At 47.2% G+C, this 130,343-nt stretch overlaps 8 protein-coding genes and 1 pseudogene across 14 annotated transcripts in view; 6 read left to right on the forward strand and 3 right to left on the reverse strand.

Annotated features, from left to right (window-relative positions):
- The window catches only part of LOC121590150 (odorant receptor 83a), a 3,605-nt gene extending 1,873 nt beyond the window's left edge, over window positions 1-1,732 (forward strand). The window contains exons 3-6 of the mRNA XM_041909575.1: window positions 34-1,111; window positions 1,225-1,329; window positions 1,433-1,588; window positions 1,682-1,732. Coding sequence (XP_041765509.1) covers window positions 34-1,111; window positions 1,225-1,329; window positions 1,433-1,588; window positions 1,682-1,732 — 1,390 coding nt within the window. The remainder of the gene's footprint in view (window positions 1-33; window positions 1,112-1,224; window positions 1,330-1,432; window positions 1,589-1,681) is intronic.
- Window positions 1,733-8,907: 7,175 nt separating this feature from the next.
- On the forward strand, window positions 8,908-29,366 carry LOC121588960 (glucose dehydrogenase [FAD, quinone]). The gene is made up of 5 exons (XM_041907441.1): window positions 8,908-9,552; window positions 22,775-22,975; window positions 23,066-23,192; window positions 27,233-28,527; window positions 28,594-29,366. Exons 2-5 carry the CDS (start codon window positions 22,826-22,828, stop codon window positions 28,843-28,845), a joined length of 1,824 nt encoding a protein of 607 aa, XP_041763375.1. The 5' UTR covers window positions 8,908-9,552; window positions 22,775-22,825; the 3' UTR covers window positions 28,846-29,366.
- Window positions 29,367-31,719: 2,353 nt separating this feature from the next.
- On the forward strand, window positions 31,720-32,321 carry LOC121590181. The gene is made up of 2 exons (XM_041909620.1): window positions 31,720-31,839; window positions 31,943-32,321. Exons 1-2 carry the CDS (start codon window positions 31,794-31,796, stop codon window positions 32,197-32,199), a joined length of 303 nt encoding a protein of 100 aa, XP_041765554.1. The 5' UTR covers window positions 31,720-31,793; the 3' UTR covers window positions 32,200-32,321.
- Window positions 32,322-33,291: 970 nt separating this feature from the next.
- LOC121589284 lies at window positions 33,292-38,386 on the forward strand. Of its 3 annotated transcripts, none has more exons than XM_041908058.1 (4): window positions 33,292-33,437; window positions 37,578-37,909; window positions 37,995-38,124; window positions 38,195-38,386. In XM_041908058.1, exons 2-4 carry the CDS (start codon window positions 37,604-37,606, stop codon window positions 38,281-38,283), a joined length of 525 nt encoding a protein of 174 aa, XP_041763992.1. In that variant the 5' UTR covers window positions 33,292-33,437; window positions 37,578-37,603; the 3' UTR covers window positions 38,284-38,386. The 3 variants fall into 3 exon arrangements, with proteins under 3 accessions (XP_041763992.1, XP_041763994.1, XP_041763991.1); XM_041908060.1 differs by having other exon boundaries at window positions 33,292-33,376; XM_041908057.1 differs by having other exon boundaries at window positions 33,293-33,455.
- A 60-nt stretch (window positions 38,387-38,446) lies between these two features.
- LOC121588858 (probable cytochrome P450 313a4) lies at window positions 38,447-41,568 on the reverse strand. The gene is made up of 5 exons (XM_041907288.1): window positions 41,181-41,568; window positions 40,838-41,093; window positions 40,277-40,403; window positions 39,161-39,361; window positions 38,447-39,074 (listed from the first exon to the last, which is right to left on the reverse strand). Exons 1-5 carry the CDS (start codon window positions 41,530-41,532, stop codon window positions 38,496-38,498), a joined length of 1,515 nt encoding a protein of 504 aa, XP_041763222.1. The 5' UTR covers window positions 41,533-41,568; the 3' UTR covers window positions 38,447-38,495.
- A 2,014-nt stretch (window positions 41,569-43,582) lies between these two features.
- Window positions 43,583-46,495, forward strand: LOC121589813 (microprocessor complex subunit DGCR8). 5 transcript variants are annotated; one of them, XM_041908989.1, is made up of 4 exons: window positions 43,583-43,681; window positions 44,203-44,545; window positions 44,617-44,906; window positions 44,971-46,495. In XM_041908989.1, the coding sequence occupies exons 2-4, from the start codon at window positions 44,260-44,262 to the stop codon at window positions 46,444-46,446; spliced, it is 2,052 nt and encodes a 683-aa protein (XP_041764923.1). In that variant the 5' UTR covers window positions 43,583-43,681; window positions 44,203-44,259; the 3' UTR covers window positions 46,447-46,495. The 5 variants fall into 5 exon arrangements, with proteins under 5 accessions (XP_041764923.1, XP_041764921.1, XP_041764922.1 ...); XM_041908987.1 differs by having other exon boundaries at window positions 43,598-43,763; XM_041908988.1 differs by having other exon boundaries at window positions 43,598-43,759.
- Window positions 46,496-46,988: 493 nt separating this feature from the next.
- Window positions 46,989-107,529, reverse strand: LOC121588175. The gene is made up of 6 exons (XM_041905849.1): window positions 106,806-107,529; window positions 76,897-76,928; window positions 55,784-57,803; window positions 52,648-52,824; window positions 51,037-51,151; window positions 46,989-50,924 (listed from the first exon to the last, which is right to left on the reverse strand). Exons 3-6 carry the CDS (start codon window positions 55,956-55,958, stop codon window positions 50,735-50,737), a joined length of 657 nt encoding a protein of 218 aa, XP_041761783.1. The 5' UTR covers window positions 55,959-57,803; window positions 76,897-76,928; window positions 106,806-107,529; the 3' UTR covers window positions 46,989-50,734.
- An 893-nt stretch (window positions 107,530-108,422) lies between these two features.
- Window positions 108,423-121,519, reverse strand: LOC121590088 (glucose dehydrogenase [FAD, quinone]-like). Its single transcript, XM_041909476.1, has 5 exons — window positions 121,374-121,519; window positions 112,571-112,883; window positions 109,514-110,413; window positions 109,006-109,442; window positions 108,423-108,939 (listed from the first exon to the last, which is right to left on the reverse strand). The coding sequence occupies exons 1-5, from the start codon at window positions 121,395-121,397 to the stop codon at window positions 108,733-108,735; spliced, it is 1,881 nt and encodes a 626-aa protein (XP_041765410.1). The 5' UTR covers window positions 121,398-121,519; the 3' UTR covers window positions 108,423-108,732.
- Window positions 121,520-128,004: 6,485 nt separating this feature from the next.
- Window positions 128,005-129,877, forward strand: LOC121590157 (annotated as a pseudogene).
- The last annotated feature ends 466 nt before the right edge of the window (window positions 129,878-130,343 follow it).

The following is a 130,343-nucleotide window of genomic DNA, read 5'->3' on the forward strand; positions in this document are numbered from 1 at the left end:
AAAGGGTTCGTCTTTCGGTGTTCCCGCCCACAGTCAAAACGGCACCAAGGGCGGCAGCATGCTGCGACCGACCAGTGAGGACGACCAGACGCTGCTGATAAACTTCCGCCTGCTCGAGCGCGTGCTGCGGCTCATGGCGGTGTGGCCGATGGATTTCAATCCCTACCTGCCGCGGTACCTGCGCGGCCGCTTCTTCCTCTCCGAGCTGTTCGATTTCGGCTACCAGCTGTTCTGGTACTTCATCTGCGTGCACATCGCGGCCTTTCACATCATGTCGGTGCTGACGGTCGACCTTAGCTACGACGAGCTGTTCCTCACGCTGATCACTACCAGCATCTACTCGATCCTGGTGCCGCTGAGCCTGTATCTGCGCCTGTACGAAAGCAACATCCGGCAGCTGTACGAGTTTAGCCAGCGCCATTTCCGCAAACGTTCGGCCGCCGGTGTGCACTACGTATCGATCAGCTCCAGCTACCGGTTTACCAACCGGTACCAGTTCTGGTGGATCGCCTCCTGCCTGCTCGGCACGATGCACTGGGCGATCTATCCGATACTGTCGCAGGAGCGTACGCTACCGTTTCCCTGCTGGTACCCGGTGGACGTGCATCAGTCACCGATGTACGAGCTGGCGTACATCTTCCAGGTACTGGGGCAGCTGCAGGTCAGCCTGGTGTTTGGGTTGGCCAGTGCCCTGTTCATGGTGTTTGTGTTTGTGGTGTGCACGCAGTTCGATATGCTGTGTTGCAGCCTCTCGAATGTGCGCCAGTCGGCCATGATACTGAACGGTGGATATGGGCCGGAGCTGCGCGAGTATCAAGACACCTATGAGCTCGATACGCGCGACTACGTCCTGCAGGAAGTGTTCCGCGAAGATCTGGATACGGTGCAAGGCACCAAAACGGCCTCCAGGCTAGATCAGCTGAGTCCCACTCAAAGCTATCTGATGGAACTTGCCCCTGAATTGACCTGCGTGATGGAGGACTGCATTCAACATCATCTGATATTGCTGCGCTTCTGTCAGCTGCTCGAAAACTGCTACCATCCTTACGTTCTGCTGAAGTTGCTTCAAATTCTACTGCTTCTTTGCTTTCTCTCCTTCATGGCAACGGTGGTAAGTGGGATAGATGTGCGAGACAATGAAAATAATCCAAAGTCCACCAACAGAGGCAATGTGTCGAGTGTTCGTCTCATAACAGTCAATCCTTTTCCCTCTCGCTTTACCAGGAAAGTTTGTCGACGATGAAGTTAATTAACGTGCTCGAGTACTTCATGCTCTCGATGACGGAACTGTATCTGTACTGCTTTCTTGGCCAGACCCTCAAGAACCAGGTACGGCAGCAAGGGGCAATGTCCTGCTGCGCGGCATAGATTTATTGCTTTGATTTGATGGCAGTGAGTTTGTGATGCAAGATATTCCGACTGTCGTTTGTAGGGCTTGAAGGTGGGTGACGCACTGTGGAAGTCTCCGTGGCATCTGTGCGGAGCTTCCTACCGACGCCGGCTGCTGATAATCCTGATGAATGCTCAACGACCGGTACGGTTGACTGGTTTGAAGCTGTACGAGCTGAACCTGGAAACGTATTACACGGTGGGTGGTATTTTCCCGTAAGACACGCGGCCAATTGTTACCTGAAAATGGCTATTTATGTCAACTTCTCTCTGTGTGTATGTGTGTTTGCAGGTTCTCAAGGCTGCCTTCTCGTACTACACCATCATTAAAAAGTTTCGCTAAATTATCTAATGGTTGCTTTTCGAATGTTTCATTGATAAAAGCAATAAATGTTACCTAAAATCTGGAAAAAGCACGTTTTAAACACTGCATTACATACTCACTCACACACATAGAAATACAAACAAACCCCATTCAATCCAGACATTCCAAAATAACCAAACTCATATCTCATCTCGCACGAACTCAACGTTCGTTAACATCCTATTCCTCAGCACCATTAATGCACCATTTATTTCAATCCTCCCCAACCACACCCATAATGTGATGGATAGAAGGGAAGTTCCAAATCGACCGCCTAACCTAACCTCACACGCATATCTGATTTTAATGAACGGTTCGGTTAAACACTGTGCCCGCCCATGTATGCTGTTATCCTTCGTCAAAAGCTTACGCATCCATCAGCGCCGTAGACAACCGTGCTGGGAAGGATCATTTTTCTACCAAGCTTTTCCTTCTTCCCTCAAGCGCACGCACAAAGAAATGCTCAATTTTTCGCCGGAGTACCTTTTCTTTCGTCCTGCGCCAAAGAAAAAGAGGGTCCCGGAGCGGATTTAAAACCACGCAAAACCATACCATTCGTGGCTAAATTTCCCTCGCTGATCAGCGCAACATTTTCCGACTACTTTGCTGCGGGCTCGAGGGATATTCCAGGCGGTCGGTGTGAATGCGGTAGATGTGCTTGGAATTCGAACATGGCTTCATTGATTCCGAGCACGTGTCATCGACCCCCCTTTTCGGGCGAGGCGGGGGACTGGCGAAAGGGACGTAAATGGACGCTTTAAACGCGCTGAAAGCCGCACACATTTGAAGGACGAAAAATCAACGTCCAAACACATTAAAGCCACAGCTTACTCTCCGCCACAGAATGGCCTGACGTGCTGTGGGACGGAGAAGCATTATCCTGTGGATGGAATCATCCTTGGGACCGAGATCCAGTGCGGAAAATGGAAAAAAAGGAAAAAGACCACGGAGAGCTTTTTAATTAAATGCTTCGAAAACATAGTTTTCAATGGGAAATTCTTTGATGTTCTCGAACAAGAAATGTAATACACAGTGCGCTGCGGCTCCCTTCGACGGAGGCAAAGGTGGACGGACTTTGGCGTACGGTTCGTTAGCCGTTATCCCTTCGGGAAAATGTTGTCTTGCTCACTTGCCCTCGTTTGCTTTATTCCTTGCTCATTGCTCATTGATGTTGTGCGGTTTTTCAATGCAGGGAATGAATTATTACATCCTTTTTGCGAGTAAAATTTAATTGAATCTTACCCCCATTATATACATTGCATCCTGTAACATTGCTACAAAGAAATTGGTAACACACACCAGCACAACAGCTTATCCATCTTTCGATCATCCTTGTAAGCTTGTCTTGATCCTTTCATATTCTCAAACAAGACGAAACACGATCTTTTTTGAGCTGTTCGCAATGAGCATAATGCAACCATTATGTGTGGGAATGTTGCACGATTGAAAAGTCTGTGCAGCGAAACTGTTTTAATGCTTGTGAAGGGGAAGCAAAAAAAAAAACAAACCAGGACCAACCATGGAACAATGCCAACAATGGCATCCTGCAGTGTTCTGTACGCCTCGAGCGAAACAATACCACCCGGACGACCAAGGCCCCGTTGTTAATGGTTCTTTGTGTGCAACGCTGGAAGAAATTTCCACCCAGCAACTAGCTTCAATGCGGCATGTTTTTTTCTTTCTTAACGTTTACGGCATCGAGAAACGTTTCAATTTTGGATGGTTTTTGTACAGCGGCACCGGCAAGCCAAAAGCTTCACACAATACAGATGGAATGTTTTGTCGCGACGCGCACCAATGTCATGTCGCCATTGATAGATGACTGCGTGTTTTGTGAAGTTTTTATTAAAATTATCAAGGTTACAGTAACCTGTCACGGCTAATGTTTTACTGTGTGCTTTACATCCTTTTTTCAGCAGTGTTGTATAATAAGACAAGCGATGCTCTATACAACTGAACCAGCATTAACCGAAGGTTACTTATCAAACACGGTACAATCAATAAATAATGCGACCCACTTTCCCATTCCGTTCCTAGCTCCTACTAACACTACCGGGGAGCCAGCCAACGTATTTAACATGCCAAATTGCTTAGAAAATATTTGCCCAAAAGTCGGCCGCTATCTCGACACTGTTAAACACCTTCTGTTTAGCCTGTTTCGGTTGGGCTCCGGGCACCTCCCCTCCAACGTTCACGACCTTCCTGGGACAGCTTCCCTTTTAAAAGCGGGTGCTTCTCCTATCCTTTCCGTCCACAGTTTCCCATCAAGGCCTACGGAAAGCGAAACTGCTAATGCTGTTTGCCCTTCGTTTGCTAACGCTTTGGTAAACTTGGCTGCAAAAACTTTCTCTTTCGCCCCCGTGTCTACTCCCAAAATGCCAAACAGCTGGGGATGATTTTCCGGGACGATAATTTGGTCCCGTTAATTTATACGCCCAGTTTCGGTTTCGGGGCAGGGCAAGGATCTTTCCATCCCGGTACGGCACTGCGTCCCCTGGTCCGGCAAAACCTTTGCGCTGCATGCTGCTTCCGTAAACAGTTCGTTTTGCCGTCGCACACTCTCCATTCTGCGCACACTGACCTAGCCATACATACCAAACACTAAAGCTTAACAGTGACGTGGTGCTTTTGAACTTGCTTTGAACGAGCGTTATCGCTCCGCCATCACTGTGGAGCAAGGAGGGAGTATACACAGGGCGGTCGGCAAGGGATAGCGGTGCTCTGCCCATCGTCTCCAAGGAGACCGTGACACAAGCTTTCCGGTCGAGCGCTTTCCGAGGACGGATTTCATGCTCCGAATGCCTGAAACAACAAAATTATGAGACAGCTGGCTCGTACGTATTATCTTTCGCCATCCGAAATATCCACCATATCCTGCTGCGCTGGCGCGTGGAGCTACTATTTCCGGTGCCATACTGCTATGCCACGCGGTACGCGCGGGTGGACACGAAGGGCAACGGGTGACAAACAAAATTTACACGCACACAACTGTGAGACGATATGAAACAACTATCCATCCGTCAGTGCGGGCGTTGGGACGAGCTTCCTGCCAAGCGGGGGTCGGACGTGCGGTGTTTTGGTTTATCATTTCCGCTTTTGCCAGACACCGGGCCGGGAAGGGGTGCAGAGATGAAGTAGCTTAAACTTTAATTAGAATCAGAGCACTGCATCATGATGGTGCGTTGCAGAGAAAGGGAGATGTTACTCCCAGTTTTCGCTAGCTTTAGCCAACTGTCGGCACGGAGCGTTCTCATAATAACGATGAATTATTAAAGCAGATTAATCAATTTCCATCTTCCTTCATAAAGTCTACCAGCTCGGACAGGTTGGGCTGTAGCAAACCGGATGGCAGTCGAATGAACCGCCCGGATCAAGAAACGAGAACCAGCGTTGCCATTGTACGCCGGAAGAGAAAGCGTTTGATGCAAAGCCGAGCATTTGTTCCCCGTCATAGCAACATGGTGCGCGACATGATGTTAGCAATGCACTAAATTCGTTTTTGTTTGAGCTTTTTCTAGTAAGCGGAAAAATTGGTTTGAATAGAACTGCACTTTTCACACTGACCGGGGCGGTAGCTGTAAGGATTGAATCGTTGGATGATTTTAAGGAATAATGAAATGGGTCCTAGGGTAATACATATTTCAACTTACGTTAATTTTGAAAAGCAAACAGAAATTGTTGCAGCGTTACATCCGATTTTGCAAAAATTGAGCTTTGACTTCACATTGCGCCTAAGCTATGCAACCCGCAAAACATAATGACTGTGGGATCTGGTTTGGTCATGGCAAGCGTTACATCGCACTACGAACAATGATCACGAATGCAAGAGTAAGTGGTCAAAAGAAAATAAGTAAGTAGATTCTAACTAGCAATACCTAGCATGCATTTAAGGGCACATTAGCAAATCATAAAGGACAGGTCTTATGATCTTAAGAGAACATACTTACAACCATTCCAATAACAGGCCATTACAGGTAAATCAATGCTATGCTGAGAGCGTGTGTTACAGCAATATTTAGCCAATTTTGTAATGAAAACAGATGGTTGGTCCTTTTTGAATATATGTTATAGCTTTATATCTTATATAGCTGGGAAAAGACCAAACCGATGGTGGCAACATACGTAAGCGTGACGTACAGATAGGTAAATGCACTTTTGAAGTCGTCTCAGAATTCACCTATCTCAGGTCAAAGGTTAGCAACGACAATGGCATGGTGCGCAAAGATGCTGGCTGCCAACCGGTTATTCTACAGCCTAAGAACGAACCTATCGCGACCAGGCGGTACTCACATACACCTCTGAGACATGGAGGCATTGTTCAAATCTGATGAAACCCTCTGGGATGCGTTAGAGAGGAAGATGCTTATAAAGATTCTTGGCCCCGTATGTGTGGAAGGACAATAGAGATGGAGCTGTTATAACGACGAGCTATAGGAGATGTACGACCAAGACCGCAAATCGGTTGTAGTGCCGAATAAGTAAGTAATCTATAGCTATATAATATTATTGTAAGTGCTCTAATTACGATTATTAATGTAAGAATGGTCTCATTTCTATTCATTGATAGTTTGCGTGATATAGCTGTCCATAAACATCACGAAACACATTAAAAAATACAAATGATCGTAAAGAATAATAAAGACAAATGCTCCAAAGTCTTATTGTTGAATGTGTAAGACACCATTCATGAAAACTATAAAAAGAAATTATTATACAATGGTTTATTTTTTCTTTAGAAAATCATCCAAATATTATAGCTCATTGATGCTTAAGTAATGGAGTACACCATTCGTGAAAACCGGAGAAAAAAAAATACAAAAACTCTAATATTAGTAGCAACAATTTTCATGATCATTAATGTAAATCATCCGACATCCTCGTAAATGAACTTCAATATTTAATTATTAAAAATATTCGTTCGATTCGTGCCCCAACGTCCACCTGTAACGAACCACAACCTCAAGTCACGATCGCAAATCTTCAATCTGGGAATTATGATCGGAAATACCAACACAAACGTGCCAGTTTTTTTTCTGTCCATTTGCTCTTGGAAATTCCTAATCTGCATCAGGAACGGAACTGATCCGCCCGACGTCTAGCAAATGAGCGTAAAATCATCTTCCCGGTCATCCCCGCCTCACCCCCCCCCCCCCCCCCCACACCCAAAGCATTGATAACGAAACTTGCTTCCATCGGCAGAGATTTCGCATGTGTTGCACGAAACCGTGACTCCGAATGCGAATGCGATGCAGCAACACCAGTTCGCCTCTTCTCACGTGTGCCCATCCGTTGGGTTGTTGATTAAACAAATGCAAACCGCGCAAGCATACAAGCAAATAATTACGATGTGCGAAATACTTCTCCCTTCGAAGCCGCCGGTTAGCAAAGCGGGCTTGCTTCCAGCAGAAACCAATCCCTGTGCGTGAGTGTGTGGATGGAGCCAAATCGTGTGATGGATTTCCCCGGGGGTGCTTCTTGGGATGGCGCTGGCAAGCAAGTGTCTGGGGCCGGAATTTGGCAATAAGATTAAAACGGTAACGAGACATAAAAAACGATCATCATTGCGTTGAGTTCACTCAATCTAAGCCCCCTTTTATGGGAAAATATAATAAGCTGCGCGTGAGTGTGGCTTTATTTCATCTTCTTGTTTTGGGGAAACCCCCAGGCAGAATAGCCCCACCGGTTTGAAACTGATGCCAGCTCTTGCAGCCACCTGAGCAATGTGGATTGATGCCTCAAGCGCCAGAACTCAACCGTCAAACCCTCGTTTTAATTAATCGCTGCTTGACATTTGTCATGATTCGACAGCGAGACACCGACATAATCACGCAAATGAGTGGACATTCCCGCTCTGACCGTTCGCTCGGCTGGGATCGAAGAAGATCGGTATGCGGAAAATTGGTCATTATACTGCCCCGAGCTTTTAATTGTGACTTTATTGTGCGAAACAGTACACGTGAACTGTTTTTTTTTTTTTGTCTGGCGATGATGTAAAGGGAGCGATGCTGCTGTAACGAATGCCCATAAAGCTCTGTCCGCATTTAATTAGCGCAGTGTCCAACAAAATCAGAGTCGGTTATCAGTGGGAGGTGCGGTTAAGTGGCGCTCAAGAAGGCTTAGTTTCCGCTAAGACACTGTTAAATAATCTCGACAAACCAATGGCATAATTAGATTGTTATAGGGGATGGAGCAAAAAAGGCAATTATTATTGGAAATGGCGTAAAAACGTTTATTGTTATGATTTTTACACGTTTTTTTGTGTTTAAGCGATAAAAGATTGAAGTTTGAATGGTTGCTTGATATTTCCTTTTACTTTGCCACTCTTCTTCAAATGTCTTCAACTTCAGCGTCGTTTACAGCTTTCTATTTCGTGCATAACATAGTCTCATGACCCATTTCTTGTTGGTCTAGAATTCCATTCCTGTTCTCGATACTCAGATTAGAACCTGAAATGGATTAGTTTTATTGAAAGCGGACCTTAAATGGTGTTACTTTTTCTTTTCTTCATCAATCACACTCCCAATCACACGCCCACTGGCAAGCGCTCTCAAAAAATAAAACCCAATACTCTAGATTGCCTGCTGAACTAAATCAGCTCCGCAAAGAACCAAACAGCAACGAAGTCCCCTGTCACGAAAGTCATGCCAAGTAGCGATCTTTACATCTGATATCTACCTTCAGGTGTAGCACACAACCCCGCGCAAACGGGGGCCTTCATCCAGAACCCGCAAGATCGAACCGCAACCCCAACAAAGCCCCATGCTCACCGCCGTGTGAAGATCGATCTAGCTGGGCTGCGCGCACACGCGCACACCACTCTTGTCTCGCGTCATTGAAACCGAACACACCCGACGGCGTGATAATGCAAAAGCGCGAAGAGAGAAATAATTGCGAAAACAAAATAAAAATTGGCCCAGCATGGGCTCCTGCGCGCCCACCCCGCGATACTCCAGAACAAGCTCGATCTTCGGTTCAAATCCCGGCCCAAGCATGCCAAAGCGAGAGCAAAACTCCGCGTGAGCGCGAACGAAAGAGAAAGGGGAAAACAGCAACTGTACCCAGCGGTGGAGAGGGCAAGCAAGCACACCGAGAGACACGGACCAATGTGAAGAAACGTGTAGAAAAGTACGCCGCACTAATAAGCCACCTCTCATTTGTTGTCCAACGCTCGCCAGGGAAACGTCAAACGCTTGTACGGTCGTCTGCTGGGGATCGCAGCAGGCTTGCAGATTCCGTATACTTTAAGCTTCTAGTGCGTAGTGGCTGTGTGTTTGTGTGTGGCTTGAGACATTTCGTAAGTGTGCGCGCTACCCCCAGCAAGGGGTGGAAGAATTTTCTCTCTCTCGCGCGCGCGCGCCCACGAGCGCAGAAGACGCGATCAAGGGCTCCGTACGGCCCGTGCGCGAACGTTCGAGCTCAGATGATCTGGTGAAGTCAACCGGGACGGTACTGCTGTCTGCTGTCCTGGCCTCCTCAGAGACGCTTCCACTGCTTCAACGAGTGCCCCAACACAACAGACCCAAGAATAGTGCCATATTGTGACAGTGACAGTGTGTTTGTGTATGACTTTGTGTGCAGTGCTTGCAGGATTTCTTGGATTTCCCACTCAACAGTGCCCAGGAAGCCCGATCACTATCATCGGGTGACGAGAAGCCCGGCAAAAGCTCATTAGCAGCTCGTTACGCGCGCCCGACGCGCATTGTGCAGAGACAATAAGGCGTGCGACAGATCGTTACGACTGCGCGACACATCACCGGAAGAGGCGCCCAGGAACCAGGCAGCCAACGCCACCCAGTGAAGTAGGTGAATTTTCCGTACTTTCCATTTCAAAGGCGCGCTTCCTGGCACGCACCAATTCCGCACGTAATCAAAACGCACCGACCGTACTAATTGAAGCTTATCGTTGGACTTCCGACCAAGCGGCACAGCTGCGACAGACGCCTGAGGCGGGGGAGCCCAGTTTAGCATATTGGCGAGGCTATGGGCTGTGTGTAGGTGTGTTTGTTTGTTTGTTGTTAGATTATGAATATTCCGCGGCATGCCATTCCGCATGCATGTAACCTTTCCCTTTGCCCGAATGCACGACGGCAGGGGAACGTACCAAACATGACTTGGAAATTGGAAACAACAGCAAACAACGAAACCGTTGCTAGGAATTTTCCCTATTCAAAAAAACGCTCATTTCCACGTTCACCCGTCTTACTTCTCATTTCCATCGATCTCTGTTTTTAGTCATTTCACTCGGGTAAGTGTCAGAGGGTGGTATCGTGCGGCTCTTGGCATAGGTACCCTACCACCCCTAACCTCTTCCCCAAAAAAAACGGAAGGGAAATGACGGAGTGCAAATTTTGCGATGCTTTGGTAGCTTGAATAAACACGGAATGGTTGGTTGGTTCGTTGTAGTTGTTTTGAGGCAGACAGACAGAAAGCTTTTAGCAATGCTGCATAATGAAGCACGGACGGTGTGTACCGATGATGTGCCCGAGCGCTTATCAGCAGCCCGGGGATCTTTGCCGCTGTTGTACCATCTTCGCCAAGACAATCGAAAGTCCCCCCGTCCCGCTTGTCGCGGGGTCGGGAAAGCCAAATCAGGCAATGGGAAATGTTGAATTTGCAGCGCTAGAGCGAAAAAAAACGCACAACAACAAACAGAAAGCACGATCGTTCGTTTCAAAAAGGTTAAGAGCGGGAATCAGCCAACATCCGGGCGAGACGCGGGATTTGCTGTGACGGCACAGTTAGCGCACGACGGACGGATGATGCCTTGTTGGAATGGTATTAGTTGCCCAGGAAGCGCCGCGCACTCTGCAGTGTGAAAACACGCACCATTTCGGGCAAGTAATTTGATGCATTTTCATCACCCCAGGTAAGGGTGAAGGGCAGTGTGCAAGACAGGGGTGTTCGTTTGAAATTTATCCAACCCATCATCTTTTTATTGAGGCAGGGTGGCAGCGATGGGAATGGTTTGTTTGGTTTTTGCATTTTTGTTTTCGGCGGTAGGTTTTTCTGTCTGTCTGAATTACATCCGCTGAGGGTGGATTGATGATGGAGCGGTCACAGCAACGTAACGCGGGGAGCAACTCTCGTGACGATGGGTTTAATCGTGGGACTAGAGCCCATGCCCCTGCCTGCCGAGCCGTCACTTTCCGTTTCCATTTCCGTTTTTCCCACAACAAGCGAGAGCATCATCGCCCAAAAACAAGAAAAGTCGTTCGCTAACTCTCGGCCCACCAAACAGGAACGAGACTGCACACTGGAAGGGGATGGTATGTGGTGTGGTTTGCATTTTTTAAAAACTCATTTTTCATCGTGCTCCACCACGGTCTGGGAGGATGATTTAGAGCATTAGAGCGACGATGGGACGAGACGAGCAACACGGGGTCTGATTATGGGGCTTTGTTTAGCGGAGGTGCTTCATCCTCCAAAAAAATAACCGCGGGTTCGTGTCATCGTCGGGCGGTTTGGATGTGGTGGTTGTTGTTTTTTCGCTTGCGAAATCGTGCCCACAGGGCGGGTCTAAAGTGAAAAGCGAAGCACGGCCGTTCGGCACTTTGATTTGACCTCTCTAAATAGCGGAATAATAAGCTGGACCGAAGCTGTCTTAGGTAATCGTGGCAGGGTAATGCTAATTTTCCTAACGCAAAACCGCCCGCCACGACTGAAACCGCCACGAGGCGGGCGTGCAAGGCCGATTGTGTGTGTGTTTTTTTTCTACTGCTGCTTCTTCTTCTTATTTTTGGAGGAGCAGAGCGCCAAGCGCCACCCGAAGAAGACACCGCTACGGTGAGGTCAACATAATAAACGAGAGAGAAAGAAAAAAAGACCGGAGCAGCCCAGCAAAATCATAACACACCGGCCCTCGGTTGCCGGTGTGACTTGCTGCTCGCATTTGTAGTGCAATAGAGAGCGCCACCTCAAACGCTTCCCCCCGCTGGGTGGCTCCCCACGGGGAAGCTTCGTTTCAGTGCAGATTGTTTCGTAAGACTCGGGAATCCCTTTGGCCCCAAAGCAAGCCGCCCTCTCTAATGGTGGAAGGATGAGGTACTACCATCTCATGATGATGATGATGATGATGAGGCTGCTTGGTGCTGAAGGGCTTAGCTTATCAACACGACGGGCTTGCGAAACAGCGGCTAGCGCGTCTCAGGGTAATTGAATGAATTTGCTCCCCGTTTGCTCGGAAATGAAAGAATAACTTAAGCCGAACAAGGCGGACGGGAAAAACAAACGCCCGCACGATGGGCGATTATGAGAAAGGGAGGACAAAAGAGTCATATAAATACAAACACGCACACACACACAGACAGACTGAAAGCATGCAGTCCCTTGACGGTGGTCATGTTGGTTGTAGGATAAGAAGAAAAACTCCCCCCATTGCCACAAACGGCTGTTGACAAGTTGATACCAAAAGCGTCCACTTTGCGCCAACAGAGTGCTCTCCTTCAATCTGTTTATCATAAACTCAATCCAACTTCTTCAAGCAGCACTCTAATGTAATTGGAGTTTAAACTTCCACCCCGAAAAGCAACTCACACGAACGCGCTTGAAGGTGAAGTTATTATTTTATCATAAAACTGTATTTACTGTCCATTTCATGCCCGAACCTCGCTGATGGCACATCATCGCCCGCAACCCCGTAACCGCCAGCCACCCAACCACACTCGAAAGTGACGGAAAATACTGTCGTCCACCTTCATTTCCCAAGTTGCCACCCGTCCCAACTTTACGCCCTCCCGACCCCCCCGTTACTGGTCGTGTATGAAAGTTGCTGCATTTGCTTAACGTTTCAACTTTGCCGATAAAACTTTCGTTCCCTTTCTTTGTTGTGTGGCCACCCACTCCAGATTCTTCCCCGCCCGAGCACGGTCGTTCATCAACCAATAGAAGTGTCGAAGCGTAAAAGTTCAGCTTTACGGGAAACTTGTTGTGTACCACCCGCTTCGCGCCTCCAAATTGTTCCACTTCCCGGTCCGAATGTCCCGGTACCAGAAGTTCTGCGAAAGAACGTGCGAGCAACGGCAAGGTGCTACCTGGGCGGCAGAGAGCAGGCTGGCGTTCGGACGGACTTCCCGGCTTAATTACGGACTTTGGGGGGGGCGGGGCTAAGGGAGTGCCTAATTCTTGCAGGATGAGCAATTAGCTCGCCCGCCTTTGGTGCGGGAACAACACGCGCGCGGCAGAAACCTTATGATTTACTCATTATCCTCGTATCGGGTGAATGTCACCGCTAATGATTTTGCTATATTGTTATAGTTGTTTTTTTTTGGGTTGTTGTCCCTATCGCTTCTTTGCGACAACATGAACGTAATGACTGTAGGTGGGTCTCGTCCTTCTTGCTAGTGTAACCCAATTATGAGCTTCCGATGGATGTTGGCTTCATCTGTGGGTGGTTCAAGCGCTAGTTCGTTTTTAAAAGAGACGAAGCAAAGAGAGAAAGAGAGAGAAGGAGAGAGAGCTAGATCGGTGGTGGCAAGGTGACGAGGTGAGAATCGATTCGCCGTAACAAATTATGGCAAATAATTGCGATCACTGTACGGGGATTTTGTGCCACATTGCGCAACATGATACATGATACTTCGTTCTCCACGCCACAACTTCCTGCCCAAGAGTTCCGCCTCCCGGGAATTCGGCTGTCCCTTTGCACCCGGACGGGGAGATAAATTGCAACAATGTGAGGATGTGAGGGTTGTGTGCTGGATGAAAAAAAAAAAAAAACTTTTGATAAATTGCTCCAACCGTATCGATGACGCTGCCAAATTGAATGTTCGGTTCTACGGCAACCGGGGATGGAGCTCGAGGGTACAAGATAAATCATCGTCGTGATATTAATCGTCTAGGACGGTGTGCGTGTGTGTGTGTGTCTAAGTGCGAATAGAGCAATAATTGAGTTGTTATTCGATGAGGTTTCGAAAATTTATAATAAAGAAGATGCTTGCGCGGCTTTTAACCAGACACACACGCACACAAAGAGAAACAGAAAAAAACATGTCTAATGGGTTTTACAAAACACAAAGAGAATACCGATCAGAACGTTCAATGAAAGCGCTCAAGTTGAGCTAGAGGTTAGAAGCACATGAGATCAATCACTGGAACGCCGTGCTTCTAGAAGGCGTCGCTTAACCGGCCGTCTCTCGCTGCTTAGCGGCTGAAGCGGTTTCGTTTGTTCCCGATTTACTTTCCGTTCATAAATCGTCGCCTACTTTAACGAAAGCGATAGAGAAACTTTCATTCAATTTAGCATAAATTAGCATACATTTCCTTTTCACCTACTCAAGATAAGGTCAAAGAACGAGGGGCGAGACGCGCCTGAAAGTGAATTCACCCAGAAATCGAATATCAAACTCATCAGGAGCGTGTGGATAAAAATGCAAAATTAATTCAAATAAAATCACAAGCATCAGCAATTTATGAGCAGAATTTTGACTGCTATGCCGAAGTTTGGCAACTCTAGTGTGGACAAATCTTCACAAACATACACAGGCTCGTATCTTCGGGGGAGAAGTTGGAGAAATTTGTTTCCCAACTCATCATCAGCGGCTGCATTTGTAGGCATGATTGGTGGGGCCTAGAAAGCTGATCGCTGATGGATGGAAATCCCCGCACCGCGGCTAAAGTGTCTGGCAGGCAGTGTTTGTTTTGCAGCATTTGGGTCACTGGGAAACGAGTTTTTTTGTGTGTATATAGAATGGGACATTCTGCTGATCGGCCTAACCATTTCTCGTCAGCTGTCACGACATCTCCCGAACTCGAAATCGGTGAGTGTCCCGTAAATAAATGTACAGTTATCAGCCCAAACGCTTGACCGCATTCGAGAGTTGGAGGGATCTATTCTGAAGTAAAAGGCCTGTCCAAACTTCAAGCTTCAAGAAAGCATGTCAGACAAAACCAAAATAAAGGGGCCATACACCGCAGGGCCACTTGCGCGGGTCGTTTCGCAGCAGCAGCCACTTTCATGCGGCGGGCGCGTGGACAGAATGCGAAAGCCACGCGCAAGAATACGCGTGACGAGCGCAACTAAACAACAACAACAACGACAAAAACTCCTAACTTACGAACAATGACCTCTCTTTGTGGACAAACACAGTGGATGTTGTTCCAGAGTGATATCCAGAAATGAATAACTTGATCCCTACTAGGAAACGGAGACGTTTAGATGCGTTAATTTCTCGATAGGAGTTTGACGAGGCTCGTCGAGACAACAATCTGAATCTGTCACTTCTGTTGAATTCCAGATTGAGTGTAGCGTTAGCCTGCTGTCCTCCAAAGCCGACAAGCGTTGATGATAAATTGTCACCAAAGGGGATATAGGCCTTAGCCTTTTTGTTCCACATGGAGTGATCACGAACACGGTCATCATCGCTAGCACCCCAACATCAGCTACCTCCTCGGATGTCCTGTGTCCCCACGGCGTCCATTATCGGCACTTACCTTGATGACCGCCAGTAATCGAGGACGCAAACACACACACACACACACACACACACACACACACACACACACACACACACACACACACACACACACACACACACACACACACACCTATTCACTCACAGTCGGTAACCCTTTGGCTCATTAGCGGCTTAACCTTGAACTTGGAAAATCTCGACGCTGCGATGCCACCGACACCACCGGCACTGCCCAGCGTGCAAAAAATAATACCATTCCCGGTAACCGGTTTCCCCAAGCGGATACGCCATTTGTGAGCCGGTTTTTCGATGGCGTTGGCCCGAACTGCTAGCGCACAGCATGCGGCCACCCTTACCAAACCGGTTGTGTGCCGTCCGAGCCTAGCGAACGCCGCGAGCCTGCCGAACGCATCTTCGCGCGGCGTAAAGGCCCGGCGGCGGGCCCCGTAACTGAGCTGCTGCGGTCGATAATCATCAGGGCGTCACAGATAATGAAACACACCGCCTCAGTGTCATCTTTGTGTTGGCGCATTTCCGGGCTGTGGTAAGGTCGTCGCCCATGGGCGAATATTAGCGAACCTTCCAGCACGACCAATGCACGGCGGGGTGATGTGTGTTGGAAAATCAAGGACAGCGATATCGCGGCCCGATCGCGGAACTAAAGCAAACGGAAATCGGAAGTGTGCTCACCGGGGGGTGGAGTTGAACAGCACGCTCCAACAGCACCGTCCAACCACAGTTTGGAGTTGAACTGTGCTGACATCACCCAGAGGGTGGAACGGAAAACAGGGTGTTTTGTGTCCCAGCCCAAGCGGGCTACGAGCTCCGATTGACCAGCGTCACAATTTATCGAATGTTCACACAGCCTCACCCTGACATACAACAGCATGGGAGATGAGCAACAGCTGCGGTTGGGGGGAACAATAACTAACGGTTCGATTTTAAAAACCACACACTGATTGGAAATTTGTGGTTCCGCGGGCGGGAAATCGGACTGCGGACTGCATCCGATTGTGCCGCTTAATTGCATCCATGTCTGATTGGAGCTTTGCCGTGGTGGTTGCCATGTTTTTCGCTGTTCGCTTAATTGGAATTGCAGTTTAATTTCTGTGATGCGGCTCTGCCAGTATCAGCCGGGAGCCGGGGGGGATTAAATTAGACATCCCAGAGTTCAGAACCCGTTCTGCTTTTTTTTGCACAGTTGAATGACCAAATGCCAAGTGTTAAATACAATCTAATGCCCATAAAACTGCAACCCCAAACCGAAACCCGTTTCAAGCTGTATTGCAAACCATAAAAAGCTCGACTTTACCACAGATTCTTCTTGATACTGACCTCTTCCCCGCTCGAAAACCCCCAAGAAGAGGTTCTGAGCAGCTTTCTGCGCACCTTAAACCCCACGAAACCGAACGTAAAACTCCCGCCTTTATCACGTTTGACACATCACAAAGATGCTTTCCCGAACCCCCGCCCAACGTTGCGTTTTGCGATTACGTAAGCTTCTCACGTGTGCGTGGCTTTATTTCTCTTTGCACGATTGTTCTCCCATGCGTACCTTTGGCGTGTGCGTGTGCGTGTGTGTCGAGAAGTCATCGGTCGATGATCTTTTGCGTCGATCTTGGCTTTTTTTTTAGTGCCGCACCAGCAACAGCATCACGGGCGGCATGTTTAATCAAGCGATACGGGGAGGGGGTTGCGGTACTGCCACGATTTGCGCCACATCTCTCCGCTGCTTTAGCATTTGGAAGGGAACGGGGGTCGTTTCTTCACAACACGTACGCTCGCCGGTCGTTGGTCGGGGAGGCCATAAATTTAATCGGATTGTAATTCTCCGCAGAATTGCTGTCTTGCGCTCGCATCGGATCCAATCGGCAACACTCTTTCACGGTGGGTTCGTTCTTTTATTTGCGTGCCTCACTTTGATTTGGAAAATAAATCATAAAGTGAAACGAATCACACAACCTTCAAACTTTCCGTGCTCCGTACGCTTCAGCTGCACCACACACAAAATCGCTCCCTTCCGGGCAGGATTCACTCCCGTCCAACAGTGCACAACTTTACTTTATCGTGCTCGTTTTATTTTTCTCGATAAAGTCGCTCGGTTTTTACTTCGTCCTTTTCGCACGGACAAAGAAGATGGCTTCCCCATGGGGGAACAAAATAAAAGTAACATCGACCAACAAAATAAACCATTTCCACCTTGCAGGCTGGCAGCAGGGCAAAAAGATGCACTGCCAATGGCCACAAACACTCGGCCACAACCATCACTCTTCTTCACTGGTCGGAAAACATGATTTTTCGCTTTGCGCAAAACCATACTGCACCCAACAGTCCCGGTCCTGTCGGGCACGCACACAAAAGGGAACTCTCCCTTTCGACAGTGTCTGTGTGTGTAGTACGTGTACATTGATGGACGGATTCACCTCCCTTTGTCAGTGCGAATCCGCAAATGCCCACCGGGCAAAGATAACCCTGAAGAATCATTGTTGGCCCTTTTCCTTTCCTTTACTAGGACACACAGCGTTCAGGAACGTGGTTTTCCTTTTTTCCGTACCATCCACTATCCACACAGCAAGGAAAGCAAGCAACTTTACCCTTGCCAACTACAACAGCGTCTAACATAAATCTTTGCAAATGCTTCGGGTTCGGTTAGCCGGCTGCTCCGCTTCTGCTCGGTCGCGCGGTTCATTAATATTCGAACCCCAGAATCTGCGGAAAGTGTTTTTACGCTTTACGCGTACAACTAGCACGAGACTGACGAGCGATAAGGTTTGCACCACTTTGATGCTCAGACTTCTTGCCGTGCGGGAAATTATTTTCATTGCAGCGATTGAATCTGAGCGTCCAGTAATGAGCGGAGTTTGTAACAAAGTGGAGCCTGAAGCGAGATTCAGGAGAGAGGAAGATGCTTAGTTGTTTTTGAGATTTTCACAGTTCATTTTGTATCTTGAAATCCTACTTGTGAAGCTCAAATCGATGCTTTAATAACACAATATTCTGTACGAAGACGTAAAGATATGGCAACATGCCAACAAGATTCGAGAAAAATGAGTTTTAAATCTCTGGATCGGATTGATTTAACATAAACTTGATTCTAGGAGACATCTATTCTACAGATATGACAAAGAAGTTGATATCATTTAAATTCTTAGTAATTTAAAATAATTAATTCTTTATTGGGAATAGGCTTTCAGCATTGTTCTCCTTAGACTGTCATTTTGATCGTCTACACATGCCAAGTGCCTCACTTGATGAAGAATACAATTCCTGCCAGCTAGAAGCGACTATTTTCCTGAAAATATCGTTCTTATCAATTTCCAACAACCATGCCCTGTGGTTACAAACTCACCTACACCATCGTACCATCTTGTAGCGTACCATAAGGTTTGCTTCCATCTCTGATTTCTTCCACCCAATGCACTGGAAGAGCCTCTTCTGTCGTTTACTTGCAATTTCTTTGAGGATTTAAAGTTCAACCCCCGTTTTTGCCATCAAATGGGACAGAAAAGAACGTTCTTACCGTTGCGGTGTCAGTGTCGGAAATTGATTTCATTCCACCCGAACCCACTCTTAAAGCTCGAGCTTGGAAAAGTTTCACCGCAAATCTTTAACGTTGCAACTGTGCCCACCTTGCACCATCAGGATGTTGGCAACCCTTAACTCACTGCTGACTGCAATATCAACCAAGCACAGAACGAAACCAACAAGTCTGTGTGTGTGTGTGTGTGTGTGTGTGTGTGTGTGTGTGTGTGTGTGTGTGTGTGAGACTCTGTGTCGTAAAAGATTTCCCTGACAGGCGAACACCGAGAAGCACATTTTTCTTACCTCCACGGACGACACAAGACACATCTGGAAGCGACACGGTGCCCTGGTGTAAATACAACCATCGACTCTCCATAAGCTTCGGAGCCTTATTTCTTCCATTCCGTCCGCTACGTACCAGCAATCTCTTCCGAGCTAACGTCACAGTAAACGCTTGAAAGTGTGAACGTCTTTTCCCTTTGTCTTCTGTCTTCTGTGGTACACCTCTGCTAGGAGCTTACCTTTATTGGATATGCTTGAGGTTGTCTTTTTTTTTTAGTCGCTTTACCCAAGCCACAAAATTAACTGTCCGTACTAAACGATGTGTCAATGTGCGGCCAGGTCACATAAGGTGCATTTTCATTTCACGAACTAGTACGAGGTCTGTGGTGCGTGCCATTCGGTGTGCTATAATTTGCCTTCACATTTGACGCTCGCTGCTTTGAGCACCCTTTTTTGGGGAACGAAACGCACACATTAGACGCTTTTGGTGCGTCTGGTGCAAGCATCCTCCCTCCCGGTAAGGGTACAAGCTGCATGTGAGCATCTTCAATCTTGGCTCATCCAAAGGAAGTCATCCAACGACGACCCGCTGACCGTGTTTGCCCCTTTCGTACTGATCATATCGAGGGTCACCGCGGAGGGCCGCCTGCGGTGCAGTACTAGAACACTGTCACAATCTACCATCAATGTCAATCACTGTTTAGCAGCTACCACCACACGAATTGACACTGCTCCACAGACACCGATCGATTCGATGCTCGGCCGAAGCTTATAATCCCAACAACACTTTTCTCCCATGCTCCTTTACCCCGTGGAAGGATGGGCAGAAAGTGTAGCAAAGCTTTACCACTTCTGATGTGCCACTTGTAGCGGTTGGATGCGCCTTATCTTGTCTTGTGGGTTCTTTTGCTTCCGGCAAAAGCACAGCACGGCAGCGGTAATGCAATTTACACCATCAATCGTCTTAATGAACGCTTTTCCCGGATTTTCCCGACCGAACCGACGGTCCCGATCGCAATGTAATGGTAGAGGTACAGCTCAATTACCGGCTGCCTGAAGGTAAGATAAGGTACAAAACGCGCACAAACACACACAGCAAGTAATCCGGTAACTGATCCCAACACGGGCTAGGAAGTATAGTAGATGAAACTCAGCGATGAGCATAAGATGGTTAAAGTTGAACCATTAAATGAAATTACCACCCAAAAGTAATTAATGGTGCAAGTTATAATTTTTGGAGAGGAAGGCTTCTTGGAAATGGGAACGATGGGTTTTGGGCATAAATTATTATTATTCCCATTTTTTTTTATTTTCTGTCACAGCCGTGATGTCTGCAATCGAGCTGTAATAGGTTGGCGTCTTCCGCATGAGCTTACGAACTTGCACCAATATAATTTATATGTTCATACCTGAAGATAGACTCATTTATGCAATAAAACTTTAAAATCAGATAGCTCAAAGGGTAACCTTTCACAGACAATTAAACTGTTCTTCGGGCGTTCACAAAAAATAATCCTCTTCGATTACGTATAAACCCCACCGTTTCACTTTCAGTCTCAATTTCCTCCCGGTAGACAATAATCTTTAAGCTCGTTAACGAACGATTTGGCCTATCCAACAAACAGAAGAGAAGAAACAAAAAAAAAATGGCAAAAACCATGTTCGGTAACAGCTCCCTGCTATCTTGCTATCAACCCGCATCGATCTGCTCGGGATTGTTTGGCGTATTTTCCCAAAAGAATGCAATTTGCATTTGATTTCCCCGGCGCAAAACATCGACCGCTGTTCCGCTCATTCATTTTGTCTGCGAACGTTTGCGTGTCCCCATTGGTATGCAGCGGGGAGATGGGGGAGGTAGAGAATTTTGGAGGAAGACTCACGAAATTCACAGCATTGCTCTTCCCTCACTCACAGCATCCAAGCGCACCAGGGGGAGGATGGGGTAATGGTGCAACACGTTGTGATTACACAAACATTAGCCCCGCCAAACAGCGCCTACACAAGACAAGCAGCGCGTTGGAAAACGATGACCTCGGCCGCCGATCGGTTGGACGGTCGGCAGACTTCTCATTCCCGCACTGGGGCTTTGGGCCTCCATTTCCCAAACGGCCATCCGAAACTGGCAATTTTATCAAATCTTTCAATTACCCTTCGCGATGCACCGCAAGAAAGCCCAAGAGCCAGCGAATTGCGCGATTCAAGCCCTTGGAGCGTACCGGGGTGGAGGTTGCTGGCAGCAGTTGCAAACTCGATTCGATGCATCATCATCATCATCGTAGTGTAGCCTGACGTTGTTCTCAGGTTGTTGTTGTTCATGTTTTTTTTTTATTGTTTCAATTCGCAGCAAAGATCTTCCGAATCTCGGCTTCCCTCGTTAGCAGTCATGTTGCTGCATTATCGCTATTATTTTTCGTGCAGATCCAATTTATTTCTTCCGGGCAGTCCGTCCCGGCCCTGCGTCTCCCTGTTTTTTTGTGGCATTTTTGCAATAAAACAAAACAACAGAATCATGATTGTTGGAGGGGGGGGGGTTATTTTGCCAAAGACGATGAAGAAGCCATCGTTGGACAGAGCACACTTCATAAGCCCTCGCGCAACCAACATCGTATTCGTTAGCCGGTTATACGCTACCGTACTGTTGTTCGATGCTGCTCGCATTGCAAATTGAATCGATTTCCACATCCACGTCCAATGGATGCTCCATGCTTGGTGTCCGGGCTGGAGCAACCAGCCAGAATGCAGCTGCGCTCGGTCGGTATTGTGGCGCTGGAAGAGATGACGAGATTGATCGATGCAATTCGAACGGAATACATACAAGCGGATACTAAACGAGGGTTCATCTTCTTGAGGGGAGGGGGGGGGGGAACTGAGTGTTTCCTTTCGGATAACGCTCCGTAAGCTTGCCTCAAACCAACGGCAGCCATTCCAAGAGCTACTCACTTCCACATGGTGGCACAAACAGCAAGAGTCTACGAGCGTCACTTCGAGCAGAGGCGTTTGTTGTTGTGCCCTCTAATTGGAAGCAAATGGCAAAGAAAAGAAAAAAACAGTCTGTCGTTCGTTTGTTATTGTTTCGTTCCGTACAATAATTAACGCAAACACACACACAAACCCTAACGCTTTACATGCTCCGGAATTAAAACAGCAGACGGTAAAGGTGACCATCAATCCCGTCGGGGATATATCGTTGTTTTAATGGTCCAGACAAGCAAAACAAGCAAGCGTACTAATCACAGAACAGAGTGTTGACACAGAGTTGGGTAGTTAATTTTATGAGCGGTAGAACAGAAAGGTTGCCTCTTGTTTCAATTGGATTTTATTGCCATTTTAATCGCTGTTGAAGCCCGTTCTTACTGTGGTTTCTAATTTTGGACGGGCATCGCAATTGGCTACCACAACAATCGCCGAATCTCACCTTTTGATGATTCACTCAGCCATTTGAAAGACTCAAAACACACACACACACACACACACACACACACACACACACACACACACACACATCGCACATCATCTTCATGCCATTCGTTCGCATTCACGTGCCAGGTATTCCAAAACATTGAAAAACCTCCACCACACGATTTCCGTGATGCAATGTGAAGGTGCTCTGCTCTTTGAATGCTGCACGTCACGCTTACTCTTCGTACGGTGCGTGTCCTTGCTCCAATTATTACCACCTCACACGTGCATCGCAGAGGCTTGCAAGAGAGGCGACACAAGACACCACTCCAACTCCAACCGCTCCAAGATGCGCCTCAAAGACAACCGATCTAACCGGAACAGCGTTTCTTTTGTGCTTTTTTTGCAGACACCATCAACCAATAACGTCTACCTTGAAAGTACTGCCAGCAGTGACAGGATGTCGTCCTGTGCGTGTCCTATGACGAGCCCCGTCGGGGCCACGCTGGCCGCACTGTGCGGCGGTACGCAGTACATGCTGTTCATGGGTCTGCTGGAGGTGTTCATAAGGTCACAGTGCGATCTGGAGGATCCGTGCGGACGGACCAAGGTAAGTGAAAGGGGCCGGGAACCAGTTCTCCTGGGGGGGGGGGTTCCTCGCTTACGCGCTCACTGTCTCTCCCTTTCTTCCCCCCTGCAGGCAAAATCATCCCGAAATGTGGACTACGAGTACGACTTCATTGTGGTTGGCGGTGGATCGGGCGGTTCGGTAATCGCTTCCCGGCTCTCGGAGATCAAGAACTGGAAGGTGCTACTGATTGAAGCGGGTAAGCCCGGGTGGAATGGTCTGGGAACGGGGAAGAGCACAAAGAGCCTGCACCTCGACGGTATTTCGCACTTTGCCAAACCGGGTCCGAGAAAATGGCGATAATGTTTACAGCAAACGTTTCGGTTGGAACTTTGTGCTGGAGACAATTCTCGAATGAAGCAGACAAAGTTCAAATGGAAGATTAAGCTGGCATTGGTGTGCCAGCTTTCATGCCCGTGCTCAACGTCCCAAGCGGCTGTAGTCGATGATGCACTACAAAGTCACGGTTTGCTGCGGTTTGTGGTCGTGGCTTTCGATTATTGTCTATGGATGATGCTGCGGGCTTTTAACCCGTAATGCATTGCGTAGGTTTGCCTACGCACAACCTTTTCTGCACAGCCGCTCCAAACAAAATGCGTTTGACACGACGCTTCACAGCGTAGTTTGTGGCGTTTGGGCTCACGAAGGTACGAACGCAACAGGTTCTAATAGTCTCCCTTCGTTCGAAGCTCGTCCACGAAAAAGGAAGAAGACTTGAATAATGAAATCAAATCCCCAATGTACGAGATGATGTAAATCGCGCACCAACTGACCATGGCCTCGCACGAGTTTAGCACTAAGATTGGCATTTACGGTCCGTGGTCGGTCGGCAAATGCTCATCGCACACTCGTCGGAGTGGAGAAGGGGGGGGGGGGGGTTGACATTTACTTTCATAAAATACCGTTCACCCGGGGACGTTGCTTTTCCACTGCGGAGAGCATGTGTCGTGTGGTCGTTACTTTTTTGTTTGCGCTACCCCCTTTGCGACCAACACCGGGAGCGTTCGGGACGGCTCGCCATGATTATTGCCATCTAGTTGACTTTGGCCTTTGAGTCAAGGGGAATTTTCCCTTTTTTTTTCTTCTTTGGACTGGAGAGAAGAAGCGATGCAGAAGAATGAAACGAAAGGGATGACATTTACTGCGGAGAGTGCACGAAAACAGAGCAGAGTAGGAGGATTTGGTTTTCGGGGTCGGTTTGGTGGCCTTTGGCGTTTCCTTTTTTTTTTTTTGTGGAACCTTGCACCATTTGTTTAAGTCTCCGAAGCAGTTATTAAGTCCAGAACCTGTCCTGCTGTTACTGCTGCAGCTGCTCCCAGTAGGATCCAACCTTTAACCGGAATCATGTTGATGGCCTTGCTGGGACGTTCGTCGTCTGTGCCAAGGCAATCATTATCCGCCACTGACGCACTTGCTGCGCAAACTGTGGCATTTTCTGTGGTGCCGAAGCTTTCCAAAATTGTTTCCATTTTTAATTTCTCATCTGCTCAAAGCTCAAGCCGGCCAAGCGGGTGAGATTCCTGCTTACCTCACCGAGCGAGCCGCGCAGTCACAGCTCATTTCACACGATTAGCAACGATTTTCTTTGTGTGCAGTGCGCGTATGTGCGGCAATTATGCGTTCCGAACAATTATCATCTATTCCGTGCGCACCTCTGACCTTGACCCAAAACGTCCGGAACCAGCAACCGGGGGGTTCTAACGCTAACGGCCAGGTTCTTCTTCGCAGCAGAGTCTCATACGTCGCATTGGCCCGCTTGCAAGAGTTAAGCATGCTGTACATCACAAACGCTGCAACACACAGGCATTGGACGTCACAATAGCTAGTTTTTTGTTTTGTTTTCGTCTTCTATTCCCTTACCCCAAGACACCGGGCCAAGCACTGCCAGTGATGGGAGGGAGGCTTGATCGCTCGAATGATGCTGCGATTCGCGAAACAAACATTCCACAACAACGGTGGGGGTGAGCTCACGAGGAAACAATCATCTCTTGCGGCATTGTGTGTGCCGCGTTTTCGGTTCATCTGCACACTCTCTATTCTCCCCCATCCATACAAGCATACACACACACACACGCTCAATTGATCTACAGGTAAAGCGCAATGTGCCGTGGCGAAGCTGTTGGTACAAAGTAGTGTTTGCCGCTGCTCTCGTTGCAAATATCGAAACATCGGCCAATTTTCATACTAACGCGCGCGCTCGCACGTCCCGTCTAACGGTAGAGAGCGTGTACGTTGGCTAATCGATGGGCCCATCTTGTTGCGCGCGCTGGGAGGGTCCCGCGATACCTTGGGCGGGCGTGAATAAGCCCCAATGTTCCCTTCCACTCGCCATGGTCGGCCAAAGCCGGGCGAACTAAGAGAATGCATCCGGAGGGCAGGCCACCCGAAACGAGCGCGCGTCCCACCACGAGTTAGTATACACGGACTGAGAACTGGGTCGTTTATCGGGTCGTTTGATTCGGCTGCAATTAGCATTCCCGCCCCCCCCCCCCCCCTCTCGACGGTGCGGAGCGAAACACTGTTGGGGAGAGCCAATTGCACAAGGCATTGCGAATTTCGTATAGTTCGTGGACTCGATCGTTCGGCTAGCATTTTTCGTCCGTTTGATCCCAGCACTTCGACACTAATCGATTAATCATTGGTCGTCGGAATCGTGAAAGAAGCGTGAAGGAGTATTTAAAACTCCCTTCATTTGTGTAATCAATTTGTTGCAGAAAGAGAAAAAATTGCATTTTCATTTGCCGATAATGCTCGGAAAATTGGTGTCGCCTTGATCGCTTTGGGAAGTTGTTTTCAACCCCAAATGACAGAACTGCAGCTCCATTATGTTCGCTCTCTTGCTCTCACTATCTCTCTCTCTCTTTATCTCTGCGTTCTCTATTCACAATGCGATGCATCTGTCACAATTCTCAATCACTTTCCCCCGCTAGTAAATGCATTGCACAGCTTCCAACAATATGAACTTTTCCCCAATAATGGAGCGTAACATAAAAGAGTAACAAAAGAGACATGGGTTTTGATGGTTTAGTTCACTTTTTCCCGGCCTTATACCCATTTATACCCAACAACACACACACACACAGGACAAGAATGGAAAACCACCACTCAAACCACATCCGAACATTGATTGACGCTTGTAAAACCCCTCTGCCGGACCTTGTTAAACGATGGTTAAGCCGTTTTTGTGATCCCCCAACGCTCCCTTTCCACACAACAAAATGTGCGCTTGGTTTTAGGTTACTCCGCCTTAAAGTGTAGTTCCCGAGTTTATGTTGCTTTTAAACTAACCGATAGTGCCGTGTTTTTTTGTTATGGGTTTCGCTTTTCCGCTGCGACGAGCACGTATCGTCCGCCCCAATGGCAGCAACACTATCGGTCGGTGATGGTCGGTTTTGAAACTGAAATCTTCTGCAACCGGGCCCGCAGCGCAATGATGGTGCGTCATTATCTCGGTCGGCGGGCTGCATGATAGTGCAATCGGCCACCCACCAGCCCACCACCACTGTGTGGAGTAATAATCGTGAATAAATTCAATTAGCTTTGGCTTCCCAAACGCCATCTCCTCCCACAACCCCTTTTTATTTGCATTCTCTGCGCCACTGTGACGTCTAGTGTGACGCATTTCGGGCATTACCTCGGCACTCGGTTCTTCATGTCGTGTGTTTGAAATTCAATAGAAACATTATCCGGAGAAGATCTAATCTGCGAATTCTTCGAAACATTCAAATAGTGGCGTTTGATCGAAATTAGAGCAACCAACAGGTACGGACGATAGCTCTCCAATAGAAAACTCCAACGAAAACCCTGCTCGATACGAGCTGAGTTGGGCGTCTTCTTCGGCACAGCTTCACACCGGCTTAGCTAAATGGTGGCAACACAATTGAAAACGGGCAAATCTTGCGGCAAAATGCTCCACCAAAAGGGAACGGTGAAGATCGGTGCTGCGTTTTGTACCGATTACTTCACCCCGAAGGTTCCCCGCCACGGTTTCGCACCTCTTCACAGAATCAATTGTTCCCACTGTCTTTCTCCCATGTATAAGAGCTTTATCGTTGGTGGTGTTTGTGTTCCGCGCATAACAACCCCCAGCCAAGCGATCGCGAAACAAGATGTCTCTAATTAGCGATATATTTGCACAACGGCTACGGCGCGTACGATTCCTAACATTCCTTTCTCGCTGTGTGGGGACTGTGTGTTGTAATCAGCATCTCTTCCCTTCGCCCATCTCACCCATCACAGGACCGGATGAACCGACGGGCGCCCAGATCCCGTCCATGTTTCTGAACTATCTCGGCAGCGACATCGACTGGAAGTTTAACACCGAGCCGGAACAGTACGCCTGCCTGGGGTCGCCCGAGCAGCGCTGCTACTGGCCCCGGGGCAAGGTACTCGGCGGCACGTCCGTGCTGAACGGCATGATGTACATCCGGGGCAACCCGCAGGACTACGACGACTGGGACGCGATGGGCAATCCGGGCTGGAAGTGGAAGGACGTGCTGCCGTACTTCATGAAGTCGGAGGACAACCTGCAGATCAACGAGGTCGACTCGAAGTACCATTCGACGGGCGGCATGCTACCGGTTGGGCGGTTCCCGTACAACCCGCCCTTCTCCTACTCGGTGCTCAAGGGCGGCGAGCAGCTCGGCTACCAGGTGCAGGATCTGAACGGTGCCAACACGACCGGCTTCATGATTGCGCAGATGACGAACAAGAACGGCATCCGGTACAGTGCGGCCCGTGCCTTCCTGCGCCCGGCCGTCAACCGGGCCAACCTGCACATCCTGCTCAACACGACCGTCACGAAGGTGCTGGTGCATCCGACCTCGAAGACGGCGCACGGCGTGGAGATTGTCGATGAGGATGGGCATATGCGCAAGATTCTGGTGAAGAAGGAGGTGATCGTGAGCGGTGGAGCGGTCAACTCGCCCCAGATACTGCTGCTCAGTGGCATTGGACCGCGGGAGCATCTGGAGAAGGTGGGCGTGCGTCCGATACACGATCTGCCGGGCGTGGGCAAGAACCTGCACAACCACGTCGCGTACTTCATCAACTTCTTCCTGAACGATACGAACACGGCACCGCTGAACTGGGCGACGGCGATGGAGTATCTGCTGTTCCGCGACGGGCTCATGTCGGGGACGGGCGTGTCGGCCGTGACGGCCAAGATCAGCTCGAAGTACGCGGAGCGACCGGACGATCCGGATCTGCAGTTCTACTTCGGCGGGTTCTTGGCCGACTGTGCCAAGACGGGACAGGTCGGGGAGCTGCTCAGCAACGATTCCCGCTCGGTGCAGATCTTCCCGGCCGTGCTGCACCCGAAGAGCCGCGGGTACATTGAGCTGAAGTCGAACGACCCGCTGGAGCATCCGAAGATTGTCGTGAACTACCTGAAGGAGGATCACGACGTGAAGGTGCTGGTGGAGGGCATCAAGTTTGCGGTGCGGCTCTCGGAAACGGACGCGCTGCAGGCGTACGGCATGGATCTGGACCGAACGCCCGTCAAAGCGTGCCAGGATAAGGACTTTGGAAGTCAGGTAAGTGTGCGCTTAACCAGGTTAGTCTCTGCACAATTATTAATGGAGGTTTCTTTCGCGCCATAGGAATACTGGGAGTGTGCCGTACGACAGAACACCGGGGCGGAGAACCATCAGGCCGGTTCGTGCAAGATGGGCCCGACCAGTGACCCGCTGGCCGTGGTCGATCACGAGCTGCGTGTGCACGGCGTACGGAATCTGCGGGTCGTCGATGCGTCCGTCATGCCCAAGGTGACCTCGGGCAACACGAACGCACCGATCATCATGATCGCCGAGAAGGGTGCCCATCTGATTCGTCGGGCGTGGGGCGCACGCTAGAGTTGACTGGCACCTCTTCCCCTCCCCTGTCCAACTATCGTGTGGACAGCACATCTCCTAGCATTTACGAAATAGGGGACCGATTCATTTACCACCTAAGCTAATCGCGTTTTTAGGCACTCCTCTTCTGCCCCTTTTGTATGTCCGTCCCGGGTGTGTTGCCACGTATCACGCGTCTTGTTCGAAGCGTTCGAGAGTGTGTTTTGTTTTGGAAAGTATTAGCTGCATCTTTACACGAACAGAAAGTGACGGTTTGTTTCCGGCGCTCGCTCTACCTCGAATGGCAAATGAATTCAATCCGCTTCCGGCACCGTTCACGTACGCCCGCGTTTGCTTTTATCAAACACGGGCGGTTTGGGTGCGCGTGTCACAACAGCTCAAGACAAATCGGCACACATTTTTCCCTTCTTCCTCTGAAAAAAAAAAACACTCCCTGGCGTGGCAAACCAGGCATGTCCCGCTCAAATTGTGTTAATGTAAAGTTAAATTATGAATATCAATAAAGATTAATTATGGTACTATTAAGGGTGTGATGATGCGGTGCAAGCACGAGCGAAAGAAATGCAATCAATTGCGGTTGTTGAGCGTTTATTTCGATCGGTTTTGAGGATTTTCCTGCATCCTCAGCGTCTCCAGTAAGCGTAAGGTCACTAATTAATGATTGTTTGCCCGGTTGATACGGTTGGCGAGCCGTGTGCCGAGCTGGTTCGGCATGCCGCCAATGTTGGACGGCATGGTGGCGTTCTCCGCACCGCCCATACCCTCGGCCGGGTTAGCGGGCACGGTCGTGTTGAGGTTGTTCTGCAGATCGCCCGGGTTCGTCTGGTTGCCACCGACCGGCGCCTGGATCTCGCCGACTCCGGGCGTCGTCATGGGCAGCTGGTCCAGCTGGGGGGCAGCATTGATGGCTGTAAGGAGGATAGGGTACGGGTTTGGTAGTTTAAGGTGCTGTGTTTGCTACCAAGAAACTTTAACTCCACATCCGAAAAACTTACCAACAATGGTCAGCAGGACGGCGATGGCAGCAACTTTGAAAGCCATTGTTACGATGCGATGAAGCAGCTTTGGCGGGCGAACGTCTGGTAGAGAATGCGGAATGGCGAATGTATGGTCATGGAGCGGGTGGCCAACATTTTTATAGTCCCGCAAGTGCAGCGAGAGTGACTACCGAACGCTTGGCGTATGTTACACGATAGCAAGACAATTAGTTTGCCCTGTCGTGTAGAAGTTTTCCTGAACGGAGTTTTTGATTGATATTAACAAAGTTGGGAAATGGAAGGGAGGGGGGAGAGGGTGCTGCAAAATTGCACCATTATCACCTTGAGGTATGGAAAGAACAATTCATGTTCATTGCCTTGTAAGTGATATGCTGCCAGGGAGTGATAGCAATATGCTTATGAGTGGGTTTTAATTGAAGTTGAACACGTTTTAGGAATGGAAATTTATGGAGAGCTACTTTATGGTGAGAGTGGAGATACTTTTAGAATACGACTAAGGGTGCAACAAAGAGTCAACTAGAAAGGGTCTCTAGAACGATGTCTCAAGAATATTTATTGGGAATTCAAATCCATATTTTGAGAATTGACAGTTTATTACATTGCGTGTTGCGGAGGATTCTTTTGCTTCTTCTTCTTTGGCACAACAACCGTTGTCGGTCAAGGCATGCCTTGTACCTACTAGTGAAGTGAGCTAGGCTTTCAGTATCTTATTCTTACCTTAGTAGGATATAGTCAAGTCCTACGTATGGGGCACGGTCTATTCGGGGCTTGAACCCATGACGGGCATGTTGTTATGTCGAACGAGTTGACGACTGCACCACCAGACCGGGCCACTCGAGGATTGGTTTTACCAAAACATAAAACAAATTTTCAAAAAAAAACCTCAACAATGTGTGATAAAATGTTGGATTTGCTCTTGGCGTTTAGACAAAGCAGTATTTTTTAATATTGTTTACATCAAAAGTCTAATATTACACCAAAAAATATAATATTTTCAAACCAGATCATTATAATTAAACTATAGTGAGAGATTTTATAGTTCATCACGATGATGTTACAAAGCAAACCGTTACCAGGAAACAAAAACGTCTGTCTCCAAGTTTTTGGGCATTTTTTTCACTTTCTTATTTACAAGCACACGGTACTCTTTAGAATTTTGCAGCTGGTTAGCCTTATGTGTATGGTTCATGATGGAAATTGAAGGCTTTTTAAGAAGGTGTACCTAAGTTGGTCGAACTTTATAGCTTTTCGATGCATGACATCGATACAAAGTTGCATGTATGAGCTCTTGCTAAAGTTTCAAAGACTGACGGCATCAATCATTTCGTAGCTTTTTTTTTACCAAATTCAAGCAGCGATCTTTAGTGTGCCAAAATTGGCTACAATATTGCAATATTTGGTTTTTGGTTGATTGGATTATATAAATTAATTCTAATACGACAATTTTTTCTAAAAATTCTAATATTTGAAGGCTGTAAATTTCGTCATTTGTTTATTTGTTTTATTATTGCTATTTTTACTTTTTTCAATTTTTTTATTAGCTTATTCATTTTTAAGTTTAAAAATTAAAAACCAACCATAACGCCTATGAGTTCATAATGTCAATTGAAAACTAATTTGGTGCTCCACTCAATTGCAGGATAATAAATGAGGCTAATGTGTTTTGCGCCTGGCGGTATGCAAGCAAGCAGCGCACCATGACGCACTACGGGGTTGGGGAAGATAAGCAAGAACCATAATTAATATGCCTACAAGATACAGTACCGCCATTAGGCGCTTGATTGGAACCGTCTTAAACCGTATGGCCACCTTGCTTTCTTTGAACATGAAACATGCTTAAGGTTTTTGAGTATAAATAGTCCAACATGCTGCAGTGTAAAGTCATATCACAATCCGCCCCGGTTCAGTCAAACGCAAACAACAAACGCAAAACTACCAACCAACCTTACAATGGCTTTCAAAGTTGCTGCCTTTGCCATTCTGCTGGTCGTTGTCGGTAAGTTTCAGCAGTGTTTCACATCCCTTTTCTAGCTTCTTCCAGTGCTTGTGTTTTGTGGGGAAAACTAACTCCTTTCATTTGATCCCCGCTTTCCCGGCAGCCATCAATGCTGCCCCCCAGCTGGACCAGCTGCCCATGACGACGCCCGGAGTCGGCGAGATCCAGGCGCCGGTCGGTGGCAACCAGACGAACCCGGGCGATCTGCAGAACAACCTCAACACGACCGTGCCCGCTAACCCGGCCGAGGGTATGGGCGGTGCGGAGAACGCCACCATGCCGTCCAACATTGGCGGCATGCCGAACCAGCTCGGCACACGGCTCGCCAACCGTATCAACAGCCGCAACAACAAACACTAGAGCAAGGGGCAAATATCTGACCTGGCAAAAATGATTCGGATTAACTTGAAAATGAATACCAAAAACGGTGTCTGCAAACGTGCTGTGGATGTAGAATAAAGTTGGTAGGATGAGACTACGCAAATGCTGATGAGTTAGTTGGTGTTGCAACATTTTGCCCGGAGCTATATCACTATATTGGCTTGAAGGATATAGCGTGAGGTACCTCTTGAATCTTCAATCCATAATTAATTAACTACACACACACACACACACACTCACACATGCTCTCACACAAGCCTTCCTACACCCTTGCTACAGTATCCGTAACAGGATCATCATACGCAACCGTTCCAGCAAGCGCCGGAATTCACGCTACCGGTGCCGGGCGCGCATGGATATTACCATGCGTTTCCGTCGCCATATCCACATCCTTTGATCCGGTGCGACCTTAATGGGCTGTTTAAAATGCATACATATTCCCGATTACATTACCCGTGCCGGGGCGCACTCAGGCGCGTTTAATGTGACAACAAAATTGATTACCCAGACGGTTTTTCCCCTGCGGGTTGCGCTTTAACCACAGTCTAGGTGCGGTCGTTCGCCCTTAAAGCTCACCCCGGTCTGGTTTGTCACATGCAGCCCCGGCGGGTTTTAAATTATTGGCTGAATTTTCTTTGCCAGGATTTCGTGCTCGCTTAACATTAAAGCTTCATCTCATGACTGGGGAAAAATTACCTATAAAAGCTTAATTTTCGCGCATTCCTGTTACTTGCCGATACCGAGCGGAAAACGTTCAACGAATGGCATCAATTCATTATAATTGACCTCAGTGGTTTTGCTAAACACATGGACACACACACACACCAACACTCCCATACCAGTATAAGCTTCTCCCTTTCCACCGATGGGAACAAACAATGGAGACACAATTGTAACGAGAATTGTCGACCAGCCATCGTTTCAGCGGGCAACAACATTTCCCCCGCCGATTGGCCTTGTCGGAAATGGGTCCGACTCATAATTCGATCAAATTGTCCATCATGTCATGCGGACTGTCAGGCGGACTGTCAACGGAAAAGATGTTTCAGCAGGGCAAGGCAGATTGTATAAAGCGGTCCACACTCACCAACGGATTGCTTTATTCCGTGCTGAACGTGAGATTGGTGCACACTTAGTTATCGTGTTTCGTGAAACTGTGAGTTGGTTTGATTTCCCCCAATTTCTCGTGCCAGTTTGCAGCAACCCCAGGGCAGTGGGTCAGTTTTCCAGTGGAGGTGAAAATCAAACACAGCATGCCTGTTTGCAGGCGTACAATTTCATAATTCATCATCACTGCTTTCCTGCTTACGAAAGGGTTCCTCTGCGGGTCGAACGTGGCGGGTTTTAGCCTTCCGGGCCACTGTTCGGCACGTCGCCGCAACCGTGCGTACCTTTGCGCACGAAACTGGAATTAGTAAACTTCAGCCTGTCGATGAAACGGGTCACACACATGCTTTCCCTCCCTTCATCCACACCACACGAAATCTTCCGTGGAAGCGTCCTATCGTCGTCCGCGCATGATACGAATTTCGCACAAACTTCTTCATGACATTTAACCCCAAAATGAAAGGAATTTTCACCCGCTTTTGTCCACATGTGTGTGTGTGTGTGTGTGTGTGTGTGTGTGTGTGTGTGTATATGTGTGTGTGTGTGTGTGGCTGTTTGTGCTCGTTCGCGCGAAATGATCCTCGCTAGTAGACAACGGCACCAGCGTGTTTGCCGGCGTGCCAAATTTCGAGGAAACTTTCATCAAACCGCTTCCCCATTGCCCGCGCCATATTTTTAACTCACTTACAGTCAATTTTCCCGAGAAAACTTAACCATGAAAAATGTGTGCGCCCGTTGTGCGCCCGTTGTGCGCACACATGTACGCGATGCCGGGCGCTTCGTTCGGCGCTAAATGGCGCGAGGCACAGCAGCGTGTTAAGTAAAACTTATTGCGCCCTTAGGCGAGATGGTGGCGCCATCTAGGTGGGTTGTTGCCAAACGACAGAGCATTCTTCTACGTCCCAAAATCCTCCAAAAAAAGAACAATCCAGTGCTGCAGGTTTTGGGGAGAAAGTGGCATTTTTCCTCCCCTTTCCGGCTGGCAGGGAGATTGTTTGGGGCTTTTCACCATCGTGCTCACGGCACGACACATGCTGCAACCCATCCGGCACAACAAAGAAAGCCTCCTCCATAATTGATTGACGATTCAGTGTGATTTACATGTGCTTACTCATGTACTGATACGTCTGCCAGCTCGGGCTTCGGGGCTGCCGATAAGGTTTGTTTTGCAAAAGTGTTTTCGGATTCGCCCGAAGCATAAATAATCCTTGCAACACATTACGGGATTAGCCTGAGCAGGGTTTTGGGATGGGAGCGAACAGGAGTTGCGCTCAGGGAGGATGTCTTTTGGTGATGGTGATGTTATTCATACGTACGCGTGTTGGTGTGTGTGTGTGTGTGTGTGTGTTTGGGGATGAAGTTTTCGGAAGATTTTTCAACGCCCTACTCACTATCCTTTCTTTGAATGATAAGCATGAGCGATTGCCCCGAATGGGCCGATTGATTGGGCGTGTAATTCGTTGCGATGGATTGAGCAGAAGTGGAGTCGGTGGAGTCAGTTTCGGTGTGAATCAATAAATTACCGTTTAAGGGATGGAAAGATTGAGATGGCAAGTGAGCAGCATGAAATTGAGGCGGGCACATAATCGTCTTTATATGGTTTGAAACGGATGTTTGTAAATTCAGGCTGTTGCTACCAATATCTGAGCACTGCCAGAAGACTTCAATAGAGTGAGTTTGACATCTCTTCTTAATAGTCCAGTTCCAGGCAACGAGAGCAGCTTTAAAACGTTCAGCTCGATAGTTAATCATCGTTCTAACGTTATTCACTTAATAAGCCCTGTGCTTGTGTCGCCATACAGGAACCACAACTACGAAGCGAAGCTTCAAGTTCCTTCCCAAGGGAGAAGTAGCTTTCCCTCCCTTTCTATCATCATAGCAAATTTCATTTTACATGCGTAGAAGGATGGCAGCACATGAAAGCTTAAAATAAACTCGCCCCCGGAATGAAACGAACGGAAGCGCGGTGATGCTATTGCAAACATTTCTCCCAAAAGCAAATAACTCTGCCGGTGCCGGTGGCACAAAATCTCACCAGTTGGCACGGATGGTTAGCAAAGGCCAATGCCAAAGCTCACACATCCCAACCATTCGCGAGGCAGTGCAAACACAACGCACAATGCTTTACTACTGTTTACTTTAAAAAGCACCAGTTTCCACCAGTTCTGGATACCATTGCTAAACGTTCTCTCTCTGTCTGTCTCTCTCTCTCTGTCTCTATCTCACTCTCTATCTCTCTCTTCCTTCCCGAAATTCACTCCCCCAAAACCGAACCTCACCAGCCCAATTTCAAGGACGAGCACGTCCACCAAAAATTCGTATTCTTCAAACTTCAACGACCTTCACAGAATCGTCGTCCAAAAATCGAACGCAAAATGGGGGGGTTGGATGGGAAAATGCCCTCCCCGTATGGCGGAAAAGTCGCATGAATCATGCACGCCACATTTATTTATGCTGCCGGCCAGCAGGATCGTCCCCTCCCCCTCCCCTCCCTTCCTGCTTTCCCGCCACACAAAATGCGTTCGCGTGAAATTGAAACCGACCGCCCTTTCGTTGGTCCGTCGTTTTGTCGGCGTGCATTTTGCGTACGATTTTTGCACCAAAAAAAAAAAAAGGAAGGAAAATAAACGGTGGCATGGGAAATTGTGTTTTCCCTAAAACATTCGAACGAGCCGGGCGTATCTCATCGTTTCGCGGGAGACGCTTTTTATTTTCGTTTTGGTCGCTGTTTTCGGGAACTTTACCGCGCGAAAGCACCACAGCTTTCAACGCATCTTTTCACCAGCCCCCCCCCCCCCCCCCCCCCGCTGCGGCTGTCGAGGAGTGTCGAAAAGTGAGAAAATGTTTCTCAAACCCTGCCCCCTCTCTCACTCTTTTCTTTTTCTCCCCTTTCCGCTTACCTTCCATCGATCTCTAGTGGCGGGGTTTTTTTTTTCTTCTCAAAAACGTGCGCTCGTTTTCTTATTCCTTTTGCGCGAGTTTTCCCATGCAAATGCAGTCCTCCCATCGACACGGTCGCTCGAAGGACGTTTGGGCGTTATTTTGATTCCAGTGCCTGCTTTGTTTCCGATTCGCGTTAAATTATAATTTTTCACCGTTGCGAATGGAGTCGAGCCGGGGAGGACGTTTTTCCGAGCGGGCCGCAAAAGGCGAACAAAAAGGCGTCTCGGAATGTACTTTGCTCTCCTGCCGGTAAGAAATATTGAACCCAAGTCGAGGTGGAACGGTGCAAAATAAATATTAAATTTCCATCTCAATGCAACAACAACAAAAAAACGCCCATCACTCTCCAAAACGGTCTGAAAAACGATTCGAAGAAAAATCATCAAACTGATTCTCTTTCCCTTTAGGCGGTATCGCTATGCGCAGCAATAATCAATTGAAAGAGGAAGGGCAAGGGCACAAACAATCCCGCCGCGGGCTTTGATGTTCGTATCGTAATCGACACCGAGCTGTGTGAATGTGTGTGTGTGTGTGCAGTGGGAGAGAAAAGAAAAGAAGAGCAAACTTGCAATCCATTTTCCGACCCCGCCAACCAGGGCCAACACGTACCAATGCGTGTGCTGTACGGGAAACTGCTAATTGTGTGCCAACACAACAACGGCTTTCCGCTTGAATGAAAGAAGCCCTTTCTTTGCCCTCCCTCGGGCAGAGCAGCAAAACATTTACATTTGTGTGATAATGCTCCTTTCCATACGAAACGAAAGTGAGCGGTAATTAGAGCTGGTGTTGGTGTTTTGCTTTGCAAGAAAGCTTCTTTTTTTGTTTACCTTTTGGTGCTTGATTTAATTACCGAATGCAACACTCAGATGCAGTTAGTTGATTGGCTACAAGTGGAAATAAAAACCCTCAACCCAAGTTCAACAAGTTCTTGCTGTTAGTATTTCGATTAATTTTGCATCACGAGCGACGCACACAAAAACTATTCCAACTTTCTCAAACAATTAATTTCTCGTCCCGGGCGGAAAACCCGAACCAACACGACAAAAGCTTCACCGGTGACAATAAACCAAGCGTACGAAAAAATGGGGGAAATTTGGCATACGGGCTCGTTTCAGAAGCCCGCCACACTACAACCCCCACCGTTGTTGCTTGCTTTTGCTTCCATTTCCCGTCCCATTTTCCGCTGCGCGTCGGATGCAAAGTGTTGCAATACATCCAAGCACCAAAACCCACCAACACCCGACAGTCTGCACGCCCGAAAAACATTGCCTTACTTTATGCTTTTCCTTATTCGGGTTGTTTTCCAGCCAACGGAAACTCACGCACGCCGAACATGAAGCAACGGTGCGCTTTGGCCGGGTGCGAAAAGTTCCTCCCGGCGGTGCTGCTGCTGCTGTTCGCGCTGCAGGCCACCGTCCCGGAAGGCACGGTCGCGGGCTGCAGCATGCTGAACAACGACAACGGCGAACAGCGGGGCGCGGGCATGCTGGCCGATCCGGCCACCGCCAAACAGGTGCCCGAGGTAACGATGCAGGACGCGATCGCGCAGTGCAACCGGAGCTTCATCATCCAGCCGGAGTATCTGGCCGAGCTGAACCAAACCGGTAGCTTCCCGGAAGAAACGGACAAGATACCGCTGGTGAGTTTGTGTGTGTGTGTGTGTGTGTGTGGTGGCAGCAACCTTTGAAATCGATCGTTGATGCTAATGATTGCTCTGCGCCCAGTGCTTCATCCGGTGCTATCTGAAAGCGCTCGGCATACTGACGGAGGACGATAAGGTGAACAAGGAGGTGGCGCTCGCCCTCAACTGGGCCACCTCGGGCGAAACCGTCGACGAGTGTCTGGATGAGATGGGTAAGGGGGTTTCACTGCGCAAATTACCTGCACAAGCTGCAGCTTCTTATGTGCCTTTCCTCTGTTTTAGCTGGCAGTGCCTGTGAACAGGCGTACTTCTTCACGCGCTGCGTCATGACCCGCGCCCTGGTGGATGGGAAGAGCAAGGATAACAAGTAGAGAGGAAGGCTGCCCGATACCCGAATCCCACTTAGAAAGAGAACCTTGCTTCTCTGCAACCTCTGTACATAGCTAACGGAGCGCACACAATAAACTGCATGCACCTGTTGTTTGTTCATTTTGAAGCATCCTCTAAAAAAAAAAATGGGGAACTACTCGCCTTGCGTGGACTTTTATTACTATTTAACTAACTCGACAGCTCGGCCTGGCATCTAATTCACCCGCCGGCGCAGCTGCACCGCGTGCGGGAAGGCCAGATTGAGCGATATCTGGTACTGGTACCGGATGTCCTCGTAGCGCAGCTCCGTCGTCAGCTCGTAGTTCCGCAGCAGCTGGGCCAGCAGCGTCTTCAGGCTCATCATCGCGTACCGATAGCCGATGCAGCCGCGCGGCCCCCCACTGAACGGCAGGTGGGCGTACGGATGGCGCCCCCCGTCCGCCAGAAACCGGCCCGGCTCGAACTCGTCGGCCGTCGGGCCCCAAACGTCCTTCCGCCGGTGCAGCGCGTAGAAGTGAAAGAGCAGCACGCTACCCGGCGGGATGCGGTGGCCGTCCAGCACGATTTCGGCCACGCTCTGCCGCCCAACGATGGGTGCGACCGGCATCAGGCGCATCGCCTCCTTCAGCACGCACTCGAGATAGTGCAGATCTTTCATCAGCTCGATCGTTATCTCCTGATCGGGCGAGAAGACCAGCCCGGACACCTCTTCGTACGCTTTCGTCTGGATGTGGGGATGCATTGCCAGCAGCAGACAGGTGTGCGCTAATTGCGTTGCGGATGTCTCATTACCCTGCGGGGAGTGTGTGAAAATGGGGGGGGGGGTGAAAATTAGTCACACACGAGCGCGGTGTTTGCCGCCAATCCCTGCCGCCCTACCGCTACGATCATCGTGTAGATGTGGTCCGATATTTCCTCGTCGGAGAAGTGCCGTGCGCTCGGATCGGTCAGTGGCATCTTCATTAGCTGGTCGATGAAAATCTGCGGCTTTCGGTAGTGGTGCTGCTGCTCGGGTTCCAGCTTTCGGTTGCTATTTTCATCACACAAACGACCGATCTCTTCCCGCTTAGCCTGGATTATCTGGGAGGAGGAGAATCAGGGCATCAGTAAACGGGATGCTGACTAGTGGTGGGAGCTCGGAATCGGACCTACCCGTTTCCGATTCCGTGTTCGGAATCAATTCCGGAGCCGATTCCAATACTGGAATCGATTCCGATTTCGGAGTTAATTCCGGAGCCGATTTTGGAGTTGGTTTCGGAGCCGGTTCCGGAGTTGAATCCAGAGCCGATTCCAGAGCCGACACCGGAATCGATTCCGGAGTCGACTCCGGAATCGATTCCAAGATTAGAATCGGCTCCGGAATCAGAACTTGACTCAAGAAATGGAATTGTTTGAATTGAAATAAGAAGTGTGGGAAGCGAAATAAGTCCACGAATCTCCATGTGAATAGATCATTTACAAGTAAATTTTGATTCTTTGTCGCTATCAACACATAGCATCATTGGACCCAAACGCCTATTCCTATGAAGATGTCGAAACCGACTCCGTTTCGAAGCCAATTCTGAGTTCGGAGTCAATTCCGATGTCGGAACCGATTTTGATTCCGGAGCCAATTCCGGAACCGATTTCGATTCCGGAGCTGGTTCTGATTCCGGAGCCAATTCTGATTCCGGAGCCGATTCTGGAACCGATTCCGGATGTAATTTCGATTCCGGAGCCGATTCCAGAACTAATTCCGGAGCCGATTCCGGAGCCGATTCCGGAGCCGATTCCGGAACCAATTTCGGAGCCAATTTCGGAACCAATTCCGGAGCCGATTTCGGAGTTGGTTCCGGAGCCGATTCAGAAATTGGTTCCGGAATCGATTCTGGAAAATGATTCCGGACCTACTATCCGGAATCGATTCCAGAAAATTTTGGAGCTAGCCGGAATCGATTCCGACGAAATCTTCACTTTTCCCATCACTAATGCTGACCCCTCTATTCCCCCTCTTACCTTGCTGGTAAAACGCTGGCAAATGTTGATTGCTCGCATCTCCTTCCGGTACAGCGCGGTGAACTGATAGATGAAGTCAATGTGCAGGAAAATGTTGAAAATTCGTACACCAATCGTTTTGAGTGCTCTGTTCGGAGGTGTAGAAGGGGATAAAATTTAAGCTCTTTACTCTTGACTTCCACACAGCAAAAGGCATAATTCGCTAACAAGAAATCATAATTAACTAAATTGGGGAAGCAGAACCGTGAACGAAGGGCTCGAACGAAACCGTTTAGCCGTTGGGGTTATCTAACCCCTTTTTAATAACACCACCAGACATTGCAGCAATCAATCGTATAATGATTGCTTTCGTACTGTCTCTCCTCTCCTCCGCTCATCGCAAAACGGCCGCACCCGCGTGACACGTGCAATTGTAAGCCACAGTGCGATTGCCAAAACCACACCCGATCACCATTAGACTTTTGCACAAAACTGGCCAATCGCGACGCTAATATGCTGCCATTTGTTAACGATAATCTCTCCACACTAATCGCGTTTTGATTCGAAACGGGAAACACTTACACCTCCAGATTGGCGATGAACTGTTCGGCACCTTCACGCTCCAGCACCTTGCCGCCCAGCGAGGTGCGGCTTATCATCTCGAGCGTACAGGCCGAGATGTACTCGAGGATGTTGCACCGGTCGCCGGAGCGGGCGTACCGGTCCAGCCGCCCCACCAGCCGCTGCGTGCAGTCGTTGAAGATCGGCACGAAGCTCTCCAGAATGCGGGCGTTGAACGTGGAGTTGAGCGTTTTCCGGTGCACCTTCCACACATCATCTGCACGGCGAAGAGTGGAAAAAACGAGGATTTCCTTTAATAACACACACATACAAACAGACACACACACACAGTGGCAATCCTTACATTTGGCCGCCAGCAAACCGTTCGGCAGCCGGACCACCTTGTACAGGTCCGGCTTGGCCTGGCAGTCCGGATGGGTGAGCACCTTCTGCACCAGCTCCGGATGGGTGATGCCGATCGCGAGCTGCGACCCGAACCGCAGCGTAAACAGCCGATCGTGCTGCCGGAAATGGCGATCCAGCACGAGAAACACCTCGCCCGGGCTTTTGCCGAGAAAATCGCCCACGTTGCCCAGCCACCGGTGGGTGGGACGGGCGCGCGGAATACCGTCGGCCCAGCGGAGCCGCTGCTTCCAGTACCAGGACAGCGTTACGGCGCACAGGCAGGCCGCCAGTACAAACAGCCCGGGAAGCATGCTGATTGGGATGGGTTTGTGGACCGATCCGATCGTTTCCACTGCACGGCAAAAATGCAACTGTCGCTCGCTGCAGCATTGCACCACCGGCTGACGGTTGGGGCTAATCAGTTAAAGAGGGGAGGGGAGGACATCTACGAAAGGTACGTATTGTCGGTATGTTTCACCACCACCTTGTGACTTGCTGTTGACTTTACTTGTTAGGAGTCTCCCTTTTTGTACTGTGGTGTAGGGGGGGGGGGGGGGGGGAGGGGAAAGGGGTGAGTGAGCGAGCGTTTTTCCGCCAACGAGCCAACGGTGCGTGCACAATAAAATCTAAAATTAGTGCAAAACTCCGTTGGCACAGACGGTTCACGAGGGGTAACGGGGTGCGTACGTGAAACATAATTTATGCTATTATTTTTGCGATGTGCGGTGTGTGTGCGTGCTATTGTCTGGGAACTAATCGGCCGGGCTGACGTCTGAAATTACTACGAGAGCGTTTTTATCCTGCTACAATGGCTTTCTCCAACGGTAGTAGACGCCAGCAAATGGCAGGAGGTGAGTAGTACTAAGGGCAATCAATGCTATGATGCAGGGGAATTGGCTGATGAAAGTGAAAGTATGGTAAATAGGCAATGGCTCAGTCCAGGGAGTATAGATAAAGGTACCACGATGCTACAACACCGGGGGTGGGTTCAATTCTCATCAGACATTTAGACATTTTATTACATTTAGACTATTTTTAATCATGATATTTATTTTACCAGGACAGGGCAGGACTAATGCAAAAACATATGGTGAACCACATAAAGGAATGGCATAAAGGTGTGAATACACCAAGATGAGAACTAAGTCATTTTACCCCTTCGATTCGATTTTATGGTGCATGAAATTAAAGAATTTGTTCCTGTATATATAAAACATAAAATATCACTCACTGCAATGTCCTACAATTGTGCATGGAAGGGTTGGCTACGTTTTCTAGCATGGTCAACAACCCCAAGCAAAAAAGCTTTCTTCCATAAAGCTCCTCCGGCCCATCCAAAGCTCGCAAATCCAGCACGTGCGTTACATCGAAGAAGCGTTACCCGCTAGGCAAAAGCCGCGGTCTTCACGAGCTCGTCAACGCTCCAAATCGATGCGATTTTACCTCGTTGCCGACCGTTTTTTAAAGTCGTTGCAAGGGTTAGCTATTTCAAACGAGCGTGGGTGAAGGTGGAAGTAAAAAAAAATGATTATGTTTCATGCACGTTCAACATTTTCCACTCCATGTATAAAAAAGATTCCGGACTTCATTGCAATTTTTCAAATCTACCATTCGTTTTATGCACACAGAGCTAAAAGAAGTTATTGTTTTATTTTGTTATTCATTAAAAATTCTATTATATTAACAAGCACTATCTCCCGCTTCAAACATGATAAAAAAGGACCAAGAACTTCAAACTGAGGATCATAAAGATGTGCACGGCTGTTTGCTGTCGTTCAAATTATCCTACAAAACTGGCTCACCAAAAACTTTCTTGAGTGATGCCGCCGCGCCAGTTTTGGCCTGGCCACACAGGTGACGATGCCGGTTGGCTGCAAAATAACAAGAAATACGCCAGAATAAGCGTTCACTGCAGCACATCATATTTTGTTTATCTGCAAAGGTGAAGAAAAGCACGCCTTAAGGCACAATTGACGGGTTAACAATAAGGCACAAACAATTGTTGATCTCATTTCATCAAACATTTTGTAACCAACTTACCTGGCGCCGGATGTTTTGTCTGGCCAAATTCTCGCGCTGCTTCGAGCGTGCGGCCGTTTTGAACGGCGAGCCTATGCGTTGCACAGTAGTCTTAAACCTTTCAGCTATTGATAAAATAACACGTCCACCTATATTCTGTTGATTTTCATTGACAAAATCGTAAACAAAATTGAGCTCTTCTAATTCACATCAGTTACACAGTGTGTTTACGTTTTTTCACACGCCCATGTGCGCGAACGAGATGGCATAACGAGGGAGAGATAATGAGCGAGGAGCAGCGATTATTAAACGTCAAAAACCCTCGCCATGTTGTACGGGCGTTTGACAGCTACCGCCATATTTGACGGCGTTTGATAAGCACTTCATCGAAAAAGGAAAAGTGTAAACAAACACCTCGTGAAAATTTCGATTCTCGTTTGGGTGTGCTGTTTTTTCCCATTTTCTTTCAATTAAATCCTTCGCCCAGCGTAGTATAGTTGTGTGCTTGTGTGTGTGTACGTGAGTGTGTATCCTTCGATTGCAGGAAGCTAAACCGCTTGACGTTCTTGCGATGGAATTTGGTGGTTCAAGAACGCCAAGCCGACAGATTTCTGCATCATGAAATACCAGCAAAGGCGCCCGCGTACACGAGAATGAGTGCATCCGGCAAATCGGAAATCGATAACAGCGCTTTCATAGCTCTCTGTGTGTGTGCTGCTGCTGCTGCTGCTGCTGCTCTTTGTATTTTCTGATTTTCTACCACCGACCGATGGGAGCGAGTCTCAATTTTAACATGCACCGTACTTGCCTCATACACGCCGCATAGTAAAAAGAAATTGATGTTGCTCCTCATTGGGTTGGTCGGTAGAAGATGTCAAGCGTCGATACAAGGATGTCTCGTACATTGAGTAGCATAGTTTCGTTGTACTGTTAAAAATATAATAGCATTTGATCGTATCTAGCCGTATCTATTAGCTGTCCCCTTCGAACGACACCGGTTGTTGGGTGCAAGGGAAAATATGGAAACTACCGAAAGTGCACAGCCGCCTGGCAGTGAAGCGGATGTACAGGAGAAGGAAAAGGTGGCTGCGACCGACGATGGAGCGGGCATACCATCCGGGTGCCCGATGGCAAAGCGTAGAAAAGTCGATTCGTCATCCGGCAGTGGGAAAGGGAGCGAATCGGAGGAAGACAATCCGGCGGACGCGACGCCGAAAGAGGCCGCTGCAGTGGATAACCTGCGTGAGTTTGACGTGCTGGATGAGGTGCAGGGTGACAATTCAGACGAGGACTCGGAAACGGGTGGTAAGCGATCGCTGTTAAACGGAGGAAGAAACAGATGAAATAAATAGTAATCTTATCCCGTTTCCGACCAGCCGGTGACATGGATGATGGCAGCTCGGAAGGATCGGACGTCAACTACGACGATATAGAGTCCATGCTGGATGAAGGCCTACCGGAGGAGCTGCGCAACACGAACAAGAAGCAGCCGTACGAAGAGCGCTTCAAGCAGGTGCTCGAAGAGAAGGGTCGCAATCATTTCGAGGTGCTGCCGGAAGGATGGGTCCAGGCCACGCACATGAGCGGAATGCCGCTGTATCTGCACAAAGCGTCTCGCGTTTGTACCGCCTCTAGGCCGTACTTTCTCGGGCCGGGCAGTGTGAGGGTAAGTAATTTCGCTGATATCGAGAGAGCGAGGAGTTTCTAATCCCTTTTTTACGCCTTTTCAGAAACATGAAATACCGCTCAGCGCCATCCCTTGTCTCAACTATCGCAAAGCGCTCGAGAAGGAGGATGAGCTGAAGAAGGAACTGGCGGCCGCTACCGCTGCCCAGGCAGCCGCTGCTGCAAACGGTGCAGAAAACGGCGACGCGAGCAACGAGGCTGCCAGCGAAGGACAAGAAGGAGTCACCAAAGAAGCGGCCGAACCGGTCCAGGAGCGTCAGCTACACAACGCACAGCTGAGTAAAATGATTGCCAGCGCTACGACCACTGCCGAGGCACAGGCCAACGCCAAGCTGCTGCCGCTGAAGGTGAGCGCCAAGATCGAAACGGTCACCGAGAACCTGAAGGCCCAATCGCTCACCTCGGACGCGGTGGTGGAGTACTGCAAGAAGCTGTTCCGCTTCAAAACGATACGCGTGCTGCGCTTCAAATCGTGGGCAGCACGACGAAAGTTCACCAAGCACCGGAAGCACATAAAGAACCTACAGCGCCCGACGCTGCCGGACGGTACGAAGCTGATCACCTTCCCGATGCTGAACATCGAGGACGAACAGGGCAATCCGCACGCCCGGCCGAAGAAGGAGTGGATCATGAACCCGAACGGAAAGAGCTACGTTTGCATTCTGCACGAGTACGTGCAGCACGCCCTGCGCAAGCAGCCAACGTACGAGTTCAAGGAGCTGGAGAACGCAGCGACCCCCTACTCGGCGACGGTTACGATAAACGAGCTAAAGTACGGCACTGGCTACGGTACCAGCAAAAAGCAGGCGAAAAGTGAAGCCGCCCGTGAAACGCTCGAAATCCTCATCCCCGACATGAAGGACAAAATTACGGGCAAGGATGCGAAGGGTGCCTCGAACGGTGGGGGCGCCGGTGCTGGCGGCAGTGGCAGCGGTAGCTCACAGCAGCAATCGTCCGATCTGCGCGAGCTGTCCGTGTTCGATGAGATCAAAATCGAGGACCCGCGGGTGGCCGAGTTTTGTGCGAAAACGACGGAACCATCGCCCCATGCCATCCTGCTTACCTGCCTGCAGCGCAACTTTGGGCTCGGCGAGGTGCACATCAACTACGAGGTGAACACGATGAAGCACCGGAAGAACGAGTTCACCATGACGGTGGGCAAGCACGTGGCCACGGTCGTGTGCAAGAACAAGCGGGACGGCAAGCAGCGCGCCTCGCAAGCCATCCTGCAGATACTGCACCCGCACATCAAGACCTGGGGCTCGCTGCTGCGACTGTACGGCAACCGGTCGGTGAAGTCGTACAAGGAGAAAAAGCAGGAGGAGCAGGAAATTACCGTGCTGCAGAGCAAGGCCGCCATTAACCAGCCGAACTACGCGATCCTGGAGAAGCTGAAGCAGGAAATGTCCAAGCTAGAGGAGCGGCAGCGCAATGTGCGCGTGATCGGTAAGTTTGTGCCACCGTCGGATGTGGATCTACCGACCGGGGCGGGGGCAAACTTAAAGAACGTGGATCTATAGGTGGGTTTGTGTTCAGCGCGGGACCCATTGGGGCGAGACTGAGCAGAAACTGTAGCAGCACTGTACCAAGGGGAAGCAGCAAAAATCCAGTGATTCAGCTAAGATTAGCAGCGACAACCGGCTGGCAACCGAGTGCCGCAGCTTACCTATTTGCAGAGCAGGCAATAACCATCACAATTCCTACAATCTTCATCATTTCCCGTGCTTTCTCAGCCCCAGCAGGAGGGGGGAAAGTCCTTTAAATAGATTTATTCTTAATTTTATCTACTACATCCATAGAACCGTTCAGAAATCGTTGTATATATAACGAGCGCTGTAAAAGTGCAGGAGCGTAGCAAGTGCACGCAGCACTAAACGAGAATTGATTCGCCAAGAAAACGGTAAAGCCATACATTAAAGCAATTCAACGTCTCTGTTCATTCAATGCATTGTAATGGGTGAAAGAAAATTCCTTTGCAGCGAACAAGGAATAACGTTAAAACAGTCAAAAAGGTTTCTTTCTACAAATTAACCATACCGTGACGCTGGCAGCGAAGAGTTTGTTAGGAAACATTTGTGGTTTTTATTTATTTCTTTGCAAATTGTTTCTCTTCCCACCTTCCCGCTGTATGAACTGAGGCTTCGTCGGCCGAATCGATCGAGAGCACTGTCTGAGTGTGCTAAAGTTAGGTAGATTCGCCGCAAGACTTTAAAGAGCTACAGTTTAATGGTGAAACATGCTTCTACTAGTCTCTTCTACCACATACACGAATACACACATCTCCGAGGACGCTTCCGATTTTGGTCAATTTTTTTGAAGTTACGCATGCATGGCCCAGTGTCAAGTACACCACAGAACATCCATTCCCTAGCCCCTAACACCGTTTTTCGTTTTTTTGTGCTTTATAGTGTTTGTCTGTTTGTTACTTAATCTAATGAATGCGTGTGTTTGCTTGCTTGCGATAGTAATGCTTATGATGCTAGTAGTTTAATAATTATGAATTCAACATAACGTCCGTTGCGCGCATCGCTTCTTAACCGCTAAAGCGAAGCTTCTTAACTTCTACTACATCTTTGTTTTTTTTTTCTCCAAAGACTCTTCTAATGAATCTTTACCGCCACCAGAATGTTGCCGTATGGATCCGATTACGTTTGCCACTCAAACCATTAAATTAACACTGCTGCAGTGGTGCAATTGAGTTAGGTGCCTTTTGGTTTTTGTGGTTGTTTGCATAGCTTTATCTACTTCCACTTTACACACATATACGACGTAATGGCTTTCTCCCTGCCACCTTCACAACAAGCCTAGTGCTTGGGTGAGGCGCAGGAACGGATAAGCGAATTCGAATTCGATTTTTTCACCACTTTTGTTTTGAGTTGCATTGTGGGTTGGTTTGTGCGTGTTCTCTCTCTCTCTCTCTTTATTTCACAGCATCCCTGAAGCATTTTGTTTTGGTAGCTTTGCAACCGTGCCATTTGAGATGCATTGCATTTGCTGAATGTCGCTGCTGCTGCTGCTGCTGCTGCTGCTGCGGCTGGCTCCATCGTTTTGATATCACATTTAAGTATATTTGTATGCTTTGCTGACCAGTTTATGTACAGTTGATCAGTTGGTTTTGTTTTTGTTTGAGTAATTATTATTATTATTATTATTAATTCCCGCCTGCCTTTACTAAACATGGATGCTTGCATTGGGTTAAGAAACCTGGAATTTCCAAAAGGAGGGGCCTTGTTGTTGCGTGTTTGATGAGTAAAGTAAATAGTACGGTTTTTACGGTGCGCACGTGGCCATGTGTATTGGACACGCATCACGGGCAAGCGATCCTGGAACGCGTGTTGTCCGATTTTGTGCAGCACTGTTGTGAAGCTTTGCCTGATTTTGTACATCTCATGTTGTGTTCTTTGTGACTAGGTATGTGTGTGTGTTTTAGGTTTAATTTTGCGGTTTTTTAGGCACTTATTATACAATTATTTGTGGCCTATCGTTTCTGTTTTAAATAGTTTTATCCCGTTCCTTTACCATTTCTCTCCACCACGTTACCTATACAGCTACACGGTGTTTAACTTACACGCTAGCAAACTTGTGTTGTGTTGGTCGATTCGAACTCGTACACGCGGGGATTGTGCACTAATAATGGGCTGAAAGTAAAAAAGCTTAATACAAACTAATCTCCTCCACCCTTGTGCGCCGAGTTGGGTTGGGATGACGCCGTCACTTAATCCATTCCTGATGCCACGAGGGCTTAACCACACTAATGCGGCCCCTTTCACCCTGACACTTTATCTCTCTTTCTCTCTCTTTCTCTTGATCTCTCTACATCGGGAAGGTCAGGGCATTGCCGCTTGAAACCATCGCTACTAGTGTGGTGCATTCGCTTCGCCTAGCCATGAAAAACCCGTCCAGCAGGGGGATGAGCTAATACGTATTGCGCACAGTTTTTACAATCCTACCTTATCCTTATCGGGTTTTTTTAGTTGGTGGTTCCCCGTTTTTGTTTTTTTTCGTTTGAGTGTTTGCAAATTGTAATACTAATCTGGTGCAATAATGTACTATCTCATTTGTTGGGTGGTGGTGGTGGTGGTGTATTTTGTCGTTCCCTCTTCTCCAGAAAGAATATGATAGATACGGTCCATAAAGCAGCTTTTCGTCTGCCATTATGAGTGTTTTTTTTTTTGGAGTGTAATTTACTTCCCTAACTTGCTTTTTCTGCTCCTGCACAGGAAACAGCGCACCAATAAATAAGAACATTTACTGATGAGTGGACAAAATCACCAAAAAATACAAGCTGGCTTGCTGCTTCTGCACCCTACAACAAGGAAATAAATGATGCCCTCTGTTTTGGCAGGGTGGAAATGTCCCGTTTTTTTTCTCTCTCTCTCTCTCTCTCTCTCTCCAGCAGCACCATGCAGTGCCGGATGGTGGACACCCGTTGAAGGCAAAAACACCAAAGTGATGGTGGTTAGAAAAATGCTCGAAATAGTGTAATGCTTATATGCTTCCTTCGTGCCTATTTTGCTACTATATGGAGGGGGCTGAGACTGGTACAATATGTTGCCATTGTCACTGCTTTTTCTTCTCCCAGTGATCGTCCCCACACAGTCACACACAAATAAGATTTGATCTTGAAATACAAGCAGCATCATAAAGTTGGATTTGTACGTATAATGTTTTGGGCATGCCGTGTGTGTGCCCGTTGGGATTGGGGTTGGCCGAGAAACCGAAAGTCCACTTTCACCACTATCACACCACCATCAGGGAAGAGAAGCTACATTGTTCGGATTTATTTGCACCCCTTTTTTCCTGCATTGGTCTAGCGTAATAGAACGGCAATGGAACTGCTTTGCTGCGATTCCCTCTACTCGCTCCCTCGCTTACACTAACAATTCTTTTTCTTTGTTTTTTGCTAACGAGACGGATCTTGTGTGTGTGTGTATGTGAGAGAAATAACAACATATATGCTCTGTATGGTACGTTTTAACCTACAACACGCGCATACGCTCTGCCTCTTTTCAATTCGATCTGCATTGCACATTGTGGGCCACACGCGAAATGTGAGTGGCGCGATTAACAAAACGTGTCCGTTTTACAATTACAATCACCTGTGAGTGTGTGTGTGTGTGTGTGTGTGTTTGTGTGTGTTTGGTTACTGCTTGTTTTATGGCATTACAATTTACAACTGGTGCTAGAACCGTAAAGACAATATGTTCCTTAACTGTCTAGTAATTGGGTTTAGCTTTATGCTGCTCCGTTATGTTATTTATCTTGTGAGTTGCTTTTGATTTGCTCTTTTTCACCATTTTTCATTTCTTCCCCCCTTTCTATAGCGCTCTATATATATGTATTCCATTGTGTACGCTTCCTGTTTTGAAGCTTTCGATAATTATTGATATAGTATCTCCTGTTCCATATAAATGTCTGCTACGCTTGTATCAATTTCATGCATTTAAAGAAAACATTTACCTATGCGATTTGTGTATGTTTTTTTTTTTGCAATACTTTTGTGTGCTAATGGTAAGAAAAATTGTTTCTCAAACTCATACACAAAAATACACTGTATCAAACCAATCCCCCCCCAGGGGCAACCCCCGCGGATCCTGCGAAACACGAGCGTTAAAGCGATTTTTTGTCTGTGTTTTTGATTGGTTTTGTTGTAGTTTTGTATTATATATTGGTCATAGTTTCCCAGTTCACTCTAAAAGACCCCCACCCTCACCACCCAACGGACTACGCTGAATCTGTGTGCCTTCATAAGACATCGCACGAGGGCGGACCCCTCACCCAGCTGCACTTTGTTTTCCGATCACTTTGTTAGCTTCCGTTGACGGTACGAAGCCATCCGGACGGTTGGGGTGGAATGGTCACTGACCCGAGCAGTGCCGTACCGAGGGCAACGATCACCGCGACCAGTGGCAGGGTGGGCGAGCAGGACCTTCCCGATGGCTGGGCAGCATTACAGGCGTCCGCATCGTTGCAGCTCTGCAGGCATCCGTGCACGTATCTGGCGGGACGATTGTTGGAAAAAGCGAGCAGAAAATGAACCTCAGTTACCGTGGAACCGTGGTTTTTTTTTTCAGAAAATCGATTACCGCGCGAATCGATGCTCTTCTTACCTATCGTCGTAGTAGAACCGTCCGCAGTGTGACATGCGAATTATTTCGGTATCCGTCGTCAGGGTGCCACTGTCCAGGGCGCATCCACGAACGGTGATCGTTTCGCCGGTGTCATCTGCGGAACAGAAACGAGAGAGAGTGAGTGAGAGAGAGAGAGAGAGAGAGAGAGAGAGAGAGAGAGATAAAGAGCGAATGCACATCAAATGGAATTGAATCGAGATGGATGGGTCGGTTCATTTTCACTTATTTTAAATTGGGATTTAGGGTATCACAATTGTGTGCAATTGCAATACGTCCCTAAATCGATACAGTTCGCTTTTAATTAAAACACGTACATCCAAACATGCAGGCTGTCGGATGGACTTTCCCACCTATCATTATTACAAGGCAATTAGATGCACCTAAGCTAATGCCGATCGATGCGTTTGGCACGTCCGAACGGCTGCAATTAATGGAATTTCCATGGTAATTCCGAACCAGCCTTTTCGCTGTATCGCTTCAATACAGTGTGTGTTATGTTTGTTATTTCTTCTTTTTTTTTGTGTGCGGCTTTGCTTTGCTGCACTTTATGCCTCATCGACCTTGCTGGCCAAGTATTGGCGCCGGTACATGCGTACCAGACGACACCAGACGACACAGGCACTAAATTCCACACTGTGTCACTGTGTGGTGCACCGGGGTGCGACGGGGTAGTATTTGGACGCGTCGTCCTCTTCTACCGTGGACCGTGCACGCAGGAAACAACGGCCACATGTTGACAACACTGGGAAGATACGATGTGGCCTTTTGATCGTTGTTTTCCTCCAAAGGTCAGAACAGAGCTGACAAGGATTGTGTGTGTTTGGATGTGTGTCGTGTGAGTAATTGACTTTTGTGCAATAACAAAACGAACGGTGCTGTGTATGGTGTGTTGTGGTTGTGTATAATGCATCCAATAAAGGCACAGCAATCAACACGTTCACAGGCCACAGGAAATGAAATGGAAGCTTTTGTGTTATTTTTATGTTGATTGGTTTAGTGATTTTTTTGTTTTAAATCATTTCCAAATAAAATGTATGCCAAATGAACAAAAAAAAGTTTTTCAAAACACTTTCGATTTGAACTCGGATCTCGGCGGATACAAAACACGCTCGGGCAACGCATACGGCTAAAAGCAAGGAGCAAGTGCCTACTGTTACATATGAATATGAATGTCATTTTGACAAACATTAGACACTTTTTTACTGTTTTCTGAGGCAATTTTCAATTCGGTGAACAGCATTATTCACCGCTCGCAAGATGTTTTTCACCATTTCAGCTATCCCAAATATATGACAAACTATTGAGAAACATTTCACAAGCGGCGAATAAAGGCGATGAATCTTTGCAAACCGACATAGAATTACACTTCAACAAAGCAGCACTTCATCAGCACTTTCCAAACGATTGCACGAAGCTCATCGATCTAACCATTTCTGCGCAACGCAACATTAAACATTTGCTGCACTACCGGCTACATTGTAGCGCTGAACTCTGCACCGCATCGCGTGGAATGGGAAAAAAAACAATAACAAATAAAGAAAATAGAAAGAAACAAGCGAACCCCCGTGCGAACGGGGCAATAATACTCACCATAATAGCCGGCAATTTTTATGCAGGACGTGGCCGGAAACAGCCCATCCCGGCCCTTGCGGCCGCCCATGCACGGTGACTCCAGGATCGCCGCCGAGTAGTTGTTGTGGAACGGATCATCGCACGCCTTATTGGCACCGTTCATTGAAACGCACTTAAAGCAATCGATACCGTGCGCTGGAGATGGAGGCGGCGCATGTTTTTTTTTCAAACGCAGAGCGGGGAGAAAATAGAGAAAAAGAAAACGTGTGATTTAACACCAACAAAAGTGCACTGAATGCAGAGCCGAGAGAGGGAGAGAGAGAGAGCGAGAGAAAAATACAGGTAAATGAAACTGTTTTCTTTAGGCGAGATGGGGAAATTTTGAGCATTTGGGGATGGGTGTGGGTGGGATTGGCCAAAACTTGGCAATGGAAAGGATCATAAATCAATTTATTATCCCTGCTCGCACACTCGGGTTGGAGCAATCCCTAAAGATGGTACATTTTTTTGTTGTTGATTATTTGTAGCATAATTCGGTTGTACAGCGTTCTGTATTCCATTGAGAGATGCTGAAGCCTACTTTGGATGGAAAAAGGCGTCACTATTCCGGTTAGAGAAATGACAAGTTCCGTTTTGGCAACGGACAAATTCCTTCTTTTTTTCACCAAACCACTCGCTAGCTGTTTGGCTGGCTTTGCGCGAAAAGGACGCAAAAACTGTTTTACAAACATTAAATTCGCCCGGCACAGGCATTCACGCACACGTGCGCTATGCAAATGCAAGATTTACGTTAATTGGCTTATGAATAAAAGATGGCGTGTGTGTGTGTGTGTGTGCGCTCACCTGGTCCTCCCCCTCAGCATTCTGTACCACCAGGGCAAAGGGAAAGGGACTGCCGGTAACTCTGATTGCATCTCCTTCGGGCGCTTCAAACACAAGCACACACACACACACACACACACACACACACACACACACACACACACACACACACACACACACACACACACACACACCACACACCACACACACACACACACACACACACACACACACACACACAACACACACACACACACACACACACCACACACACACATACACACACACACACACACACACACAACACACACACACACACACACACACACGCGCACACACACACACACACACACACACACACACATACTTCGCATCCTTTGCATTCTGTGGTACGTGTTCACGTTGATTAATTATGTATTTTCGTATGCGGACCCGAAGGACCATCGAATAATCAAGCCAATGGGTGCGCGACGACCAAACATGTCACCCACTTTCCCCACCACCACCACCACCACCGCCACTGTGAAGTTGTTTGTCACGTAAACAAAAGCTTCGTAAACAATTTGTGGCAAAGAATGGATTGGCGCACACACACACACACACACATTTTACTGCATCGCTGCACACAAACATCGTGGTCATCCATAGGGCCGGGGCATAGTGCATTGCCGTGATACCACCACTACACCTAGCTTGCCAATTATGGTTGGCATGGTTACCCACGCCGCTAATAAATTATGAACGGGGTCGAACAACAATCACACAAACAAACAGAACAAAACAAAACAAAAAAGTACGATGAAAACAATTTCAATGGATGCGCCTGGTTATTTGTAAAATTGGTTTTCGTTCTACCCTATGCGTGTGTGTGTTTGTGTGGGTCACCCGTTGCAGTGTTGTAGGGAGGGGGGGGAAATTGTGCGCTTTAATTTAATTGCCAATTGTTGTGCCAAAATGCTTGCGAAATTTGGGCACCGTTTTGCTTCTGAGAGCGCCCAATCTCTAAAATGCATTCTTTTGTAATGCAGCATAATCCATAAATCACACCCGAAGGGGCATCGGGGACTCGGGGAGTTGGGTAAAGTAAAATCCAATTGCATGTGTCCCACACATTCCAAAAAAAAAAAAGAAAAGCTGTTGAGATAAAATAATCCACAAATTGTAGGACGCACAGCTTAAAAGAACGATTGTGCTTTTGTAAAATATGTAAACTATCGACTTTGAGCCGAGGAGCACAGGACCGTGAGTTCGTGTCCACTTTACGTGCTACGTGCCAAGTGCCGCCACATCATCATTACAAAGAGAGAACCATCCTCCGGTTCGAAATAGCCACGCCGGAAATGTAAATCACGTACGTCCGGAACGTCTTTTTTATTCTCCTTCGACCGCCATTGATTCACTTCCGCCTTACACCTGAATGTGATCGATTTTCTATTCCATCTTTTCACCCACTAGCCGAACACATGGGCAATAAATTTGGAATTCTGTTCAAAACCACAACCGCACAATGCATTGTCCGTTCCGCTTGCCTCATACAATATTCAACCCGGATGTCGATCAAGCAATGTAAAACAGCGTGTCGGTACACGAACACGAAAAGGAAAAAACATGATCAATTCATTCGAAAGCAAAACGGGCTCAAGTGCTTCACCATTCTAAATGGTAAAATAATAGTATTACGTTTACTATTTTGCTTGCCTTGGAAGTACACGTAAAAGCAATCGCTCTGTCACTATAAGCTTGAAGCTCCCTATTTATTTATTTTAGTTATTTATTTATTTGATATATAACCGACGGACCATCGTGTCTAATATAAAACCCCCAAGCAGCGCAATTCTGTCTCAAACTGGTTGTTAGCTAGGTGTCAGCTAGTCGTCGCCTTCGTTGCATTGAGTTGGGAAACGTATTTTATCTTACTTTACAACGAATGTGTGACAACACGATGGAGAGATGCTTCCAAGCCAAGCTCGCTCCCCCCAAAAGACAACATCCTGTTGTGTCGTATGGAGCGGTTCAATTAAAAGTCTCTATCTACCTGTTGCGGGGACAATATCTTGCCAATAGCAACCTTACCACCGAGAGCTGCCCGTTGACCCTATCACCTGTCGCATGTGATCAGAATTACTATCTGTGGAAATCTCCTTATCCTTTAAGCTTTATTTTCTACACACTCCTTACACAAGGATAGGACGCATTCTCTCGCAGCTCCTCATATCGAAAGCTTAAGGAACACACACACACATTCACACACACACACACACACACACACACACACACAAATCACTTATTGTTTCGTGGAAAGCATAATAAAATGGCTGCAATATATACTTACCCGTCGGAAGCGGAACCACCACGACCATTACCAGCAGCAGCGCGGTGAGGGATGCGACTACCTGCGCCAAGGTGCTGCTGCTGCTGCTGCTTGTGCCGCTGATATGTTTTAATATGGCCACCATATTGACTCGTCTGCCACGTGCCGACCGGGCCGTTGCTCCCCGTTGCGTCATTCCGGAACGGTGCAATGCTGGTCGGGCCCGAGCGTCTCAAAAACACCCGTAAATGCACCCGTACGGTGGAGCTGTTGCTCAGGGGGACGACCGTACAGGGGCACGCGCACGGCACACCAGACCCACCACCACTCCCATCAACGCTCGGGGGGGGGGGGGGAGAATGGTGGTTTATAAAAAATTAATGTTTTATGGGCGTGTTTACTTTTCACCTTGCCTGCCCGGACCGTCAGCCCGAGAAGATGGGGAGGTTTTGGGGGAGATTTCTGCGTCACGGGACAGTGTTGTAGTAGGGCACGGTGGGGGACGTTTGTCGTTTGCGGTACGGTTTATGATATTTTCTAATTAAGGTATGTTTGCATATTCGACCGCATTTGCCAAAGGATCCTTTCCTTCTTTGCTTTAGTTCTTGGTGGTCCCGTTTTTCGCCCCCTTTTTGTAGAGTGTGTGTAGAGAAAAACTTTCCACTTTCTGCCACTCCCAAGGGGATAGAAGCTTTTCTCACTGCCCGATCCGCCTGCTTCTTTGTACGGTGGACTCTCCTTCACCAACGGAATGGCGAGATGGTTAAATAAAGTTCCGTCAAGTGCCGAGAACAGGCTGGAGTTAAAGCCAGGCTTTCCAGCTCACCACACACATAGGCGCGCTCTCTCTCTCCCTCTCTCCAACAGAAACAATGACGCTGCGGCAGGAGAGACAGGGGCGAACTTGAAGATGCTGCGAAATTCTCCAATGGTTTCGCTTTCGGACAAAACCTATTACTTTGTCGCTTCGTACGCCGGATGCGTTCCCCCTTCCAAACGTCCTCCCGTCCCTGGGGCTAATGACGAGTGCTGCGAGTGGTGCTAGATGTACAAGTCCGTGTGCTTAGGGACGCTGCTTTGGTCATGGTCACGGGTTTTGCAGGACGCGTTGGCCGGTTCGTTGGCATGTAGATAACGTTTGGTTCCTCCCGTAGGTCCCTCTCTCACTCCGTTTTCCGCGGCGGCTGCAGTTCATCCACAGCTCACCAGTTCTATTTTCTGCACTAATCCTTCAGCGAGCAGCTTCCGCCGGGGCCGTTTTTTTTTATGTCTCTGTCTCCTTTCGCTTGGTTGGACAGCTTCCCCTACCCGTGTGGTCCAAGCGGATCACGAAAGCTCCCGCACCGGAAATCGTTCGGTCAGCGCGTAGAGGCAGGCAGCGTAGACGTAGAAGAATCTCTTTCGGGGTGTCCTCGTACGCTCCGTGCGGTGATTTGCGCTTGTAGTACTTGTCCCTTGTCCCGGTCCCTCGTTTGGCTTTTCCGCCCTGATGGGTTGAACGCGGCTCAACGCTGTTTTCGCTTTCCCACTGTGGTGTTTTCACCGCCTCATTCACATGTCGCGCACGGGGTGATGGGAAGGGACGAACAGTTCCGTGCCTTCAGCTTCAGACTGGACTTTGTGATGATGTCAGTGTTGACGTTTCCTTCTCGCCGCGTCACTATATCATCGCCGCCTACTCCAAAACGTTCGTGCGCACTGATCGTGAAAATTGGATTTGATGGGTGGATTCCGCTCACCACTCACCGAAAAGCAACCAAAGCCGCACCAGCCGAACGCATGAATACAAATGCTCGAATTCACATCATATATTTTTTTATGTGCCGGTCCTGGTCCCCTCTACCAACCGTGTCCGTGCTGATTTTTGCGTCTCCAGTGCGGGTGCGGGACTGTTGTCGTTTTATAGCCTGCCCTACGTCGCCTCTCTCTCTCGGTGTGCGCTTCCACACCGATGATGAATGATTATTCGTTCGTTTCAATTATTACTGCCACACTGGGCCGCGCTGAGCGTTTTGCCGGTCGAGCGTGCCAGCAGCCAGGTCTGATGAAGAAAAGAGAAAATTTGGGAAATAAGCGCACACACAAAAAAACAAGAAAATACGACTGAAAACAGACGCGCCACAATCGCTCCCACCTCAATGGTCCACCTCAATGATACTAACCAAAGAAGAAAAAACACACACACACAAGAATGAAGAGGAACAACTTCAAAGCCGACCGGTTTCGGTGAAATGGAAAAATGGCCATTAAAACGTGCGGCATTAAAAGCAGATAACGATCGAGGTACTACTACTACTACTACTACCGTCGAGAGCTCACAAACAACAGCACAACAGCAGACAAAAGTCACACGAAGATGATAAACGGGACGAGTGCTGCAGGGGCTGTTGGGATCAGCAACCGCCGCGAAACCGGCCGTAAATGGTGTGTTGTACGGAAAATTGATTGATTTCCCTTTTCATTGGGTGTTGGGTGCGATTGCATGTGCTTCGGTACAGTGGAGCAGCTCCATAAAAGCGATTGAAGAAGGTCTGTGGAAAACGCAATTCAAACATCGATTGTACCGGCAAATTGCTCGTCAATGTGTAGGGTTTTGATTTGTGTGTGTTTGTGAGCTACTTCTGTGTTCTTCTTTAGTTGTTTGGAACAGTGTCTGGGAATTTAAGCGAATGAAAAGCATTAATTTGGCAGAATTGCATCGCATGGTTTAGTGAGATAAAGCATAGTCCAATAATTGTTCTGGTGCCGTGACCAGGATACCGCACAGTGGGCTGTATCGCTGTCGCACAAACGCAATTAAATATTAAACGAAAAACAAATAAAATCTAATGAGACCGAACGTAATCTTACAAGAACAACATCTCTGCCAAAGTTTGTCTTGTTTTTTTTCGGTTCACAAAAACCAAAAAAAAACGCTCCTCTCTTAATAGCGCCACCTCAAGCAAACACGCAACACGCGCAGTGTGAGTTGGATGCGGACGACACGGTTTAATCTTCTTCGGTCATAAAAGTGGCTTCTCGTGAAATAAATCTTTTATGGTCACTCTATCTCTCTCTCTCTTTTATTCCTACTTTCTCTTCCGTTTGTTCGCAATTTTCTAACAACTCAAAAAAAACCCCCCCGGCACACCAAAAATCCTTGTCCACGTTGTACGATCATTTTACAACGTTCTCCACACACTGGGTCGTATTTGTGTTTGAAGGATTTAATCGGCTCGCACCATCGTTCACACACACAGTTCCTGCTTCAAGAGATTTGATGGGCACTCTTAAATCACTAACTTTTTTTGCTGTGCGCTGTTCGTATCTCATGTTCCACTTGCGCCCGTTTGGCGAAAGATTACACGAGGTCATATGGTTTTGGTTTTATTGCTGGAGTTTTTTGTTTCATCTTCTGTGCATTTCACCTCTACACATACCTTGCTGCTATATTAAGCCACATACATTCTAGATTGCGCGCAAGGATCAAATGAAAATTTCATTCCACTCTAGCAGAATGGTTCGCTTCATTAGCTCTTCGCTTCGGGCCCTCCCGGGTGCCGGGATCGACCCTAAACCCAATGAGACACGGACCATCTCCCCCAAAAAGGCGGGTGTAAAGTTACACAAGTTAATGTCCCACCTTGGCCCCATTCATTTGCACACCTTTTGTTTCAGCAGCGCTACGGACCTGGTCCAGCCGGGTCGGGTCGGAGCTGGAGCCAATAAAATAGCTTCGTTCAAAATTTAATCTATATTGAAATCAAGCTTCTTTCCCAGCCTTCTGTCAAACATCTCTTGCTCTCGCTTGGGGCAGTGTAGTGTCCGGTATCGAATGGTTTAAATCAACCTTCCCCCTATGTCGGTACGGTGTGGTGGTGCACACGACGAAAGGAAAAAGCTAATCTAATTTCCCTCGAGCTTCTGCTGGTGGTCAAAAATATGTTCCCAAGCGGCGTCCAGAGAGACAACGGCGCCAAACACCGAACGACCGAAAGTCCATCGTTTGTAGATCAATGTGGATTCGATGTCGTCCTTGTTCGGGGTGGTTGCTTGGAAGGATCCAACCCAGCCATAGGGCAAAGAACCAGCAATCGTGGGTAAAATTTTAATTTCTTCTACCATCAGGGCAAAGCTTACGGGCGGGCAGCGACGCAGAAGTTGGCAGTGGCTCACTTTGCTGAAGTGGGAAGGAAGCAAGGATAAAAAGAAAAACCCCGTCGGAAAGGTTAAAACCTTTCAGCCCGTTGGCTTGCTAAAATCAACACCGAACCTGGGGGGTGGAAAATTGGCAGCGAAAGGGCAGCGAAATTTACTTCACTCGTTTGGTTTCGCTAGGGCTGAGCAATCTTAACACAGATCAAGGTCAAACAGATCGATAAGCCGTTACGCAAACGTTCGTAAACTTGTGCAAATCATGACATTTTAAATAACCTCAATCTGTAGTCGATCTGATAACTTCCAAGTGATGCAAAGTTTCTTTCTTCCGTTACCGATTGCACATTGACCCGTGCATATTGTTTCAGCGATCGGTATGATAAGCCGTGCCCTTCAAGATCCAACGAATTCCGTACATGAAAAATTACACAAAAAACGGCATTCCCTTGTTCGCCTTCCCGTAATGCCGAATTACATGCACATTCTTTTTTCGGAGCTTTTAAAAAAGTTTATCAAGAAAAGTGGGGAATTCAACCCCCGAGCTCCACTTGGGACCAATTCCACCATTGATCCCACGCAACAAATCCGATTAAAGAGGAAAGAATCTTTCGCTTCCCTCAATCCCCACCCATCGGCACCACGCGGTCACCTTTTTCGCGTCCAGCTTAGCCTAATCTGGTTATGTTTAGGGACCTTTTGTGGAGCGGGAAGCGGTTGGAATACCACCCGAGTAGGTCGTAAATTTGTCAACATTGTGTGTGTGTGTGTGTGTGTGTGTGTGTGTGTGTGTGTGTGTGTAGAGGGTCACTTTTGCCGCGTGTTTCCACAGGTACTGCGCGCCCCTTTTTATGGGAAAATAAGATACTTTCAGTTGCCGAAATCGCTCCCGAAAGAATGGTCCGAAAAAATGGAATTGACCTTCGGTGTGTGACACTGTGTTTTTCTTTCGCCCGTTGTTTAATCTTTGTGTTATGCGGTGAGCATAAAACAGTTTAACGACAACAAATGGGCAAATGAATCTCGGCTGGCTCGGGGGGGGGAAGACTTTTGTGCGAAAGAGATTTAAGCAATTTATGAGCCGCAGCTTAACTGTGAGAAGAAAAACTCCCGTGCACAAGTACTGGAGTGGTTTTCGACACATCTTGGCCTCAAGCTTACCAAAAACACGCCTGGCTAATGGGATCAATTATTACCTGGCTGGGAGCTTTAAGCCGCACAACGAATCAGCAATGAATCTAATTTTGCACCGTTATCGTTTCCCTGCAGGGATCCAATTTGTTTTCATTTCTCACAACAAAGTCTAGCGTCTACAGCAAACGCCGATGCCAAACGTGGCAATGGCTACTAAAAAATTCAATTATGACATCAATGTTTTGAAGCGAAGGGATAATCCCCTAACCATTAACCCTGCCTCCTGCCGGAAGGCTCTCCACGCCTAACGAGGAGCAAATCCGAGCCATGTGCGGACGGCCTTTGGAGATGGTAATTCATGCCGATTAGGGCTCAATGGTTAGATATATTCTCCCATCCTTTGGGGCCTGCGTGAGGTGTCCGTTTCTGTGCGTTCCTTTTTTTTTATTTTACAAACTAAAATGGTTTAATTTTCCCAAAGCTCATCCAACGCGCTCCTGCTGGTGGTGTCATAAAAGTGGGTCGGATCGTAAAAACAGCCTCCCACCGTGTCGGAAAAGGTGAAGCTGTTGATGTGTATTTTAAATTGAAGACACACACACACACAGATGACGGGCAACGCCGATCACTTAACATTACCGGGGGGAAATGCTGGAATGCGCACACGTGCGCTTGGCATCCATTCCCAGCCACCATTTATGGTCCTCCAGATTATAGGCCTTCAACGCTCGATGAGACCATCGTTGGCACAGAACGAGTACGACCGTGCGTGGCAGCACGATCATTGACAAACGTTTATTACTGTTTACATGCCGTACGAGAAGGTTCGAGTTTTTCGAAGATACGCAAACGACTAACTAGCGCTACGATACGTTCACGTGGCTACGACCGTCTTCGAAACGTACGCATTCATCAAACGACCGGATCGTGCTGTACGATGGAGGGAGCGATAAATTATACGATACGAGACAACCGTCTAAATGCATCTCCTTCTGCCGACTACACCGACACCGGCTGTATCCGACGTCTGTTCTCTGTCAACCCACCTTAGTAGCATCTTCGGACATGTTGCTTGCTGTCAGCTCCGATCCGCAGGACATTGTTTTGCGCAATTCGAAATTCGATAGACATCTTGATTGTGTCCTACAGCACGTGAACACGCACGTCAATTACTCAACGATGCGCATTTCCGATGCGTCTCGAGACGTGATTTGGAACCATATCTACGTGAAGCTAGCTAGCTTTTGTCTCGTCCAGTCATCTTCAATGCGCTAACCAAACAGTGGAATTTGGAGCGGAAACTCTTACCTTCCTTATTGTTCAAAACTATACTTCAAACCTGTACTGCATTATGAAACGCTGAAAAGAAACGCAGTTTCTTTCATCGACGTAATCCACCCTTTTGGGGGTGGAGTGTTTCCTTTTTTTTTGTGCTCCACTTCAAACTGTTCGCCAGCTTCTAACGGGCGTCACGCTGAATGTGAAATGATATTGACTGTAAGGTCTGGCCAAGCCCGCCCGCCGAGCAACCACCGCTGACCGTTTCTCTTCCGCCAACTAGGCCCCGCGCAAAGCCACTTTCTTTTGGCCAAAAGCTACCCAGCTTTCCCGCTGCTTCCCATCGCACTTTCCTTGAGGCGTTGGGGAGCCTCGAAAGGGATGAGATGAATTTTATGAAGCCGAACTTTTATGGAGATTTATGACATCATTATGAAGCATTTTATATCGGTTCCGAGGTCAGCCGGCCTTGCGGGGGTACGGGGTGGGAACGGAACAAATGCCAACCGGTGTTGTTGCTGTTCGGTTGTCGGAAAACGCGATCGATTGAAACGAGAGAAACGGTCTCTCACGTCCAGACATTGGGCCTTGAAGGGCGAGAAGCAGTAGGTTAAGCGGCCGAGCTGACTTGTTCAAGGAGCTAGTAAATAATTCTCGGGGACAGGCTCGTCTTTGCTGAATTATTGACGCCCGTTTGATGGTTTAACATGAAACCGAGCCGTAAAGAGTGTAGAATAATTAGGTTTGCCTTTGAAAGGAAAGCATCGAAGGAAATTAGCTATGAAACAGAGTAGTGATGTATACAATCGTTGAAGTTGCTATAATTCCAATATTTTTCTTCTAATATTGCTACAATTGTTGCTCAACTCGACGTTTATATCTTATTAGAGATGAACAAGAAGCTTAAAAGTTTGCTGTAGTCATGTTGCTTGCCTACAGACAGGCGAATAACGTTTCTGTGCACTTTAATTGATAGTTTTACATAAATATAATTTTTATAGCCACAAAATAACATGTCGAAGTAGAACGAACAGTGAAAGCGTTCTCGCACTTCTTAGAAAACCGCAAACGGCACGGTTTCGGTTACGGTAAAAAAGTTTAATTTTTCCACTCGACATGCACGCAGTGAAGCAAAAGCATCCACGGAATGCTTCTTTTATGGGCAATTACGCATGGCATGTAGTGCAAATGTCGCGTGGCCACCGCTGCTGCCTTGCGCGCTCGATCAAGAAAAATCAATACAAGCTTCTTCCGCCCGCTAGACGACGCCCGTCACGGAACGTTGATAGCAGCGCCATTACAGAGCTCGTGTCTCGTGCTTTGTGCGCTACCTGTTCCAAACGAGGGCACGCACAGCCCAGCACAAGTGTTAAGGGCACAGATGAGGGGATAAAATGTGTTACACGTTCACCAAGAACGCAATAACATTCCTGGCCGTGGCCAAAATCGGAAACGGATCAGAAAACGCGTGACTGATCATCAGCGGAAAAGCTGCCGCCGAGCTGCTGTTGCGCCACATTCCAGGACGAGCTTACTATTGTTATCACACATGGACACATGGTGTGTCCGAGCGGTGGGGAACTATATTTACTCCCTGCGGGCGAACGGTTGGTATGATCGTAAACATCACCCGGTTGGGACGGTTCAGGAGCAAACCCGTATCCTTGCGCGCGCGCCCTGCAAAAGGTGTTCGAAATGCGGCGGTAAATATTGGTTCAAGTACCCACCTTTGCTGGGCTTAGGCTTTGAGCCGATGCGCCAAAACACGTCATCGTCCTTCACTCCACAAAACGCCGAATGTTGCGAAAATGTTGCTCCACACACACAGACACACACACAAACATATAGAGTAGCGTTATGGCAGTGAACATTCCGGGCACGTGCAGGCCCCATTCCGGGGCTGCCATAGGGTGGGCAGATTTCGGGCAGGTTGTTTGCATGGGTCGAGAACCTCCACCTTCGCTCCCCTGTACCCGCACCATTGAGGCATACAAAATGGATTACGTACTTTATTTGTTTACATCAAAATTTATGTTTACTCCGTATGCGATCCGTAAGCCGAACAGCGCCCTGCAAAAGCCCTGTCGACAGCGGTGATGTCGTCAGTGGCAGCGCTCGTAATACAGCCACAGCAGAGCAGCTCCAGTGCGGCAGTAAGGCTCCAACCATACACCGATCTATCTGGATGGAGCAATGGATGAATGAAAATTGTTTTCCTTACCTCAAACCACCGGTTTCGGCGCAACGGTTTCATCACATTCCCATTTTAAGACCCACACGAAATCCAAAGAAACACATTCCGACCGTCCGCAGTGCCGGAGGATTCGGAAAGATTCTGCCGCCGTTGTTTTAGCCTCACAGTATCGCGTGAGCCGGGCGTGCAGCGTGAAACCATTTTCCAGCATTTTCCTCCGTTTCACTTTCACAGCAGTCTCGGTTCAATTTCTGCTTCGCTGCGAGGCGAGCCAGCCGGCGAGGATTTAAAATACGAGCATTGAAAAGTGAATCTGGTCGTAGCTGGCAAGGAAAATCCGCTTTATCCACCCCGGAGGAAAGTCTGCCCTGCATGTGTGTGCTTTCAATTAATGCAACAGCCTCTAAAAAGCAAACTAAGGCGAAGCTGCCGCTTCTCTGGCAACAGATGGAGAATTGCTCCGGTGGCGTATGCAAGTGAGATAGTGAGATTTCTCTTGTGGCAAATTGTGGCAAAAAGATTAATTTGAGAGTGGTGTGTGTATGTGTGGTTTTAGTGTGAGGTGGGTGGAAAATGGGGTGGCAATTTCCAGGCAAATGTAAAAACAGTTTCAACTTGCTGAAAGATTATTCGAAAACCGCATGAAAACGATATAAACGCCTGCTGGTATGCAACACGTCATGCACAGAAAGTAATGTGCTTGAACGACGCCTCAATGTATGCTAAAAAAAGTGTTCAATTGTTAGGTTAATGAGGTGTGTATGTATAAGGTGCATTATTTTATGATTTTATTCAAAACCATATTGTAAATTCTTGATATTTTCATATCATAAGGAATAAAAACAAAGCGTTCTATAAAATATCCTTTTCCACAACTACTTTATCAGATGAGTTTCTACACAAAGCGGTCACTGAACCAGCCACCACTGAGCCTGTTTAAAGCATTTCATTCCTTTAAATGACCCTTCCCGTTCTCCCTCACCATCCTCACCACACCAGAACGGGGTCGCTACCGTTCGGTACCGCCCACCGTTGGCGGTGCACGTTACGCGTTTCCCACATTTTCACATCCATTAATGGCGTTTTGTATTTGGTGCTGTTGCTTTATTTGCCACCTCGACCACCACCATCATTATCGTGGTCGGCCAACAACAACCACCCAGATCGACCCCCCCCCCTTCCCCTTCTCCCCCCGCTACGCTTTTGTCTGTTAGTCGCCACACTTTTGGTTAGCAAATTAAGAACGAAAAAAAGGGTTTCGCCTGTGAAGGAATCCTGGGCCCTGGGTGTGGCATCCCTCGTGGCCGGGAGCATTCAGCAGGGGAGGAAGAAGAGGGGGAACATTTTTCACGCCATTCAACATTCTTCGGTGATGTGGAACCCCATTCACCCACGTCAAAGTTGTAGGGTTCGGGGTTGATTTTTCACCGCCGACGAACAATGGGATGAAAAAACCCCGAAACCCTGCCCCATAGACTGTTTCTAGGAGCTTTTTTTTTTTTTGGGGCGGCGTTCGAACCCACCCGTAACGTGTCAGGTTGCTACACATTCTCATTAAAAGCACCGTTAAGGTTTTTTTTTGCTGTTGTTAGTTCGTTACACGATTGTGTAGTAAAATTTTATCGATACAAGGTTCCCGCAATCGACGATCGTTGCGAGGGAGAATAAGGGCCGTGATATCAGTTTTCTCCCGAATCCTTATAACTATATTCTCTTCTCCCAAAGTAAGGGCAGCCCAACTGGACCAATGTCTATTATTCTTGCTTTTTGCCGGCCCTTATTTGCGTTACTTTTACAGGAAAGCTTCTTCGTTTTACTTACTCCTCAGGAAGCTGCTTATCGGCATGGCAAGCTTGCCCCATTGTTTGTTGCGCCACAATTTTGACGAAGGCTGCCGTAGCTTGTGCATAAATTTAAATTTTTACACTACTCTCTGGCTGAACACCCTACCGAGATACATATCCATTGAGTTGTCTACAGTGACAAGTGAAAAGGGACCCATCCGCTATACCCAAAAGTCAATGGCGTGCGATCGTCAAACGCGGCCAAACGCCTCCCCGGTGACACGTCCGGAACCGGTCTCACCCGACAGGGCGGCAGTTCCCGGCCGGAGCTTTTGTTACAAAGAAAGCAGCACGGTGAAAGCAGAAAGGCAACCCATAATGCTTCACATCACTTTCTTTATTTGCCGGAATTTTAAACAAGTTCCATTCCCCATTTTCATATACCACTTTGTCGTATGTTTTATGAACATTCCTGAACATCTCGCAGTTGGAGGGAGGTGGTAAGAAAACCTCCTGCCTGCAGTGTGGAGAGGAACTCGCGTAACTTCCTGCTTCCTGCGCCATCCCACAAAGAGAATCTCCCTTCTTTTGGTCCTTAGCATTATGTAAAGCCACCGGCAAACACAGTCTCTCCCCCCTCCCCCCCCCCCCACCCACCCACCCCATCGACAGCCCTTTCAGCCGGTGCGTTCATTCGGAAACGCCATCCTTCCGAGCCCCATTTCAGGCAAACAGGCTTTTGTGCCGGTCGGTTCCTTCAACTAGCCCAACGACTTTCTTCCATTGTTGCTCACTTGAAGTGGGTCTTTCACCTGCTGAAATGGTACCATCCCACTGTCCTCGTTGCAGTCGCGGGCGGTTTTTCCTCAATAAGGATGGCAGCAATCCATCGTGGCGCGCTGAGTCTGTGTGTGGACACGGGAAAGTCGCGAAAAATTACAGCTATTTACTGTTGTGTAAAACCACAACTTCCTCTTACCCGCACACACAGACACACGCTTACACTGGGCTACACCAGTTCGTTCCACGTGCTCGTTACATTGTTTTTCGAGTGTGCCTTTGGCACTTGACAGCAGTGAATGCTGTCACTGGTGGGTGTGTGCGTGTGTGGTGCCATTTCTTCGCAGAGTGCTGCTCTTAAGCCAACTGACACGTTATCACAGACGGACGGCAGATGGAAGAGATACGAGCAGCACCATTGAAAGCTTTCTTTTTTTCGCTCTCTCTCTCTCTTGCAGCATGTGGGACGTGTATTACATTACTCTTCAAAAAAGGATGTCTTTTGAAATCAACCTTCAAGGCACACACACACACGCACAGGCAAAAAGCCCATTCCCGAATGTCGACGCTGGTGTGTCCTACGTTTTCAGAGCTGCCAGCCTTTCTGTCAGCTTGTTTCGAACGGGACCGGTACCGAGAGAACAATCAATTATTCAGCAAACATTCAGATTACAACGTCAATGTGTCTACCATGCAGCCCCTGGCCAAGATGCCCGGAGCAAGACGAATGCTTCGGCTGATCGAGTCTGACGTCCTTCGATAGTGCCATAGAGAGAGAGAGAGAGAGAGAGAGAGAGAGAGAGAGAGAGAGCGAGAGAGAGAGCGAGAGAGAGGGAGAGATAGATAGATAGATAGAGAGAGAGAGAGAGAGAGAGAGAGAGAGAGAGAGAGTAGCACACACACACAAACAGAAAGATGAAGATCTTTTAGCTTAAGACACGAACCCGCTTTAATGAACGTTGCTACACTCTGCTCGGTCTCGCTGGCTAGAAAACTCTCACAACTTCCCAGCGTGTAACCTAACGCACACCATTACCCTTCCCATGTTCCAGGACGTGCTGAGCAAAGGGCGGCGGCAAGCAAACGATGATTAATCTTTTCGCTCTACGGCGTCGGCAAAACTCTCGTACATCATCGCAGACGCGGGACCTGCGTTGGTGCTGCCAGTGTACCGTAATTGCCCCGATTGAGGAAAGCTCCTTCCGGAGGGGCCGTACGCGGAACCAAGCGGAGCGTGTGAGAATTTCATGCCCCGATTTATACATACACATCGAGATGTGTGCGAACGCTATATCATAATATCCTGGAACCGGAGTAGCGAGGAATCCACCAGGGAACCGCCACCACGGCTAATGACTTTCTCGCATCGTGCGCTCCGTTCCGGCCATTAAAACAATCCCGCATGGCCGAGCCGGCTGGCTGTTGCGATCATCATCAAGCTGTGAAATTCTCGCTAAAAGCCACCCATCGACACCGCACCGACGTCACGGAACGCACGGTTGTTGCGTCACGGTATACCTTCTCGGTGCCTCCTGACTGCAAACCATTTAAACAATTTCCCCTTTTGGCATGCCGCCGAAAGAGGGTTAGGTGCGACAAAACAAAGTGTGCTTTAAAGCTTGCCCCAAAAAACCGAAGAAGATGTAAGCGATCGCACGGCCCAGCACCGCACGATATCAACAGCAGCTGCCCCCTACTGATAAGCGAACTCTCCATCTTTATTCAGGTGCGCTTAAGACGACACACGGGTCCCGAGCAGCTCTGGCTTGCCGTCTGACGTCTGACGGTCGCCCGGGCCCGGTCGGCTTCTACGGTCGGAACGGTGGTGTTGGCAGCATTTAGGCAGATGACTTCCCGGGCCGGGCGTGTCGTTTGCAATGAAATATTCATTTCGGCCCGTCATGCTTCCATGGTCGCACGGAATAAATTACCCTCCACGCGGGCGTTGTGCGCACGGGGGGACGATTTCGCGCGAGCGAAACTAGTTAACTTCTGACATAATCAACAATGCTCAGCGGTCTTTGTTGCAGCAGAGGGGAGCGGTTTTTTTTCGTTTTGTTTTTGCTTGCCGTAGCTGTTGGGGCGGAAATTGAAAGTGACTTCGAAGAATTGGGCAGTGCGAAACTTACCAGACGGCATTGCAAGGTTTAGGGTAACGTTAGAACATTCTGAGCTGAGAGCAGTGGCGGATCATGGGTATCGGGGGCCCTACGCGGAAAGACGAGTTGAGGCCCCCTGCAAATGGTAAATGTAGTTGGGGGTGGGGGGGGGGGGGGGTAGTTGCACTAAACTTGCTGTTGGGAGAATGAAGAGTAAACTTGAAATGCCATTGGGGGGGGGGGGGTGCAAATGATTTGCCAGGCTTGGGGCCCCAACGGCCATCCTTCCGGGGGCCCTTGTCGCTAGTACTCTGTCCATACGGCATACTATAGAATGGCGATCTACGGGGCCCCTAAATCGGCGGGGCCCCAGGCGACCGCCTAGTCCGCCTACCGTTAGATCCGCCACTGGCTGAGAGCATGTCCTTGATTGATACCCGACGAACGCTTTGTCTTTCAATGTGGAGGACATTTCGCATACGGCATACTTCGGTCAACTATTTCTTTCCTCGCTATCATCGGGCCTTTTTTTTGCTGCCTCCTGTTTGGAAAACTTTTGATGTCAATCAAACGAAATTCCGATCGCAAACTTCCCGCTTTCTGTGCGTCTGCAATAAACATTGTTGAGCTTGCGGTCGGGAATTCACCGCCCAAACCAAACCATTTGTTTTAGTATGTTATTCAGCCATCCTATACAATTGTTTGTCAGTGTGTGTGTGTGTGTGCGCGATTGTTTGGTGAAAACCAAAACCCGCAAAACACACCTTCAAACACATTCAATCTTCAATTGTCAAAATGGCTAACTTTTTCTCGCACGATCCACTCGAACTCGGCCTCCCCGCCCCCAAGCTCGTCGCTCACAAATCACACCGATGTGTCCTCCCCACCTCCCCCCTTTCGTCTTTGGTGGTATAACCACAGTTTTTCAATTAAAAATCTGTCACAAACTTTCATCATCACTCTCGTCAGTTTGAACTTTTTCCCATTTTCCCCGGGCTGCGTGGTGGTTTGGTGGTCTCCACGCCATTTCTACTGTTGTTGCTGGTTGTTTCCATATTTTTACTGTACCTTCAACCGAGCCCACCCGGCGGTGTCTCGTTCTATCATCGTCCTCATCATTCCACGAATCGTACATTTAATGCCGAAAAAACAATGCGCTCACAACCGACCTACCCTTGCTGGCGCGGGGCCTTTCCACTGTCGTCTGTTGGCAAGTGCTATCCTGAATGTCCCGTTCTTTCCTTCTCTCTCACTGTCTGTTTCCATCTCTTCCACTCTCCCTCTGTCATTTTCCATTCCTCCAAGCGCCGAAAAAACTTTTTTCCTTCCCCCTATTCTGAGTCTTACCCACGCTAAATCAACCTTCCTGTGACTGGCGCAATAACACAAATTATGCAGTATATTAAATGAAACAATCACTTGCTTGTGAGTGTCTGTGTGTGCGTTGTGTTTGTGTGGATTTGTTCGCTATGTTGTCTTCCGGTTCGCTTGCTCACTTAATTTCTTTCAATGCCGCTTTGCGTTCCGGAAGATTTAGTACGTTCAAGTTCCCCGGACGGATTTGTGCATTGGCATTGGGCTCCTGGTCCGGACAAGGGCCCCAAAACCAAACCCCAAAGTCCAACCCCGAGCCCTCGACAGCGGACCGGGGGGGGGGGGGGGGGGGGAATACATCATTCCGACAAACTTTCCATCATCCACGGTGGAGGCGTGCCATCAGAGCCGTAGAGACGGGTGAAAAACGGGACCCGAAAGCAATGGAAAAGCTTTGCGCCGGGACGGCTCGCACCATGGGCATGAGAATTTGATTTTGCTCCAAAAGCATCAAGCGAAGCGGAAGCATCCCGACAGCATGCCGGGCAACAGTTCAGAGATTCACAGCTCATCTTTTCACAGCTCCCCCCCCCCCCCCCGCCTGCACAGGAAAAGCCTGGCCTCCACTTTCATCACACCTACCCACTGGGGAGCATTCGGTTTTGGTATGTAAAACATTTTGCCGGTACGTACAAAAATACACCCACCTCGGCAGCTTCGAATGCTCCGAAAATCCTGGCGGTTGCCGTACCTGATGCCTGGATGTATGTTTTTTTGTTTCTTCTTCTCTCGTTATTATAATATAATAAAACAGAAACAAGCACACCATCACATATCAGATGAAATGATATACAAACGAAATGGTGAAAGGGATAGGCAGTTCCACAGCTCGGTGCACCAACCGGTGGATAGGTGCATTGCCATTGGGGATGGGGCTCGGGCATCGGTAAAACTTTACCACACAACCTTGAACTTTTCATAGCACAACACCCGAGCGCCTGATAAAGTGTGTTTAAATATTAACAATCGTGCGGGCACCTTTCCCATATTACAACGCCCTTGGTCAGGGTTATGAGTGAAGGTAAGCTCAACCCATCCCAAAAAACCGCTATCGAAAATAGAAACGAAGAAAAAAGAAAGAAAGAAAGAAACGCTAAAAAAAACCGTTATTTCATCCCAAAAAACCGCTGCTGCAATTTCATCCATAAAGCACTCGGGCGATCAAGTTAGGGAGGTTCATTAAGTGAGGATGGTTTTTATAATGATGCGTTTTTATGATCGCTTTCCTTTTGAAGTATCGGATGGTTTGCCTTATAATTGCCAGTTAAAATTCCACTAGAACCCTCCCCGTTAAGAGCACCGTTGGAGGGCTCGGGAAGAGTCCGTTTCGGTTTTAAATCATTCCGCTTGCTGTACAGCTCAACGAAAAGCTCTCTCATGCTTCAATACCCTCATGTCTCAAGTAACGCAGAACACACCCAAAAAAATGCTAGCTGGGCACATCAGTATGACACACTAGCAAAACGATAGCAAGCACTAAATGACACCGATCGATTCGATATCGGTTGCGTTCGATTTCTACTCCGACCAACAAGCACTCATCCCGGAAACACATCGGCTGCGTACTGGTCGTACTGCGCTAGTACACCCACCCCATGCGTAACATCTCCTCGTGGTGCGAACCTTCGCAAAGGGGGCTTTGTCGACAGCCACAAACTATCACGGGTTCAAAAACGGGCCCCAATTTTCTGTGGTGTTGCCTCTCGCTTTGCGTGCCGAAATGTTGGAGACTACCACCACAAGGCACAAGACTTTTATCTCGAGCACTATAAAACCCTAATCAACCTGAAAGTTCGAGAGGGGTACGGGACGTGTTTCGCCCATGGACAGTGTGTCATCCCTGGCCGGCCAAACGTACAGCGACACAAAATGCCCAGCAGTGCCAGTGCGATAAGCCCTCCCCCCCCCCCTGGAGAGTCGGTCGGTGGTAAGTGGGTTTGATATATGGCCTAGTATGGTGTGAAAAGGGATGCTCCCATTACGGTTTATGGCTGTGACCTTAAAGTTTACCCCCGGTTTGGTGTCTTCTTTCGGTGAAAAATGTATGCATAGATTAAAATTTTAACCACACCTGAGCTTCACTTTCTTCCTTTCCATGGCGAATGGAATGTACCATTTGACTGAATCAATTACAATCGCTTTTGTTTTCCTGCTGGAGCGTGCGATGCGTCTTCTTTTAACGATAAAGTTATCTCAAAAATCATTCCAAACCAATGGCACGGGCAGCCTGCCAAACAAACTGCTCCGGAAAACGAGCTCATCAATCAACACCAGTCCACGAGTTATCTATCTTTGGAAAATGTTCTCCCCCTCTCGATCGTCACGCGCCCTCTGGTCACCGATTCAACAATTCATCTTCTCCCGGGGAGCACTTCCGACCAGAAATGCCTTTAGTATCCTTTTGCTTTTGAGATCCTTCAGCTCTTCCCCTTACTAAGCACGGGCGCAAATGTTGACTGTGCGTAGTCCATCAAGTGTAGCACTTAAGCAGCAGCACCGAACTACTAAAGCAAATGGTCAACAAACTTCAGGGTGTGTGTGTGTGGGGGGCTAACCATGGAAAGTGGCTGAAAAGATGAAAGTTAGCAAATCGAATCGTTCACACCCTAAGCCTTGATGAGGAGAGGGATCCCTCGGTCGCTAGGCCACAAGTTCATATCACCGTCGATCAATCGTTTCGGTTTCCGAAGGCCTCTTATGCCCGCAAAGTAAACCGTAGGCACTGGTGGGAGCTTAAGCTGCTGCCTTTGCCACATCCGGTAGCGGTGGATGGTTGAACGTTGGGAGGGAGGTATATTTCCTCAAGTATTTCGATAAATATTTGATGAAAGCTACTCCATTTGCTAGCGCAGCGATAGTGGTGAAGCGATTCTTGGACCCGCTAGCTAATGGATGAATGAAAAAAGGGGGGGGGGGCAAATGGGCGAGCGGTGTGCTTGCAGGACCTTCGTCTCCGTGCCGTGTGACCTCTGTGTATCGATTAATTTGGTTGGAAAAGGCTTTAAGAAGCTTTTGGTTAGCGTTTGGGGAAGAGATTTGCTTGTTTTGAAACAACCAAACAAACTTACCGATGCCGAGTAGGGCTTTTCAAAATAGTTGTTAAAATACAAAACAATTGTAAAGTGAAAAGATTAAGCAAATCGTTATCTTGCAAAAGGATTTATCTACCAATTTCCTTCTCAGTATGCCAGAAACCAAATTTCAGGAAACATTCGCTCGGAATGTACGTGCTCGGGAACTCAAACACGCATTATCGAAGTTTGATGATTTCGCCGGACCAATCATTCCGTGCTTCGTTGGCCCTTACCATCATCCAGCTTCATACCACCTCACAACTCCCTTGAACGCTTCTCAGATCTGTGGAATTGGACCTGGCGAACACGCACCTTCCAAGATTGCCTCTTCCAATTCAGATCCGACCGTCAACGCATACATCTTCGTCACCGTACGACCAATCCGCGTGCAACGATTACAATTCCAATCACACACAAAACACACATTTGTTTCGATTAACCTCAATCAAGCCCAGCACCGTGGGAGGCCAAGGGACGCTGTAGGGACGCAGAATTTATGCACCAGTGGACGAACAAATCGGCCGACTCTTACGACTCGTTCGATTCCAGGCAAAAGATGAAAATCGTTTGCCAGTCCGAGCGGAAGGCCCTGGGACGGTTCGAACAGAGCCGGTCCCTTTTCAAGTGTCAATTCGCTCTCTCTTCGTGTTTACTCCCTGGAAGCGTTCGGGGAGCGATAGAGATGTTCCGCGGTGCCTTTTTCCCTCTTCACTACCACCACCACCACCACTGTGCCGTACCTTATCAAGATGGAAGTTGACTGACTTGCTGGGGTCGCTGGCGGCCGTACCCGAACCAACGAGAAGAGGTGTGTATCACAACCTTACTTTGATAGGCAATTCCGGCATCCCTAAGCCGTAGATTTATGAGGCTGGCAAAAGCTATTTGCTGTGATTTATTGCCAGCCTCGCCGGCCAGCCGGCAGGCTGGCTGGATGATGACGGATCGAGCCCGATTGCTGATCCTGCCACATCCCGATTCACAAACGCACCCGGGGACGCGTTAATGTTGCTCTAAATTGTTTTCAAACAGTGGCGACGGGCGCAAACGGAGAATCATTTGCACCCAGGATGCTCACGTTCCCTTGCCACCCTCACAGGATGGTTGTTGTTGATTGTCTCTATTGCTGCTTTCGCTATGAAGCATACTCCGTGGCAGAGAAGAAATATAGACACACAAAAGCATCATCTGTCACTCAATCATATGCTTCGCCTACCGTTCGAAGGGAAGGGTCGAACCAGTTATCCCTCCCAAACTAAGGCACCATCCCTTGAGGTCCATTCGGAACGCTCACGGATCACGAGCGGTGCAACGGTCTAGCTAAGCTAACAGAGTGAATAATTTGCTACCCACTGGAAGAAGTCTTGTCGGAGTCGTTTCCAAAGAGTACACTAATGCGAAAGATAATAACCACAGCGTCAGTGTGCGGCTCCTGTCTTTAATGTACCACCGGGGACTCTGCAAAACGTACGACCGCCAGCCGCCCCGTGGGTTCGGGTCACATTTTCTAGCCACAAACACACACACGCGCACGTACGTGTCGTGGTAAAGTTTTGGTTCACGCACCAGCAGTCCTTGGGGAAACATAATTAGCTCTGCTCGTATCTAACCGCCCTTGGAAGGGAATTTAGTAGCGAGGCTTTGGTTAGCCTTTTACCTATGGACAATGGACGGGAAAGCTCTAGGGAGAGAGAACAAGTGAAGAAAAGCGGCGGAGCTACATAAATGGCGCTGGTTGTCATTATCAGATACGCCGACAAAAGGGAAAGATCGTTTAACATTTGTCGCCGGAGTGGTAAAGCGCTGGAAAGAGAGATTTATTGCGGGCTTTCACCGGGCCGTTCACATAGGGCAAACTCTAAACTTCATTAGTAAGTTATTTTACACATGCGAGGTTTGTTGCCAAGCAGCCAAAATCTAGAAGGACTTAAACAGTAGATGTCTATTTACTATATTTTAGTTGAGAATTTGAATGAAAAAAGAAGAAATGAGAACTTAAGAAAACAAGATTCGATCTCACGTCATCGCAATCACAAGAGGATCACATAGTCTGCTCGACCAAAGTGTCTATAAGTCTAACGAGTCGTTCAACAGTGTATAAAAATGCTCATTTCGAACAATCCCAACGAAAAAATGGATAACTTTCAATAAGTAGCAATCACCATCAGCAATACAAATTGTCCGCTTGTTCGCCTTCGCATTTCAATATCCTGCTCATATTCAATTATCCTGCACACACAATAATAATAAAAAAAAACACACACACACACTTCCACACACACTCAACAGGACGACGCGATGTGCGCCTCTGTGTGGCCGAAGAAAAATGTCCCTCCCCAAAATGCCCCAAAATCGCCATCAAACCATCCAAACTAAATCCTCTCAATTGCATCGAATTATGCGATTCGTACCTGGTCATTGTACGGTGTTTGCTGAACCGAAGCCGAAGGTTTAGCAGCAAATCTCCATTCGCTTGCGGTCAGATTGAAATTGAAATTCCACCACCTCACCCACAGCGAACAGCAAACGGTCACTGGAAGCACCATGTCGAACATGCAGGATGCTTCCACCCGTCCACGTTTGCATAGTGATCAAATTCATAAAATACTTTTACATTTCTACACTGCCATAAACACACACAAACAGGCACGCGGGGTCGCGTGGATACAAATGGCAGGTCAGACGGAGCCAAGCCAGAGAAAGTCAAGAGCTCCAGTGCTTGCAAAAAGCTCCAGCTTCATCGAACACGCCACCACACGGGTTGGTTGCACTCCGCCTTCCGAGCGAAACCGAACAATCATCGCAGTCCTCGAATGGTCGAACAATGCAATCTGCGAGTCGATTGTGCACCGCTTCAGTTTGGATGCACACGGAGCAAGTGGTTGTATTTTGTACGTACAGAGCCTGTAAGCCGTGTGCTTGGGGTACTGTGACTGGGCGCCTATTTGTTCGCCATGCCATGCCAAAATCAGAAACAAACAAAATGTCTTCTGCTATGGGCTGTTCTCGCTATTTCTTCCCACATGTTTGAGGTTTGGGGTGAAATGGGAAACGAACATTTTGATTGAAATGGTTGGACTTTGTCGAGATACAGCATGCGGTGGACGAATACCGTGCCCTGGTCGTTATGAATTGTGGCAATATAGCGCAACATACAGAATGCCATGCGGAAAACGGGAGAATATTATACGTTGCTTGTGTTCGGAACTAATTAAGCATACCTGAGAAAAGGATACTTGAGGTATGCAGACAACGCTATGCATGGAACATTTAATTAACTTACCTATACGACGAGTGTAAGGGTGGACAAGTGATCTGGAAATAAAAAGAATGCACACGATTAAAACCATTCCACAGGCACTAATTAACTCTGCCTTTCATATAAAGAATCTTCATAGTTCGTTGCGTTGCAAATAAGCACAATTAGCTATACATTTTCTCCTTGCAACGAGCGCACTTCACCCAATTCCACGTCCTCAAATAGCTCAACAATCGACTTCCAACCTCTACCCACCATCTCTCCCGTACTCTATTAAGGCTTCGTTTGTATCCAATTATCCCTCTGCATCGTTATCGAAGGGTACAGGTGAAGCAGTCTATCCGTGTCATCGATGTGCATTGAGCAAGTTAATATTTTTATCCCTTCCAGAATGCTTGCTTCAAGTATTTTCCTTGCAGATAGCTTACCATCATCACTTCCGGCAAGGGGCTTTTGCTATCCTTTGGCAATTCGAGAGAGTGTAGGGAAGATAAAAAAAATGACTCCCCTGAGTTGATGATCCTGCCATCGTTTTTCGCTGCCCTGACGATGCATGCTGTGCAAACGTCAGGATGTGGTCCGACCCGACAAGGTAGCAAGCGTGACGATACCCCTATCGTCATCACACACACACATACACAAACACATGGATGATAATATTAAAATAATGATGTTGTCATCTTCACGCCAAAATTACCATCGGCTGCTGCAGGAAACGGGGTGCGCTGCGGGCGATGGCGAGAAAACGGCCCCGCTAGCGCTAGCGTATGATACATGACACAACCATACATCACTCGCCAGTGCTCGTGTCTTGTGACTAGGTGACAAAGCAAGATTCGGGTAGGTACCCACCCCCTACAGCATGGCACGGAGATCTTGCTTCCTGGTGCCAACGTTAGTGGCATCCTGGCGAGAGCAGCACGAGCGGCCAACCATATTGCCATAGGGCTTGTGGTATAGGATTATTATTAGCCTCCTCCTCCCCCTGACTTCCCTTCCAAACCAACCGATGACCAACCGCACGCCCAGTGCAGGAAGCAAAAACAGGGAACATATGACACATTCCGCTTCGAGGTTGACTTGTTTGTGTGCTCACTTTCTGCAGTTGCTGTACCGCGCGTCATTCGGGCTCCCGGTCCGGGCACCATAACGCCCGAAAGCGTAGGAAATTGTTTTCGTGTGAGAAGAAATTCCTCATCGATTGTCGTTATCGCCCGTACCTGGGGAGAGACAGCATAAGCAACGATGGGGCGGACACGTGTCAGGGCGTTTCAGAGCTTTTGTGTTGATTTTCCCCCGAAGGAAGTTTATTTTTATTCAAGTGCAATGATGGGACCTTTTTCTTTACGTCGAGAAGGTTTTCGCAGGAAGGTGCCATTGGAAGGTATTGGAAAATATTGTCCGTGGTGCAAATGGTGTTGACTAGCAGTACAGTTTGATGCAGCTGTTTTTGTGTGTGTGTGTGTGTGTGTGTGTGTGCGTGTGTGTGTGTGGGCGAATATGTGTCACACGATGGGGAAAGAAGAGCAAAATTGATTTCCTTGTTATTTATTTCCAATATCTGCCATCGTTTCGTAAGCAGAGCAACGGACATTTATTCATAGCAATCATCTTCCGGTGAAGTGTCAGATAAATAATACATTCAGCAGGACCTGCCCTGAACAAAGCTTGCATAACAATGTTTGCACAACAATTTCACAATTTCCCAGTTTCAAACCTAGAAAAAGAGTTTTTCTTTTCTTTTATTCTCGTGCGAAAAAGTCGCAGTCAAAGTGGGAACCAGCAGGAAAATAATACAGAACTCATTTTCCAACTTGTCAAGCTCCTTTCCCCGGCTCATCATCAATCTGGATTAAAGTTCGAACGGAATTCCTCCGAACCAATAAATTCACAACCGGCGTGAGAAATAATCTCGATAAATCTCATCCACCGTGCGACCATCTGCACCTGACGGATAGGCCGTCACGTCGTTTGTTGCTCGCTTACAGGAAGGTGTCGTCGCGCCGGTGACAAAGAATTCAACCCAACGCCATGCCCGCCACCAGTTGGAGGAAGTTGTCTTGAGAAGAGCTTAGGTAAAAACTATAAAGCGTAGCCATAGGAAACGTTCGAAACGCTTCTCGAACGAATCCCACCACCGGCTGCTAAGCATTCCTATCGCGGAAATATCTAACCCGCATTTGCGCACAATAAGCACCCCGAGCCTAAGCTTTGTGGGCGCCCTTTCCGCCAGGAAAGGAAACCAACGCCGGTTAATCACATTCACTGGCCGGGGGTGGGTTGGTAGTTATGAATTTTAATTTGAATAAATTTTTCATTAGCCAAATTCGATAACGTCAACGCGTTAGTCATTCTCGTGGCGTGGCATTCGCCTACCGTCTTGTCCCTTCCACCAGGGACGGCTTACCGCTTTTCCGTGATGCAAACGAGCAAACGAGTGGTCCTCCTGTATGTGTGTGTGTGTGTGATTTGAATCAAAGCTTCGCGTCGCGTGTTTTCCTTTACACCGTGTCGTGAGCACGTGGGCATGCCATTCGCTTGCCGTTCTTGTTTCGCGGACTGGTAACGTACGTGAGTGGCATACCGATCCGGATCCCGGAGCAGCGGTACGAATGTGATTGTCACCATTGGAGCTGCCATTGCCACTGCTGCTGCTGCTCCTTTTTACCTCCCGATAGAATCACGCGCTGCTCATAATCAAACGGAAGGGCAAAACGAACCACGGCACAGAACCAAACTACTGACGAAACACACACACACACAAACAGTGGGTCGGGTAATGGCTTTCAGATCAGATCACGTCATACAGGAAGGTGTCTTCCCATCGGGCACAGTGATACGACGGCCAGCGAACCACATTCCGAAACCATGCCAGCACGCGGGTGAGATTGAACGATGAAAATCCTCGCTGGCAAAAGGATCCAATAATCTGCCTTAACTGGCTCGACAAACGAACGAAGTGTTACTTTGAAAACTGTGGACCGCTGGAAGCGGTGTTGTCTGAATGAAGAAAGACGGAACTCCTTCGCACACAAAGCTCACCGAAACCGGATCCAATACTGGAAGATTTCGATCGATTGCAGTCATCGAACGAGCAAAACGAGCAGCTACATCCAAGTTAGTTTCACACCGAGCACTACAACACAACGCACGCTGTCCCTATTCTGGTCACGAAGCCCCGTTGCTCGACCCATCGTAAACGATTGCGCCTTCGATGCGGCCCTGCGATGGAAAGAGGTTAGATTTATTTATGTTTTTTCTCCGCTCAACTCGTTGGTGTTTGGCTTTTACTGGTGCTGTTTTCAACAAACTTTGGGAATAAAAACCCAACATCAATTATTGTGATTCTAGTGCCAAAAATCTGACCTCTAGACTGTTTTAGCACGAACTTCACAGTATACAAAAACGGCAAACAAAAAAAAAAATGCGCAGTATGAACATTTCCCCAAAACCGAAACGCTCCGCTCCGATCGTTTGGAAGAGCAAAATTGTCTTAATTAAATTTCGTCCCTAATTGAAGGAACACACATTTCGGGGAATTGTCGGTGTTCTTGTATCGCTGTTGGTTTATTCTTTTCCTTGGGGTTTGTTTTTTGTAGCTTTTGCAGAAAACTTAATCAAACCATTATAAGTTAGCTTTCGGAAGGTTTCGCAGCTATTCCGTTTGTACGTATATGTATTCTAGAAAGGGAATAAAATCACCCAAACGCGAACAACCACGGGAAAGGCTCTGAGTGCACGAGAAAGACGAACAGCCGAAGGCAGCCAGTGGCGGCTTCGTGTCGCTGACGCTGCCATTGGAGTGGAACAAGACTTTCTACTTAAAGCCCTCTATCATACCACCATACATGTTTAGTGACAAACACACACCATTGATTCTTAGTACCGGTTTCGGTGACGAAGTGTTTCAAGTGAGTACAAACTGGCCGGCACAGCATCTGCTAGCACGGGATGTCACGTTGTGCCGAATTAGAAACATGTTTTAAGAACACAAACTAATAGCTTCACTTGCAGCTGCACTTGTACGATAATCTATCGTTGGAGGGAGTAAATTAAAACACTCTTCAGCACAATGGCCTTTCTTACAAGCTTCAAGCAGCACGAGCCGTCCAGCAAATTAATGATGCATCAGTAGTTACCTGCCCAAGCTGTTGCTGCCAATAGCACCGCCGCACAACAGCACAAAAATCATGATCCCACCCTCCGCTGCTCGATCCTGCTGACAACAGCAAACATTATCGGCAGGATTATCGCCGTGTCCAGCAGCGGCAGAGTACAATAAACTGCTTGTGACGACAAATTCTTCCGCTCAAGCTCACCTTTACGCTAGCTTTCTTCGTTCAGCCGGGCAGCTGGGGACCGAGTTCTGTGATCCTGCTGATTGCCGAGCCTTTGGAGCGTAACGAGCTTATACCGGGCCTTGGTATCATTGCCATGCTCCTTTTTTGCTCTCCCCCAGCTGGAAAGTGAGCTGGTTTGTCTATTCCCCGGCCTTTCTTTTGCTGCATATCAGGCAGATTTTTTTGTTGTTCTCTCTCCTTTAATCTACAATATCGTCAAGCTACGATGGCCCCTCGATGGTCGGCGTGCATTGTCAGCATTGTGCTGCTCGTTTGCTACTTTGTATTCTATGTAAAAAGGACAACGATAATCTAGCGGCTCTTCGCACCCCCGGCTCATCTTCCCTGCTCGCTCTTCGTTCTTCTCTTCTCTGCAAGGTGCGTGCCAAAAAACGGTAATCCATCGCACTACCGATCGCACCCATTGTCCACCCATTGCGGAGGCGATCTCTTTATCCAATTTACCGCACGTCTAGCTTCAAGTAGGTACGCCTTCTTCTTTGCGCAACAGCAAAAAGCAACCCATTTCAACCCGTGCTAAAAAGAGCTTTGTTACGCCGGCCGGCATGAGGCATAAAAAAAAAACCGAGAAAACACCTTGTCGGAGATCGGCGAATCGGATCCGATATATTACACTTGCGCGCACATCGTCGACCCACCCGTCTCGACGTCCATCACACGAGCGTTAGCTTTCGCTCATCGTCAGTGGGCTGTTTGCCAACCGGCACAAGTCACGCGGCCACCTGACAGCCATCCCCGGGCCGAAGGGGGGGAAGGTAGTGCACATCATCTTACAAATCCGTTACTAATCCAGTAAGCTGAGCAGATTGAACTAAATTGAATTCTGTGCACATCAGCTTTCCTTCGGGCAAACCCTATTTGGGGCGGGAGACTTTTGAACGTTTTTTGTGTGTATGTGTACAAAAACAGGCACCTGGACAAAGGCGAGCTTATTTAAACCCACAACAAACAAAACTCTAGTTTGTCTGTTTGTGACAACGTTGTTCGGTAGCACACGGATCAGAAAGCGGAACAGCGGACAGTTTGCTGTACCGCAGCTTTAATCACATACAGAAAACACGTCCCCCGTCTCGTAGCGCTTCAATGGGCTTGTTAGCGACACGCTTCTTGCAAGCATTCACACACTTTTACACAAAAATAGCCTTACAATGGGCGGCAGCATTGGCGGTGGTGGTGGGTGGCGGCGGAGATTATATACCAAATTCAACCGAAATGAATTTTCCTCTTGAAAGGGATTTGTCAAAGAGCTTTCCATTCGGGACGGTTGCGTTCCATTAGCATACAAACACCTTCGGGGCCTGCTCGGGATCGTTACGGTTGCGAAATCATTCTATAGAAGAAGTAAAGAAAAAAAGACAGCTCTACCGATGCTCTTGTAAAAGTACACACACACATACACACATTATCATATAGATTCGGGACAGTGGCACACCTAAAAGACAACGACAAGCAGCACAACATCGAACGGAGCCGCTTTTTCCCTGGCACACAACATTTTCTCGAACAATAATCACAATCTAGGGATCCCCCGGAGCCATTAGTCCGCTTCGTCCTCTAATTTTCTCTCCCCACCTCCATCCAGGCGTCCAGGGCAGACGCATGCTAGACACAGGAAAAACCACCCAAATCTCAATTCACATTCCCACAGCCCAAGTTTGGCCAATTCCATGTACGCACCGGGGCCGAAAGGTGCCCCACACTGTACCAATATTGATTTTTCGATCCACGCGCCTTGTAACTGACGGCACCACAAGCTGCCTTCCGATGTGATTCGAGTGGAAACATTTGTTTACGAGTCGGTAACGATGGACGGTTCGCTAAAGGGAATTCATTCGCAAGGTCTGGCAAACGTTCCCGTCCTTTCGATGCTCGAAATTGTGTGACCAAAGTAGCGAACTTCTTGTTCTCGGCGCTGCAGGCGTTCTGACAAGCTCCCACAGACACCCACGGTGGTATGGAATGGTAAAAGCTTTTGCTCCATTGTGCAGACATTTTAAAGTAGCATTCACGTTTGCTTTTTATTTATCTCTTCTTGCTCGCTTCGAACAAAGACAGCGTTTAATCATTCGGAAGCTTATGGAACCTCGTTAATACGCATCTTGGGAAAGCGCTTTTCAAATTATGTACTACATACATACATCTTCCGATACGAAAAATCAATGAGCCGACTGTGCTTAAGCTGCAATAAAGGAGGCACTCCCGCTACACAGCCACAGCCCCATAACAAGGCTGATGATCGAGATAGATTATTTAGCAACACATGGGCTAGCCGCGAACGAGGAGCAAGGTGCTTCACTTGGCGCTTGCGTATGTGTGTTGCGCGCTCTGTTGTAAATGCTTCAAATGACCCAAAACGAAAATCGTACCATTCCTCACGTCTTATCCCATACGCGCACCAAAGTGTACGCGGCCATTACCGCGAAGGGAAGGTAATTCTTTTCGCTTAGTAAAATTTCATTAGCGCCATAAAAGCTCTTTTCGTTCTGTTTGTGCGTTTGTTTTTTTTTTGCTGTTTTTTGTTCCACAAACCGTCTTACGAAGGAGGATTCGATGTACCGCGTGGATGTGTAGGTGTTAGTGGTTTGTTGTGGAGAAAAAACGTGCTTAAAGAGCTCTCAATCGCGCTCAAGACAGACACACGCACATTGCTCTTGTTTGTTTCGGCAGATCTTTTTCGTTCTTTCTTCCATCTTTTCTCCCACTCTTCATTACTTCTTACAATTCATTAAACAGGTAAGAGCTATATTTACGTAAGAGGGGATATGTTTGTTTTATACGAACCGATAATTACACAAAAAAGGGCGATGGATGCCCTTTTTATACTGTTTTTGGCAAGAATTTCAAACATGTTTTGCGAAGTGTATAAATCGAGGCTCGAACTGCTATCATCCATGATGCGTAGTACCGCGCTCTACATGAGGCACCATGCGACTCCACCATCTAGATGGCGTTTAATTTCAACTGGGTTTAAGCTCCTTGGGCGATGCAAAAAAAATCAACTTCTACAACAATTTAAACCACACTTCAGTACACCTTTTGTTCGTTGTTTTTTTTAGCCAACTCACAATTAGGTACAGTCGGTCTTTGTAACTGATGAAATTTACCTCTTGGGAAAAGCAAAGCCAACGTCTGCAACGTCAACAGCAACCAGCGCGCAAATCAGACCTGTACCATTCCTCATTTAGTCGCCGGTCAGCAACAATGGATAAAACACAAAACAAAACGCCATTGCAAACAGTTTATAATTGCTAACAACATGATCATCTTGACGAAAGGCGACCGTGGCGTGGTACAAACGTACCAAAGACACAGAAACCAATTCTCTCGCTCGGTCTGTAGCGTTTCGCTCGCAAAAGACATTCCCGTTCGCATGCCCATGGGCAGTTGTGTGTCGTTGTGTCGCCGTATACCCTATACCCGGTCGTTCATAATTGATAAGAAGAATATTTACCTCCCAATGCTACCACCTGCGCACTGCTCACCGAAGGGGTGGCTGACTTCTAGGAAAACTAGGACAACAGCACAACCATTGTGTCTAGGTTGCTCCCGGGAAAGGTCCGGCAGTAAGAGGCTAGAGAAGCGCCCCCAGGCAAGCCTTTTCCCCCTTTTCATCCCGAGCGCGTGTAGCGCACCCTTCCCCTCTGGCACCATTTCGGAATGTGTACTTCGAACTGGACGCTCCGTAGCGACAAAGCATACATAAACATATTTTCATTAAACCTGTACCCTCCCATGGGGCCCGATGGCAATACCGAGACGAGTTCCTTCATCCCTCCCTATCCTTCGGTGTTGGAAGTTAGCTTTTCTAGCCCAAGCATATCCAGCATTTGGACGGACTTCCTTCATACGGGTGGCCTTCCATAGCACTGCTGCTTTCATCCTGCACACTCCGGCGCAGTCCCTTTGGAGAGTTCATTTTCAAACTCGAACCCCTGCCACCGTGTACTGCTGAATAAATAACGAATCAAACCGTACGCCGATCTGTACACTGTATCGCCCTTTTCGGGGAGGAAAATCCAGCAGAAACTGACCTTACTAAGTGAAGGGAACGAGACCTCAAAAGAAAGCGATCCTTCCAGCAAGCAAGCACTCAATCCGACTGTGCCCTCATACCTCGAAGCCTGTCGCACGCACACTCACGCCTGCACGAGTTGTGAATTTCAACCCCAAAGTAGCAAAAGACTCTGGCCATGGGTTGTTAGGGAACGCTCGTCAAAACCGGCAACACCGGCCACACGCTGCACCGACACATGATGCTGCACCGACCGAGAGAGAGAGAGAGATGTGTTTGTGATGGACCGGCCTATTTACTTACCGTGGGGTTCGGGCAGATAAATCTTGCAAGTACCGTGCACGGCTAAGTGTTGTCATGAGCATGTGCGTTTGCGTTTGCATAAATGATTTATCGATGGTAAGGGTGCGGAGGGCTACACAGATACGCATCGTACCGGAAGCCAATTAATTTGTTGCTGGAATGTTGATTCCTGCCTGCCTTGGGACGTTCTGTAACTGGAAAGCTTTAATACAACAATATTCATACTTCCCTCTGTTCAAATTGCAACTCACTGGTGCATCTGCAATGTGGAAAGTATTTTCATTAAAAGATACACCGAAATGTGCACAAAACACCTGGCAAACCCCGCCGTTGCGCTCTTCCAACTCCAACCACCATTAAAACTTTGCGTTCATGTGCTTTTAATTAAATTTTACATCATCGCTTTTGCTCGCACAATGAAATGGCTGCATCGGCATCGCTGTCAGTGCGACTCGTCATCGTGCAACCTGCCGCCACAAGTTCGGTTCTTCATTTTTATGTGTAATCTCGTTCCGACCCAAAATAAGCTAACTCCAGCGTGTGCAGCATGTATGTGTGCTGGGGTGCTTGCACCTTTTCATCGTCAAGCCGGTAATCCCTCACAGTGACGCTATTTAATGCCTTTACACGGGGCTTGGCGGTGGAATGAAAAAAAAAGTGGGTCAAATACGCAGAGCGATATCACAACTCCCACACAGCCTGGGAGTGGGCGAAACTTTTCGGCAAATTTAATTACACACTCAGCAGCCCAACCCACCGGTGGAACCGGTGGTACTTCTTCGCGAGAAAGGGAAAGTTTTTCTCCCGAGCGCAAGAAAAGCGAGCTCGTTTCCGCTAACGATCCATTATTGCGCTTGTTCTCGACGGGGTGCTGCTTACGTACGGAGCTTAAAGAACAGCGCAGCCATAAATCGACTGTAGCAGCTCCTCTTTGTGTTGCTGTGTAGTCGGGGCTGAGTGAATGAGCAGTGGCACGTTATTGCATTGTTCCGAGCATTTGAAAAACCATAAAAATGTAAGTAAAACATTTACGCTCTACAGCGGACAGATGACACGAACCGAACGAAAAGCTTTGCCCCCCCATTGCCACTGTTTCATTATCAGGCACAGTGATCCCCTTTTTCACTCTGTTTCACACACTTTGCTGCGTGCTTCAAAGCTCAAACTAATGAAAGTAATACATCAAAACTGCGTAGCCCCAGGCCGACACGGGACACCCTTTGGTGTTAATTTTGATAACTACGCAGAGGATGAGAGGGAGAGAGAGAGCGTGAGAGAGAACGAGAGTCGCTGGAATGCGACAGATTTGTCATCTAGATTAGCATGGTCACGGACACCCGTAAACCTTGTAACATTAAACCACTCGACCGGGTTGAGGTTTCGGGTTCGTTTTCCTAATTCCAAAACCCCACAGCGACCAGCGAGAGGGGTGCTGACTTCGTAATGTGCAACAAAAAAAAAAAAACGGTCAAAAAACAAACGACCGTCGCAATGGTTTCATCCTTCCACGGCAAATAGGTTGTTAAATCTTTCGTGTGAAAAATGGCTGTCATTACACCGTTAAGTTAGCATAGCTTCGGGGTGAGGTTTTATGTTTTTGTATCCCTTTTTGGGGATATTTTTGTATACATGCACAGCACTGGGAGACAGCAAGATGACATATTTTTGGAGGTTCCTGAAGCATGCTTCACCAAAGTGTATGAATTGTATCACGTTGCAGGAAATATTCACTGTCATGCATAAAAAAACCTTAGTTCACAAGTTCCGAGTGTAGTTTTCCCATCGAACAAATAACACAACACGCACCACTAAACCAAGAAGATGATGATCCTTTCATCGGTTTGTTTAATATTTGTTCATTTCACGATCTAACTTCCCTCTTGCTATAGCAACACCACCACCACCAGCCCAATCGGTTGTCCGTTGGTATGCATATATTGAAAAGTTTCATCGGAAGCTACGCCCGTCCCAAAATACGAAACTCTGAAAGGAAGCAAAGATAAGCGGTCCGTAACAGTGAACAAACAACAAAACGAGCAGTGCTTCCGGAACACTTCCAGATGCTGCAAAGCACGGACAGAAGATTTCATCCCCACCTCAGTACAAACTATCAAACCGGTGTGGTAGGAAAGTGTCTACCACACGGTGTAATATCTTCCTGTGCCATCCCTATGGTTACAGTTCCGCCTAGGTAACGTGCGCCAACCGGGAACCGTGTGCTGAACTCGGAACTTTGTACGCTTGCACAAACAACACGGCAACAAGTTTCGACAAGTTGCTCCGTTCTGTTCTGTGGGAAGAAGCACCAAAACTACACACTTGGCTGGCAGGTTGTCATGTACACGAGGGCAACCCTCGTGCCTATTTGCACGACATTCGAGTTGAAGTGGATTTCTTGCTCAAAGTCGTTCACAGTTGGTAATGATTATCTTCCTTTTTGGGACAAAAGTTTTCGGAGATGCAGGAAGTACCGTATAGTTAGTTAGTTGAAGGAAAATTGCCCATACAAGTGTGTATTATTAACCGACATCTCATGGTTGCATTTCCTCGAGGTTCGTCTGCACTCTCTTTTCGAGGATCTTTTGCTTCAAATCGGTTAATTTTTTGTTGTTGATAAGGTTGGTCGTAGCGTGTTACAAAACATACTTGAAACGATTCTAACAATTCAAAGCTCAACTCTTTACAAAAAAAAATCATAAAATTCGTTCAAAAATCCAATCATAAACATTACAAGCCTCGCCCCACCAAAGCTCCTCCATTGAAAAGCACCTAGAAGGGGGAAAACGAATCGAAAAGTGTAATTTCTAAACCAATTAGAAGTAATCCCAGCTTAACACACGCGAGAGCTACACGTTCTTCAGCAACCGCACCACGCTTGAGTTGAAAATACATTTCCCGAGTTGAATTTCCCGAGAAGTAGCAAAGCGGTCTCTAGAATACTCGAAAAAACATCGAAAAAAAAAAGAGAGATACTTTACGCTCAATTGCAGAAAAAGAGCTTAAAATCGGCAAAACGACACCGAAACGATGGAACCAAGAATATGCAATAATAAAAAAAAGCGTTATAATCCTCACCCGCCCAAAAGTTTGGCTCTAGTCGCGCGAAGTGTTGCGCTCAACGGTTTTGCGAAGCGCAACCGAGCACAAGGAGAAGTTTGCGCCGAGAGTGACACAAAATGGCGTCACCACGAGCGACGCCTCTTCACTGGTAACCACGTGCACGGTATATTTTTGTTTTTATTTTATTATTATACTTTACTGTAAAACCATTTCGGCAAATGTTTCGGCTTGCTGCAGGTACGAAAGCGTAAAGCTTTGCGGAAGGTCTACCTTGGCTCCTTGCGCGCCCCTACTGTCGCTATCCGAAAAGCAATCGAGATCATATTTTTGCCATTTTGTACGTTTTATTACTAGCAAACGCGACACTTGGCCGTTCGAGATGGGGAAACTCCGTAATTTGCATTAAAGCGTGTCCTCGAAGGAAAAGCTCCCCCGTTTTAAAAATGTAAAGTAAATCGACAATGTCACTTTTGTTCGTGAACGGGGGAAAACCTTCACCAAGCAATTGCTACAATTTATGGCCCATCTTTATCCGATTCAATTGGTGGGGGGGGACAATTTTTGCCAATTTAGTGAATTGATTAAAAAGCCACTTGCGTATCCCCTTGCGGGAACAGTCAGCAAAGCTCGTTTTTTCTCCAACTACTTCGTATCGTTTTTCCGTATTCCTTATTTGTTCGGTCACACCCAAAAAAAGCTGCAATCGTTTACCTTAAAAAAAGTTCGTTTCCCTCAACGAAATGTTCCCCGTTGGGGGCATGCGGGATTACTGTAACGGCTGGCATTACGAATGCGTATCCGCTTGACAGCTACGTAAAATGGAAAACTTTTCAACACCGCAAAGTCTTTTCGCCCCGGTGTTGCCGGTGGAAAGTGCTCAGGTGGGCACCGGTAATAATCTGCCTTCCGGCCAACATATTCGATCGCCGAACAGAACTTTCCGGAGCTTTACAAATGTAAATCCTGCTTCATCCGGGCACGAGGCGATTATCGGGGGGCCTTTTTTGCTGTTGGGTGGAAAATTGCATTTGTAATACCACTTGTGCCTGTACGTACTAGAACACGCAGCGGTGGAGGCATTCGTTCGCAAACTTCGCATTTCGCAATTCACATTTCCGTTCAACTTCGACCCGTCACATCACGCGGGCTTTGGCGTACTGTATCGTTGCGAAGAAGGGAGCGAAACAACCGGGTGGAAACTGAATGCTTCCACCGTTACGAAACCGCACCACACGAACGACTCCGTGTTGCAATGGTGATGGTGCTAGGTTCGGGCACGTAGCAAAGTGTCAAAAATCCATCCCCAAAACACCTTGCAGCCATTTGCAATGCGGATGCGAAAGCTTTACGAGCCCCGGGGGTGATTAAGTCCCGGTCCCGGGTCGTAGTCGGGCAGTGTGGCAGCACCATTTTGGAGCGAAAGGTCAACCTGCCAAACACGGTGCCGCTACTGCGTTGCCGATGTCGTTCGCGGAAGGTATACGCCTTTTTAATCGTAAAGTTCTATTATGATAGGCTGGTCAAGATAACACCCCCGCGGGGCGGTGCGTGCTTTGGCGTTTGACACCTTGCAGGCATCGAGGAATTGTTTATGTGGAATGGCATTAGATAAATTTAAACTGGAGAAGGTGTGAAATTTAATTACGAGATATGGACCGTACTACTGGGTAAAAACGGATTGATGGTTGTAATAGTACCAAATGCTACCCTTTGTGATGGTAGTGTTCTATTAAGCTTACGGCAAGGCTTTAAGGCACATCATCCTCCGCGCTGTAACAAAATATGCTTAAAATGTGTTTCATTGTTCCTGTTGAAACAGTATCTTCCACACAGATGGTGGCACCACATATGTTTGCACACCGTCACGGGTAACGGGTTCACACTCGGCAAACTTTGTCCATTACAGTCCCTTTTCTCCTGTTGCTAATCCACCGACATACATACCTTACTCCCCTCGGTAAACCTTGCTTCGCACAGCACTTGCGAGCCGACCTGTTTATCGCCCGTGTTTACTTACTCCATTTAAACTAAAATCCTCCAAAATCAGCTCAAACGTTCTGTTTACTGCTGCCCGTGTTGCTGCTGCACGTGACCCCCTGCACGTGTCTGTGTGTGTGTGTGTATCAGTAGAAGCAACAAGAGCGAAAAAAAAACGAACCCTGTTTGGTGGTGTTACTTGCACTCACTTCCTTGCAGCTGCTGTCTTTGCAGCAGTACCACACTGCACACTGCAGTCCGGCGGAGGGGACACGATGCTGCAGCAAAGCCACATGCCGCATTGAATCGTTTGCCGGGTGGCGAAATTGCACACCATTACATGGTCACTTTCATCTCGTTGGTCGTCCCGCAGAAGAAGACCGTAGCCCGTCGCTGGCGGCAAACGTGCAGCAAATAGAAAGACGGCCTGCAAACAGGAGGACCCATCAAATATTCAACCAGATAGCAGGAGGCAAACCTGCCCCTGTTTTAGCAAAACTTTGGCCAAGAATGTAAAACGTGTGGATTTTATTTCGTTTTTTTGTTTTGTTTTTTGGGTCTACTTCTGTTTGTACCACCACTGTGCACACGCGAGCAAATGGGAAACGGGGTGGGTATAAATTCACGGCTCCACGCGGCAAAGCCACCGAGATGCTGATAAGCAGCGTGGATTAAAATGAGAATAAGCGTTTCCGCGGCGCTGTACCTCGATGGCTGTACCCAAAAGCAATGCAGCTTTGTGTGCCGTGACGAAGCATCAATCCCCCGCGGTGAGTATCATTGTCGTCGTGGTCAGATGGTTTTGCAATAAAAACAAAAGCGCCAAGCAAGGGAAGAAAGTCCTTTGAAAGTCCTGTTCGTTCGCTGTTCTCTGCTGCACCGTCATAAATTATGCTATTTTACATTACGGTGAAACATCGTCGTTTTATCGTCGCTTCGCAGCGAAAAAATGCGGGCTCCCTTTTACTTGGCTCGAAAGGGGCCACAGGTCCAAGCAAGGGCGGAAAACAGACCAAGGTACAACGCAAACAAGATGAATAAATTGCACTAAAAATACAAAGGAATAGCGATCAAGTGGACCGGCTGGGTGTGTGTCTGTGTGTGTGTGTGTGTGTGTGTGTGTGTGTGGCCGGGAAAGAAACCAGAGGAACGATCTGGGGACAACATTCTTTGTCTTTGGAGAATGCCAAATAATGTGCTCGAAATAACAATGATAATAAAAAACAAGGCGGCAACGGAAGAGCTTGCAAGACAAAACACATCTCCATTGGCGATGGACGGACATTGGAACGTGAACACACACACACACACACACACTCATACATTGCGGGGACATTCTCTGCTAGGTACACACGAACTGGCGGCGCACACGTGTCGTGGCGCTGTTTTCCACACTTCGCTACCAAACCCGGGACGGACCGAGAAATGTTGCCCACAGAAATCTCAACTTTCCGTACCCGTACCACCACCACAACAACAACAACAACAACAACAACAAAAGCGAAAAGCCATCCTAGGAAGAGAGAGGGATAGAGCGATAGATCCTTGCTACGACCGCCATCACCAGCACCGATCAACCGGTCGGTGATGTTGATGATGATATTAATGGTGGCGCTGATGACAGCGATAGCACAAGTGGTTGTTGCTTCCGAAAACTTCCCCTCCCCCCCACCGCAGCACGATCGCACAAACAGATAGCATCCTGCTCGCATACACATGTCCTGGCACGGTTGTACTGTGTTTTTGTTTGCATTTTATTATTCTTTGCTTTCACACACAGCGGCAGCATGTTTCAGCAAACTCGCCACATTTTGGAGCCCTTTCCCTTTGCATCGGTAACAGCATCGATATGCACGAAAGCTTCGGTACAAATTGGTTGAGATAAAGATAAATGGACTTTTTGTTGGCACTGTGTTTGGAGCGGATAGAGCAACACACTGTCGGCTGGGGCGGGGAGTAGCGGTGATCGGGTATGCTTCCCGGAACATCGCGTTTCCGGACACAAGGAGCCTTTTACACACATGTTCTCAGAAGTTATGGAGCTTGGTTGCTTCTTCTACAAAGATTATTTGACTGTTTGACAAAGGTTGGCGTTATGTAGGGGAAAGCGGGGCAAAATGGGCATGTTAAGCAGTTTACTGAATATTCCTTTGAATATGCCACAAAACTAAATTTTTCTTCCATTATTGTATGCCTCCACCCTTTATCTATGGATTAAAATTGCCAAATAGAATGAAAACAAATTAAAATCATGAAAACAGTGTAAAATAAAAGTTGATGTTTTACGAGACGCTATTTTGACACGCGGTCAAGGTGGAATGTATAATGAGGTGTAGTTATAGCGCTTTTGGCGATCCCCCCCCCCCCCTGGGCTCCGATTTTGACACATGGTTTTCCGGATGTATATGTATTGATGGATTGTTTACGTTTTGCATGGTCAATATTTGGTGGAGATCAATTTGGGTGAATATTTTAGTTTATTAGAACACAGCCCGTGATTCAAAATGGAAATTTTCCTTCGAGAACTTGAAGCGTTCGCCAAATGCGGAAAACTAACTATCAGTTTTCTTCGTCGATTCTTCTTCCACCTAGCTGTCAAAACGGGCTTATAACTTGACCTGATACCTTTACGGTCCTTGCACGCGGTGTAAAATGGGCTTAGCCCTGGGGCAAAATGGGCATATGTAAACAAACTGTGAAACGTCAAAACACTGGGGCAATATGGGCCACAACAACTGCGCTTAGGTAATGGTCTATGCTTTTGCGCACGATTCGTGAAATGTATTTTCGTTCTATCTTTTGTTTTGCTGGTCAGAAAAGCCCTAAAAATTCATCCAACACTATGTTATCAAAATTAAAACAGTTTTAACACGTTTAAATCTACAAAATCGAATATTTTGAAGCTGTGCCGGTTATCATTATTGAGGCGACAAATACAACACCATAGCCTCACCAAGCGCCGTATGTTAAAAGCATCTGCCCATTTTGCCCCACGTGAAGCATTTTTGTATTTTTTTGTTATAATAGTAAAAATACGTATTCAATCGCCTTGCTTTCTTGAGACAAATTGTATAGAAATATCGTATCTTTAAAAACATACAACGCATCCCTGTACCACTGGCTTAAGCTTATTTTCGAAGTGGCAAAAACTACATCAATATGCTACGAAATCTTATTTTGTATTTTTCTTGGTTATTTGTAATGTAAGAGTTATGAAACTTATATGGTGTTCGTACAACATTCTAATGAGTACATTTTGAGCATTGGAAAGTCTCTTTGTAGTGAAATAATGCTTAAATAAAGGGTGCCCATTTTGCCCCACATACCCATTTTGCCCCGCTTTTTCCTACTTGGCATACTGCTATGTTTGTATATAGACATACTGCTACTGCATACTCTGATTCTTCGACATGGAAGAGGATACATGTTAGATCTTGCATACTAGCATTAGTAATATGTATCGGTTAGCATGTCCAAAGCATGACACGGCTCAACTTAGTCCCCGGATGGAAGTAAAAAGCCCTGCAAAAATATTCTTCAGATTCCTCTAAAATTTGCCAATCATTTCGCAGCTTCTCTCAAGTTCAAACTGTCATTCTAATTCTTAATCTCGTCCCTCTGCTATGCACTCCACTTTCAGCCCAATAACAACCTCAATGATCAAAAAAGAAAAACACACAATCACAAGCTGCTTTCATTTACTTCGTTACGAAACATTCAAGAGCACAGGGTCACAGGGAGGCAGATTTTTCACCAAGGGCCAAACTTTTATCATCTAGCGATTTGCTCGGGGCTGCTCGATCCCGCGCCGCGTGTAAATTGTGTTCTGGATTGAGATCGACGGCATCACTGCGCATTGCGCCGCAGCGGGTGTTCTAGCGGGCGTTGCGAGATGAAATTACCATATCGCTGGAACTGGTAGCAAAGCGGGCGGAAATTACCAAATCACCGGGAGGAGCGGCGAACGGGCGAGGTTTTATTGTACTTTGTGATAAGATTTTGGTTCTTGGCGGAAAATTTTCGACAGCCGGCAGGAATTTAAGTGTGGAGTGACGCTCGTCTCTAAACTAACGCCAAAGCTTAATGACACCTAGAGAGGGAAGCGACGGGCGGTCCTACTAAGGTCGTTTACATTATCCCGGCTCCTGTTGAATGAACAAGCCTGGAGGGTGAACGTAAGATATGCTACATTACAACTTGCTCTATCTAAATATTGCTTTAACATCACAGGATAAGTGGGAGATAATTTGAATTACCCGTTGCCCGCTACATTGCCATGTTTTTTTATGCTGAATCTTTGGCCGCAATGCCTCAACACCTTCAACACGGCTCTAGTGTGTAAAGCATCAGCGTTTCATCCAATTGGAATATTAACACTTGTTTGAATGGTAATAATTTAAGCTACAAACTTAGCCTTCCATCCACACTTCGACTCCACACTTTCCACACTTAGTTAGCAGCAACTTTGCCCCACAACATCTTGCTTTGTTCGGACATTTCGGACGGATCAACTTTCGATACAGTTTTGCATACATTGCCGCCGCCTCTTGCGGCGTACCCTCCTTCCTTTCCTTACAAGACGCCTTGCATATCCACACGGGAAGGAAAGTTTCCACAAGCAAGCACTCCTTGTGACCGCTCCCGCGCATCCGCCTTTCGGATACTGAAATATGTTAATTCCTCCGGGCCCGGTATTCGCTTATAGCGCACGGATGGAAATGATCAGTCAATCTGCATACCGGCCATGCCGTCGCTATTGTCGCTTTGTTCCGGTTCCGCTGAAGCAAATCAACTGGTGGAATTGAAAGCATCAGTTCAATCGTGAAATGAAATTCGACACGGTTCGGTAAGCGCACGCGAAAAGGGAACGCACTGGATTGACGAGCCGTGAAATGACGCGCCGTCAATGCAAAAGTCTAGCGGAGGTCGCGTTTGGAGAACGCGAAAGGATAGCTTGCGGAGGCGTATCATTTTCGATGCCATTGCGGGCACCCCGGGAGGGGATATGCCATCCCCAAAATGATGAAGACAGTCGAAGATGCACCTACCTAATAATCGACTAATACACTTCTGCTCGACTTCACGTCCGCCACGCGCATTAGTAATTACAATCGGATTTTCCAATCAACTGCACTTGCTCGCTAACAAGCGCCGCAGTGCATTAGACAAATCAATCAGACAACCGCACGACTGCAGACATCATCAAATGTGACTTCCTTGGGTGGTGGCTTCCGTCCCTCGACCTTGTCGAGATTCTTTGCACGCGCTCCATCGCCGTAATGATCTCGCGCCATGCTCGTGCAAAACACTCTTCAGCTGATAATAGTGATTACTTAATCGATATTTATAGCATTCTCATCACAAACCACACAGCCGGTACAACCAGTCGCTTCGCTCTATCTCTCATTCTTCGTCTCCCATCACACATTCAGCGCTGCACACTCCACGGTATTCCTGCCCATCTCCGCACAACTTGATACGGAACGGCAGTGAAAGGTTTGTTATTTTTAGCCCCAGCAATATCGACACCAAATCGCTTTCTCGCTTTTCTTCCGACGCAAGCCACTACCAGCAAAGAAGGTTCTCTTTTTTTTTTGTTGCGCTTGCCCCCATGACCACTTCCAGCTGCACGGTCTGAGTGCGCGTTCGTGTAGTGTTCGCACGAGTAAACTTTCTTTAGTGGTTTTGAGAGTTTACTTGCGTGTGGGATTTTTGTTATGTCCTTAATTTCATCCCCCTTTCTTTTCATCGTTGCCATCGTTTTCGTCGACCCACAGCATAAGAAACTACAACACCAAGTCGCTGCCGCTTCCCTTTTCCTTGTGCACTTAGAATGAAATGGTGGATTTTACGCTCCCATATAGCTGGCCCCATGCTCGCAAAACACTGCAGTATTAAATGTAGGAAAAAGTGTTCTCCCACTGCCCTTTCTGTAACGGGGAACGCAAAACAAAAAACACGACCCAGCAAAGCGTCCTTGTCGCGCTAGAAGTGAACTGAACTTCACGAACCCTACCCAACCTTAGCCCGCCAACACTACCACCACCACCACCACCACCATCATGATGTTTCGGGTTGAAAGGCAAAGTCTGTCTTTCGAAACATGTGTTCCGTTTTGTGAGCGAAACGAACCCGTAACGTAAAAATACGCCTTTGCTTTGGAGTTTTGCAAACCGGAAACCGGAACTAATCCACATACACACAGTCAAAGTTTGAAAGAGTGCAAAAAAATAAATAAACCACCAATCGCCGTACAAGTACAGCGCCTTTTCGCTGTGGTGGCGTTGTGGCGCTCGTCGAAGGTCAAGTTGGGCGTGGGAAATTAATTCTACCCGCATCATGAGTTCTCACAGTTTTTTTTTTTGCGGGGGGGGGGTGGCTTCTCTTTGCCTTCCTACAGAGCAAGAAGCCAACTCTATTATCCAGTTGAGTATTGTGGGAGCAAGTCATCGGCTCAAAGCGCCCGTGCACCGGAAAGTAAGATGACTGCACGGAAATTATTTCTTTGTTTGAACCGGACATGTCTATTCCCCGGTCCATTTGCACACTGGGATCAGTTTCACTGTCATCAGTTTTTTTTTTACTGATTGCACTACAATGTACCAACCAGCAAAAGCATCAAGCTGCTGTGCCCTATTTGTTAACTGAGCTGCAGTTGACGCTCACTCTTTATCCACTCTGGGATGTATATATGTTTCCGCTCCGAAATCGATCGATGTTGGCTACAGTTTGTATTGCAGTACAGCTGTGTCCTAGAAAACAGGTAGTGCTAGCAAGGAAGGCCATACCACACTGCCACACGCCACACAAGGGCATGTGTTTGTATTTATCCTTGGGGTATCGCCGTCGCCGCGCTCGACCAAACCGGTGCTTCGTCCCTGTATCCGGTGGTCCGATGGTGGTTCGACCGTCCGATAGGAACACGCGACCAGGGAGACACGTTTAAGTGAAGTTCTAGCCACGTCCAGTCCAGTGGCTTTGTTGTGGTAGAAAACATAATCCTTTACGGCGTAAGCCGGAGATGATCTCAAAGTACATCCCTTGTTGCGATGGACAAGTTTTTTTTTTCTTTCTACCAAAAATAAACTCCTGTCTTTAGCTTTAATCCCACCGAAGAGATAATTCGATTATCGCAAAACCCGCCCCGCGAACTAGGACCTTCATCAAGCGCAACCTTTTATCTTGTCCAGTTTCATTAATTAGTGTCCTTTTATCACCAGTTTGGTCAAATCGCACACAAACGCCAGTCCCTTTTTACTTTCAAACCGATCCCTCCCAGCGAAACCGTGCGCCGTCATTGTGGGACGAATTTTCTTCCCGCTCGATAAAAACCCCCTCCCCGGAAGGAAAAGGGGGGGGGGGGAGCGAGCGAAAAAGAATACACTTCTAAGGGAAGGAAAAACTTTCACCCCACCAAGGACGGGGGCCCAACCAACCGGAGCATGCCTGGTGCTTTGTGCGGGTACCAAAGCGGGTACCAATCGATAAGGGAACTCGCAGTAAAATGGCCAAATGGCACGCAAGTACTAGCGATGGGTGAGCTTTGCTGCGGCCAAGCACATGCAACAAGGCAATCACTTTGAAGTCGTGCCATATATACACCCACACACCCACACACACACAAACAAACACCAGCCGAGTCCTCACAAAAGTACGCAAATGAGCGCAATAATCACGCACGCGTCTCGCAATCAACAATGTAGCCGGAGTTTACGGGTCAAAATCGATGCCTAGCTTTTGCGGCGTATCGACCGGCAGTCGTGTGGACTCGTGTTGTCAGCAACCCAAAGGGCACGAGAAGGAATGAAGCGACCAGAATCGATTTTTCGCTCGGGTTTTTTTTTCTTTTGGTACGACTCCTTTCATTCTGTGGCAGAACTTCACCAGAAACGACGTCGACAATGGTGAGAGGATGACGTCGCTTGTGGACAGTAATGTAGGCACGTTCACTTTCCTTTCGCGTACCATTCGTAGCAGGGCGTGGGATTTGCGGCCACATTTTCCCCACCATTTGCTCGTGAATGTGAAATCGCTTTCCCGTTGAATTACTTGTAAGCTTAGGCAGCGTTACTTTGCATTACTTTGACAATCATTTAAACATGTTATAAAATGTGTTTTCAGTCTCATTAATTGCCTCATTTCCTTTCTGCCGCTTGCCACTATCATCATGTGGACGGAACAGTGGAATCCGATTTGTAACGGTTTCTCTTTTTTCGTGCTCTTTTGTTTTGTCTTTTTGGTCGTGGCCTAATTAATTTTCTTTTTTTTTTTTGGTTCATTCGCGTACACCGGGTGACCTTTAGCCAACAAGCGCCGTTGCTGGCACGGCTCATTAAATTTGTTGCTTCTGAATCGATTGCCCGCTCTCTGCCAGCAGCCGTAGCAATACCCTTTGGTCAATATTTGCACTTCATTTGTTCTACGCCGAAGCGTCCCGGCCGGTAATTTCTGTTGCGTTTCCTTTACTACCTTGCATGCTTCCAGTTTTTCCCGCTGATCAAACGGAACACAACATTGACTAATAGGTCAAAAATGTGATGGTATCAAGTTTGTAAATAGACAATTGTTAACCATTAGCACAAATAATGTTTTTTTTATGGGTCCAAATGAGTCCACAATAGATATGCTATAGGAATGAAATGATAATTCGAAGGAGACAATTGCAATATAATGCTGATATTATTTCAATCATAAACCGACAGCTCTCGCTGGAAGCTAGCCTTTCTAATTGCAAATAATACCTGACCAAATCAACCATATAAATAAGTATTAATCATACAATAACAAAACATTAAATCATAATTATAAATATCAAAAAGAAATATAATAACACGATTTTATTTACTGACTATACCCGGGATGCGAGAGATAATGGACCACAACAAGAGATAAATACATTGAGATATTGAACCAATCGTTAGCACAAGAAGGTTCAACAATACGGCTTGTAAATGGCGTCATATTCAAAATTAAGTTAAACAATAACGTCATTCCTATTCGTGTGCACTATTTATAAAATAAGTAAAGAACTTATCAATAAATAAGTTAGAACTTAACGTTAGCGCAAGTGACAAAAAACAGTCGAATCAGCTCTCTGGTCATGGGTTAGGTGGACTTAATCCTGTCGCACCTAGTTTTATTGCGTCGATGCGCGATTGTTACATTTCTGTATCGTTTCAATTTCAAACATAGTTGATCAATATTTGCGTTAGCAAGTTAGAGGTTTTTCTTCACGTGTTACCGTGTTGAATGGATTTGTTTGTGACGCAGTAGTCAAGACCATTTGTGGGGAAACAGCCGACTACCGTGAAACGGGGGTTGAAGTTGTTAGAGGTAACTTCAGACCTTTCAACCATGAGAGCAGGCAGACTGCCGAAAGAAGCGGCAAGCGATGTGCTATATATGCGACGCTCGCATCATTTCGGCTCTAGCGATGTATAACTCCGTGCTAAAAATATACCAACTCCAGTGAACAAAGATCCTGTCCAGCAAGCGATACGATCATTAGAAAGAGGGAGATACGTGTGTGCGATTTCTGTTAGACGAGTCTCTCATTCGCGCTCAAACGCTCTGCCCTATGCGTACCGCGTTAGAAAGATGAGCAGAGAGGGTAGCGATGAGCGTTTTGCTCTGTTCTCTTTTGTGCCGTGTGTTCGGCAACACTCTTTGACCTGTTTCGGCGTCATAGCGGTAGACAAAGCAACTTAGATAGGGAATGGGAACACAGAATGTGTATGGCGTTTTAAAAATGATTGTTTCCCCCGATGGTTCTGTGACAGAAGTGCAATTTCATCACAAGTGTGTTTATCCTTTTTAAATATATCCTGTGTGTGATAATAGCGTCATTAAAAATTTATCAATGATAAATGCTAGGTCATATTACTGAGGTACATTCATACACAATATATATCTGATTGAGTAGACTTTTATTGTACCATTCATCAATCTCATTTCTAATGTAATAAACTTAATACAAACAAGACCAACAATAACTTTAACATTATTTCTGATGAGAATTTGCTGAAACAATTACCTTAGCATCACAGCATTAAATGAGACTAAGCAAAGCATTGTCAAAGGCACTAAATCAGTTATAACTCATGCTGCGAAATTGTTAAAAAAATATACACATTAGGAGCATACAAGTAAGAGAATACTGGTCAAAATAAACCTGTATAAGGATTTTACTTTATATCTCACTGAGTAAATCACTTAACTCTAATGTTTGAGAACAGCCGATGCTCTTGTAGGTATATATAATACTAACAACAAAGTCGAAAACTATGAATATATGACTAAAAATTCATAAATCTAAACCATAATTCATAAAATGGCCTGATAGCGACAAATGAAACGCCGATACAAAGGTGCATACGTTGGATTAAAACATCAATGAGAAGGTTCTAATCCATACTAAAACAACGTAATAGTGAGCAAGTAGACACGTTGTAATATCATTAGAGCAATTCATTGGTATTTTGGGAATGTGGATGTCATCCATGATGTATGTTGAAGTAGAGTACGAAAGCCAAATGCGATTCTTGAAACAAACAAATCAATAATCATCAACATATTTCCATTTCATCGACAACAAGGTCAAAATAATGATACAACACCCCAGAATGGAGATGTAAAAAGAGAGATTGGTGGCAAAACAGTCGAATCAGCTCTCTGGTCAGGGTTTGGCAGCCATTTCCACCTGAATAACGCGTCACGCGTTTCTTCCATAGATATTCTCCAATGAGAATTTCACACATGGTTGGGAGATATTTCCGTTCTGGCAACTCCGGAGGACGCAGGACAAAGTCGCACACGAAACCGGAAAGTTATCGATCCCTTCTCAATACACTGCGTACACCGCCGTCAAGTGCACGTCTTACATATACGTTGTTACAGCCGGTTTAAGATTGGTTTGGGAAGGACACAACCTAAACACAGCTGCAACGGTCCTGGGAAGTTGTTAAAGGTAACTTCAGACCTTTCTACCATGAGAGCTGGCAGACTGCCGAAGGGAGCGGCAAGCATTGAGCTATATATGTAATGCGACCACCGTTTCAGCTCTAGCGATGCATAACTCCGTTCTAAAAATATCCCAATTCCAGTAAATAAAAATCCTGTCCAGTAAGCAAAACGATCGCATTGGACAGAGATATACGTGCGAGCGATTTCTGTTAGACGAGTCTCTCTATCGCGCTCAAATGCTCAGCGCTATGCGTTCCGCGTTAAGAAGATAAGCGAAAAGGAGAGAGTTTCGCTCTGTTCTCATTTGTACTGTGTGTTCGTCAAAGCATCCGGAGTTTGAACTGTTTTGACGTGATTGGATCACACTATACTACCTTGAACATAGGAAATGGGAACAAATAATGTTCATGGTGTTATAGAAATGTTTGTTTCCTCCGAAATCAGAAGTGTAATCAAAAAAATCTGTGTTCATCTATTTACAAAAAACTTTGTAAGCGATAATAACAATTAATGTTTCACACATTATTAAATTCCAAGCAACCAAGAGGCCAACATATAGTTTTAGCTAGGTTTTGTCATGTGCATGTTTTACAGGGTCGCTCCAAGACACTTTCGAATGTACACATTGTTATTCACCACGAGCAACAAGTTAATCCACATCAATCTGTTATTTCATGTCCATTAAAATAATTTTTAATTTCTTCAGCATGATTTTCATAACATTGAGTTTGACAGTTCTTTATTTTGTGTTAAAAATCGTGTATTGAAATTGGAATTTCATTTTGAAGCAAATACACCATTAGCTGTTGAAAAACATCTTGGATGCGGTGAATAATTACGTGCACATTCGGAAGTAATTTCCCAAACCCTGTATTTCGCTAAAATCTATACTTTGTCCAGAGATGTATTGTCAAGACTTTTAGGTCGTATTACTAAGATTCATTATTTGGTATACAAAATCGTTATACAAAATTAAACATATTTCAAATTACATACCTCATTGGCTTAACAAGATCAGCTTATTACTAATTCAATCTAACCTTCGTTTTAAACTTAAACAATCGTCAAAATTTTCGATCGATTCGAGGTCGAATCAGAAGGAAAGAATTACTAAATAGATTCTTTTTTACCGTTGAACCATCATAGGTCTAATAGTACGTAGTTTATATAAATCATAAAAACCTTCATCTTAACACTATTTCTTGTTGGACTAAATTGAAAAATCTATTATTTGCCAGTGAAATACATGCACACAAGACATATAAGAAAGTGCTTCAATCTTTTATTTTAAAACGTTACAACTATGAACTGATCAACCAGAAACAGCTCGTGAGTAAATCAGCTGACCATAAAAGTTTAAGGTATAGTAAAAGATGATATTACTCATATGATAACTCTTGTTCAACGAGTTTAATAAACAAAAAAATAATAATTATTAATATATTTCCTTCAAATCGACAACATGTTCAACAGGATGGATTTGATTACCGTAACATTTGGTTTGGTGGTAAAAATAAAGGGTGGAAGAACCAGCAAGCAAAACAGTCGAATCAGCTCTCTGGTCAGGGTTAGGTTGGACACTTTTTCCACCTGATAAACGCGTCGCAGCACCGCGTTTCTTCCTTAGATATTCTCCAGTGAGAATTTTACACATTGCTGGGAAACTTCCGCGTTCTGGCAAACCTGGCGCTGGAATTGCCCTTACGAACCGGAATTCTTCAACCCCTTCTCAATACATTGCGTACACCGCCATCAAGTGCACGTCTTACATACACGTTGTTACAGCCTAGTTCCAAGATCGGTTTGGGAAGGACACAATCTAAACACAGCTGCAACGGTCCTTGGGAAGTTGTTAAAGGTAACTTCAGACCTTTCTACCATGAGAGCTGGCAGACTGCCGACAGTAGCGGCAAACGTTGAGCTATATATTTGATGCAATCACAACTTTAGTTCTAGCGATGCATAACTCCATGCTAAAAATATCATAATTCCAGAGATCCTGTCCAGCAAGCGATCTCATCGCATTAGACAGAGAGATGCGTGCGAGAGTACGTTGTTAGAAGAGAGAGAGAGATACGCGCTCAATCGTTGAGTCTCATGATCTTATGAACACGGTCTTCTCATCTTATATAAAATCGAAAATCGCCACAATGACGTGAGAGTAAACATTCAGCGAGAGAGAGAAAGAAAGCGGTGAGAGCAGAGCTCTCTTAGCAACGCGCGTTGCTGCGAAAGGACTTGCTCCATGCACCACTGCCCAAGCGAGTCAACACGCTCGAAAGTAGCAAGGAAAGTAGAAATGAAGTAGCCTTCTACTTCCCGTTCTACTTTTGTTGCTTAAAATCAGAAGAATGTAGAACATCTGGGTTCCAGGAAAGAGCAAAAAATGAGTTCTCTCGTGTACACCCCACACACACGCACGCGACGACTCACTCTCACGCGTACTCTTGTTCTACGCCCCTCCTCCTTCTCACTCGCCCCACAGATCTATTTTTAGAACATCATTCACTTCCATCGACGGCGGTCGATGTGACGATGTGTGTCGTCGCGTGTGTGTTGTCGATTTGGTCAGAAAAACTTTTTTCTTCAGACCAAATATCTCTGACTTGGAGCGTCGGCGTTCCGATTGAACCATCGCGACTTTGATCAGTGCGCGCGGTTAAAACGACCTTTTGTATTATGTTGTATGTAGCGTGCGCGCCAAAATTGTAAGAGTGCGCGGAGAGTGAATGTGGTTTTTTGGGGGTGGGGGAATGAGATACAGAGACAAATTTCGCTACACATTAACACATACATTCTCACTGCACGGGTTGAACTGCGAATACTCAGTTCTGAGAGAATATAGTCGAGCGCTCGCGCATGAGTGCAAGCAAGCGCGGAATAGAGGATAGAGGGAGACAAACGATTATTTTGCTCCAAGCTTTCTACTTTTGTCCCGTTGGGTGCTAGCCTGCGGGTAATGAGGGCAATGGTTACTTAGATTTTTTGTTTACACAAACCGATTTGAAATCACATGGTGTTGAATATAAAGATTTTTTTTATAACTGAGGATGCAAATTAGCAAACTGATGATGTTGTGTCGTACCTCATACCCCTTCCCATTATAAATGAAGTTATTCAAGACAATAAAAAAAAATCTTTTTTGGAAACATGCAAATTAAATTTATTGTTAAATGGTTGATATTCCAATTAAATCAATCATTCATTAAGCCAGTATAGTTGGCTTTATGCACCTTAAGCACCTCGAGTACTACATACACCGTCGTCATCGGCAGATAAGTGTGGTACATAATATCCTGTAAAACGGGTTGCAATACCCAGGACGTCGAACATGTACACTTCCTAAAATCTTCTTTTATATGGCGTAACGTCCTACGCGGACATGCCGGCCTATACAGGCTTTCGAGACTTAATTCATTACCACGTAGCCGGATATTCAATCCTTGCTACGGGCGGACGGTCCATTCTGGGTTTGAACCCATGACGGGCATGTTATTAAGTCGTTCGAGTTGACGACCACGTACCACGGGACCGCCCCAAATCTACTACTCCCTCAAATCTACTACTCCCTCAAATCTACTACTCCACAATATTGGTTGAGTCAGGACAAGGAAAATGCATGACAATAAGAGGCGGATGTAGTCGAGAGACCATAAGCGGCCATATGCTAAAAAGCCTTGCTGAAATTCCGAGCAACAAAGCGGCGGATGTTGATGGCTTGAAAGATAAAATTGAATTTGTAACGGTTTGCTCGCGTGCGGGAAGAACTATTTATTTCAAGATGTCCTTCCGGAACAAAGCACTAAAGGGAGAGATGGTTCATTGCGCAACATGACTGCAACATACTGCGCGTTCGGTGAGACAACCGTGCGCACTGCATTTAACCGGATCATCATCAACTGTAGAATGATTCTCAATGAAACTATGCTTACTGTAGCCTGCCCAAGAGGGCTGTATCTATTAAGAGTGATGACGATATCTACCATGTGATGCTATCACCGTACAATGGTGTTGATTAAGAACAACCCCGTTATAATTAAGGACACGTCAAATTAGAACCAAAATCTGAACGATATGGGCGGCAAGAGTAAATAAAATAGTTTGCAAGTAAACGCGAATTTAGTTAATTGATCTGGGAAGGCTATAACAATGTTGAACCATTCTTTTGTATAACAGTATAGATCGGAATATAAGAACTACACTTTTGGAATGGTTTCATGAGGGGATATGTTCACTGTTGAAATTTTATATTTGGCGCACCAATAACAATTGTCTCAAACATAAATACCAAATCCATTTAATACTTCAAAACCAGTTTCAGGATAATAAAATAAAATTTAGATGGTGTTTTTGGAAATGCCCCGCATAAAATTAAAGACCGAGAAAATTTACATTGAAATTGTTTTAAGCATCTATTAATTATTGACCTGACCTGACGTATGAAACATAAGTCGAAAAAATGAATAGAAATAGAATTCGAACTACGTGCGATATCATATTTTTGTATTTCAATCTTACATTTATGGGCACAAAAAAGAGAAGATGGATTGAAGCAGAAGTGAGCATTTCAAAAATTGTATGTTTTTAAGTACGCAGTTGGGATTGGATCTAAACATGTTGTAAATGTATTAGCGGCACCCTAATTTTTTAATCCACTGCACATCAATACGTTATTCAATGAACACGTTGTGGAGGTTACTACTAAAAAATAATAATCAAAATACTATACGTTTGCGTCAACAGAGGCATGGAACGTATCAGTTTGAAAATTACAAAATTGCGTGACTTGGCTCAAAAGTAGATATTGGCTCATCGATATTCAACGTTTCTGCAAAGTTCAGTTCTTACTGTAAACTGTCCAGGAAGTTACAAGGTTAACACATTTGTCACCCCAAATGCATTAACGTATAAGAACAAGTAGGAGTTATGGTTGTTGCAACGTGTAGAGTTTGAAAATAATTCGAAATTTGAGGACATCCGGTAGATTTTACCGGGCCTTAACTAGTATGAATAGAAACAAGAGGGGATAGCTTTTACTCTATTCCCTTTGAGACGCATTTTATGAATGACGCTACGCAGCTAATGTGCCGAGATAGCTCGACTGTGGTGAAAAATGTTGCCTTCATTTTTAATATTTTTAGTGTATAGTTTAGAAGCGCATAAAGCCAGTAGGCTCTATGCCTCTTTAATTAAAAAAAATGCGTACATTTTTTTGTAAAAATAAAAGTAAAATCCTGCACACACATACTCGACCTTACCTGTAATAGTCGATATCCAACGCTACTCTTCAAGCCAGACGTGTTATGCTCTGGTCCGCTTACCAGCATGTAAAGTTGAGCTGTATGGCAAATGCCTGCCGATTAAACATTCATCACCTGTGGCACTGTACTACCAACCGCGAATATCAACTCATGTCCCTTGATCTCACACCCTCCTAAATCAACGTACACTGTCGATCGACACTAGATATCGCCAATGATACACAGAACACTTTAAAAACTACGAAACGAAAACCCTTCTATGTGATATTCAAGCACACTACACGGGACTACTGCACAAAATACTTTCTTTCCCTTTCAACCACTGCGGGGCAGGTGTTCGCTGCTAACACAATTAGAAGTAAAACTTTCCCAACACAAACGGAGTGGGGTAGCTTGCTCTAGAGCAAGTGAAGAGGAACCATTATTTCATCCCTTTTTTTCGGTATTATTTCGAAAACGCAACACTCGCACACACCGGTTCATACACACTGACACACAATTACTCACTCACGCACCCAATTGCTTTTGCCGGTATTCAACTTTTATTTCCACTTGCCCTGGTTGCACCTAAAATCCATAACGTTCATCGAACCACCGACTCTAATGGACAAAGAATGTCTTGGATTCCCGCGTTCACTAGAGATACTAACGAGCGTACTACCATCGAATACGCACAGCACTCACACACCGCTCGGTGCCAGTGGCAAATCGCTACTGTATACCGTCAGCTGTAGGCTTTCTTCGCCCTCGCCGAGCAGGAAAACTGTCGGAAAACCTGCGCGCTCGGGAAAACTCGGCTCCAGCTGTTTCGTTCCACCGTCTTCGTGGGGTCCGGTGTTTGTTTTGACAGTTCACACGCATCGCTCGGGAAATGGTCCGAAAAGTGGCAGCAATGTGTAGTGGTGTGCGAAAATTCTCCCATTTTCCGGTGTCGGATGTTGATACACACCCACCGGAGGAATGAAAAAAAAAATCGCCATTCGTGTAAAATGGTCAGCGATGCAGTAACATGTTCACGAAATGTCGAGTATGCGCTACCTTGGCAATGTGCCCCAGCCTTCTTTCAGTATGACATTGATGGATATGTGTCATTTCCTTTATGCACCCAGTGTTTCAACGTGAAGTGTGATTATTGCTAACGAGCCGTAATTATTGGCAGTAGCAAAATATTGACTCTACCCGGATGGTTTTGCAAGAACCATTCACCCGACAGTTGCCGACAACAGTTACAACGGCATGCAGCATTACGATGGATCGCATGCGCCAGGACAACGGTTACGGGTAACACACAGCCGTTATGCGTCTTGTAACCTTATTTCTTGCAACCAACGCACCAACCCGCTGCGCTGGTCGTTCTAGAGCGCGAGTTTGGCCGCGTTTCATTCGGAAAGAAATATACTAAAAACAGACAAACACACACACACACACACACACACACACACACACACACACACACACACACACACACACACACACACACACACACCCACTCGCGTATGAATTCTAATGTCATCGGGCAAGGCCAGTACGCCACGCGTTTCTCATTTGCTTACCGATGATTCTGCCCCAAACAGCGCTTCCATTCCCACACAACATCTAGATACTCGATTTGGGGAAAGTCGATCAGATCGCTTACGCAAATAAACGCGCCCGGCGTGGAAACCGTTTATTACCGTTTGTTTACAGTAGAGCAGTCTCTTTATTTCGCTTAATTCTACACCGAACGCTCGGTTGGCAACTCTTTCATGGGAAGAGAAGATGGGCAGAACAGAAACGAGGGAAGATTTGTGCACGCAAGCAACTCGCGAGACGTGCGTGCGTGTGCTCCGACACCTTCGCCGGGACTGTGCTACGATCACCGGGCAAAACCGGTGATCGAAGTTGACTAGAGAGTGAGAAAAGGTATCGCCGACACCAGCGCTGGTTAGCGTATTTCGTTGGCCCAAAAGTCTTTCACCATGTCGGCCGCCTTCTCGCCGATCATAAACACCACTGCGTTGGTGTGCGATGCCGGTATGGTTGGTATGATCGATGCGTCGACGACACGCAGCCCCTGGATGCCGTACACCTGCAGCTGCGGATTGACGACCGCTTCCGGATCGGTCACAGGGCCCATCTTGCACGTACCGCACTGCAAACAAACACACCGATGATCAAGCAGTCCTTCAACTTCTGCGCTAATACGATTTCCCCATACCTGATGCTGCAACGTACTACCGATACGTCTGATGGCACACTCCCAATACTCATCGCTTCGGAAGCGATGCTGCTCACAGCCGTAAAACGGTGTACTGTGCAACCGTGCCCCAACGTCACGGAAGCTGCGAGATTCAATCAGATCGACCGTCAGCTTGACGCCTTCCCGCAGCACGAGCAGATCGTCATAGTCCGCAAAGAAGTTACCCTCCATACGGGGCCAATGGAACGGATTGATGCTTTTGAGCGAGATGCGACCACGACTCTTCGGCCGCATCAGAACCGGTGAGACCGAAAACGCATGCTTTCCAAGGATCGAGCCGTACGTGCTGTGGTAGAACTGGTCCGTAAAGCCGATCGTTGCCCGCAGCGTACCCGACTCATCGTTGTTGTAAGCACCTGTGCCCATGACCAGCTCAATGTCCGGATAATCGGAGGCTGTTGAGTAAAGGAGAAGTAAGGCAATTACACTATTTTGCTATACCGACATCGGAAGACATTCCACTTACGCGTGAAGCTAATGTTAGTCTTTACAAAAGCGACACCCTCCGCACCGCCCGGAGAGGTGAATGGACCCCGGCCATGTACCAGATAGTCGATAATGGGGCGCGGCGAACGCATGTCTCGTTCCCGTACCGTCACCGGTTGGTTCACCGGGAACACCAACCCTGGCAGATTCAAATGGTCCTGCATGTTATACCCTACCGGTAGATCCTGCACCACGGGAATGCCCATCTCCTTCAGGTGCTCCCTGGGGCCGACACCGGACAGCATCAGCAGCTGCGGCGAGGCAATAGCACCCGCCGCCAGGATCACTTCCTTACGCGCTCTTATCACATACCGCCGTCGACGCTTGATGAACTCCACACCGTACGCTTGCTTCGTTACCGGATCAATCAGCACTTTGGTGACGCGGGAGTACATTGATATGTCCAGGTTGGGACGCCTTGAGGCCGGTACGAGGTAAGCCTTGGACGCACTGCATCGACGTCCTCTGCGCATGGTCGCTTGCGCTTTACCGAAACCGAGTTGAATTTCCCCGTTCGGATCTGTCTCCATGTACCCGAAGTCACGACCCGCCTCAATGAACCGCTTCAACAGGGGTGTCTCAAATTGAGACTCTTCCACGTCGACCAATCCCGCCGTAGAGCGGTACGGGGAGTGTCGCAGTTCGGGAATCTGCACACGTTCCGACTTCTTGAAGTACTGCAGCACCTCACGATAGCCCCAGCCAGGGTTGCCCGCCTGCTCCCAACCGTCGTAATCGCTCCGGTGACCACGTGTGTAGATGAGGAAGTTGATGAGGCTGGTGCCACCGAGACCGCGCCCTTTAGGCCAATTGCAGACGCCTCCCTTCAGCCCCAAACAGGCACCCTTCATCGGGTCAGCCTTGTAGCCCCAGTTGTAACCTAAAAGTATAGAAAATCGCAAGCGAGTTTTAGGATCTGTCCATCATGCTCAGTATTCAAGGTCATTTCACTTTCAGGGTGTTCCAAGTCACTTTCGAATGCAAAAATTGTTATTCACCGCGTGGGAAAAGTTATTCCACATCACTCTAATATTTCATTTTCATCACAATAATTTTTAATTTCTTCAGCATGATTTTCAACACTTCATGGGTCTATTTCCATCAATGTTTCACAGAGGCTTTAGGCTAGATCCCATCACCCGGTTCATCAATGTTTAACGTTAAAGTGTTGAAAATCATACTGAAGGAATTAAAAATTATTATAACGGAAATGAAATATCAGATTGATGTGGATTAACATTTTTAACATATCTCAAAGAAACTCAATAAAGCTTGAGAAGTGTTGAACATCATGTGGAAGAACAGAAAAAAATATTATGATGTTGAAAAACATCTCGCAAGCAGTGAAAAATGTTGCACACATTGGAAATTGACTCGGAAACCCTTGTAATAACAGTTTCATTGATGCAACATCAACCCCAGCCTGCTTGATCATTGAAGGGTTGGCACCATTCAAAAGCTTCACTGAATGGAGCTTACACAGAGCACTACAACTGTTGCGGCAACGCATGCGCTGCAGTTGCGCGTGACACGTGCAACTGCGGCACCATCAACCCTTCATGTTGCACGCGTATGAAAGAGAAAGGTGAATGCGTTTCCGCGAATCACGTGAATAGTCACGGGAGGGGGAACTTATTTTTAGAAACCCCTGAATGGGCCCCTGTTAACAATCGCTAGAAGCGCGATGGCCGCGACGCTGCATATATAGACGTTCCAACTGGCACGTTCGCAGGGTAGTCTGCTGTTCTCATGGTTCAAAGGGGGGAGTTACCTTACACAACTCACAAACCATATAGCGGTACATGTCGTATTAACTATATAAAAACTGTTATCAAAGCAGTCTAATGAAAAACGCGCCCTTCTCTTCGCTGAGATGTGGAACAAAACACTCCAAACAGAAAATTGAAACGAAAACTCATAACCAGCTCGCATCTAACTGCGGTCCTGTATGGAAAAAACAACAAAGCCTGTCCAAACAAATGCAAAAATGTGTGGCTGGAATAATTTCAAGTAATAAGTTCGTTACGAGAAAAAATCAAATGACCAGAGAATAGATTCGACTATCTTTTTTGATTTTGATATTGCGCTTCAGCCAACGTTGCTTTAATTTTGTTTACTGATTTGCAGGCAAATTTATATTGTTGTAGTTGATGTTTCTATTTAACAACTTCCAACTTCCAGCTGATTCTATGAATTTGATACTGAAAATGTTAAAGTTCGCTACGAAGCTTCAGTCTGCACGTACATATTTCAGAAAGTATGTTTGTAAACATTCTAAAATCAGATTTGTTTTCTTTGGCATTGATTCATAGGATTTAGGATCATTTTCTTTTTGTCTAATTGTAGAAATTGTTTCAACTGTTTCAATTGATCAATAATTGGTTATTAAGGGTGGTATTTTATATGCTTGGTGGTATTAGTGCGTTTTGCTTATTTTGTAATGCTGCATTTTATCTTATTTTTATGACAAACTTTATCCCCTTTTTATTGATTTTTGGAAATGATAGATTCATGGTTTTAGCTATACAGGCAAAAGTATCTTAACAGAATACTACTTTGCACCATCAAGAACCAATTTTTTGATATAAGCAATAATATCAAGAACATTTAATTGAAAAATGATTCAGTTTTCTTATTTGGAGTATTGTAATGAAAGAACCCAAAAAATTTCAATTAATGAAATCTTTGCAAAGAATCAATAAATAAACACACTTCAAGGGCAACCATTAATGTCTCATAAATTATACTTAAGCAATATTTATCCCATGTCGTATCACATATATGCCCTCAGGGCACACACGAACAATCGAAACGATGATCATGATTCAAACTTTGTGCCCCAGTTTCTTTTGTTTTCATACAGCTGCAAGCCGTGATGGCAGATAGTTTTGAGGTAGAAACGGAACAGCCCAAGGCATCTCCCAAAACCAGACTACAACTCACCAGAATAGACACCAGAAATAAGCACCACATCTCTATCGAACGTTAAGCTCAAACGTAATGGGACCCATTAGTCGAAATATCCGCTCCAACCTACCTGTAATGCTGGTCAGGCCAGCCGTCAGCGGTACCTCGGTCAGCATGTTACCTTCCTTGCCCGCCTCCAGCAACAGCACGTTCCAGTCCCGTACCTCGGACAATCGGTTGGCCATCACGGATCCACCCGAACCGGCACCGATGATGATGAAATCGTACTCCTTCCGGAAAACCTTTGTGTCCGGTATGCGGGGCGTACCATTGTTGAACAGGACGCTGGTTTCATCGAAAAGTGTTTGAAAGAAGGTGTCATCGTGGCCATCCGCTAGTAGATTCGGGGTCGTAAGGATAAACAAGACCAACCAAATGGGTGACTGTAAAGAAGAAAAACGATCACAGTTGGGTTTTAGTTACTGTGCAATTATTGATAAAACAATTATTGACATTTACAGGAAGTAGTAAATCAAATCTCTTTATTGTATGGCGTCACTCCCAAACCCGTTTCCAAAACTTCTTCCGGCGCTATCGGCTTCAACAGCCTTGTCTCCGCTATAACTTTGATTTGATACACGGAACCGGCACATTGACCGTGGATATTTTTAATGAATTTCCTTTCCGCAGATGGGACACAGCTAAGAGAGCATCTGCCCTGATACCTTCCCTCTGCCCGGCACGGTACAGCATTGTAAGCTGACGTAGGAAAACATTTACATGCAAACGAGGCTCGATCGATGAAACGCCCATGTAAAATGCATCCCATACATCACGACCTTACTGCTTGAGCACCACCGTTTGTGGCCATTATCATCATCGGCGTCGAGCTGTCCATTAACGATTTATCAAACGTCCTTGCAAGACGCGTGCATGCGAAGCAGACCCACACGCCTACAGGTGACAGGTAGCGCATACAATCCTTTCCGGCTGATGTACGAACCCCGACGCTTCTTGAAACTGTATCAAGGTTAGCTACCCTTTTGTATCGGAGGGATGACGTTGGTTTGAAGGAAAAAGAGTGACTAACATTAAGCGACCCCGAAAACCCTCGTGCGTTATCCGGTGAGAGTGATTTGTTGCAGACATAACCTTTTTCTGAAGCCTTTTATTTTTAGTTCATGCTGAATTATCGACCCCTTCTTTTTAGTGAAAAGGTGATTCCAAAAAAAATCAAACATTTTTGTAGGAAGGTCAAACATTGCAAACTCAATTGTTTTATCAATGGAATGGATGGATCAATGGATGGTTTGCTACAGACGTTGCAGCTAAATTTTACTTCATATCTTTACAGCCTATAAGCAATAAGCACCAATGACTATTGGGAAAGTGCAGGTTTCAAAATTAGTGAATTCCAAACACTGAATGAATAATTTAATGAACAGGCATAAAAAAAATTACCCTTTTAATGCCGAATTTGAAAGGTTGAGTAAAGTCTGCTAAATTGGAATGTATTTTCGGTGATGCAAACAATGGCGTAATTGATTTAAACATATTCCCATTACATTGGAACATAATGTCATAAGAATGAGTAAAAAGAGGAATATGCACTCTTTAAAATCAACCAATGGAGTAACCAGGTCAATCGAAGATTTTCATGTTCGCTGATTTACGACTTAATATCATACTCGGACTGGGTTCCAACGCCACATGAAACCAACAAACTAATCCCATAAAAAAAACGCATTTATAAAAGGATAAGTTGTGGGTGATCACCGACACAATAAAAAAGCGCTAGGCATAACGAGCCTTGAGTCTCATGTAGACATCACCATCCGTTCATTGAAACTATGCCTCTGTCGCACAGCACACACACACACACTCTACTGACCCATTGCCATTGATCCGCAACCGATCGCGACTTCCCAATTTCGCCACCCAACTGTGGGTTAACGTAACCGACTCACCTTGAACTTACTTTACCGGCACGGCTACGACCGACCAGCGACCACGAGCAGAGGTCTGGCCAAATTTCAGCCCTCCCCCCGAACGCCCGCCAACCCGCCCGATTGCGGCTGCGGATTGAGAGGTTTTGCGATATTATGTAACGCCTGTGAGATATTAAGCGCTGCAAGCCATTTGATTTGTCATCTTTGCTGAATAATTCATTCAATTTCGTGTGGACATTGCTCGTGTGAAATCACAACAGCAACAACAAAAAAAAACATAGTAAATTTCATCCAATTAGGACACTCTAAATACGGGTACAAACAAAAGCAAACTGCAGCCCGATTCAACCATCCATAGCGTTGGGGCGCGTCATACTCAACCGGCAAAAAAAAAAAGGTGGACCAACACAACAGCATTTGGTGTCTTTGTTTTTTTTTTTTTGTAATTGATCGGTTATCGAGCAAATTTGCTTAGGGACGTTAATTGGTTGCGCCAACAACGAGCCTAGGCCGGTGGATGCGGTGGTTACGGTTAAACTGCTCCGGCCCGGTCAAAGCCCGCTCGGCTCACGCCCGCTTGGGTGGTTGAAGCGAAGGAAGTGAATCATTACCAGCCATTTGACAGCGCCGGCCTTGACCGTCAACCGGTGCCGGCGTTACGCCTCTAGATGACGAAGCGTTTCGTGGTGGCTGTTGTGGGGCTGTGGCCCCTGTTTAAAGTGCTGTTTTTCTACACACGCAAAGGATATTTTTACTAGTGGTAAATTAAAGAAAGCTCTAGAACAAAATCATTAGATTTTCTGTAAACAATTTTCTTACACTCCTTTCTCTTCCATCCACTACAGCCATGCAAACACTCCAGTTTTCCCGCATTAGCAGTCGGTTGGGGTTGTTTTAAGCAGGATTTATATAACCCGCGGGCAAATAAACCCAATCAAACCGGGATAATAACGGATCAGAATAAGTAGCTTTGCGTCATCGAGCCTAATAACCCCCCCTGCATAAGCCCAGCCTCCTCGGCGATCCTTTCCACTCGACACACGCTCGGCAAAGGGCTGGCCGTGTGTGCGCACCTTTCGCGCATTAAAAATATTTCGCCATAATAACACCATAACTCCCCCCCCCCCCCCCCCCCCGCGTCACCTATTGCTGCTCGGTACGGGTCTATGCAAAACTTGGCGTCTGCATAAATTATACCCAACAAATGTCCACCCCGTACAGCGCCCTAATTATCTTGTGCGTGTGGTATTATCCGATCGGAGATCGGTTGCTCCGCAGAGCCAACCAACGTGAGGGGTTTGGAGGGAATTCCTTCTAGCGCCGCACGGTTTCCGAGTGTGACAATTAAAGTGCCACGGTTCGACAATGCGCAGCGCGCGACCAGCGCAGCGATCGAGCGGGGATCGATTATAAAACGAAGCACTTGCATTTTTAATGTCGGATATTAGCAAACACACTCCGAAAGACACACAACGCACGCGCACCTCATACCAGCAATGGTCGCTTGATTAGAACTGTGTTTGATTTAATTGTGCACGTTTCGTACGGGGACGATTAATAGCGTTTAATAGCCGAAAAAGTGTTGCCAATCGTGTAGAAACATTCATCGGCGATCGTTTAAATAAATGACAAACCTTAAGAGCGAACAAACAGGAATCCGTTTCGATTCGTTTACGTCAAACCGTTTGCCATGCTGACGCATTTAGTCGTTAGGATTATTCCATTCGCACCAATATAGAATGATGTTTTATCTTGTGAAATATCACACACAATATTTTAGAAGGGGAAGTTTTTTTCCCAAAAGGAAGACACAACAAGGGGAATCATCAGTACTTTGCCTTTTGCGTAGCTGCGTCAACGAGCGTCGGAAAACGCTTGATCGCGCCAACAACCAAGGGTGGATTTCATTCGGTTGACGTAAAACACGAAAAGGTGGCCGCTCCGTGCTTGCCGGACTGGATTGCAAATTTTCGGAAATACCCTAAACCTGTTCTTTCTCCTTTGTCGTGTCGCACCCGCGGTCTAAGCTGTTCATCGTGAAATGGAAAGGAAATTAAGAACGCGAGAGAAGAATTTTGGTTTGGTCCCACCGGTTGCCTGTGAATTGATGTAAATTGATGCGACGACTCTGACGTAACAGGCTTATCGGCAGGGCGATAGGAACGACAGTCATTGCTAAGTGTTATTTTATGTTAATAGTGCTCGTTTCTCATAAAAATCTATGTTTTTAGTTTCTATAATGAGGACAGGCTATGCTATATAAAGCGAACGAAGGTGCCTTAAACGCAGCAATACCTTAACATGGATGTTTTAGGCCCTCCTGCCACTCACATCATGCCATCAACATCCGCAAAATTATTGCATGGTTTCACCAAAAAAAAAAACAATCCCCTATCAAACTGTTACATAAAAAAACGACAATGCCCCTTGGCAAGAGATGGCAAACAATATTCCGAATATAAAACGATACGTTCAACGGCACGATATATTGCATCATTTATGTATGCTACAGATACTTGCGGAATGTGTGTATCTCTCTCTCTTTCTCTCTTTTGCTCAATTTATACCCTCACCTAGCTTAGCAAAAGCGCCTAAAAGCTTCCAAACATCGATCGAATGATTAGCTTAATGACAATCTAACACAAACCAAAACCACAAAGCGCCGCCAGTTTTGCTGCGGCAATGCGTTATTGAATGAAAGACAACACGCACGATAACTGACACTCGGCAAGGAAACGGCCTGGGGGAAAGACCACAGTGGCAACAGACCTTGCCCTTCATTCGCTCGATAAACATCTTCCATCGAAATGCAGCCACCGGTGTTCTGGTGACCAAAGTGCTGGCATCCACGTCGCTCTATCCCACGGCTTCGGCGCATTCTATAAAAGTGATCAAACGAAGGAAAAAACCACACACGCACACAGAAGAGACCTTTGGATCGGTCCCTTGTACGACCTTCCCCTTGGCTTTGTCACGTAGGCGTCCGGTTTCTGGGGGTTTTTGTGTATATATGTTCGGCCGGCCATGCAGATGCATACTAAACTAATCGAAGCTCGTTTGTCACTATTTGCACTACGCACCGATGGGCACTCGTGACGCTAGTGACGCTCTACACGCTGCGAAGGCTACTCGCTCGAGAACCTGTTTACCTGGGCCGCGGGCAAACAGGCACCTGCCGAGTTGGTGAGAAGCAAAAAAAAAAACACTTTTCACTTGCACATTATAAATGCAGCTCTGGTTGCACATTAGAAGCTTCTACAACATTGTCAACATGTTGTACGCGATTTCAGTTCTGGGTACACCCTATACGTGAACTGCAAGCCGATTGCCAACTCTCCGCATTTCGATGCAAAAATCATTCGCATTTGCAAGATTTCATTCGATGTCACAGCTTTGAATCAATTCCCCGACGCTGACGCTATCAGCCGCAACCACACCTTGATCGTTTTGGATGATTAATCTTCTTCTTAAAGCTGTCCGACTCGGTGAACACGACCAGACACTGGCCACCCCTAAAACCGAAAAGGCCATCAAAGGTCGCCCACGGTAGTTGGCTCGCTTAATTCGTCAACAGCGTCCCACAATTAATCACACTCCGCGTCCTGTCTGCCGATTTTGCGACACTATGATCGTTGGAATTGACAGAAATTCCGTTTGACAGCGAATCCTCAGCGAGCTGCGTTGGTTTGATGCAGCAGCGCTCGATTTGGGCGAGTTGTGTGGGAATTCATATTGCCCATGCCATGTGTGCCTGCTCTATCCCCAGACATGCCGTTACGGAAACCAGTCCAGTTAAGAGCTGAGCCGAAATGGCGATCGGGGATTCAAGGTGATCAACGGGCTGCTCGATCGTATGCAGAAATATTACACACACACACATGCACAGCTTCATTCTAGGTCGTTGGGGACAAACGGAGCAGAAAACGAATGAAAGTGCGAAACCACGTTGCACGAGACACGCTAAAAGCGGGTAGGACTGTCTGTGGATCGTTCTTTCGCTGCCCTTTCGCTCACGCGCTGGTGCATTGGCGGTGGCATAGCGCTAAGAAAACAAGCTCAAGGTAAACCGATGCAGTCAATTATGGTGCATTCCATCTGTTTGTAAGACGTCACGAGGTGCATTTCGTCGGTGAAGGTGTCGTCTGTTTCTGGACATGTATCATAAACAGTTGTTGGTGTACAATTCACTTTTTTTACCAAAATAAACTGCAACGAGTGAATGTGCTCCAAATCCGTTTCCCCGTAGCCTTGGGAAGGCAATAAACGGGAAAAGATCGGTGATCGGTTTGTAGGCAATACTTTTAATTGATACATTTTCGTTCGGTCCAGATTTCTGAGATATTTACCTAGTTACAACTTGCAAGACACTTGATCATGATCAATCTTTTTCTCCAGCGTCAGCCAGCTCATTAGCAAACTTCTGCCCCAATCTCCTAACGATGACTTCAAAGAAAGCAAACAAAAGTGCGGTCCATTCGGACACCGGACGCAGGTGCGATTCTTCACAGACAGACTCTTATTTGCTACAGTAATGCATGTGTGCTCATGCAGTAATTAGCCGGTCTCATGGTACAGTCGTCAACTCGTACGACTTAACAACATGCCCGTCATGGGTTCAAGCCCCAAATAGACCGTGCCGCCATACGTAGGACTGACTATCCTGCTATGGGGGGAAATCAATAAGTCACTGAAAGCCAACCCCACAAGTGGGTTGACCGGCATCGGTTGTTGAGCCAAAGAAGAAGAAGAAGAATGCATGTGTGCGCCCATATGTTACGGCTTAACCTTCAAGCCATCACAGACAGCCAAAATTGGCACAAATGCACACGCTGGCCGATTTCCGGCAAAGCCGGTTTGGTCTGCCTATTTACCCGCTAAGGACAATGGCTAATGGATGGTAAAACAGCACCCTCGTGTCAGTTTTAGCCCCCTCTCCCACCTTTTCGGGACACGCACACATTCGTACACACAGAGGGGCAAATTAGATTTCGTGCAAATAATGACCGCGAATGGCGATCGACCATTCCGTGCCGATGATCGATTGCTTCTGATGTCATCTCGTTGCTCTAGCTCTAATTAATGGGGAAGCTCGGTCTCTTGTCTTGTTTAGGCAAATAGACTGAGGCTAGAAAAAAACAAGCCAAAACCGGATGGCTAATTATAATCTATTAAAGGGACTGTTTAAGCCTCTAATAGATTTCGCGGGTGTCTCTGAGATGAAAATTAATTAATTTCCTTCAACAACGCCCCGAGGGCACTCGGCACAGCACAGCTCTGCTGGCAAATATCACGAACCATTTCGTGCCACACTTCGGCAAACACTTCAACTGAAGTCAGTTCTTCAGTGTTACCACCTTTCCTGCAGCCTCCGCCAATGTTAAGTAAGCGGTGGATCGCGCCCGACTACTTTATCACACTTGACGACTCCCCACCGAACCCATTTCTTCCACTCGGCACGGTCAACGGACCATTGCCGCACGGACACACACAATGTCGGCCGATTCACATCGATTGATGTGCGGCAGCATAAATTTTCTCCTCCCATAAACAACACACCAAGAGCAGCAACAGCAAACGCTCCATTGCGACAGCCGCACGGCACGCTTCTGCTTTCGATTGCTGCTGTTGTGTTGCTGTTTGGAGTGTCCCAAAAGTCTGCAAGTCGCTCAAGGTTAGGTCAACGGATGGGGCAGGTTTTTTTTTTGTTTTCTCTAGTGACGATTAGACACCTCCATCCTCGGTTGTTGTTGTTGACGTTGTTGTGCACTGAGATGGGAGATACACCTCGGGAACAGTAACACATTCATTCATCCCGCACGGCCCGGGTCTTTCCGATGTAATGGTGCGGTGAATAATTTGCATCGCAATTACAACGCATATGAAAGACGATGCGGCCATCCACACGCACTGGCAAGGCAGGACACATGCTGCGAGAGGAACTCTATCGGTGAAGCTGTTTGACAACAGGTCGTAGCTGCAAATGACATTCCCACCGATGGGGTGACGACAAAACAACCCCAACAATAGTGCGCTGATTGCGATTTGCTCCTCCTGTACAATTGATGCTATTTACAGATTTCAATACCAACTCATCTCCGCAGCGTGTGTTTGGTTGGTGGTTCCTCTTTTTTTTTGTAGATGTAATCTTTGTAATCTGTTTTCAAATCACACCTTCTGCGGCATTCGCTCGTACTAGTTGAAGCTCGTTCGCGTTGTACAGGTGGGCAGGGCAGGGATGCAAAAATTAGCACCCATTTAGCACTCGCTGCTCCAAACGTTCTAGCCAGAATTGGTGACGGTGTGCAAAAACCCACCAAATCATCCCTGAGAGATCCATGATGTGATGGATCACTTTTTGGATTGTAACGTCTCGATCGATTGAACGAAACGAGTGGTTTTGCAAAACTGTTCCATACATAGAAATTGAAGAAATCAACTCCGTTAAACTGTATCAACACTTTTCGCAAGCGCCGTATCGATCAGCACGATACACGAAATTGCAGCACTCGAAGAAATTTCCATACCTCACAACATACTTTTTCCTCATATCGTCGTGCACGCTTGTTTCTTTACACAATTGAATTAAATCGTGTTTAAAAAAGGTTTGCAACAAATTGGTCCGCCAAACAGCTTTCGGCTTTCCGTGCGGTATCGGCCATGCCGCGCCACCCTTTTTTTTTGCCCCTATGCCAAGGCAATGTTCTACGCCTTCGCACGCACCAGCGAACACGCGCAAAGTCTTGTGTGTTTACACTATTGAGGAAACGCACTTGGCGCCTGTTTGCTGATAGGCAAGGCAATGCACGAGCTCGTCACATTCTTTCCACGGTGTTGCGGATTTGGCTGTCCCACGAAAGGGGGCTTGTGTTCTCCAAACAGCAAGCGAAAAGATAACAAACTTCTTAGCTGGTTAGAAATTTTATCTCAAATATACTTATGGCTAACTCAATCTTACAATCTATTCGCACACACAAACTTTCGTACCATTTTTGCTGTACACCGTTTCATTTGCACGAGCCGCGAGAAGATCTTGTTCACTTTTCCTGTTCACTTTTCTCTCTTGTTTGCCGAACGCGACGGAGCTCTCTTATCAACTGACACGAAATATGTGACCAACCATTTCACAACAACACACACACCGCCCAACATCTCACACCGCGTAGCTAATCACAGTCTGTCTGAGCACACGCTTAAAAGCACACCTTTTGGAAAGAACACTTTTACTACCATCCAAACAGAATAGAACCTTTGCTATCTCTCCTCAGTCACGATCACGATCACACTCGTCCACAAAGGTTTCCTTTTCAAACCAAACAAAATTCCACACACTGTTGGCTGGTTTCAAACTGCCAGCTGCTCGAAGATCGCTCTCCAAAGAGGTCCTGTTCACGGCGCACCGCTATCACTAAATGGCTTGCGCTGATTTCGCTGCCCAGTAACGCACCGGTTCCGCGTGGTTGTCTTGGCGACGCGCGTCCGACGCGATCGATGCTACATTTTTTGCTCCGTCGCGATCGTTACGTCCGATCGTCGGGTGTGCAACATCGGCCCCGGCAGGGGTTTTCAACCAAAGAATCATAGTTGTTTATCAGTTCGTACTATTCAACCCCCTTGACGAAATGCTTCAAAAAAAGGCAATGATCATCATGTTCAGGAACTCTACTTCAATACAACAATTGGCCTCATCAAAATAACTACATCTGTAGGCCATTATTGCCCAAAAGAGCTCCTTTTTTCATGTAAAAAATTAAACCCATTCCTACCTTTTAACCATCCCTGCGAATGACCACAGCTTGCGCGAACCCACCAAATGTTGCGCTACATGCTCTGTGCGCGCGTTGAAGTCTTTTGATTCACGCTGCAACACTCTGCAACACCTTCATCGGACAGCCTGCATTCAAGCGGTGGTCGGATCGAACCTTTACCAACGGTGACGAGCATCCTGGCCAAAGAAAGGCACGCAATGCAATCGGGGCAGCCCGGTCGGTTGGCGCGCTTTGGAAGTTTGGGCGTTGGGGCGTGACGGAGCGGCGCTCAGATGCAGCAATGTGCTCACCTCGCAATTAGCACACCAAGGCTATAGCCACCATCGCGATGGACGACCTCACGCCAATGGTTAATCACAAGTCGCAGCAGACTCGGGCCACTGGGCAGGGTCAACCATGGTGTACTTACATTCTTTTGTGCTATCAGTCATCGTCCCATCTCGCCGGGGTGGGTTGATTGCCATGAATCACCACACCACTACACTGTTTTGCTGATGATCGATGATCGCTGCTCTGAAGGTAATAGTCGGATAGGTCATTGACAAAGTGTACAAAGCGTTTGCAGAAAAACAGATCACAGCGAGATGCGTCGACAATCGTTTGTTGTGAGATAATTTAGTAATAGTGGCATCCAATTTGCGATCATTACTGCCCACAAATTGTCTCATTTTGCACCTATTTCCAGCGGAGGACAAACTAATCGCAACCAGCATCCGCCGCAATGCTTTGTGACAGTTTGAATGCCACCAGTTGTCGGCTGATGATCAGCATTCCCCAGGGGTCAGAGTGTAAATGCCCCCCTTGGAAAGTAGATCAGTCACTAATGCAATTAAACCACCGACCGCCATTCATGAGAAAACGACCGTCTGGGGGCGCTTATCGTTAGGCTTTGGAGTTTGGAGTTCGCCTCATACCGATAACGCCTGCAGCAGCCAAAGTGTTTAGTGGTCGACTGATTTCACCCACATTTCACAGACTCGGATTCATTCACTGATCTTGCCGCGTTATGCAATGCCGGCGGGGACGATTTCACGATGCCGGCCACGGTTGATAGTAGTTAGTTGTGGTTAAATTAACGCATTCCAGCGTGTCACGTGTCGATGCGTTTTCGCCTCTTGACTTGTAATGCTAGCTGACGAAGAAGCTTGATGGATGAAATTTTCTTAACACACTTACCCTGCAAAGAAAGCAATATTACACAACAGCAATGCGCCTCTGAACAGAACAATGCACGGTAGCGTCCCATTTTCTTCGACCAGTAGGTCCCGCAAAAGTGTAAAAAAGCTCATTTTTCTTTTCAACACCCAAAACCCGAGGATGGTTTAAAATTAAAAATGTCATCCTTCGTCCCACTTACGCCGCCCCGTTGCATATGGATAATTTGTCTTCGCATACATCAATTGAAATGCCAAAATTGGGTTGGTGCCGCGGTGTGTTTGTGTAGTGACATAATTTGTACTTGCCGTGATAACTCATTGTGCGGGTATGAAGCTTCAAGGTTCGCTCGCTTTACCCGAATCGATCACAAGTTTAAAGAGAGCTTGCAGCGCAGTATGAACGATCGGTCCCCTTTTTTGCATGTCATCTTCTTTTTTTGATCGGCTGCAATGATTGGTGCCACTGTAAATTAACTGTTTTTTTTTTTTTGACAGCATCTTTTCGCTTGCAAAGCGAATGCGGCAACAGCAGTTGCATCGCACCGGTGCAGCTCAAGGATAACGTGAGCAATTTCTTGGCAGAAGCTGGCTGTAGGAGCGAGGGACGACCCCCTTCTCTTCTACCAGCATACTCACCGGTGTTCTCGATCAAACTGCACCTTAAATGCCGTTGCACTCGTTTTGTTTGTGTCACCCCGCTTAGCATATAATCGTGATCGGTTGAAGAATGTTTCAAACATTGAAGTTGGAAGTGTATTAAGCATTACAAAATACATTAATCTAACCTAGCAAATAACTTCTTCGCCCTTATATCCAGCGTGTTGTGTGTTGCGATTAAATGCACACCCGATAAACGACGTGAGCCTCGGCACGTAGTCCCCTGCTCATTCAACCATACCCGCACACTGCGCACTGATCGTTCAAACCTTACACCCTTGCTTACCATCACCAGGGGAGTACCGAAAATCCTCTCAATACAAACCAAAATCAGAAACAAAAAGTCACTCTTACTAGCTTTGTTTATATCAGTGAAACACCCCGAATGCTGGGGCGTTTGCTGGTTGCAGCGCGTAAAACAAAACGCACAAACCCGTTCTCTTTTCATGTTCACTGTCAGTGCGGTTTTTGTTTTTGGGTACCAGCCGTACCTCCTCCAGCGACCTCCATTTTCAATCAGGCTTTGGTCATATTGTTATCGGCACCAAGAGCCACGAACTACGGGGGCTTTTGGTGGAATTTCAGAACTGCTGCACCCCCATGTAACACTGGTCGTGTGTAATCGTACTTTTTTTCAAGGACAGATCTTTTACTTTCGCTTGTCGCATTGCATTCATTAATGTTTCCCCCAGACATGATGGGAGTCTTATGATACAGATGAGATAAGAAGCTTACTACGGTAGGATCTTCAATCGAGTTCACACATCAGGAATTGAATCAGGACAATCGGTAAGTAGAGTGTGTTACGATGCTAATATTAATTGTGTCAAGGCTGCTGTTTCACTGGTATGAAAAAAACGTGAACCCGCTCGAGTCCAATAGCCGTAAACCGAGACCGGTTCCTTGCGGTTCCATCGGAAAAGGAGAGTCGTCGATGATTTTCAATCTCGCAACGGGCTTTTTTTTCTTTCTAAACGACTAGACGACGAACGGTTTTAGCAAAAATAACGCATACACACATTTTGCGAAATACGAAATACGACCCCAAAAATGTTTTCAAAACGAAAAAAAACCATCCGATCAACAACAAACCGAGACATCTACTAATATTGCGAGGAAATGCATCTCTTTATAATCCGATGCTGTGCTGAATTTCGCCATTCGCTCTAATGATCTCATTTTAGCGAGGCGCGACTTGTGTCACAACAGGATCTATAAATTCCCCGCCTATCAAATCACTCTCAATAGAGATTCCCCCGGTGGAGAGTGTGTTTGCTGCTTTCCTTTGGTTTGAAATATATGCTAAACTACACAGAACTGGACATTAGTATTCCGATCGTGCAGTGCTCAAGCGGCGAAGAATTCCAATGCGAATGGAACGTACCAAAACTGGCTCCAGAGTTTATTGACACTTTGTGTCGCGGTTTTTCGGGTCGGAGGGATGGTGTTTATGTCATCCATACATAAAAAAAAATCAGTAGCTGTATGATCTTGCAATGGTTAATAATGCTCACAAATAAAGCTGCACAAGAATGCACGATCAACAAGCAAGAACACGGGGACGGGGGGGCCTATGTACATTAATCGCAAAATTGCGCTCGCGCACGTATGGTGTAATCAAAGCCGGTAAAGGTTCGGAAATGATTGCGTACACACACACACACACACGGGGCTGACCACGAGAGGCCACCGAAACCGAAAGTCGCCAAACCGGATCTACCGCAATCTTTGGGGCTCGACACGACGACGTATAAGATCGGATACCGCCGGAGACTTGTCTCGTCGGCCACGGTGCGGGCGCATAGCGGGTGAAGCGACAAGCCACCACCTTCTAATCGCCATCGCTTCCCTTCCCCCCGGGAGGGAGCGGGGCCAGTGTCTGCCCAGCGTTCATTCTAGCGCTGAGAGAGAGAGAGAGAACTTGCTCCATGTAGGTCACACAACACCGGAGCGGTTAAGTTATGGTTAACGTCCAGCGAACACGCACCGTCGCAATCTTGCCTTTACCGATTGATTAGGCATCAGGGCTTTGGCAGCACTCGACCGTACCACCGCACGTCTCGGAAGTCGCCGGCCGGGGGCTGCCATCATCCGTCCCCTGTCCCCATGCAAATGTAAAAAATCCCCCATTTAGCGTGGTTTGGCACGCCGTCTGAACGTCTGAACTTCACCTTGCGCGTGTGCAGCGATTGGTTGGTACTGGTGCATGCGAAACTGTGCGCTGCGCAGAGGCGGACGTATTATGTACGATCGCTTACTATCGCGATCGCTTCCATGGGAACGACTCCCTTCGATTTGTGCACAATATATGCGCATCGTGGGCCGCATCGTGATACGGGGGTACAAGTGGTTGGACACGGTTACCCGGCCCTACCATTCCCAGTACCAACGCTTCTGCGTGCGAGCGCGTTCACAAGAACCACACTTCACTGTTGTGTGCCTTTGCCTCCAAGCAGCTCCGTCCAACAGCTCACTAAATACCGCGCAAACGATCTGTCACGATCGCGAGGACACATGGCTCCGATCGCGTTCCGATCGGATTTCGGCCGTCTCACAAATCACACTCCACGGGTGTGAGCTAGTAGCGTGCTACACAGCTGGTGGAGCGAGAGGGTGAGTTGTTGTAGATGATGTTAGCCGCTTAGAAGTAGAAGCAGTTTCCCTCCCCACCTGAGAGGTTAGCTTCGTGCCAGCTGTTAGGCGGCATTAGACGAATACGGTTGGGTAGATTAGTTGCTTTTCGTTTCTAGCAGTGGATGGTTGGTGGGTTTGGCTGGCTGGAGAAGTGAGATTTTAAATCCTCGGAGCGTGGGGAACCGTCGAAGCATCGATGAGATTTGTGAGCAACTTAGAGTTGCTTAAAGTTTGCAAGGACATTTGGGCACTATTCGCTAGACAGGATTGTAAGTGTCTTCAAGATGCACCAGGTTCATTGCATGCAGGTGATCGTTGGAAGTGAGCAAGAGCATCAACAACAGTGCCGTAGATTAGTGCATTTCAGTGAAACAAGATATAATGAGTAATTATGTGCCCCACATAAGTGATCTTCACATTGTTAGCCTGGTTAGACCTTTGGATGTCCTTTCAAAGCTACTCTTCCTACCCCGCATCAGCGTGACATACATCTGGCAAGGTCACGGTGTTAAACGTTGTCCATTTTCTAAGGGCTATTATTAAAACACAAACCTCAACAAGATTGAGTTGATGAAGTACTAATTCCTCCCAACGTTGTCCGAATATCTCCCACGTTCAGCTGACTCGTGAACCTGCATGTCTGAGTTTGCCATCGACAACCCGTGTCGTGAATGATCTTCAGCAATAAGAGCGTTGTTAATTTCGATTCGATTCCCCACGTACTTGTTGTACAAATCAAACGCTCAAAGTGTTGACGTTTGACCGAAGAAAAAAAAAACAATGCCCCACACGGACGTGATCCTCGATTTACCACACCTCCAAACGCGCACCGTTACCACCACCCCAAAGCCAATTTTAACTGCATGTTATGAGTGGTTTGAGCGTGCACTTGACATGGCGGCGCCTTCGAGGGCGTCCGTTTCTTTGGCGATGGACACAGTTTGAATTGTTTCCTTATTGTCTTTCCCAATCTGCACAGCGGCTGGCGGTCAATGTGAAACCCTCGCTCCCCCTCCGGGGTCTACATTCCCACAAACGAACGCATCGATCATTCCATCTCTGACGTTTGTGAGGGCTTTTCGCAATAATTTCGGGTTTTTTGTGTGTGTTGTGCGCGCAATGACACAGATGGCATAAGAAAAGACCTTCAGCGATCTCGGATTCTGAATTCGTGCATCCTCTCTCTCTCTCTTATAACATTCGATTCATTGATGCTGAGAAGACATTAGAAAAAAGGCTTTAAGGCATCAAAACGACCGTCACCACCTGCACCTGCATCACATTCGCGATCATCTGCCTTGCATTAAGATATCACTTCGATCTTCTCGATCTCACATCTAATCATTCCACAGATGGTACGACGAACGGTTGGCACGCGGCTGCCAATGCTGATGGCGTGTTTTGCTGACGGCTTCTCCTCCCACCGACGCGCAACAGTTCCCCGTCTTCGAGACGCTGTTCGATGAGGTGAGCCTGCTGGTGCGCACCGGCCCGAACGCTTCCGTGCCAATACCGGAGGCGAAGCGGATCCGCGACGACGAGTACGATTTCGTCGTGATTGGGGCCGGCTCGGGCGGTTCGGTGATGGCCAACCGGTTAAGCGAAGTGCGCGACTGGAGCGTCCTGCTGCTCGAGGTGGGCAAGGAGGAGAACCTGATCTCGAACGTTCCTCCCCACAGCCGACTCACCACGGCCACGGGTGAGTGTGTGGAGGTGGGGGCGATAAGGAAGCAGGAAGCTCCCATGCCTATCTGACATTCCCCTTTCTCTGGCGCAGGTTACAGCTGGGGCTACCGGTCCGATCCGATGCGCAATGCTTGCCGGGGGCTAGAGCAGGGCGTCTGTTACTGGCCGAAAGGGCGTGGGTTGGGTGGGACGAGCCTGATCAACTTCCTGCTGTACGGTCGCGGCCACCACAGCGCGACTACGACGATTGGGAGCGGGCGGGCACTACGGCTGGGGCTACCGGGACGTCCGGAGGTACTTCGAGAAGGCGGAGCAGATCAAGGGCCAGCCGTACAACCGGCACGGCTACCTGCACATTGAGGAAAGCTCGTTCGAAACGCCAATGCTGGGCAGGTACATCGAGGCCGGCAAGCGGTTCGGCTACCGGCACATCGATCCGAACGATCCGGTCCAGCTCGGGTTCTACAAGGCGCAGGCCACGATGGTGAACGGGGAGCGATGCAGTGCGGCCCGGGCCTACCTCAACCGGTCGCCGATCGGCCCAACCTGGACATATCGACCCGCTCCTGGGCCACCCGGATTTTGATCGATCCCGTCATTCGCCGATTCCTTCGGTTGACCAAGAGAACAGCGAGCGCTGCACACGGTGCGCGTGCAAGGAAGTGATACTGGCGGCGGGCGCGATCGCGTCACCCCAGCTGCTGATGCTGTCGGCGTGGGGCCGCGGGAGCATCTGCAGCAGCTCGACTACCACCTCGTGAAGGATCTCTGCGCGTCGGGTACAATCTGCAGGACCACCCAGACACTGTCCGGGCTGGTGTTCACCGTCAACCAGCGGTAACGATACGGGAGCGGGACATGCGCCGACCGGCCCCCTTCCTGAGCTATCTGTTCGCCCGCCGCGGTCCGTTCACCGTGCCGGGCGGGCCGAAGGTATCGCGTTCGTGAAGACGAACAACTCGCGCTCCCCCGAGGACTACCCGGACGTGGAGCTGGTGCTCGGTACGGGTGCGGTCAACAACGATGAGTCCGGGTCGCTCCGGCACACGTTCGGGATGACGCGCGAATTCTACGACCGTTCGTTTGGGGCGGCCCGGGACAGCACGCGTTCGGCATTGCGCCGGTACTGATGCGGCCGAAAAGTCGGGGCCGGGTGTGGCTGAAGAGCCGCAACCCGTTCCACTGGCCCCACATGGAGGGGAACTTCTTCGACATCCGGACGATCTGGCGACGATGGTGGAGGGCATTAAGCTGGCGGTGCGCATTGGCGAGTCGGACAGCTTCGCCTCGTACGGTGCGCGGCTGCTTGGGACACCGTTCTATGGGTGTGAGGCGCAGTTCCGGCCGGCGGTCGAGACTACTGGCGCTGCTGCTTGCAGCAGGTCGGTGCCAGCATTCAGCACCCAGTCCGGTACGTGCAAGATGGGCCCGGCCAGCGATCCGGACGCGGTCGTCGATCCGGAACTGCGCGTGCACGGCGTCGGCGGGTTTGCGCGTGGTGGACGCTTCCATCTTCCCGGTCATACCGGCGGCCCACACGAACGGGGTCGTCATCATGGTGGGCGAGAAGGCGCTGCCGACATGGTGAAGGAACTACTGGAACAATCACATACCGTGAGGGAGGAGGGAGGGGGAGAAAGATATGCTCTTTGCCGTTGCAAGCAGCGCCAATCAAACTAGTCCGATGGGTTACAAGTTTAATTTTTGTTGAGGGAAATCAACGGTACAATTTAGCATTAAGAAAATAAGAAATAAAATAAAGTTTAAATTAATAATTATAAAATTATATGTGATCGAAATTTATCATTTTATAATTATGCTCAAGCCAAACAAATGAAAAAAATCAAACGAGTAGATTCTCTTTGGGATTTGAACCCAGGTCCGATGTGTTGTTAGGTGTTGAACGATTGCAACCATCTCTTTAATTGGATCTTAGTAGCGGAAACTTCTTTTTCCGCCCACATGCAGTGCAAGGGATTGGAAAAAGAATGAGTTTTTTGTGTTCAAAATTAAGAAAGTAATCAAAAGGTCAAAAAGTAAAGCACAAACACAAT

The sequence above is a fragment of the Anopheles merus genome, chromosome 2R, assembly GCF_017562075.2.
Source record: "Anopheles merus strain MAF chromosome 2R, AmerM5.1, whole genome shotgun sequence".
Classification (NCBI taxonomy): Eukaryota; Metazoa; Arthropoda; class Insecta; order Diptera; family Culicidae; genus Anopheles; species Anopheles merus.

Excerpts from the sequence above, each read along its gene's own strand:
- LOC121588175 (XM_041905849.1), bottom strand. The coding sequence starts at position 55,958 with ATGACGCAACGGGGAGCAACGGCCCGGTCGGCACGTGGCAGACGAGTC. Across the intron at positions 52,825-55,783 it reads GGTGGTTCCGCTTCCGACGG|CGCACGGTATCGATTGCTTT; the intron begins GTAAGTATATAT and ends CTCCATCTCCAG. Across the intron at positions 50,925-51,036 it reads CGGTTCTACTACGACGATAG|ATACGTGCACGGATGCCTGC; the intron begins GTAAGAAGAGCA and ends TCGTCCCGCCAG.
- LOC121589813 (XM_041908989.1), top strand. The coding sequence starts at position 44,260 with ATGGAAACTACCGAAAGTGCACAGCCGCCTGGCAGTGAAGCGGATGTA. Across the intron at positions 44,546-44,616 it reads CGAGGACTCGGAAACGGGTG|CCGGTGACATGGATGATGGC; the intron begins GTAAGCGATCGC and ends GTTTCCGACCAG. Across the intron at positions 44,907-44,970 it reads TCGGGCCGGGCAGTGTGAGG|AAACATGAAATACCGCTCAG; the intron begins GTAAGTAATTTC and ends ACGCCTTTTCAG.
- LOC121588858 (XM_041907288.1), bottom strand. The coding sequence starts at position 41,532 with ATGCTTCCCGGGCTGTTTGTACTGGCGGCCTGCCTGTGCGCCGTAACG. Across the intron at positions 41,094-41,180 it reads CGGTTTGCTGGCGGCCAAAT|ATGATGTGTGGAAGGTGCAC; the intron begins GTAAGGATTGCC and ends TTCGCCGTGCAG. Across the intron at positions 39,075-39,160 it reads TCTACACGATGATCGTAGCG|GGTAATGAGACATCCGCAAC; the intron begins GTAGGGCGGCAG and ends CACTCCCCGCAG.
- LOC121590088 (XM_041909476.1), bottom strand. The coding sequence starts at position 121,397 with ATGAAACGGTGTACAGCAAAAATG. Across the intron at positions 112,884-121,373 it reads AACGGTGTACAGCAAAAATG|TCACCCATTTGGTTGGTCTT; the intron begins GTACGAAAGTTT and ends TCTTCTTTACAG. Across the intron at positions 110,414-112,570 it reads TGGCCTGACCAGCATTACAG|GTTACAACTGGGGCTACAAG; the intron begins GTAGGTTGGAGC and ends CTATACTTTTAG.
- LOC121588960 (XM_041907441.1), top strand. The coding sequence starts at position 22,826 with ATGTCGTCCTGTGCGTGTCCTATGACGAGCCCCGTCGGGGCCACGCTG. Across the intron at positions 23,193-27,232 it reads GGTGCTACTGATTGAAGCGG|GACCGGATGAACCGACGGGC; the intron begins GTAAGCCCGGGT and ends CACCCATCACAG. Across the intron at positions 28,528-28,593 it reads ATAAGGACTTTGGAAGTCAG|GAATACTGGGAGTGTGCCGT; the intron begins GTAAGTGTGCGC and ends TTCGCGCCATAG.
- LOC121590181 (XM_041909620.1), top strand. The coding sequence starts at position 31,794 with ATGGCTTTCAAAGTTGCTGCCTTTGCCATTCTGCTGGTCGTTGTCG. Across the intron at positions 31,840-31,942 it reads CATTCTGCTGGTCGTTGTCG|CCATCAATGCTGCCCCCCAG; the intron begins GTAAGTTTCAGC and ends CTTTCCCGGCAG.
- LOC121589284 (XM_041908058.1), top strand. The coding sequence starts at position 37,604 with ATGAAGCAACGGTGCGCTTTGGCCGGGTGCGAAAAGTTCCTCCCGGCG. Across the intron at positions 37,910-37,994 it reads AAACGGACAAGATACCGCTG|TGCTTCATCCGGTGCTATCT; the intron begins GTGAGTTTGTGT and ends CTCTGCGCCCAG. Across the intron at positions 38,125-38,194 it reads CGAGTGTCTGGATGAGATGG|CTGGCAGTGCCTGTGAACAG; the intron begins GTAAGGGGGTTT and ends CCTCTGTTTTAG.